Here is a 121,217-nt window from a genome sequence, read left to right as displayed (position 1 = left end):
CATGATTTGGAAAGGTACACACCTGTCTTTATAAGGTCCCACAGTTGATTCTCATTCTTATTTTTATTTTTTTATTTAACCTTTATTTTTAACTAGGCAAGTTAACAATGACGTCCTACCCCAGCCAAACCCGGATGACGCTGGCCCAATTGTGCGCCGCCCTATGGGACTCCCAATTATGGCTGGATGTGATACAGCCTGGATTTTAAATGGAAGAAGTTCCTAGAGCTGGCCGCCCGGCCAAACTGAGCAATCAGGGGAGAAAGGCCTTGGTCAGGGAGGTGACCAAGAACATGATGGTCACTCTGACAGAGCTCCAGAGTTTATCTGTGGAGATGGGAGAACTTTCCAGAAGGACAACCATCTCTGCAGCACTCTACCAATCAGGCCTTTATGGTAGAGTGGCCAGACGGAAGACACTTCTCAGTAAAAGGTACATGACAGCCCACTTGGAGTTTGCTAAAAGGCACCTAAAGATTCTCAGACCATGAGAAACAAGATTCTCTGGTCTGATGAAACCAAGATTGAACTCTTTGGCCTGAATGCCAAGCGTCATCTCTGGAGGAAACCTGGCACCATCAATACGGTGAAGCATGGTGATGACAGCATCATGCTGTGGGGATGTTTTTCAGCGGCAGAGACTGGGAGACTAGTCAGGATCAAGGGAAAGATGAACAGAGCAAAGTACAGAGAGATCCTTGATGAAAACCTTCTCCAGAGTGCTCAGGGCCTCAGACTGGGTCGACGGTTCACCTTCCAGCAGGACAACGACCCTAAGACAACGCAGGAGTGGCTTCGGGACAAGCCTCTGAATGTCCTTGAGTGGCCCAGTCAGAGCCCGGACTTAAACCCGATCGAACATCTCTTGAGAGACCTGAAAATAGCTGTGCAGTGACACTCCCCATTTAACCTGACAGAGCTTAAGAGGATCTGCAGAGAAGAATGGGAGAAACTCCCCAAATACAGGTGTGCCAAGCTTGTAGCGTCATACCCAAGAAGACTTAAGGCTGAAATCGCTGCCAAAGCTGCTTCAACAAAGTACTGAATAAAGGGTCTGAATACTTATGTAAATATAGTATTTCGTTTTTTTACTTGTAATACATTTGCGAAAATATCTAAACTGTTTTTGCTTTGTCGTTATGGGGTATTGTGTGTAGATTGATGAGGGGAAAAAACAATTTAATACATTTTAGAATAAGGGTGTAATGTAACAACAATTTGGAAAATGTCAAAGGGTCTGAATACTTTCCGAATGCACTGGAAGTTATAGAACAGACACAACTCCCTACACTACTTTTCTATATGAGAGAATGCCAAGCGTGTGCAAAGCTGTCATCAAGGCAAAGAGTGGCAACTTTAAAGAATCTCAAATATACAATTAACACTTTTTTTGGTTACTACATGATTCCATCTGTGTAATTTCATTGTTTTGATTTCTTCACTATTATTCTACAATGTAGAAAATAGTAAAATGAAGATAAACCCTTGAATGAGTAGGTGTGTCCAAGCTTTTGACTAGTACTGTACATTAACACCTGCACAGGAACACCCTTGATAGAGTTGTGTACACAATGTGAGATGATCTCTGCCTATGTACTGTAGTCTCCTCAGTGGTTTGTGAGTGCCCATAGAAGAAAAAAAGGCATTAGCAATAGAGTAGCGTGTTTGTTGGTGATAGTAATACTACAGTAGTAACAGTGTTGTGTTTGTCCATTCCTGTAGGCTCTGAGGCAGGCGGGGGGGCAGGTGTTGGAGCCTGTGATGACACTGGAGGTGACGGTGGGGGAGGGGCACCTGAGCCCCGTGTTGGGTGACCTGGCTCAGAGGCGAGGGGCAATCCGGGACATCCAGAGTCGCCATAAAGTTGCTGTTGGCCACCGTGCCCCTGGCCGAGATGATGGTAGGTAATTCAATATCGTCGTGGAAACATGTAGTAGTGACAGACTATATACTCACACCAGTACAATGAAAGTAAATATATATATTGCAGAAATGTCATTACTGGAGACACCGTCAGGGTTGTTTACAAATGTAAAATTGACTGTTTCTGTTATCCTAATTTCTTTCCTCCTCCTCGGTTTCAGGGCTACTCCAACCCACTGAGAACTCTGACCTCCAGCACCAGAAGGCCCTGCTCAACAAGATGGCTGGCCTCGCCTGATGGCATCACATCCTGTTCCTGAACTACAGGAAGTGGCTGCCTGGCTGCAGGACCTGCGATTGTTGTACAGGGTTTGACAAATCTCTGCATCCAGTTCAAGTGTGGGATGGCCATGTTTTTTTGTCACAAGAGACTAGGATTGGATTAATGGATTTCCGTACCTAACTGAGAAAGGCCAACCTTCAGTGGTTATGTTTCTGTGGTATGAATGGATTTTTGGAAAAGTAGGCCAGCAGGAATGTTCATGTAAATACTCCTGTGAGAGCATTTGCTGTGCAAACAACATTTTTTTTAAATCAGGTCAAGAACATGTGAGCAGTTAGACATATAATATTGTACAAGTGGAGGTATCAGTAATTAAAATATCAATTATATGAAAGATCATTTTACAATGAAATGTGTACCAATGTGTCATTTCTATGTAAACTGTATTTCACTTCGAGTGTCAGTTGCATTGTACACACAGACAATTCACTTTGCAAAGGTTTATTATTCATTTTAATAAAATGTTATTTGTCACATGCACCGATTACAACCTTACAGTGAAATGCTTACTTACAAGCCATTAACCAACAATGCTTTAAGAAGTTAAGATTTTTTTTTAAATATGTGTTAAGTAAAAAATAGAAAATAAAAGTAACAAATAATTAAACAGCAGCAGTAAAATAACAAGCAAGGCTATACACAGGGGGTACTGGTTAGTCAAGGTAATATGTACATGTAGGTAGAGTTAAAGTGACTATGCATAGATAATAAACAGAGTAGCAGCAGCATAAAAGAGGGGTCTGGGTAGCTCTTCAGGAGTCTTGTGGCTTGGGGGTAGAAGCTGTTAAGAAGCCTTTTGGACCTTGACTTGGCTCTGCGGTATCGCTTGCCGTGCGGTAGCAGAGATAACAGTCTATGACTAGGGTGGCTGGAGTCTTTGACAATTTTTAGGGCTTCCTCTGACACCGCCTGATATAGAGGTCCTGGATGGCAGGAAGCTTGGCCCTAGTGATGTACTGGGCCGTACACACTACCCTCTGTAGTGCCTTGCGGTCAGAGGCCGAGCAGTTGCCATACCAGGCAGTGATGCAACCAGTCAGGATGCTCTCGATGGTGCAGCTGTAAAACCTTTTGAGGATCTGATATAAACACAAGATCATTGTGTGAGATTGCATGGAATGAGGATTGTTCTGGAAAACCTTATTAAAAATACACATTTTGGCTCATACTGTATCAGTGCATCAATGAAGTAATGAACACAATCAAGTTTTATTTCTCTGTGTTACAAAAACGTAAGGCAGGGATTTTACTGTGAGTTTTCCCTTATCCCAAAGCTGTTGCTGGTGCTGCTGTTTCTCAAGTTGTAGTCCCACACACAGTGGTCTTCACCTTTCATACCCCTTTGTACTAATATGCACAGTAACCTGTAAACAGACACTCAGCTGGGATACCACACCTAGAAGCGCGTGAGAGAGAAGACATAAAGAGAGAGAGCGAAAATACAGGAAGAAAGTGAGGGTGACACATTATATACACACTGAACAAAAATATAAAACGCAACCTGCAAAGTGTTGGTCACGTTTCATGAGCTGAAATAAAAGATCCCAGAAATGTTCCGTACACACAAACAGCTTATTTCTCTCAAATTTTGAGCACAAATTTGTTTACATCCCTGTTAGTGAGCACTTCACCTTTGCCAAGATAATCCATCCACTTGACCGGTGTAGCACATCATGAAGCTGATAAAACAGCACAATCATTACACAGATGCTCCTTGTGCCGGGGACAATAAAATACCACTCTAAAATGTGCAGTTTTGTTACAACACAATGCCACAGATGTCTCAAGTTTTGAGGGAGCGTGTAGTTGTCATGCTGAATGCAGGAATGTCCACCAGAGCTGTTGCCAGAGAATTGAATGTTAATTTCTCTACATTAAGTCGCCTCCAACGTCATTTTAGAGAATTTGGCAGTACGTCCAACAGGCCTCACAACTGTAGACCACGTGTAACCACACCAGCCCAGGACCTCCACATCCGGCTTCTTCACCTGCGGGATCGTTGGAGACCAGCCACCCGGACAGCTGATTAAACTGTGGATTTGCACAATCAAAAAATGTCTGCACAATCTGTCAGAAACCGTCTCAGGGCAGCTCATCTGCGTGCTCGTCGTCCTCACCAGGGTCTTGACCTGACTGCAGTTCGGCGTCGTAACCGACATCAGTGGACAAATGCTCACATTCGATGGCTACTGGCACACTGGAGAAGTGTGGTCTTCACGGATGAATCCTGGTTTCAACTGTACCAGGCAGATGGCAGACAGCGTGTATGGCGTCGTGTGGGCAAGCGATTTGCTGATGTCAACATTGTGGACAGAGGTCCCCATGGTGGAGGTGGGATTATGGTATGGGCAGGCATAAGCTATGGACAACAAACAGAATTGCATTTTATCAATGGCAATTTGAATGCACAGAGATACCATGACGAGATCCTGAGGCCCATTTTCATGTCATTAATCCGCCGCCATCCCCGTCATTGTAAATAAGAATTCGTTTTTAACTGACTTGCCTAGTTAAATAAAGGTTAAATAAAAATAAAAATGTTTCAGCTTGGTAATGCATGGCCTCATGTTGCAAGGATTTGTACACAATTCCTGGCAGCTGAAAATGTCCCAGTTCTTCCATGGCCTGCATACTCACTGAACATTTCACCCATTGAGCATGTTTGGGATGCTCTGGATCGATGTGTACAACAGAATGTTCCAGTTCCCAATGATATCTAGCAACTTCGCAAAGCCATTGAAGAGGGGTGGGACACAATTCCACAGCCCACAATCAACAGCCTGATCAAATCTATGCGAAGGAGATGTGTCATGTTGCATGAGGCAAATGGTGGTCAGATACTGACTGGTTTTCAGATTTTTTCATTTAACCGATCCACTCCCATACATTCTGTGAGAACCAACAGATGCATATCTGAATTCCCAGTCATGTAAAATCCATAGATTAGGGCCTAATGAATTTATTTTTGATTGACTGATTTCCTTATATTAACTGTAACTCTGTCAAATCTTTGAAGTTGTTGTATGCTGCGTTTATATTTTTGTTCAGTGTAGCAATGGCATGTCTAGCAATGCCTCGTAAATTCACCAAAAGTATATATTAGGCTATCAATGAGTATGGTTAAGCTATTCTTCATAGTGCCAGTGAATTGAAGTTGAAAATCGCCAACAGCATCAGTTAATTAGGCCTAAATGTGCAATAAAAACTTTTGTGCCTATAGGTTATTTAATGAAACACTGGTTGGCTGTTGATGTCCTAGGTCAGGGCTCTCCAACCTTGTTCTCTGAGAGCTAAATTCCTGTAGGTCTTCGCTCCAACCACAGTTGTAACTAACCTGATCAGTTTATCAACCAGCTAATTATTGAATCAGACGCGCTAGATTAGAGTTGGCGTGAAAACCTAGAGGATGGTAGCTACATCGCAAAGCACTATACTATTTCCGCAAAACTTTTTGGAAAAGGCATGTTCACTTTCTCCTCCACAAACACAATCATGTGCAAATATGGTTCAGAAGCTCAAATCAGCAGGATGGAGGGCATCGTTATTAGGAAGGACGTCTATCATGGATCGTTAAAATAATGATTAGCCTATGATCGCACTTCATAAATTTAAATATTATGGGGAGACCTATACATTTGGCAGCCAAGCAAGAGTTATCAGTGTTGCCTATTATAGTCTAGACATTAAATAGCTTTACGCCACAACAAAAACCCTCAAACCCTCCATGCTTCCGTCATAAGAGTCAATTCAATTTGAAAAAATGTGGAATTACAGGGGAGTTTTGAAATGTGTGAATCGTGCAGAGGAATAGCGCACATGCTAGTATAACAATTACAAAACCAACGTCTCTAGTAAAACCAGTCCGAATAGGGCTATACCAGGGTAAATAATAGGTTTATCAGCATAGAGTGTGCCGCATCATCCCATGGGATCTGTCAAGTTGACACACTGCAGAAATATCACTGAAATATTTGAGTTCCTACACGTTACCTTCTATATTCAAACAAGATGCCATCCAGGACCTCTACGCCAGGCAGTGTCAGAGGAAGCCCTAAAAATAGTCAACAACCACAGCCACCCCAGTCATAGACTGTTCTCTCTGCTACCGCATGGCAAGCGGTACCGGAGCGCCAAGTCTAGGACCAAAAAGCTTCTCAACAGCTTTTACCCCCAAGCCATAAGACTCCTGAACAGGTAATCAAATGGCTACCCGGACTATTTGCACTGTCGTCGTCCCCCCCGCTACTGTTATTTTCACTGTCATTCAACTTTTTTTTTCTTTACCTAATACCTATTTTTTACTTACAAATTGCACTGCTGGTTAGGGCTTGTAAGTAAGCATTTCACTGTAAGGTGTACACCTGTTGTATTCGGCGCACGTGACAATACACTTTGATATAGGCCTTTTATAGGCAAAATGTATGATAAAATGGGCAGCATCATGCTCATGTCAGTCCTTTAGAACGCAAATGTAGTCTTCCTAGTAGCAGTGGTGTGTATTCATGGATGTCAAGGGAAGCCAGGCTTCCCAAAAAAAGACAAAAAATATATATAAAAACATAAAATAATCTCTTTCATCTCTCTGTTTCATAATTTCCCTTCAATTCACAAGAGGCTGAATGTGCGTTCTCACTGGAGAAAGCATCCGAGTGATTGAAACAGCGCCTCTCTGTCTCTCTAGGTGTAGGCCATCTATCTGATGCTGTCTGGTCCAAACGAGTATGACATTGTTGCCGCCCGTAGCATTGAAGGCAAGGGAAGCCAGCGAGCATCTTACTTCACTTGACAAAAAAAAAGTAGGAAAAATTAGCCAATCAGCATCGAGCTAAACTGAGCGAGTTTAACTGAATGGTCCTGGTGCTTCACAAAAAAAGTGTCAAGGGAAGCCAGCTTGGATTTGGCTTCACACATCATTGACAGAAAAACTTGAATTGTTGCATCTCGTTGTGTTGTTGTCTAAATTAGCCATGGATGGAAATAGAGATTTGGATTTGTGGTTTTACTTAATTCTCCGTACTAGCCAATGATTATAACAGCGATTCTGATCCAACCATTAATTCATACATTGTTGTGCCCCTGGCCTGAGAGGATGGAAGTCCAATATGTAGAAGGCTAATGTTAACTAGCTACCGTTGCCCATGAATGGAAGTTAGGCTAGCAAGCATTTTAGCCAGGTATCCTGGGACAAGAAAAAATATAAGTGTATGCTGTATGACAGAGTGATAGACCGTTTCATCAAATTGAAAGAGAGGAGGATGGCATTGGCATTTCTCTACAAGTAGGGTGAGTCAACAGGTTTTTCCTACTTGCATGAACGCGCACACACACACACACAGAAATTAGAACCATGGACAGCCACATCATATTTAGCTTACGTTGATTGGACTAAATCGTTTTTGGTATCATTTAGTTGTCATTGTATTAGACTAAGCAGAGGTGATTTGATGATGTTGAAATGTTGAAGTTGAAATGGTGCTGGAATAGTGGCGGCAGCTCCTGTTTTCTTTGCGACTTGCGGTATCTCTGTGGTTCTAAATCAATAGTTGTTTAGTGGTCCAAAAAGTCGTAAACATTAAACTACCTTAACCATGCTGTAGGTCATGTAACTGTTGGATACTGTACATGCAATATGGTTTGTGGACTTCAAATGGACAGAGGTTGCTATCCAGCTTTGTGATAAAACAACAGGTGTGGTTGAATTTATTCTGCCATTGTGTCTTCTTATGGTCTCTGCCTTTTGGCTTACATATCAGTCGCAAGGCATATGAATTAACAGGTTGTAGAGCAAACAGCGCTTATCTAGTGATTTTACCCATGCACGGCTACTCCCAAGTAGAACTCTGCAATGAGGTGCTGTGTGCACATCCGTTTCAGCGTGTTTTGGGAGTTGAGCAAGAGTCGATTATTATTATTTTCTGCAAGCTTTGTCAGGTTGGATGGGGAGCATCGCTGCACAGCTATTTTCAGGTCTCTCCAGAGATGTTCGACCAGGTTCAAGTCTGGGGATCTCTCTGTACTTTGCTCTGTTCATCTTTCTCTCGGTCCGGACTAGTCTCCCAGTCCCTGCCGCTGAAAAACATCCCCACAGCATGATGCTGCCACCACCATACTTCACCGTAGGGATGGTGCCAGTTTTCCTCCAGACGTGATGCTTGGCATTCAGGCCAAAGAGTTCAATCTTGGTTTCATCAGACCAGAGAATCTTGTTTGTCATGGTCTGAGAGTCCTTTAGGTTCCTTTTGGCAAATTCCAAGCGGGCTGTGATGTGCCTTTTACTGAGGTGTTGCTTCCGTCTGGCCACTCTACCATAAAGACCCGATTGGTGGAGTGCTGCAAAGATGGTTGACCTTCTGGAAGGTTCTCCCATCTCCACAGAGGAACTCTGTCAGAGTGACCATCGGGTTCTTGGTCACCTCCCTAACCAAGGCCCTTCTCCCCCGATTGCTCAGTTTGGCCGGGCGGCCAGCTCTAGGAAGAGTCTTGGTGGTTCCAAACTTCTTCCATTTAAGAATGATGGAGGCCACTGTGTTCTTGGGGACTTTCAATGCAGCAGATGTTTTTTGGCACCCTTCCCCAAATCTGTCTCTCAACACAATCCTGTTTCGGAGCTCTACAGACAGAATTCCTTCGACCTCATGGCTTAGTTTTTGCTCTGACATGCACTGTCAACTATGGGATCTTACATAGACAGGTGTGTGCCTTTCCAAATCATGTCCAATCAATTGAATTTACCACAGATGGACTCAAGGCAAAGGGTGGCTACTTTGAAGAATCTCAAATATATTTTAATTTAACACTTTTTTGGTTACATATGTGTTATTTCATAGTTTGAGGTCATCACTATTATTCTACAATGTAGAAAATAGTTAAAATAAAGAAAAACCCTTGAATGAGTAGGTGTTTTGACTGGTACTGTATATATACACATACTTTTTATCTAGCTGTGGATCCCCTGCAGTACCTCTGCAGACCTCCAGGGGCTGGTCCTGGTTATTTGTATATTGATCCGGATTATCCCTGCATTACAGAAACTCAAAAGTGCTGAATATGTTTTTATGCACATTCATAGACTTTCCTGAATGATTTCCCATATGACATAATATAATGACAATAGTGAAATGTATGGGTAACTTTTTGATGTAGTAGATTTGTATTGGGTCACTCCACCATATACAGAATAAACATTTGATACAAAAGTCCCTTGACGTTTTCAGGCAGTCAAGATCAGGGTTCACATCTGCATTGAGAGTAAGCCAGAGTCTGACTGATCAATGGTGTGTGTATGTACTGTATGTCCGTATCAGATACGGATGGTATACGAGTCTGAATGGGTTACATAGCGGACCCAGCGTTGCGACGGTCCAGGCTGTATCGGGGACAGGCGGAGGAATCTAATTTGCAGTCCTGTGCAGGTGTACTTCGGCAGCTCAAAGCTCAGACTGACCGGTCCCACTTCCTGTAACGAGGCAGAGCTAAGGCCAGAGACCTCCAGCTGAATGTACAGAGAGAGAGGAAGTGGTCAGCATGTTAGACAACTTTGTATATGATTGACCATCTACTATTAGGGGCATATAATGCACTGGCAAAGTTACCACTAACGTACAAGACCAGTCAAAAGTTTGGACACACCTACTCATTCAAGGGTTTTTCTTTATTTGACTATTTTCTACATTGTAGAATAAATGTGAAGACATTAAAACTATGAAATAACACATATGGAATCATGTAGAAAGCAAAAAAGTGTAAAACAAATCAAAATCTATTTTATATTTGAGATTCTTCAAAGTAGCCCCCCTTTGCCTTAATGACAGCTTTGCACACACATGGTATTCTCTCACATGGTATTCTCTCAACCAGCGCATGCATTTCAATTAACAGGTATGCCTTGTTAAAAGTTAATTTGTGGAATTCCTTCTTAATGCATTTGAGCCAATCAGTTGTGTTGTGACAAGGTAGGGTTGGTATACAGAAGATAGCTCTATTTAGTAAAAGACCAAGTCCATATTATGGCAAGAACAGCTCAAATAAGCAAAGTGAACCAACAGTCCATCATTACTTTAAGACATGAATGTCAGTCAATCCGGAAAATTTCAAGAACTTTCTTCAAGTACAGTCGCAAAAACCATCAAGCGCTATGATAAAACTGGCTCTCATGAGGACCGCCACAGGAAAGGAAGATTAGTTAATTAGTTACCAGCCTCAGAAATTGCCAATTAACTGCACCTCAGATTGCAGCCCAAATAAATGCTTCACAGAGTTCAAGTAACAGACATCTCAACATCAACTGTTCAGAGGAGACTGCGTGAATCAGGCCTTCATGGTTTTTCAACAGGACAATGACCCAAAACACACCTCCAGGCTGTGTAAGGGCTATTTGACCAAGAAGAAGAGCGATGGAGTGCTGCATCAGATGACCTGGCCTCCACAATCACCCAACCTCAACCCAATTGAGATGGTTTGGGATGAGTTGGACCGCAGAGTGAAGGCAAAGCAGCCAACAAGTGCTCAGGATGTGAAAACTCTTTCAAGACAGTTGGAAAAACATTCCTCATGAAGCAGGTTGAGAGAATGCAGAGAGTGTGCAAAGCTGTCAATAAAGCAAAGGGTGGCTACTTTGAAGAATCTCAAATGTAAAATAAAATATATTTAGATTTGTTTCACACTTTTTTGGTTACTACATGATTCCATATGTGTTATTTCATACCTTTGATCTCTTCACTATTATTATACAATGTAGAAAATAGTACAAATAAAGAAAAACCGTTGAATGAATAGTTTTGTCCAAACTTTTGAATGGATCTGCATGTTAACCATTCGAAGCTGTCTGCATATGCATCCTTGCTCTATGCGAAATGTCTCATGGATTTTGAGAACCTGATCTGCACCTAACAATCTGATCTACAGCAAACACGTGTGCAAAGAGGTGATTCTTCCTGATTGATAAGAAGTTCCTGATATCATAATCATTGAAACTGACCTATTATATCCTCTCACTACCAGTATCTACTATTTCCATGTTTCCCATTGTTGTTCTGATTATGTTTAGTCACCTTGAACAGGGCGGAGAGCTGGGCTCCCCCAGGGAAGCGAGGGATCTCCCAATGGACAGCCTTGTTTTTTGGCTGCAGCTCAGCACTCTGGTCCGGGCTGCTCAACTCCTGAGAGAGACTGGAGAACAAAGAGGGTGAGAAAAGAGAGAGGAGGGGGAGCTTGTTATGTAGTGGGGGGGGGAGGGGGGGGGGGGTTACACATAGTGAGAGACAAAGCAAAAGATGGAGGGAACATGAGATAGAAAAAGGAGTTTCTTCTCACCGAAGCGAGCCCTTGGGTACCGGTATTGTAATAGAAACATTAATAGCAGCGCTGTAAGAGAAAAGAGATTGCCTCAGTGACAGAGGGACCTAAGTTGCAGCCCAGTCAGAGAAGGCAAGGACAATCACACTGACAGACTACATGATCATATGTTATTAAACTATTATAATGTGCATCATAAAACATGATAAAGTGTTCAATGACTACCACATATGCTCCATGCAAACTCTACATTCTCAACATACAGAAAATGCATATCAGCAAATAAGCATTTCCTGTTAATGGAGAACTGACCTCTTTGGGGGCAGGTCGCACCGCAGCTTCAGGTACATCAACAACCTACAGGGAAAGAACAAGTGTGTGTTGAGGGTGGTGGTTGGGTTGTTTAAAGACTTGATTTCCCAACACTCAAGTTAGTAAAATGGGGAAGTTAAAATGACTGTCATCAAGAGTAAGGGAAATCTGTGTGTTCTACATATTTTGAGATGGTTCTGGTAAAGGGTTCTCTACCCAAAATGAATGAACAGTGTTCTGTACCTGCCACCACTGTCCCTCTCTATAGAAGGGAATAGACGGAATGGAGGGGCTGTGGGCAGGTCATCACACAACTGGTATTGCATCACTGTTTGCTAGAGAACGAAAAGGTTTGTGAGAAACTGTGAGAGAGAATACATTTGTTTATGTAACAGTGAGATACAAGTATTGTTGTAGTGTTTGTGTGTGTGCATGTGATTTAGTAAATTCCATGAGCACCTCTCCTTGGCTGGGACACACTTTCAGGATTCTGTAGGTGTCAAACTCATCCAGCCTGACAGCCTGGTGGAAGCTGCACTCATCCACACGAACAGCTGCCCCATAACCTGAGAGGAGAGAGGGTGGGGGAAGGGAAATTACATTTGGAATATAGGGCAGAATCCTAATTTGAATAAAAGCAGAATCCTAATTTGAATAAAAGCAGATAGCAGACATTTGTGTAGTGCCTTGATGTCAATGAGAGAGCTGATCGAGAATGTGTGCAAATCTGAATCTATGGGAATTCAGCCCATAGTGACTGTGCTCTTCCACAACAAGGATACGAGTACAACTAAAGGTCAATAACATCCATTATGACAATCAATGCTGTGGCAGGGAATCATACGTTTTAATACAATGGCCTCATATTCATCTAATGCAGGATTTTACAGGAAGTGTAGTAATCATTCAGGTCACCCATACAGTCAGCACAGTGACTGCCAATCTTATAAAATTGACTAATCTAGCCAGTGAAGGATGTAGTATTTGCAAAGGGATGGTACCAACCGCTCAGCTGGGACTTTCCTATGCTGAACTCTTCATTCAGTCCAATCCGCATCTCTATCGACAGGGTGAGGAACAGAGAAGAGGGGGAAAGGGAGAGAAAGTGATGAGAATTTGGCATGGAGGAATTTGGATTTGTACTTGTCCTCTATTTACCGTGCCTCCTCTGGCAGCTTATCATTCAAAATGAAGACTTGAAACACGAAAGCTCACCTGAGCAACTTGGCATGTAACATTTCACTCTGATCTCTCCCTCAATGTCTGCCTTCATCAGAACTCCCTGGAGAACAGTGAGGGAATTTATTCCGTTCATGATCATTCAGCAATAACATCCTTATATACACTTACAGAAATATAAAACGCAAAATTATATTTCTGGTCTGGTACAGTTTTAAACATAAGTATCAAATGAAATTGCTTTTAGAGAGAGAAATGGAAAGGACAGACAGTAAGTATAGGTTAAAGTGCAACTCTGCCACTTTTCAAGCTCATATTCATGATCTCCAGCACCAAGCCAGAGATGTGAAAACGGCGCATTTCTACACCTTGTAGAAAAAATATATAACTTTAAGGTTCTACCCAATGACCTCATCAGAAGTTACAACAGTGATTTTCAAACACTATGAGATGTGCGCTGACTTGGGGAGCAAGAAACTCGTTACAGGTTTTGAAAATCACAATATTTTAAAACGTTTAATCCTACCCTGTGATATCACTAACTACGTTTCCCTCCACAGTTTATGTGAGTAAAGTCATATTGCGTAAAAAAATGCAGACAGAAAATTGTTTGTTATTTTTCAGTTTTTTTGTGAGAAATGGAGGTTGAAACACATTTAAAATGCAAATATTGATATAATAACCATCATATCGAAGTAAATTTAGTCACGTGATGATATGTGGTGTGTGTGGTCCTACTACGACTCGGGAAACCATGCAGTTTAGTAGGCTAGCGATTACTTCATGCCTTCTCCCGCTCTCCCTCTCTGGCGCTCGAGGGTGCCAGGCTGCTCTTCATTACGTACACCTGTCACCATCATTACGCGCATCAGCGCTTACTGGCCTCACCTGGACTCCTTCACTTTGTTAATCGCCGCCCCATCTATATCTGTCTGTTCCTCCGTTGGTTCCCCGTGTCAGCATTAATGTCATTATGTTTTCATGTCCAGACGCTGTCCTGTCCTGTTTCATGTCCGTTGTTAATTAAATGTTCACTCCCTGTACCTGCTACTCGTCTCCAGCGTCTGTCCTTACAGATTAACTAATTTATGATGAGCTTCACAGGGTGGTGAAAGTGCACGGTGATCTTGATGCTCCTTTCCAATAAATATCGAGGGTCTTATTCTGGTGACATGATGATCAATGCTTAACAAATAAAAATATTCTCACACTTATCCATAATAATCTCACCATGTAGACTAGCCTACCCGCACTGTATCTGCAAGCTGTTGGCTAGAGCCCACGTGCCAAGACCAGAGTAGTAGGCACATTTGCTATTGACAACTTAAGCGAAAAAGTTAATTTTGTGTGCACTACGTCATCACGCACTGACTTTTATCCGCAACATGTCAGTTTGGTAGAAACACGGCCTCCCGAGTGGCCCAGTGGTCTAAGGAAAAGCTGTGCCACTAGAGATTCTGGGTTCGAGTTCAGGCTCTGTCGCAGCCGGCCGCGACCGGGAGACCCATGGGGCAGCACACAATAGGGGAGGGTTTGGCTGGCAGGGATGTCCTTGTCCCATCGCGTGGCGGGCCAGGCATAGTGCACGCTGACACTGTCACCAGGTGTACAGTGTTTCCTCCGACACATTGGTGCGGCTGGCTTACGGGTTAAGTGGGCATTGTGTCAAGAAGCAGTGCTGCTTGGTTGGGTTGTGTTTCAGGGGACGGACAGCTCTCGACCTTCACCTCTCCCGAGTCTGTACAGGTGTTGCAGCGATGAGACAAGACTAACTACCAATTGGATACCACGAAATTGGGAAGAAAAAGGGGTAAAAAAAAAGAAATACAAACATTTGGTAGAAACACACCACTGGTGGGAAAATGCACATATTTTCTTTATGCATATTTTAGAATATTCACATGAAAATCTGTCGCCAATTGGATGGACACCTAGCTACAGAGCAGCGTTTTTTAAGGACCATTCTTCTTATCCTCTTAACTACAGATCACAGAAATGCGCCATTTTCACATATGTAGAGAGTTGCCCTTTAAGGAAGAGATACTGATCATATGCATGGCTCCACCATGTAATCAGTGATACTTACATTGGCACCAATGACTACAGACATCCTTTCAATCACATCCACAAATATCTCGTTTTTGCCTCCCTGAAGACAGAAGGGAAAAAACAAAGTGTTGAATACATATATATATACAAAGAATTCATACATATCTGTACATCTTCATCAATCAACACACTAGCACCTAGGAATAGCCCATAACATCCAGCAGTAGACGCATTCTTTACCTGTTCTCCTTGACTTGACACAATGGGCCGTGTGGCAGCTGCACTGGGGGCCACTTTATTCTGCTGGGTGTCTGCTCCAAACTGACCAGGAGGGAAAAGAAAGTGGAATAAAAGAGCTGAGTAAGTAGGGCTCAACATGATAATGTTAAAAAGCAGATAACCAGGAAATGTTAGCAAATGGGACCCAGTGCACTTATTTTCAGGGCAGCCCCAAGAGTCAGTGTGATTGTGACCATGCATTGGTGTCTTACCAGCCCCACGTTACTGAGGTCAAACAAGCTGAAGGGTTTGGAGCTGACCGCCTCAGTCTGGATGAAGTTCTTCAAGATATCAGTAGAGGTCGTCTGGATGTAACCAAAGTCCTGATGGGGATAAAGTGAGAGAAAGGTGGGACGAGAGAGAGGGAGGAAAATAGATGACAGTGGGAATAAGGAGGAACGGAGATAGGCACGGATAACCAGGACCAAAGATAGGGCCTTCAAAATGGCCTAAAGATGGATGCCAGAGGAGAGAGAGAATACTCACCACTACCTCATCCAACAGCTCATAAATGAGAGCAAAGTTCATCTGGACAGACTTCTCTGACAGACAACCACAGTAGTCCTTAACCAGGGCTGTTAATCTGTGACAGACAGTAAGCAAAACATTAACGCATGCACGCACGCACACACACACACACACACACACACACACACACACACACACACACACACACACACACACACACACACACACACACACACACACACACACACACACACACACACACACACACACACACACACACACGAGGCCAACCTGTAAATCAGGTTGTTGTGGAGAGACTGATGCACACCAAATGAGATATTAAATACACACAGAAAGCTACTTGTAGAATACATTCCTTACAGACACAATTACCTATTTAGGAACTCGATGATGGTGAAGGGAGAGGCATCAGCTTTCGTCGTGGCAACCCAATAGAGCCCTCCCTGTCTGATGTGAACAAAATGCAGCTCCTTGTGTTTCTGTGGGCAACCATGGAGGGAAATCACATTACTGTTTGAAACTATGATTATACCGTAATAGACGGCTGATCAAAACCCACACCATGCCTATTTGCCAAACCCTTCAACTTACCATTACAACTGGAGGCTGGTCACCAGTCAATGCAGTGACCATCTCATAGAATTTGTTGACAGCATCTTTTCCAGCTTCACCACGGACTGACAACTCAGGGTTAAGGCCATTCATTATTCACAGCATTTCCACTGACAACTCACTGGGAGAAATGCCTGAAGTTTAAGGATATGTGTAAAAGGGAAAGGTAAGCTATTATGATGTAGGATACAGTCTTTGTAGATGAGGTGATCTCCTTTGGAGGACAATATGAACACCTGGGATATCATCTTCCTAGAGGGAAATAAAAAACCAATGCATGTTAGTCGGTAACATCAACCTAAGTTAGCTCCAACTAACATTATAACGACCATGACATCGACAAACCTACTGTGGGCTCTGACTATCAAACATCAGCATTTCAAATGTTATTCAGTGTTTATGAGATTTACGTACCAGCAGCCAAAAAGCAATCTACTTAACGTTACTTGTCCAGGAATCGTGACTCCAATCGTGACTGCTTTCATACAGGATGGTTGCTTAGCTGCTTGATAATGCAAAATACCAAAATCCCTACGTTGACCGAAATGTAAACTCTTAAGAAGATAGTTATCACATTATTTGTAACTAGCTGGCTAGCTAGCCATCGTTTATTTACGCGTCAATTCTTATTTGGTGTTTGTTGACTGGCAGCTAAATCAACCTCGAGTTTCACAGCGCCACCTAGGGAGATTATTTCAGTTACTGCACTTTCAATTTCACAACAGCTAGAGTTGTATTTTTGCATCATAGAATAGCTAGCTATGTATTTTATTGGATCAATGCATTTACAGTAAATGTTTTTTTTTTTTAAGTCCCCAAATAATATACAATAAAGCTAAGTGTCATGAACGCGGTGAACCAGATGGTGGCGGTACTATGCATATTGATTTTATTTTAGTACGGCTGTGTGGAAGTGAATGCGCGGGGCAAGGGTCAAACGTGAAAATGGCTTCTCCGAAAACTGTTCCTAAAGATGCACAGGTAGGATATAACCGTTTAAGGTACAATTTCCTAAATGTCATAGTTCCATTAGTGTAGCTACAGTGGTGATGAGTGTTTAGTTAGATATCTATTATGACAGCTGAATTAAAGGTTCTAGTTTTTGCAGGATTGTGTCAAAGTTCGCTAGCCAGTGAGCTCGCTAACGTTAGCTAACTACGGTAACTAGCTAAGTACTTTAGCTAGCTTGTTATTTATTTGTCAGCTAGCTGACGTTAGAACTAGAAGAACAGACGCTCTTCATTTTAAATGTGCATTTTTAGAGTAGCTGTCCAGTAATATAACTCCATATCATTCTAACGTTGTTTTTGTGTAATGGCATCTACTTGCCTATTGGGAATGGTAACTAATAGTTAGCTTGTTAGTTAGCAGGGCAAGCTAACGTCAGCTGCTGACTGTTATTGTTGTAACTAGCTAGTGCAGTTGATGACAACACATGGACATGTTACTCTATTTCATGTTTGTCCATGCAGCCACACAGCATACTGCATTTCTTGCTTATTATGTGCTCATATTTTTCCATTGCAAAGGTTATGATCCAAATCCTCAAAGACATGGGGATAACAGAGTATGAGCCCAGAGTTATTAATCAAATGCTGGAATTTACCTACAGTAAGTATACATTCAACTCTCTCAGGTTAGTTATGCTCAGTGTGCAATATTGCATGTTTAGTAGTTACAAGACACCAATGTATCAAGACAATGAACAGCTGTCATTAAATATCATTTGATTTTACAGGATATGTGACAACTATTATCGAGGATGCCAAAATCTATGCAACACATGCCAAGAAGAACATTGTGGATGCTGACGACATAAGACTGGCGATCCAGTGTCGAATGGACCAGTCCTTCACCTCCCCACCACCACGAGATGTAAGATTTAATAGCAGTGCTAAGACAGACATGACATTTTTTTTCAGATGTTCATAAATTATCTAGACTAACTCCTGACAATGTTGTCTTTGTGTAGTTCCTGCTGGATGTAGCTAGGCAGAAGAACCAGACCCCTCTGCCCTTGATTAAGCCATACACTGGTCCACGCCTGCCCCCTGACCGTTACTGTCTTACTGCTCCTAACTACAGGCTTAAGTCCATACAGAAAAAGGTAGCCTCGTGTTCTGCTTTGAAGATTTTACTGCACTTGCAATCAATGTTTATTGTATTCTATTCCAGTATGTTCTCTTTTGTGAATCCTTCTGACTGTTCCTCTTCTGTGGAGGTGTCCTCATCTGCGGGGAGAATAACAGTGCCTCGCCTCAGTATAGGAGCTGTGTCCAGCAGGCCCAGCACGCCTACCCTTGGTGAGGGACCCTTTTGTGCAATCTATGTTTTCACTCATACCTTGTCATTTTATTACATGTTTTTTTTAACACACTGCTCCAAGTCCTTATTTGACAGTGGGATGTGGGTTTGCTTCCTGGTGTGCAGCCCTGTTGCTACCATATCTGTTGTATTTTCTGTTTCATTACAAAAACATTTACTCCTTCCTTCCTGCATGTTTCCAGGCACTCCCTCAGTGCAGTCAGTCACAACCAAAGTGGGGACGCCAGTGTCACTGTCGGGGCAGCGCTTCAGCGTTCAGATCCCATCCTCACAGACTGCAGCCTCCAAGTCCTGTAAGACTAACCTTCATTTCACAATGCTAACTTGCTTCAGATTGCTGGTGAAGGAGTCTACTGTAATCTTATGAATTTTATACTATGTATTAGAGGTCGACCGATTGTGATTTTTCAACGCCGATACCGATTATTGGAGGACAAAAAAGCCGATACCGATTTAATCGGCCGATTTATTTAAAAATAAAAATAAATATATATATATATCATACACACACACACACATTTTTGTAATAATGACAATTGCAACAATACTGAATGAACAATGAACACTTTTATTTTAACTTAATATAATACATAAATACACACACACACACACACACAGCTCTGAAGTGACAATGATACTGAAGAGTCTGCTTAGGAGACAAATACTCTCAACTGTTTGAATAAAAAGAGAGTTTAAGTTACCTGTGATGAATGTTGAAAACAAAAACTGTAATTTCTATATGCAGGAAATCCTATTTTAATAATGGGCATGGTAAGAATTGCCAACCAATGTGAGTGCGAGTCATAATTCCCATGACACCTTCTAGCAAAATCTGAAAAGCGGTTCCTTCACTTATTCCATAGGATATTTTTAGATTCACTTAAAATAAGGTCTGTGTTTCGTGTAGGCTTACACCACCTTGACAATTTTATAACTGTGTAGATATCCATAGGACAAGGTAACTCTGATCAATATTGGCTAAATATAAGCGAAGATAAAAAAAATTGTAGAGTGGATTTATGAAAATATGTAGACAAACGTTACCTTATCCTAGTGAGATTTACACGGGTATCAAAACGTTGAGGCGGTTTAAGCCTGCATGAAACACAGACCTTATTTGAAGTAGACTTAAGACATTCTCTATGGAAGACATGAACGGTAAAATAACGAAGGAACCCCTTTCAAGTTCAGCCGCAAGTTATTACAGGAATTATAACGCGTTGACTATTTCTCTCTAAACCATATACCTTTGACTAATCCGGAAACTATCACCTCGAAAACAAAACGTTTATTCCGTTCCGTATTTTATCTAACGGGTGGCATCCATGAGTCTAAATATACCTGTTACATTGCACAACCTTCAATGTTGTCATAATTACGTAAAATTCTGGCAAATTAGTTCGCAAAGAGCCAGGCGGCCCAAACTGTTGCATATACCCTGACTCTGCGTGCAATGAATGCAAGAGAAATGACACAATTTCAGCTGGTTAATATTGCCTGCTAACCTGGATTTCTTTTAGCTAAATATGCAGGTTTAAAAATATATACTTGTGTATTGATTTTAAGAAAGGCATTGATGTTTATGGTTAAGTACACATTGGAGCAATGACAGTCATTGATTGATTGTTTTTTATAAGATAAGTTTAATGCTAGCTAGCAACTTACCTTAGCTTACTGCATTCGCTAACAGGCAGGCTCTTCGTGGAGTGCAATGTAATCAGGTGTTAGAGCATTGGACTTGTTAACTGTAAGGTTGCAAGATTGGATCCACCGAGCTGACAAGGTTAAAAATCTCTTCTGCCCCTGAACGAGGCAGAACATTCCTAGGCCGTCATTGAAAATAAGAATGTGTTATTAACTGATTTGCCTAGTTAAATAAAGATTAAATAAAGGTGTAAAAAAATATATAAAAAATAAAAAATCGGCGCCCAAAAATACCGGTTTCCGATTGTTATGAAAACTTGAAATCGGCCCCGATTAATCGGTCGACCTCTACTATGTATTTACATTATTAGAGAATGTCGCCGGAGGAAATGGTGGCCGGTTTACGGGATCCTGACCAAATGTGCTATTTTGCGCAATCTCTTAATATTAACTTCTAACGAGTCAGAAACCCGGATCCGGGAGCACCCCCCACCAGTAAAAAAGCTGAATAGCATAGCTAGCATAGCGTCACAAGTAAATAGTAGCATCTAAATATCATTCAATCACAAGTCCAAGATACCAGATGAAAGATCCACTTCTTGTGAATCCAGCAATCATTTCTGATTTTTAAAATGTTTTACAGGGAAGACACAATATGTAAATCTATTAGCTAACCATGTTAGCAATAGACACCATTTTCTTTGTCCACCATTTTTTCTCTCCACCAGTAGCTATCACCAATTCGGCCAAATAAAGATATTGATAGCCACTAACCAAGAAAAAACCTCATCAGATGACAGTCTGATAACATATTTATTGTATAGGATAGTTTTTGTTAGAAAAATGTGCATATTTCAGGTAGAAATCATAGTTTACAATTGCACCCACCATCACAACTCGACTAGAATAAATACAGAGAGCAACGTGTATTACCAATTTACTCATCATAAAACATTTCTTAAAAATAGACAAAGCATAGCATTGGAAAGACACAGATCTTGTGAATTCAGACAATATTTCAGATGTTCTAAGTGTTTTACAGCGAAAACACAATAAATCGTTATATTAGCATACCACATGTGCAAACGTTACCCGAGCATTGATACAAGCCAAAGAGAGAGATAACGTAATCATCGCCAAAATGTATTAATTTTTTCACTAACCTTCTCAGAATTCTTCCGATGACACCCCTGTAACATCATATTACAACATACATATAGAGAGTGTTCAAAAATGTGCATATTTAGCCACAAAAAAACGTGGTTATAACATGACAATACTAGCAAAACTAGACTGAAAATGTCGGGCTCCATTTTGGACAGTGATCTGGCGTAATGAATAACTAATCGTAAACTTGACTAAAAAATATAGGGTGGACAGCAATCGAAAGACAAATTAGTTCTTAATGCAATCGCTGAATTACATTTCTAAAAATATCCTTAATGTGCAATACAGGGTTCGCCAAGCGAAGCTATACCAAAAAAAATGGCGGAATATGCGTATAACATTTTTCGACAGAACAACGATTTATCATCATAAATAGTTCTTACTGTGAGCTGTTCTTCCATCAGTATCTTGGGCAATGTATCCTTTCTTGGGTCTAATCTTCTTTTGGTCGAAAGCTGTCCTCTTGTCCGTCGAAATGCCCACTAACGTTCGACCGGGACCCCGAAACGTGCCCGGTGCTTCAATGTGCATCACAAAGCAATGCCTCAAAATCGCACTAAACGGATATAAATTGCTATAAAACGGTTAAAATTAACTACCTTATGATGTTTTTAACACCTATAACGAGTAAAAACATGACCGGCGATATATAAGTGGCTAAACCAACGCTTGGAAAGAGAGAGAGTCCGACGTCCATCTTGCGTGAGGCGCAGCAGGAAAAGAACGGTACATCCGGTCTTTTCTGTTTTATACTGGCCCTGATTGCGCAATCGACTCCATTCAAATTGTCACCTCTTACTGACATCTAGAGGAAGGCATGGGCAGTGTTTGTATCCTCATAGGATTTACAGGGACTTTAAAACTGACCTGGGACCAGAGGCCAAAATGTCTGAAATCTCACTCCATATCAGGAAAAGTGCTGTAGAATGAGTTCTGTTTCACTCAGAGACATAATTCAAACGGCTATAGAAACTAGAGAGTGTTTTCTATCCAATAATAACTATAATATGCATATTGTACGAGCAAGAATTGAGTATGAGGCAGTTTAATTTGGAGACGATAAATGCTAATGTAGAAACAGCACCCCCTATATTGAGAAAAGGTTAAAGAAGTTTCAAGGTTCTGCTCACCTGAGTTAGTATGGACTACAGATTATTATGGACTACAGATTATTATGAGGTATTCTATCTGAATTTTTTGTGGCTGTTTATTTACTGTCACAAACTGGTGCTGGCACTAAGACCTTAATCAGCGAGCTGTATAGGGCCATAAAAAAAACGGAAATCTGTTTGACCTAATTTCTACCAGCGCCCCGGTGCAGGGTAAGATGGCGCCGGAACAGAAGGTAGACGTGCTCCCAACTGATTGTTTTTTTGTTCGTTTATCTGCATTTGTAACGTATTTTTTTACTCTTTTTGTACATAATGTTGCTGCTACCGTCTCTTATGACCGAAAATAACTTCTAGACATCAGGACTGCGATTACTCACCACGAACTAGCAGAATCCTTTTTCTTGTTTCATAACTCTGACGAGCCCGAGGCGGAGGATATACAGCTCCCTCGGGAGCAGGCCCAGACCCCCGTGATCTGCGTGAAGAGGTGGCGGAGAAAGAGAGGCCGGAGAGCGGGCTGCCTTCCGAGAAGGCGATCGAATAAACCCCCACTTCCCTCAATTCTGCTAGCAAACGTGCAATATTTGGACAATAAAATCGACAAGTTACGGGGAAGATTAAACTACCAACGGGACATTAAAAACTGTAACATCTTATGCTTCACGGAGTCGTGGCTGAATGACGTCAATATCAACATACAGCTGGCTGGTTATATAATGTACCGGCAGGATAGAACAGCGGCGTCTGGTAAAACAACGACGGACTTTGTATTTTTGTAAATAACAGCTGGTGCACTATATCGAAGGAAGTCTCGAGCTATTGCTTGCCTGAGGTTGAGTATATCATGATCAGCTGTAGACCACACTACCTACCAAGAGAGTTCTCATCTGTATTCTTCGTAGCTCTTTACATACCACTTCAGTCAGAGGTTGGCACTAAGATAGCATTGAATGAGCTTTATTCCGCCATAATCAAACAAGAAAACGCCCACCCAGAGGCGGCGCTCCTAGTAGCCGGGGTCTTTAATGCAGGGAAACTTAAATAAGTTTTACCAGATTTCTATCAGCATGATAAATGTGCAACCAGAGGGAAAAGAACTCTGGACCACCTACAGTTGAAGTTGGAAGTTTACATACACTTAGGTTGGAGTCATTAAAACTCGTTTTTCAACCACTCCACAAATTTCTTGTTAAAACAAACTATAGTTTTGGCAAGTCGGTTAGTTTTCACAAGTCTGGTTCATCCTTGGGAGCAATTTCCAAATGCCTGAAGGTACCACGTTCATCTGTAAAAACAATAGTACGCAAGTATAAACACCATGGGACCATGCAGCTGTCATACCGCTCAAGAAGGAGACGCGTTCTGTCTCCTAGAGATGCACGTACTTTAGTGCGAAAAGTACAAGTCAATCCCAGAGCAACAGCAAAGGACCTTGTGAAGATGCTGGAGGAAACCGGTACAAAAGTACCTATATCCACAGTAAAACAAGTCCTATATCGACATAACCTGAAAGGCCGCTCAGCAAGGAAGAAGCCACTGCTCCAAACCCACCATTTTATTTTTAAAAAACAGACTACGGTTTGCAACTGCACATGGGGACAAAGATTGTACTTTTTTGAGAAATGTCCTCTGGTCTGATGAAACAAAAATAGAGCTGTTTGGCCATAATGACCATCATTATGTTTGGAGGAAAAAGGGGGAGGCTTGCAAGCCGAAGAAGACCATCCCAACCGTGAAGCACGGGGGTGGCAGCATCATGTTGTGGGGGTGCTTTGCTGCAGGAGAGACTGGTGCACTTGACAAAATAGATTGCATCATGAGGTGGGGAAATTATGTGGATGTATTGAAGCAACATCTCAAGACATCATTCAGGAAGTTAAAGCTTGGTCGCAAATGGGTCTTCCAAATGGACAATGACCACAAGCATACTTCCAAAGTTGTCAAAATGGCTTAAGGACAACAAAGTCAAGGTATTGGAGTAGCCATCACAAAGCCCTGACCTCAATCGTATAGAAAATGTGTGGGCAGAACTGAAAAACCTGACTCGGTTACACCAGCTCTGTCAGGAGGAATAGGCCAAAATTCACCCAACTTATTGTGGGGAGCTTGTGGAAGGCTACCCGAAACGTTTGACCCAAGTTAAACAATTTGAAGGCAATGCTACCAAATACTAATTGAGTGTATGTAAACTTCTGACCCACTGGGAATGTGATGAAAGAAATAAAAGCTGAAATAAATCACTCTCAACTATTATTCTGACATTTCACATTCTTAAAATAAAGTTGTGATCCTAACTGACCTAAGACAGGGAATTTTTACTAGGATTAAATGTCAGGAATTCTGAAACTGAGTTTAAATGTATTTGGCTAAGGTGTATGTAAACTTCCGACTTCAACACTGTACTCCACACACAGAGATGCATACAAAGCTCTCCCTCGCCCTCCATTTGGCAAACCTGACCATAATTCCATCCTCCTGATTCCTGCTTACAAGCAAATATTAAAGCAGGAACCACCAGATCAATAAAAGTGGTCAGATGAAGCAGATGCTAAGCTACAGGACTGTTTTGCTAGCACAGGCTGTAATATGTTCTGGGATTCTTCCAATGGCATTGAGGAGTACACCGCATCTGTCATTGGCTTCATCAATAAGTGCATTGATGACTTCACCCCCACAGTGACTGTACGTACATACCCCAACTAGAAGCCATGGATTACAGGCAGCATCCGCAGTGAGCTAAAGGCTGGAGCTGCCACTTTCAAGGAGCGGGACTCTAACCCGGAAGCTTATAAGAAATCCCGCTATGCCTTCCGACGAACCATCAAACAGGCAAAGCGTCAATACAGGACTAAGATCGAGTCGTACTGCACCGGCTCTGACGCTCGTTGGATGTGACGGGGCTTGCAAACCATTACAGACTACAAAGGGAAGCACAGCCGAGAGCTGCCCAGCGACACAAGCCTACCAGACGAGCTAAACTACTTCTATGCTCGCTTCGAGGCAAATAACACTTAAACTTGCATGATAGCAGCAGCTGTACCGGAAGACTGTGTGATCACGCTCTCCGCTGCCGATGTGAGTAACACAGGTCAACATTCACAAGGCCACAGGGCCAGATGGATTACCAGGGCGTGTACTGCGAGCATGCACTGACCAACTTGCAAGTTTCACTGACATTTTCAACCTTTCCCTGTCTGAGTCTGCAATACCTATATGTTTTAAGCAGACCACCATAGTGACTGTGCCCAAGAAGGTCAGAGACCTGGCAGTGTGGTGCCAGGACACCAACCTCTCCCTCATCGTGGGCAAGACAAAGGAGCTTATTGTGGACTACAGGAAACGGAGGGCCGAACACACCTGCATTTACGTCGGGGCTGTAGTGGAGAAGGTCAAGGGCTTAAAGTTCCTGTGTTTACATCACTAAGGACCTATCATAGTCCAAGCACACCAACACAGTCATGAAGCGGGCACGACAATGCCTCTCACCCTTAGGAGGCTGAAAAGATTTGGCATGGGAGTATCTTCACTTGCTGCATCACCACTTGGTATGGCAACTGTTCAGCATCCGACCACAAGGCACTACAGAGGGTAGTGCATACGGCCCAGAACATCACTGGGGCCGAACTCCCTACCATTCAGGACCTCTATACCAGGCGGTGTCAGAAGGCACTAAAAATGATTTACATTGACCTCCCATTTATTTATCTTAATTGTTTTGCACTGACTCCCTTGACTGGCACACTCACTAGACTCTATCCACACACAATACACTGACACTCCAACACACACAGTACATACAACACACAGACACACATGCTTATTGACACCACACACAGACACACTTTCACATATGCTGCTGCTACTCTGTTTATTCTATATTCTGATTACCTAGTCACTTTTACCCCTACCCCCATGATACTGTATTACCTCAACTACCTCGTACCCCTGCACATTGATTCTGTACTGGTACTCCTTGTATATACCCATTTTATTTTTAATATTTCATTTTTATTTGGCAAATATTTGTATTTTTTTCAACTGCAAAAGTCTACACCTGTTGTATTTGGCGCATGTGACCAATACGATTTAATTGAATTAAAGTCTCTCAGACGCTTCAATTCAGTAGTTTATTCACTGAATAAAATGTGCATTTTAAATGTTCATAATAAATCCTGATATTTTTGTCTTTTGTTTTCCGACAGCCACACCATCCACCCCAATGGTTCAAAATGTCCTCATCAACCCCTCCCTGATCGGATCCAAAAAGATCCTCATCACCACCAACATGGTGTCACAGAACTCGGCCAGCGAATCGCTGAAGAGGAAGCATGAAGACGACGATGACTATGATGCATTATGACCTCATGGATAATCTGATAAAGGAGTCAGCTAGATGAAATCAAGAGTGTGCTGTAAATATATTAGAAGGTAGTTTTGAGGTTAGCCAGCCAGCCTACAATTCCCCCATCATTGTTGTGGACATTTAGTAAGTGTAGTGTCATGCCTGTTTGCCACTAAATTTTGTATATAAAAATAAAAAAGTGTGAATAAATGTAGTCTATGAAATATATTTTATGGAACACTAGTTGGACACATTACCACAGTGCAGGATTTAGCTAGAAACAAAGTTTTATTTTTATTTATAAAGCTTGAAACTTCTAATGGGACTTAATGCAGAAAGCAAGATATGAGTGAATACAATAGGATTTTTACACTTCAGTCTGGGAATAGTTTAGAGGACTTGTTCCACTCAGTTGCTAATAGAGGGGGACGTCATCATCATCTGATGACATGATCTGATTATTTTTATTGGGAATATACACTTGAATATCAAAGCAGTAGACTTGTGCACTTTTTGTCATTGTCTTGAGATGAACAGTAAGAAACTGATTGTCCTGTCAACTTCCCCAGCTACTACAACAATCAGATATTGCACAGTAATAACTTGGAGTAACATAAGTATAGATGGACATATGGTTTAAATTCTTCTTAACTGGATGTATGGTCCAAGAAACGGACCAAATCAAAGTTTATTGGTCGCGCACACAGTTCTCCTTTTCCCAGTCTCTAATCCCCACGTCTCAAGATGACCACCATCATTCCTGTTCCCAAGAAATCTAAGACTACCTGCCACAATGATTACCACCCTTTGAAAGGCTGGTTATGGCACACATAAACTCCAACATCCCAGACACCCTAGACCAGGGATCATCAACTAGATTCAGTCATGGGCCAATTTTTTTATTGAGTGGATGTTCAGGGGACTGGAACATAATTGCAAATAATATGTACTGCAAATTAACCGCAGGAAGCCCAAACAGGTCTATTTGACTAAAACAATTTCTTGCTTACTGTATAGGATCACATACACTGAGTGTACAAAACATTAGTAACACCTTCCTAATGTTGAGTTGCACCCCCTTCTGCCCTCAGAACAGCCAGAATTCATCAAGGCATGGACTCTACAAGGGTGTCGAAAGCGTCCAACAGGGATGTTGATCCATGTTGACTCCAATGCCTCTCACAGTTGTGTCAAGTTGGCTGGATGTCCTTTGGGTGGTGGACCATTCTTGATACACACGGGAAACTGTTGATCTTGAAAAACCCAGCAGCGCCGCAGTTCTTGTTACACTCAAACTGGTGCGCCTTCAAAGTGCCTTTTAACTCTAAGCGGGCTGTCATGTGCCTTTTAATGAGGAGTGGCTTCCGTCTGGCCACTCTACCATAAAAGTCTGATTGGTGGAGTGCTGCAGAGATGGTTGTCCTTCTGGCAAGTTCTCCCATCTCCACATCAGAACTCTGGAGCTCTGTCAGAGTGACCATCAGGTTCATGGTCACCTCCCTAACCAAGGCCCTTCTGCCCCTATTGCTCAGTTGGCTGGGCGGCCAGCTCTAAAAAGAGTCTTGGTGGTTCCAAACTTCTTCCATGTAAGAATGATGGCGGTTGTATTCTACAGGATCTTCAATGCTGCAGAATTGTTTTTGGTACCCTTCCCCAGATCTGTGCCTTGACACAATCCTGTCTCGGATTTATACAGACAATTCCTTCAACCTTATGGCTTGGTTTTTGCTCTGACATTCACTGTCAACTGTGGGACCTTATATAGACAGGTGTGTGCCAGGATGCACCTGAGCTCAATTTCGAGTCTCATAGCAAAGGGTCTGTTTTGTATTTTTAATACATTTGCAAACATTTCTAAAAACCTGTTTTCGCTTTGTCATTATGGGGTATTGTGTGTTGATTGTTTAGGAATTTATTTCATTTAATCCATTTTAGAATAAGGCTGTAATGTAACAAAATGTGGAAAAAGTCAAGGGGTCTGAATACTTTCCGAATGCACTGTATGTGAGAATGCTGTTCATTACCTAGAGCTCAGTGCTACACACCCCTCCAAGCTTGTCATCCAAGCTTGGGACCCTGGGACTGAACCTCCCTCTGCAACTGGATCCTGGACTTTCTGACGGGCCGCGCCCAGGTGGTGATGGTAGGCAACATTACCACCGCCATGCTGACCCTCAACACGGGGGCCCCACAGGGTTGTGTGCTTAGTTCCCACCTGTACTCCCTGTTCACACATGACTGCGTAGCCACGCCCGACTCCAACACCATCATCAAATTTGCTGACGACACAATGGTGGTAGGCTTGATCACCGGCAAAGATGAGACAGCCTACAGGGAGGAGGTCAGTGACCTGGCAGTATGGTGCCGGGACAACAACCTCTCCTGCAACGTCAGTAAGACCAAGGAGCTGATCGTGGACTACAGGAAACGGGGGAGCGAGCACACCCCCCATCCACATTGACAGGGCTGCAGTGGAGCTGGTTGAGAGCTACAAGTTCCTCGGTGTCCAAATCACTAAGGACTTAAAATGGTCCACATATACGCAAACAGTCGTGAAGAATGCACGACACCGCCTCTTCCCCTCAGGAGGTTGAAAAGATTTGGCATGGGCCCTCAAATCCTCAAAAACTTCTACAGCTGCACTTTAGAGAGCATCTTGACTGGCTGCATCACTGCTTGGTATGGCAAATGTACCACTCTCGATCGCATGGCACTACAGAGGGTGGTGCCGACAGCCCAGTACATCACTGAAGCCAAGCTCCCTGCCATCAGGCGGTGTGAAAGGAAGATTGTTCAAATTGTTAAAGACTCTAGCCAGCCAAGCCATAGCGTGTTCTACCTGCTTCCGCATGGCAAGTGGTACCGGAGCATCAAGTCTGACACTAACAGGCTCCCGAACAGCTTCTATCCCCAAGCCATAAGACTGCTAAATAGCTAACAAAATGGCTACACGGACTATCTGCATTGACCTTTCTATTTTATTTTTGCACTCTCTATGCACATTAACACACACTCTATGAATATTCTACACACTCACACACACACACTCACACTGACACGCCAACACACACATACTTAATTTGCTCATAAACACATAACACGCACACACATTTATACTGACTCGCACAGACACTCACATACAATCATCATATACGCTGCAGCTACTCTGTTTATCATATATCCTGATGCCTAGTCAACTTGCCCCTATACATATCTAAAACTACCACTCCAGTAACCATGCACATCATAAATATGGTTTTGGCACTGATCCTGCCCCTGTGTATAGCTTACTTTCTAGTGTTCTTCTTATTTCTATTTCTCGTGTGTTTTTGTTCTAGCGCGTGAAGTGAAATACTTATGTTACTAGTGTAACAGTTTAACTTTAGACCGTCCCCTCGCCCCGAACCGGGCGCGAACCAGGGACCCTCTGCACACATCAACAACAGTCACCCCCGAAGCATCGTTACCCATCGCTCCACAAAAGCCGCGGCCCTTGCAGAGCAAGGGGAACCACTACTTCAAGGTCTCAGACCAAGTGACGTCACCGATTGAAAGGCTATTAGCGCGCACCACCGCTAACTAGATAGCCATTTCACATCGGTTACACTCACCCGCCTTTCGACCTCCTCCTTTTCCGCAGCAACCAGTGATCCGGGTCACGGCACCAATGTAACAGTTTAACTTTAGTCCGTCCCCTCGCCCCGGACCGGGCACAAACCAGGGACCCTCTGCACACATCAACAACAGTCACCCACGAAGTATCGTTATCCATCGCTCCACAAAAGCCACGGCCCTTGCAGAGCAAGGGGAACCACTACTTCAAGGTCTCAGAGCAAGTGACGTCACCGATTGAAAGGCTATTAGCTCGCACCACCGCTAACTAGATAGCCATTTCACATCGGTTACACTAGCAATGCAGTAAAATGTCAAACAATTAAAATGTAAGTGAAAAAAAGACAAAAAGACAATAAATCAAGAACGGCGGGACAAATCTGATTAACAACACAAATAGCACTGTAGCAGTAATCAAATGCAATCTATGCTTATGTACACCGGGAGAATTTACAGATTAGCTAAGAATGATACGCTACATGACCAAAAGTATGTGGACATCTGCTCGTTGAACATCTCATTCCAAAATCAAAATAGACTAATCTTCATGAGTGTGCAAAGCTGTCATCAAGGCAAAGGGTGGCTACTTTGAAGAATCTAAAAACAAAAAAACATTTAGATTTGTTTACACTTTTTTGGTTACTACGTGATTCCATATGTGTTACTTCATAGTTTTGATGTCTTCATTATTATTCTACAATGTAGAAAATAGTACAAATAAAGAAAAACCCTTGAATGAGTAGGTGTGTCCAAACTTTGACTGGCACTGTATGTCAAGAATCCAGTGTATAAACACATATGCAGTTTGTATAAAAAGTGTAACTAAAATACAATGTACAGTAGTATAAATATTATGATGAGCTATGTCGGGGATACAGTATTTATAGAACATGTATTATTATAGGGGAGAGTGAGATATGTTGAGCCATTTTTTACATTCAGCATCACTATATCAAGGGAAATATAGTATTATTTATAACAAAGATATCTGCATATATTTCAGGATGTTGTGTATCTGGAAATAATCAGAATTCATGAAAACCAAAGTTTTGAAAACATATCTTCACCAAAAAAAGTGATCTCTTGGTAAGTTGAACATAGGGACAGGGTAAGTTGAGCCGCCTTGGAGTAAGTGGTTGATTGTGTTCTGTGACAGTGGGTGATGGTGCTTGTAGGTCAAAGTTTAATTCATGGAATGGGGGTTTGGTATGTTGTATACAGTGCCTTCAGAAAGTATTAACACCCCTTGAATTTTTCCACATTTTGTTTTGTTACAAAGTGGGATTCAAATTGTCAACGATCTACACAAAATACTCTGTAACGTCAACGTGGCCGAAAATGTGTAAAATTTACTAAAAGAAACGATGAAAAATAAAACCCTAATATATCTTAATTACATAAGTATTCAACCCCCTGAGTGAATACCGGTTAGAATCACCATTGGCAGCAATTGCAGCTGTGTGTCTTCGTGGGTAAGTCTAAGAGTTTAACACACCTTGATTGTACAATATGTGCACATAAATATTTTTTTAATTCTTCAAGCTCAACAAGTTTGTTGTTGATCATTGCTAGAGAGCCATTTTTAAGTCTTGTCATAGATTTTCATGCTGATTTAAGTCAAAACTGTAACTAGGCCACTCAGGAACATTTAATGTCCTCTTGGTAAGCAACTCAAGTGTAGATTTGGACTTGTGTTTTAGGTTATTGCCTTGCTGAAAGGTGAATTTGTCTCCCAGTGTGTCACGATCGTCATAGTGAGGAGACCAAGGCGCAGCGTGTGAAAGATACATATTTTATTGGAAGACGAAAACAAACGTGAAGCTATAAAAGACTAAGTGCTAACATGCAACATAGACATAGACAATTACCCACAAAAGCCTACTGCCTATGGCTGCCTTAAATATGGCTCCCAATCAGAGACAATGAATGACAGCTGTCTCTGATTGAGAACCATTCAGGCAACCATAGACATACCTAGACACCTACACTCAAACACAAACCCATCTACTCTACCTAAACCCCCTATACCATACAACCACCCAAGACGAGACAAAAACACACAAACATCCCCCCTGTCACACCCTGACCTAACCAAACTATTACAGAAAACAAAGATAACAAAGGCCAGGGCGTGACACAGTGTGTGTTGAAAGCAGACTGAACCAGGTTTTCCTCTAGGATTTTGCCTGTGCTTAGCTCTATTCCGTTTCTTTTTATCCTAAAAAAAACTCCCGTCCTTGCTGATGACAAGCATTCCTATAACATGATGCAGCCACCACTATGCTTGAAAGTATGAAGAGAGGTACTTAGCGATGTGTTGTGTTGGATTTGCAGCAAACATAGCGCTTTGTATTCAGGACATAAAGTTAATTTCTTTGCCCCATTTTTTGCAGTTTTACTTTATTGCAAACAGGATGCATGTTTTGGAATATTTTTATTCTGTACAGGCTTCCTTCTTTTCACATTGTCATTTAGGTTAGTATTGTGGAGTAACTACAATGTTGTGGATCCATCCTCGGTTTTCTCCTATCACAGGCATTAAACTCTGTAACTGTTTTAAAGTCACCATTGACCTCATGGTGAAATCCCTGAGCGGTTTCCTTTCTCTCCGGCAACTGAGTTAGGAAGGAGGCCTGTATCTTTGTAGTGACTGGGTGTATTGATTCACCATTGAAAGTGTATTAATAACTTCCCCATGCTCAAAGGGATATTCCATGTCTGCTTTTCTTATTTTTACTCATTTACCAATAGGTTCCCTTCTTTGCAAAGCATTGGAAAACATCCCTGGTCTTTGTGGTTGAATCTGTGTTTGAAATTCACTGCTCGACTGACCTTACTGATAATTGTATGTGTGGGGTACAGAGATGAGGTAGTCATTAAAAAATCATGTTAAACACTATTTCCTGCCTACATTCAAATGTATGCCTACATTCAGATATAACTATCTCTGTTAAATAGCACTTACCCTTCAATTTCTTGACCAGTTGTCTGAGAGAGGAATGCTGTTTCGATGTACCAATGCGTAAGCAAGTTCTCTGCATTTGAGGCTACTAAGCCCATGAAACCGGTCCTTAAGATTCTTAGCAAGCTCCGACTCCATGTCATCAGATAAGACCTTGTCTGTCTCTGATACTCTATCATAGCCTGTCCTTTGCGCAGGTATGTGTTTGTTATCTTTTTTGTCAATGTACGTCACTATATATTTGCCATTTATCAGACTCTTTTATCCAAAGCCACGTACAGTCATGCTTGCATACAGTTTACGTATGGGTGGCCCCAGGAATCGAACCCACAACCGTGGCGGTGCAAGTGCCATGTTTTACCAACTGAGCCATACAGTGTCATTCAGTCTATTTTTCATCCCTTGCTTCTGCAGTGGTGTATATTCATGGCTGCCAAGGGAAGCCAGGCTTCCAACAACAAAATGTTTTCAATTCAATTTAAAATTTAAAATTATAATATAATGTATCTTGCGTCTCTCTGTGTTTCATAATTTTCCTTCAATTCGCAAGAGGCTAAATGTATCTCACAGGAGAAAGCATCCGAGTGATTGAAGCAGCTTACCTCTGTCTCTCTACGTGTAGGCCATCTATCTGATGCTGTCTGGTCCAAACGAGTATGACATTGTTGCCACCCGTAGCATTGAAGGCAAGGGAAGCCAGCGAGCATCTGGCCACCCTCGACAAAAAATGTATAAAAAATGTGCCAATCAACGTTGAGCTAAACTGAGCAAGCTCAACTGTGAATGGTCCTGGCGCACCAAAAAAAGTGTCAAGGCAAGCCAGCTTGGATTTGGCATTACTCCTATCAAATCCCATTGAGAGCATAAGTCAGAAATTTGAATTGTTGCATCTGGTTGTGTTGTTGTCCTCCGGTGGCTAGCTAGCTAGCTAGCTAAAATTGTCCGTTTCCTAAATTAGCCATGGATGGAGATAGGGATTTGGACTTGTGGTTTTACTTAATTCTCCGTACTGGTCAATGATTATAACACCGATTCTGATCTAACCATTAATTCATACATTGTTGTGCCCCAGGCCTGAGAGGATGGAAGTTCAATACATAACTAGATGTATAGTTAAATAAAAGTTAAAACATTTAAAAATAAGCCTAATGTTAACTAGCTAACGTTGCCTATGAATGGAAGATAGGCTAGAGAGAAACCATTTTAGCCAGGTAGCCTAGGACAGCAAAACATTTAAGTGTATACTGTATGACAGAGTGATAGACCGTTTCATCAACATAAAAGAGGAGGATGGCATTGGCATTTCTCTACAAGTAGCGTGAGTCAACAGGTTTTTCTACTTGTACGAACGCATACAGAAATCAGAACCGTGGACAGTCACATCATATTTAGCTTATGTTGATTACAGTGGCAATTTTAGCATGTCAATCTTGGTGGGGCAAACAAGCAAAATAATGTTTGGTGCTTGCCAGCAAAGCCACTACACAACACTAAACAATACATGAATTGCTCTATAACGGTGACAAAGGGCGCCCACAAACTGTTAAGGCCTACATAAAGCTGTCCCAACAGCCTAGCTTTATTTTCAGCACCATGGAGTGAATCCTTACCAATGCTACACCTGGCTATCAGCGGAGCCTTGTCTGGCAGCGAAACAGTTCATTCAGCCTCATTTACTGCCTTTAAAAAAAACATAGCTGATATGGCTGACTTGCATAAACAAATGTGGTTTCTACTGACAATTGAGATGTACAAACTATGGCATAAGGGGACGACGAGCGGATAAGAGGCGAACCGCAATTTCAATTAAGACATTAATGAGCGAGCTAGGAAGTTACTATAACTATTTGTTCAGCACTTTTGAAATGTACAGCGACAGAATTCAGAACATGGGCCGTTCTTACAGTATTCTCCATGTACACCAAGTCAGAACCGTAGGATAAATAAAGGGGGCATGTAAGCAGATGAAAGCTCTTACAATATTCGATGAGGACATTTCTCTAAAACAGGCTATTTAGAGAAATGATTAGGATGAGGCACACGGGCTACTAACAGCTTACTACACAACATACACTTAGTATTACTTTCTTAGCTACAGTATACATATCTCCCTGGCATATTACATCATTAATGCAGCAGCATACAAGACATTTTTGGACTCACCGGTGTTATAATGTGCTCACTTGAACGGTAAGGTGGTGCGGCAAATTTTGTCATCAAACTTTGTGATCAAAGTCTGGCATTCTCTGGATTTATGGTGCTGTCAAGACAACTGGGAACTCTGAAAAAAACAAGGTCAAATCATGCCATCAGTGATCTTCAGGTCGGAGCTCTAGAAAGAGGCCCGAGTTCTCGAGTTGGAATTCCGAGTTGGATGACCGTTCAAAACATATTTTCCCAGTCGGAGCTGAGTTCCCAGTTGTTTTGAATTCACTGAAGTCTGAGATTTCCCAGTTCCGAGTTTCCAGTTGTTTTGAATGCGGCAGAAGTCATGCTGGATTGACAGCATGGCCAATGTTGAATGTTTATCGTTTTATGCTTGGAAAAGAGACCCTTAAACCCAGACTTGGACCACCCACCCACTCCACTGAATAGCAGGCTAGTGATTGCTTTGCAACGCTTGCAGTTAGCCACTGATTCCTTCCAAACCACTCATTGTTGAATTTGCATTTTCCAACTTGTTGTGTAATGTTTATGTCCAATGGCCGATGAGCACCGATACATTTTATCTATAATTTCTCATCATCATTTCTCTTCATATGACAAGGCTTGAAAAGGATTTGCCAGTAGATTGTCGACTTGATTCATGATGACTGCTAGCTTGCTAAGATTTTGAAAGTATGATGTTGACATGATAAGTCCAATCAAAGCTACTGTAGATATAACATGATATGACATCATTTTATCTGTGGTCAATGACCTTGAGTCTTCTTGGATGGGCACTTCTAATGTAACTCTATGGCAGCATCCAAGGGGTTTGAATTGTTGCGCTCTCCCTGTAGATTTTGTGTTGACGTAATGCCCCCATGAGTGACAGAACACTGAGCCAATCACGGCGCAACTAGAGAACATTACCAACCCCTACACTCCGTATTTTCCGCTAGCTGCCCCACCACCACAGAAAGCACTGAGCTAGGCTAAAACACCTGTATTTTGGAGCTGCCTTAGTCAGTGATTTTACCCACACACTGCTACTGTGCTGCTGCTCAAATGGACTTCTTCTCTTCTATCACTTTCTTGGCTCCTCTCTCAGGAACCTCAAGGGGGACTAAACCCTTGCATGTTTTACATTTTCATACACAGGGCATGATGATGTCTGCTCTGTAACCATAAAAATGCACTTGAGTTGAATCTTGAGTTCGTATGAATCACACATTGCAAACATACTATGCATAGGTAATCAAAATGTAATCATCATTTGTGTGGTATATGGTGGCCATTGGCTCAATTTACCCCAAGGCCAACATTTTGACTATATTAGCCCACACAGCTACAATGATGTACTTTCATGCTCGCTTTAGGATCTCATATTGTAGCTTATAGAGACCCCAACTGATTAGGAATACTATCTTAAAACAATCTACTTTGGTTTAGATACAACCATCATGACACAATACATTAATTTGACTTTGTGAAAATCTGTTTTCTTTCATAAAGTCAAACTTGCTTACCACTTTTTCCATCACAGACGCAATGAAATGAAGACCTCTTCTTAAATATTTGGTTGTATGATTCATTTTGTGTATGGTTTCCTAGAAACAAGGGGTGGCTCAACTAACCCTTTGGTTAACTAACCCTTTGGTTCAACTTACCCCACTCTCCCCTATTGTGAATTGTATGACTTTGGACAGGGATGGGGTTTAGGTGGTATTTTGGGTCGGTAGATGGGATGAGGGCGGTTTGTAGGGATTTATGCTATTTTATCAGTAAAGGGCTAGGTAGGAGAATATACTGTAGGATAGTAATATTAGGCCGGCCTCACTCTCCAGGGCAGTAGGTGGCGGTATATGCATCTGAAACGTTGGTTGGGATCGGCAAATAAATATTCAAAGAAGATGACTACATCAAAGATTTTACACTGAGGTAGATTCTATCTGTGTGTACTTAATTGACATATGGAGAGTTAAAAACCCTGTAGAGAAACAATACACATGGAGTAATAGAGTTCGTTCACTACAATCAAGAATTGACTTGTGGGTGATAACCTCTAGTCTCGAGCCCAACACTCTAGAGGTAAAAATACTGCCTGCAGTCCTGACGGATCATAAAGTCATATGGCTGACTGTAAGAATGTGCATTTATGATGATAAGAAATACTCTGGTGGTTATTGGAAATTAAATAACTCATTATTATTGAATGATGATTTAAAAAATGTGATTAAGAATCTAATTTCTGTTCACTGAAATTTAGCTACATCTAATGCAGAATATGGGAAATATTGGGAACTGCTGAAATGTTGTATCCGCTCAGCCTGTATTACTTATGGGAAACGGCTTGCTTTAAGAAGATGTGAGGTAGCTGAACTCTCTAAGACAATTGCGGATATCACAGAGATTGAGCATCTTGATCTTAATGAGAAATCTAAATTGAATGATTTACAGAATCAACTAGATACATTGTATGAGGAAAAGGCTAGAGGAGCTTTCATAAGATCCAGAAAACAATGTCTTGAAAAAGACGAAAAGAACAGTAGATACTTTTTTTCATTTGGAAAAGACTAGAGGGGAACTCAACACACTTCGGAAATGTAAGATTAATGGGGTTACCACTGAGGATAGAGAGTTGTTATCAGACTTTACCACTAAGTTTTATGAGAATCTTTACTCCTAAGATAACAATTTGAGTGACTCTAAGGATCTCCTTGATTCTATAGAAAATGTTAACTCGGTTAGTGAAGAATTCAATTGGTCTTGTTGTCAATCTCCAGGTTGTGATGGATCAACCTCTGAATTTTACAAAACCTTCTCTGAAGAAATAGCAACATTTTTACTTGAAACCTTTAAGGAGGCTTTCAAGAAGGGAGAACTACCTGCCTCTCTGAAGTAAGGGGTTAATACTCTTATACCTAAACCACACAAGGATCTCTTAAATATTGACAATTGGCGTCCAATCACACTCATAAATAACGACTACGAAATTATAACCTCAATCTTTGCGAAAAGGTTAAAGTCTTGCTTGAATTATCTGATTGATGAATGTCAATCAGGGTTTATGAAAGTGCGCCATATATCTAATAATCTGAGGCTGGTGTTAGACTTGGTTGAGTATTGTGATCTATTGGATGACTTCCCTGTTATCTTATTTTGGGATTTTCAGAAAGCGTAAGTCACAATTTGATCTTTGCTTGTCTTAAGCATTAGAAGTTTGGTCATTTTTGTTGTTGATGCTATTAGAACTGTGTATAATGGTGGCAATAGCTGTATCAAACTCTGTCATGGAACATCCTCAAGGTTTAACATTTACAAAGGAATACGACAAGGTTGTCCAATCTCACCTTTTTTTGTTGTTGTTAGTATCTCAAATCTTATGCTCATTAGTTTATCAAAGTAAATTTGAAAGCATTCCATTCCAGGCCAGAGAGATCAAGATATCCCAACTGGTGGATGACACCTCACTTTTTTTGAAAAATGTCACAAACTAGATTAGCATTGGATATTGTGAAGCAGTTCTCCAAAATCTCAGGTTTGGTATTAAATATTTTCAAATGTGAGATGTTTGTTCTGAAAGGAGCTGTCAATCCAGCAGATTGTAACATCTCTGAAAAAGATACTGTAACCTACCTCGGTGTAAAGATCACCAAAAGTCTTAAGACTATGAATGATTTTAATTTGAACCCTGTAAGTGAATCTGTCAATAAAAAAGTATCCTCATGGTTAGGGAGGGATTTAAGTCTTCAAGGAAGGGTGCTTTTATCCAAAGCTGAGGAGCTATCTCGTGCATCCTATCTTTTTTTATCTATTGCAATTCCCAAATCCACTTTCTGTACATTAGATAGGCTATTGTACAACTTCATATGGAAAAACAAGCCACATAAGATAAAAAGAGATGTTATCACCAAAAGAGTTTGTGATGGCGGTCTAAATGTCTGACTTCACTCTTTTTAATCAGATATCAAAAGTAAACTGGGTTAAAAGGTACTTTAAAAATCCTCATAGTTTCTGGAGTATTATACCTCATTATGTTTTTCAGAAGCTCGGAGGGCTTAGTTTTTAACTACAATGTCCCTATATTGTGGGTACACTTCCTGTGAAATTGGTGGCTTTTCACAAGCAGGCTTTAATGTGCTGGGCTTTGCTATATAAACACATCTTTTCACCTCATAGATGTTTTATATGGAATAATGGGTCAATATTACATAGAAACAAGATGTTATTTTACCGTAACTGGTTCTCGAAAAACATTGTCCTTGTCAGCCAATTAGTTAGTATTAGTGGGAATCTATTGACGCGGAGAGAATTCATGGAAAGATACAACTTTGAGGTTTCAAGCAAGGAATATGACACTGTTATAAAAGCTATCCCTAGTGGGATAAAATCTTTACTTCAGAATATTGCATATTTTGGAATATCTCCTATTGTAAGCAATATCCAGGTGAATGGCATAGGTTTACTAGATAAGAAATTCAACATTCGTTTATTAATGTCACGACTAGTCAGGCGCAGAGAGCAATACTTCCAATGGATGCGTTTATTTCGCTTGGTCTAGCCAACAATCAGGCAATGACCAGAAATCAGGTATGTCTCCAAAAACCAGGAAATAACATACAACAAATTACCAGGAGAAACACAACTTCACCACTGACAGTAGGAATAACCCTGGAAGTTTAAATAGACCATTAATGAACTAAAATAAACAACAGGTGAAAACAATCAAGACAAAACCAACAGAAAAGGAAAAGGGATCGGTGGCAGCTAGTAGACCGGTGACGCCGAGCGCCGCTCGAATAGGGAGAGGAGCCACCTTCAGTGGAAGTCGTGACAGTACCCCCCCCTGACACGCAGCTCCCGCTGAGCGCCGACACCGACCTCGAGGACGACCCGGAGGGCGAGGCGCAGGGCGATCCGGATGGAGGCGGTGGAAATCACTCAGCAGTGATGGATCCAAGATGTCCTCCACCGGTACCCAGCACCTCTCCTCCGGACCGTACCCCTCCTAATCCACGAGGTACTGCAGGCCCCTCACTGCAGGCCCCTCTTAGAGTCCAGGATGGAACGTACCGTGTATGCCGGGGGCCCCTCGATGTCCAGAGGGGGCGGACGGACCTCCGGCACCTCACCTTCCAGCAGGGGACCAGCTACCACCGGCCTGAGGAGATGTAACGGATGTGAAATGGCTAGCTAGTTAGCGGGTACGCGCTACTAGCGTTTCAATCAGTTACGTCACTTGCTCTGAAACCTTGAAGTAGTGTTGCCCCTTGTGCTGCAAGGGCCGCGGCTTTTGTGGAGCGATGGGTAACGACGCTTCGTGGGTGACTGTTGTTGATGTGTGCAGAGGGTCCCTGGTTCGCGCCCGGGTCGGGGCGAGGGGACGGTTTAAAGTTATACTGTTACATTGATGCTGTTGACCCGGATCACTGGTTGCTGCGGAAAAGGAGGAGGTTGAAAGGGGGGTGAGTGTAACGGATGTGAAATGGCTAGCTAGTTAGCGGGTACGCGCTACTAGCATTTCAATCAGTTACGTCACTTCCTCTGAAACCTAGAAGTAGTGTTGCCCCTTGCTCTGCAAGGGCCGCGGCTTTTGTGGAGCGATGGGTAACGACGCTTCGTGGGTGACTGTTGTTGATGTGTGCAGAGGGTCCCTGGTTCGCGCCCGGGTATGGGCGAGGGGACGGTATAAAGTTATACTGTTACAGAGAGACACATGAAACTAGGGGTTAAGGGGGGAGCTGTAACCTATAACACACCTCGTTTATCCTCCTCAGGACTTTAAATGGCCCCACACACCGCGGCCCCAGCTTCCGGCAGGGCAGGTTTCGGGTCGAGAGCCAGACCCGGTACCCCGGTGTGAACACGTGGGCCTCACTGCGGTGGCGGTCAACACTCACCTTTTGCTGCCCATCAGTCCGTTTTAGCGATTCCTGGACGGCTCTCCAGGTCTCCTTTGAGCGCTGCACCCATTTTTCCACCGCAGGAGCCTCGTCTGGCTCTGATGCCAAGGTGCCAGGAACGGCTGGTAGCCCAACACGCACTGGAAAGACGACAAGTTTGTGGAGGAGTGGCGGAGTGAGTTTTGGGCCACCTCCGCCCATGGGACGTACCTCACGTACCTCACGTACCTCGCCCTCCAGACCCGGGACGTGAACTGGGGACCCCGATCAGAAACTATGTCCTCATGCACCCCGTAGTGCCGGAAGACGTGGGTAAACATGGCCTCCACAGTCTGCAGGGCCGTAGGGAGACCGGGCAACGGGAGGAGACGGCAGGACCCTCGAAAACCGATCCACAACAACCAGGATCGTGGTGTTCCCCTGAGACGGGGGAAGGTCGGTGAGGAAGTCCACCGACAGATGTGACCAAGGAGCGCACACCAAACAGGAGGAGACGTAAAATCTCACGTCCTTAGCTAAAGTGGGCCACCAGTACCTCCCCCTAAGACCCCGCACCGTCCTCTCAATTCCCGGATGACCCGAGGAGGGTAGCGTGTGGGCCCACCGGATCAATTTGTCATGAACACCAAGCGGCACATACTTCCGGCCCGCTGGACAGTGTGGTGGCGTGGGTTCTAACCGTGACGCCCGCTCGATGTCCGCGTCCACCTCCCATACCACCGGTGCCACCAGACATGAGGCCGGAAGTATGGGAGTAGGATCGATGGACCGCTCCTCGGTATCATAGAGACGGGACAGTGCGTCGGCCTTAATGTTACGGGAACCTGGTCTATAAGAGATGATGAAACGAAATCTGGTGAAAAACATGGCCCACCTTGCCTGGCGAGGATTCAGTCTACTCGCTGCCCAGATGTACTCCAGATTACAGTGGTCAGTCCAGATGAGAAAAGGGTGTTTAGCCCCCTCAAACCAATGTCTCCACACCTTCAGAGCTTTTACCACAGCCAGCAACTCCCGGTACCCCACGTCATAGTTTCGCTCCGCCGGACTGAGCTTCCTCGAAAGAAAAGCGCAGGGGCGAAGCTTCGGTGGGTTGCCCGAGCGCTGTGATAGCACGGCTCCAACCCCAGCATCAGACGCGTCCACCTTCACCATGAATGCCAAAGAGGGGTCCGGATGAGCCAATACGGGAGCATCAGTAAACAGCGCCTTCAGACGACTAAAAGCTCTGCTCGACTCCGCTGACTACCGCAAGCAAACGCATCGGCCCCCCCCCTTCAGCAGTGAGGTAATGGGAGCAGCCACCTGGACAAAACCCCGGATAAACCTCCGGTAGTAATTGGCAAACCCTAAGAACCGCTGCACCTCCTTTACCGTGGTCGGAGTCGGCCAATTACGCATGGCTGCAACGCGGTCACACTCCATCACCACCCCAGATGTGGAAATGCGATACCCCAGGAAAGAGACGGCTTGTTTGGAGAACACACATTTCTCAGCCTTGACGTACAGGTCATGCTCCAACAGTCGCCCAAGTACCCTGCGCGCTTGAGACACATGCGCGGCGCGTGTGGCGGAATAAATCAGAATGTCATCGATATAAACCACCACACCCGGCCCGTGCAGGTCCCTGAGAATCTCGTCTACAAAGGATTGAAAGACGGCTGGAGCATTCTTCAACCCATACGGCATGACGAGGTACTCATAATGGCCAGATGGGTACTAAACGCGGTCTTCCACTCATCTCCCTCCCGGATACGCACCAAGTTATACACGCTCCTGAGATCCAGTTTTGTGAAAAAGCGTGCTCTGTGAAATGATTCCACCGCCGTAGCGATGAGAGGTAGCGGGTAACTAAACCCCACTGTGATGGAATTTAGACCTCTATAATCAATGCACGGACGCAGACCTCCCACCTTCTTCTTCACAAAAAAGAAACTCGAGGAGATGGGTGATGTGGAGGGCCGAATGTACCCCTGTCCCAGAGATTCAGTGACATATGTCTCCATAGCCACCGTCTCCTCCTGTGACAGCGGGTACACGTGACTCCTGGGAAGTGCTGCGTTTACCTTGAGGTTTATCGCACAATCCCCTCGTCGATGAGGTGGTAATTGGGTCGCCCTCTTTTTACAGAAAGCGATTGCCAAATCGGCATATTCTGAGGGAATGCGCACAGTGGAAACCTGTTCTGGACTCTCCACCGTCGTTGCACCGATGGAAACTCCTAAACACCTACCTGAACACTCCTCTGACCACCCCTTTAGAGCCCCCTGTTTCCATGAAATCTTGGGATTGTGAATAGCCAACCAGGGAAGCCCCAGCACCACTGGAAACGCAGGAGAATCAATGAGGAAGAGACTAATCCGTTCCCCATGACCCCCCTGCGTTACCATGTCCAGTGGAACCATGGCCTCCCTGACCAGCCCTGACCCTAACGGTCGACTATCTAGGGAGTGCACGGGGAAGGGTTGGCCTATCTGCACCAACGGAATCCCTAACCTATGAGCGAACCCGTGGTCCATAAAACTCCCAGCTGCACCTGAATCGACTAGCGCTTTATGCTGGTAAGAGGGGGAAAACTCAGGAAAAGAGATTAGTACAAACATATGACCAACAGGGAGCTCTGGGTGAGTCTGGTGCTGACTCACCTGGGGTGTCCGAGCAGTGCTCTACCTGCCCTCTCGACTCCCAGACGAGCTCCTCCAGCACCGGTCGGCAGTGTGCCCTCTCCAACCACAACTGGTGCAGGAGGAGGCTCCTCCTCCGGTCGCCCTAGATGCAGCACCCCCTAACTCCATGGGTGTTGGAGCGGGAGTGCTGGGGGTTGGAACAAACAGAACCCGCTCTGGACGCCCGCGAGCAGCTAGCAGGTTGACCAGCCGGATTGACACGTCGATTAGTTCGTCTAGTGTGAGGGTGGCGTCCTGACAAGCTAGCTCCCTGCTGACGTCCTCCCGGAGGCTACACCGGTAGTGGTCCATCAGGGCCCTGTCGTTCCACCCCGCTCCAGCGGCCAGGGTCTGAAACTCCAGCGCGAAGTCCTGTGCGCTCCTCGTCTCCTGCCTAAGGTGGAACAGCCGTTAACCCGCCGCTCGACCCTCCGGTGGGTGGTCGAACACAGCCCGGAAACGGCGGGTGAACTCAGGGTAATGGTCCCTCGCTGAATCTGGACCCTCCCAGACAGCATTGGCCCACTCCAGGGTTCTGCCCGTCAGGCAGGAGACGAGGACGCTCACACAATCCTCTCTCGAGGGAGTCGGGCGAACGGTAGCCAGGTAAAGCTCTAGCTGGAGCAAGAACCCCTTGCACCCGGCAGCCGTTCCATCGTACGCCCTCGGGAGCGCGAGCGGAAGAGCTCTGGGTCCGGACGCCGCCGGAGAAGAAGGTAGCGCAGGCTGAAGAGGAGCGGGAGACGAAGTAGGGAGGCCGTTCCTCTCCCATCTCTCCATTCTTTCCATCATTTGATTCATCGCCGTCCCAATCCGGTGTATGATGGCTGTGTGATGGAGGACACGCTCTTCCATGGATGGGAGGGGGGGGCGCAGCTGCTCCTGCTGACTCTGTGTTCTGGTGCGGGCTTCTGTCACAGAATTCTAGGAGTGGTGGGTGTAGAGTCAGGCGCAGAGAGCAATACTTCAAATGGATGTGTTTATTTCGCTTGGTCTAGACAACAATCAGGCAATGACCACAAATCAGGTATGTCTCCAAAAACCAGGAAATAACATACAACAAATTACGCAGGAGAAACACAACTTCACCACTGACAGTAGGAATAAACCCGCACAAAGGCAGGCGGGCACTGGAAGTTTAAATAGACCATTGATGAACCAAAATAAGCAACAGGTGAAAACAATCAAGACAAAACCAACAGAAAAGGAAAAGGAATCGGTGGCAGCTAGTAGACCGGTGACGCCGAACGCCGAGCGCCGCTCGAACAGGGAGAGGAGCCACCTTTGGTGGAAGTCGTGACAGCCATCGCTGATCCACCTTTCATTTTCCATTTGTTTTGTCTTGTCTTCCCACACACCTAATTAATTAATTCCATCAATTACATGTTGTGTATTTAACCCTCTGTTCCCCCATGTCCTTGTCCGGTATTGTTTATTGTAAGTGCTTGTGCACGTTATGTCTGGTGTACGTCGGGTTTTGTACCCATTTATTGATTGTTCTGGTTTCCGGTGGGTTTTTATTATTAAACTACGCCGTTGGAAACACAGTTTTTGCTCTCCTGCGTCTGACTTCTCTGCCGCCAGTACGCACCCCTTACAATTAAGGGATATTTTCTACAGGAAGTCTATTCCCTCTGTGATATTTTGTTGGGCTTCATCGTTTGATGTAAACTGGCGCCGTGCTTGGCTCACTCCACACAAATGTATGGTGACCAATAAAGTAAAGGAGATCTCCTTTAAGATTATCCATAGATTCTATCCGTGTAATAGCTTGATTTCTAAATATATACCTGATGTTACCAGTGAATGCAGTTTTTGTGAACTAGAAACTGAATCTATTGAACAATTATTCTGTCATTGTTTACATAGTGAAGTGTTCTGAAATCATGTAAAATTAAATATTGGCAACAAAATGCATACATCCATTGAAATATCTAATTTTGACATATTATTTTACTATACTGATTCTACAATTGAACGTGAGTATGTCATAAATCTCTTTATTTTATTAGGAAAAATTTTCATACACAAATCAAAATGTATGAAAAAAAGATTATTTTTTTTTTATCAGACTTGGAAAACTATTTAGAATCATTAAAACTTATACAAAACAAAATGTCTTAAAAATGTATTCGCTCCATGTCTGTATTTGAATTGATATAATGTGTATTTGTATTTGTTTTTCTCTTTCTTATTTCTTTGTGGAATCGCTCTGGCTGTTCTGTTTTTTGTGTTTAGCATGTTACTGTTTAATAAAAAAAATTAAAATGTTCTATCTGTGAATATTTTTTACAAAAATGTTATTTACATTTGTTATTACCTATATAGAAAAGTCTGTATACATACAATAAATAGACAATGATAACATATGCTAGGGGGTACAACAAATGACAGATTATACAAAGACCTTAAAAGAAACACACATATTGATGGTTTTAACAGCTTTCTTATCAGAAGAATGTAGAATGGTCTTAATGTACTGCTCGAATTCCTTATAGAAAACACGGAAGAGTGGTTTTTTATTAGTGAATTTACATTTATGAATTTGACATTTTGCCATTAGCACAATTAGATTTATGAGGTAAATTTTTTTTTCTTTATCTTTATTAAAGTTAAGGAAACCGAGCAGCACATTCTCCCATAAAAAAAACAAAAGTCATCAAGAATATTAACAGTTATAAAACTGTGAATATCTTTCCATAATTGTTTTACATGTAGACAATGCCAAAATAAATGCAAAACTGTTTCTGGATGCTCAACACAAAAAGTACAATCAATGTTAATGTCTTTTTTGAGTTTCTTCAGGTAATGATTCGCAGGGTAATACTTATGGATCATTCTGAAAGAGACCTCTTTGTCCTTGTTAACAAGCCAATATTTGTTTGGTAACAACCAGACTTTTTCCCAACAGATATTAGTGACCGATGTATTCCAGTAACTTGTGATATAAGGAATGGATACAATATCCCTTTGAACTAAAGCACGTATAGATCTGTTGTTCTGAGGGAGCAAGGAGAAACATATTTTCCCTATTGGAGAGTCAACTGGATTAAGCAAGGGTAGGTCAAGAAGGTGAGGTCTGGCTACACCTCTAAATAACATGAGAGTTCCAGATGGAATAGCATCAAAGACTATGGCGAACTCTCTAGGTGTTACAGGGATATTGTAACGAGATAAAAATTCCTCATAATTGAGTAACAATCCTTCTGCATTAAAAAGTTGACTCACCAGCAGGATATGATTATTGAACCAATTCTTTAAAAAATAAAGACTCGTTTCTATACAAAATGTCCTTATTGTTCCAAATGAAATGCCTATGCGTGGAAAAAGTATGTTTATATATTAACGACCACGCTATGAATACTTGTCTATGAAAAGCATATAATTTTGCAGGAATCTTATCAATGTTATAGTTACAAAGTAACATAAAATTGAGGCCACCAAAACGGGAGAAGATATAATGAGGGATGAAATTCCAAATTGAAGTTGGATTCTTAAATATTTTTTTAGCCCAACTTATCTTAAAAGTGTTTTTCAAAGTAGGAAAAAAAAAATTGAGGCCACCATATTCATATGAGTTCATAATGACAGATTTCCTAATATAATGTGTATGATTTTTCCAGATGAAGTTGAAAAGCACCTGGTCAACTGCTTTACCTATTTTGTTGTCAAGATAAAGGGACTGGGCTGCATAAGTAAGTCTGGAGATACCTTCAGCTTTAGAAAGCAATACTCGACCTTTCAAGGATAAATCCTTCTGCAAAAAATGGTTCAACTTCTTTTTGTTTTTTTCAATAATAGGTATAACATTTAATGAGCATCTTTCCTGTTGATCCTTAGATATGTTAATCCCAAGGTACGTTACTTTTTCCTTGACTGGAATATTGCATATAGAGGGTATCACACCGTCTTTAACAGCAAACAATTCACGCGTATTAAATTAAGGTTTAGGCTCTATCTGTGACTACATGTCAACATGTCCGTTGTGTTGTACTCTTGCGTGTACACAGTGCGCATTACGTAAGCACCCAGGCTCACTTTCTAATTGGTGCAGAAGCTGTCAGTCCAAACCATGCTCTCCAATGGGCTTTCTGCTTTCTGTCAAACACAGACACCATGTTCTGTCCCCGGGGGCTTGGAGATTTCTTGGAGCGTAGTCTGAATGCCACTCAGATGAGTGCGTAAACAGGAATCTGGGCTTCAAACTCCGCGCTGGGTTTATCCTAAAGAACTGAACTAATCGATATGAGCCGTCCGTCCTCTGCGGGCGGTGGGGGCGGAGGACTCGGTTCCGGGAAAACAGGAGGAGGAAAGCACGGCGGTTCGGGAGGAGCTGCTGCCTCAGCTGCAGCCGCCGGAGTAGGAGCTGTGGCCGGGTCTGGCTCGGCTCTACCTGTCGCTGCTGTTGCCTTGCCCTCAGCATCGCTACCTGGGCAATCTGCTGAACTTACAGCCTTGTTCGAGTGCCCGGTTTGTTTTGACTACGTCCTGCCACCGATTCTGCAATGCCAGGCCGGACATCTAGTTTGCAACCAATGTCGTCAAAAGCTGAGTTGTTGTCCGACTTGTCGCGGCCCTCTCACCCCGAGTATCAGGAACTTGGCTATGGAAAAAGTTGCTTCTACTCTACCGTTTCCTTGTAAGGTAAATAAAGACAGACATGCGTTGAAGCCGAAATATGCAGTTACATGACTAGCTAGCGTGTTGTACTTATTGCCATGTAGTAGCTAGCCTAGCTACTTAGCTCGCGCTCACTTTGACAAGAAGGTGTGCGATCACCTCGTGCGCTCTCGTCCTGAGATCAAAACATGTTGCTGTTGGGATGATGATGCAGGTTTGTAAATCTCCATGCTGTCGCGTCTGTCCCATCAGATCTCTTCTGGTACATTGTACTTGTGTACTTAGCTATACTTTAATCTGAAACAAACAAAGTGTATTGAACTAAGCAGAGAAGGTTTAGGAGTTGTTGCCACACAGGGGTCACTACAAGTGCATATTCTTCACTGCATAAGTGAAGCAGCTAGTTATGATCTATATTGTGTTGTCATCATGGTTAGTCACTTGTCATATAAATATCAGAGAAGATCAGAATTGAACGGACCCCAACATTCAATAATGCCTGGCAAAGTACAAGAAGTCTTTGTCTGAACTAACGTTATGGTCAGATAAAGTATGTTGTGTTGTCATAAGTGCCAAATGTGTTGTCATTGACTTTTGAGTGAATCATCAACAGCGCATTCTGTAAATCAGCTCAATCATTCACACGGTCTTGAATGATCAAAGGACCTTTAAAAGTTGTGAAATCAAGAAGTTCAATGGTGCAGATATCATCACACTTATTGCTCAATATCCCAGGGTCCTGAGGGTCAGAGGTCACTGAGGGGAGCGATTGAGGTAAACTTATCTGTGTGAAAAACAGCAACGTAAACACATACAAACAAACACACCCTGACGCTTGCACACTTTACATGGTGACTACAGCCTCATAATACACACACAGATCAGATGCCTACATATACATTGATGCACCCTTTGGATTCCCACATTCTAAACAGAGCAGGTTTCATGTGTACAATTACATTGGCTCTCACTACCCTCATTCATGCTTGCTTGAACCCATTCAGTCAAGCTCTCTTCTTTATAGTAGTGTGAAACACAGCAGCTCTTGTATCTCCTCTCTCTGTCAGTCAGGCAAGTAGCCGCTCCTGCTCTGTAATGGTGCTCTGATTGCATTACGGAGGCATTAAAGTTGTATCCACGCTCTGTGGTGCTACAATCCTGTCAAAGATGATCCGTGCTTCATCCTCTCTTTCTCTGGGAGAGGCTAAAGGCTGTGTCAGAGAGAGAAGAAGAGCGAGAAGGGGGTATAAAGAGACGAAGGGCTGGGTCAGTAATGTGGTGGCTGGATATACAGGCAGTTATTTGTCCTCAGGTGTTTTCGGTGGGGTGCTAAGGCTTCTGGCGCAGCACCCAGGCCTGCAGAGACTAACGTTTGAGGGCTGTGTGGATCCCTGCCTACCAGTAATCAGTGAAACAATCTTCAGCCCTCATTTCTCAGTAGTACCAACATAGAAACTAAGGCTGTGACTGTCATGAAGTTTTGGACGACGATAATTGGCCAGCCAATACTATTCGAATAGCAAACAAAAATGACTGCATGTGCTGCCATAGAAATAGAATGAATAAAACGAGTGTCCCCATCCATGTAAATATTGGCATAATGGGTGGACTGGCGGCCATTGTGAGTGTACCCATAGGAGCAAAGCAGGAAGTAAAATATGTGCTGTGATTGTAATGTCAGTTTAGTTTAATCAACCAAAGAATACATTCCATTGCTTGAGCCACATCAGTTAACATCTTTTGAATGAATATTGTACATTACCATGGAAATTATTAAAGCGGGAAGCACCAGTGACTCGGTCTATAAAAAAGTGGTCAAATGAAGCAGATGCGAAACTACAGGACTGTTTTGCAAGGACAGGCTGGAAAATGTTCCGGGATTCTTCCAATGGCATTGAGGAGTACACCACCAACCAGAAGCCATGGATTACAGGCAACATTCGCACTGAGCTAAAGGGTAGAGCTGCCACTTTCAAGGAGTGGGACTCTAACCCGGAAGCTTATTAGAAATCCCACTATGCCCTCCAACGAACCATCAAACAGGCAAAGCATCAATACAGGACTATGATTGAATCCTACTACACCGGCTCCGACGCTCGTTGGATGTGGCAGGGCTTGCAAACTATTACAGACTACAAAGGGAAGCACAGCCGAGAGCTGACCAGTGACACAAGCCTACCAGACGAGCTAAGGACCCTGAGACTAAACACCTCCCTCTGCAACTGGATCCTGGACTTCCTGACGGTCTGCCCCCAGGTGGTAAGGGTAGGTAACACATCCGCCATTTAATCCTCAACATGGGGGCCCCTCAGGGGTGCGTGCTCAGTCCCCTCTTGTACTCCCTGTTCACTCAATACTGCAGAGCCAGGTACGACACTCCAACATCATTAAGTTTGCCGATGACACAACAGTGCTAGGCCTGATCACCAACAACGATGAGACAGCCTATAGGGAGGAGGTCAGAGACCTGACCGTGTGGTGCAAGGAAAACAACCTCTCCCTCAACTTGATCAAGACAAGGAGATGATTGTGGACTACAGGAAAAGGAGGACCGAGCATGCCCCCATTCTCATCGACAGGGCTGTAGTGGAGCAGGTTGAGCGCTTCAAGTTCCTTGGCGTCCACATCACCAACAAACTAACATGGTTCAAGCACACCAAGACAGGCACGACAAACCTATTCCACCTCAGGAGACTGAACATTTTTTGGCATGGGTCCTCAGATCCTCAAAAGGTTCTACAGCTGCACCATTGAGAGCATTCTGACGGGTTGCATCACTGCCTGATACGGCAACTACTCGGCCTTTGACTGCAAGGCACTACAGAGGGTAGTGAGTACGGCCCAGTACATCCCCGGGGTCAAGCTTCCTGCCATCCAGGACTTCTACACCAGGCAGTGTCAAAAATTGGCCCTAAAAATTGTCAGACTCCAGCCACCCTAGTCATAGATTGTTCTCTCTGCTACCGCACGGCATGCGGTACCGGAGTGCCAAGTCTAGGTCCAAAAGGCTTCTAAACAGCTTCTACCCCCAAGCCATAAGACTCCTGAACAGCTAATCAAATGGCTACCCAGACTATTTGCACTGTCCCTCCCCCCTTCTACCCTGCTGCTACCCACTGTTATTATCTATGCATAGTCACTTTAATAACTCTACCTACATGTACATATTACTTCAATTACCTCGACACCGATGCGCCCGCACATTGACTCTGCACCGGTACCCCCTGTATATAGCCCCGCTATTGTCATTTATTGCTGCTCTTTAATTATTTGTTTTTCTTATCCCTTCCTTTTTTTAGGTATTTTCTTAAAACAGCATTGTTAAGGGCTTGTAAGTAAGCATTTCACTGTACATCTGTTACATCTGTTGTATTCGGCGCATGTGACAAGCCTGTTCTATTCATTCTATTTCTATTTGTTATTATGACGGTTATTTTATTTTCATAACAGTCTTCATCCATAACCGTCAGTTATACGCTAATTGTGCCAGCCCTAGTAGAAACCTTAACCCTCTCTAACCTCCACTGGGGACAGGTATCCCTATGACGGACAACAGCACAGGATCCAAACCTAGACATTACAGCTAGAGGTCGACCGATTATGATTTTTCAATCAATTATTGGAGGACCAAAAAAAGCCAATACCGAGTAATCGGCCGATTTTAGACATTTTTATTTTATAATATAATGACAATTACAACAATACTGAATTAACACTTATTTTAACTTAACATAATACATCAATACAATCAATTTAGCCTCAAATAAATAATGAAACATGTTCAATTTGGTTTAAATAATGCAAAAACAAAGTGTTGGAGAAGAAAGTAAAAGTGCAATATGTGCCATGTAAGAAAGCTAACGTTTAAGTTCCTTGCTCAGAACATGAGAACATATGAAAGCTGGTGGTTCCTTTTAACATGAGTCTTCAATATTCCCAGGTAAGAAGTTTTAGGTTGTAGTTATTATAGGACTATTTCTCTCTTTACGATTTCTATTTCATATACCTTTGACTATTGGATGTTCTTATAGGCACTTTAGTATTGCCAGTGTAACAGTATAGCTTCTGTCCCTCTCCTCGCCCCTACCTGGGCTCGAACCAGGAACACATTGACAACAGCCACCCTCAAAGCAGCGTTACCCATACAGAGCAAGGGGAACAACTACTCCAAGTCTCAGAGCGAGCACCCCGCTAACTAGCTAGCCATTTCACATCGGTTACACCAGCCTAATCTCGGGAGTTGATAGGCTTGAAGTCATAACCAGCTCAATGCTTGAAGCATTGCGAAGAGCTGCTGGCAAAACGCACAAAAGTGCTGTTTGAATGAATGCTTACGAGCCTGCTGGTGCCTTCCATCGCTCAGTCAGACTGCTCTATCAAATCATAGACTTAATTATAAAATAATAACACACAGAAATACGAGCCTTAGGTCATTAATATGGTCGAATCCGGAAACTATCATCTCGAAAACAAAACGTTTATTCTTTCAGTGAAATACGGAACCTTTCCGTATTTTATCTAACGGGTGGCATCCATAAGTCTAAATATTCCTGTTACATTGCACAACCTTCAATGTTATGTCATAATTACGTAAAATTCTGGAAAATTAGTTCGCAACGAGCCAGGCGGCCCAAACTGTTGCATATACCCTGACTCTGCGTGCAATGAACGCAAGAGAAGTGACACAATTTCACCTGGTTAATATTGCCTGCTAACCTGGATTTCTTTTAGCTAAATATGCAGGTTTAAAAATATATACTTCTGTGTATTGATTTTAAGAAAGGCATTGATGTTTATGGTTAGGTACAGTCGTGCAACGATTGTGCTTTTTTTCCCGCAAATGCGCTCTTGTTAAATCATCTCCCGTTTGGCGAAGTTGGCTGTCTTTGTTAGGAAGAAATAGTCTTCACACAGTTTGCAACGAGCCAGGCGGCCCAAACTGCTGCATATACCCTGACTCTGTTGCAAGAGAATTGACACCATTTCCCTAGTTAAAAGAAATTCATGTTAGCAGGCAATATTAACTAAATATGCAGGTTTAAAAATATATACTTGTGTATTGATTTTAAGAAAGGCATTGATGTTTATGGTTAGGTACACGTTGGAGCAACGACAGTCCTTTTTCGCGAATGCGCACCGCATCGATTATATGCAACGCAGGACACGCTAGATAAACTAGTAATATCATCAACCATGTATAGTTAACTAGTGATTATGATTGATTGATTGATTGTTTTTTATAAGATAAGTTTAATGCTAGCTAGCAACTTACCTTGGCTTCTTACTGCATTCGCGTAACAGGCAGGCTCCTCGTGGAGTGCAATGTAAAGCAGGTGGTTAGAGCGTTTGACTAGTTAACTGTAAGGTTGCAAGATTGAATCCCCGAGCTGACAAGGTAAAAATCTGTTAAAAAGGCAGTTAACCCACCGTTCCTAGGCCGTCATTGAAAATAAGAATCTGTTCTTAACTGACTTGCCTAGTTAAATAAAGGTGTAAAAAAATACAGATTTCCGATTGTTATGAAAACTTGAAATCGGCCCTAATTACTCGGCCATTCCGATTAATCGGTTGACCTCTAATTACAGCTCTTGTTCTACCGGTAATGGTTCCTCAGAATGGCTGTGTTTACCTTCTCTAAAGCTGCAGCCCACTGCTCCACTGCGCTTATATGTGTTATATGGTGTTTATATGCAGGTCCATTTCCTCAGGAGCAGCTCAATGTTTAGGCTACATCTCTGATTGGCTTTTTGGATATCCTCCTCTATCCAGTGAGCTCTGTTTTATGTAACTACTTTTAATGTCTTTTGGACATTTTGGACAGTCCTCTACTCTCTCCTGGTGTTAGTGTTGTAACAGTCTCTGCATTTGGCCTGCAGCGGCCACACTGTGTAATGGGATTAGACATGGATATGAGGACCCCCAGGCCTGCCTTCCTGCCTGCATGGACCGACAGTTTATTTTGGGTAGGAGTCAGTCTATTCTCGACCGGTTCCTCTGCGGTTTGTTGTTGTTTACACACACTGTGCATTGCCTGCACTCAACTGCCTGGCTTCCTGATGGGGTTTATCATTGGCTACAAATAAACAGACACACACCCAATTCTTTCTGCACCCCTTTAATCACACCCGTTATCCCGAGTGATTTCAGAGTGGCAGAGCCTGATTGCAGCAGCCAGGGGACCACACATACCACACATACAAACCTAATTAGATTATACATACTAGGAGTGGCATTTGCACCATAATGTTTCATTCTCGCTCGCTCTCTCACACACACACAACAGTTAGGCCTACACACAAACCCTCAAACACACATGTCCTCCCAGACACACTCACTGACCTTGTGCAAATCCCCAATCTCATAATTGATTATCTGAACCCCCCATTAGAAGACAGGGGAACTAATAGGCTACTTTGAAGCAAGGTAAGGACATGCCTCATAATATCTATTAAAACATTCAATTAAGTATATGTTTTCAAAATGCATACTGCCTCCAGCCTATTGCAAAGTGTTGTGATGCTGATGAAGCCTGCCTTCCGTTGCTGTTTTATGCCTCTTCAAAACAACTGGGAACTCGGAAATCTCAGACTTCCGACTGGGAACTAGGAAAGACAACTAGGAACTGGGGGAAAAAACTAACTTTGATTGGGAAAAATCGTTTTGGACTGTCATCTAACTTGGAATTCCAACTCGGTAACTCAACCCTCTTTCTAGAGCTCTAACTTTCTGACCTGAAGATTACGGACTAGTGATGCACCGATATGACGTTTTTGGCCGATTCCGATATATACAATATTTTCCTTGCTAAAAAAAAACGATACCAATAACCGATATTTTAAAATTTTAGCGTCGTTTTAAGCATTCTAGTACAGTTAACTATTTAACACGCACACACATGGACGCAGCGGTCTAAGGCACTGCATCTCAGTGCAAGAGTGGTCACTACAGTCCCTGGTTCGAATCCAGGCTGTATCATATCCGGCCGTGATTGGGAGTCCCATAGGTCGGCACACAGTTGGCCCAGCGTCGGCCGGGTAGGCCGTCATTGTAAAGAAAAATGTGTTCTTAACTGACTTGCCTAGTTAAATAAAGGTTAACACACCACACTGACCCAAAAATTATTTTGTTGGCATTTACATATGTCCCCATTACCAGTAAAACATAATCAAAACCTATTTCTTTCACTTACTTGCTGTGTTGTTTTGTTGTTCATTTCTTCAGTTTCGTTCTCAGCCAGGATTTCTATGGAATGTGTCAAAAAAGATACACGTCAAATAATACTTTGACGTGTCAAATAAGCTTATTGACCAATCAGGATCTGAATATGATTGCACATCACATAATTTAACGTGTTCATACATTTTTTTACATAGTTATTACACAGTGATAACACTATAACTCGTATTTCATATGTCACAACGATTCATCGATACATATGCTATGATACTGGTAAAGTTGTCTAGCGCACCTACAGTGCTGGTCATAAAAAAAAGCTAGCTAGCTCATGGATGAAAACAATGTTCTTCCCCAAAAACATAGCAAAACGACATCTGTTTCAGTGGCTATAGTTAGCTAGCTAACTATATAGCTAGGTGTCATCATCTAAAATAACCGTAATTTATAAGACAGTTATTTTTTTGATTTAATGGTGGTCGGACCCATCTATGTGAAGCTAGCCACATTAAGGATTAGTGGACTTTGCGGCTAGCCTTCAAAATAAAAGTATGGCATAATTCTATTATTTGTATTCATTTCCATCACTGTCAATGACACTTTTATTTTGAAGGCAAGCCACAAATTCCACTTTTGTGTCTAATCCTTATTGTGGCTAGCTTCACAACACACAACCCGGTCCGGTCGAGCATCACTAGCCAGATGAAGCTAGCTGGCTGCTTATCATGTTAGCTTTGGGCAACAGGGTTAAGTAGCTGGCTAGCTATTTATTTTCATGAACTGAAGTTCAATTTCAATAGGCGAACAACAAGTGGCTACCTAGCTAATACTTACTCACAAGAATTCATTGCTAAGAATAATGAAAATGACTGCAGTTTCTACTGGTCATTGTTTTCAGGCTGGTTGTATTGGTGCTCGCTAGCTACCACAGATGTTGCGGTCGAACAAATAATGCTTTATTACAACGCAGTATTGTTAACACATCGTTCGTGGCCGATGTTTGCTTGTTTACAGACTTTTTTTTGTACAGCTTTGGCAGTGCTACTGTATCTTTTTTTACACGCAAAGACCCAAACGGCGTTCCATAGCATGTTGTGAAGCTAATAGCAGTGACGCTATTACTGTGTAACTCCGGTAGGGCAACATCTGAAAAATAGCGCACTTGCTTGTGTTTACCCGTGCTCGACCACTCAGCGAAAGCCAACATCACCCACGACAGAAGAAACAGTTGATTGTCAAGGGCAACGAATTCCATTATCTTGGCTTTAATTGATTTCGCCTTTGAGTTGTCTCGCTGAAATTTTCTTACTCTTTCAAATGACTGCTCGACTTGTTGACTGCTCGATCCGCACAGCAGACATTGTGGGCTAGGTTAGGGATGCTGTGTTGCACGTGTAGTGCAACATTTTACCTGCCGTCATTATGTCATGTACCTACGTTATATAGGTATGCACGGCAGCTTTGACATCGTTTTTTAACATCGGCGTTAACTAGATATCGGGCCGATACCAATGTTGTCATTTTTAGCTAATATCGGTCGATTCCGATATGTTCACCGATATATCGTGCATCCCTATTACGGACGACATGTATTGACCATCTTTTTTGGGGAGTTCCCAGTTGTCTTGAAAGCACCACAAGATGCTTCAGCACCAACAGCAGCTCTTGTGTCATATTTTCCACTCAAAGGCTATGTATTTGTATACTGTAGGCTTACACGTGTGATAAATAAGATACGTAAAGAATATACTGTACAAACGCGCCAGTTTAATTCCACTAAATCATGGAAATGAACCTATAGACCGATATATATGACCAGTCAAATGTATTTCCATCGACTGGTATTTCCATCAATTAATAGGCTAAAAAGCATGATTTCGCAATGGGATTTTTTTCTTCTTCTCCCGGACAATTGTCCGGCACCAATATTATTTATCTGCTTTTCAATTTCTTTCCAGACAAGGTGAGTTAGAGCAGGGTGACACAGACCTAGACCCGGTTTATGAGATCTGTGATGAGACCGATACCAGCTGAAATGTTAGTTTTTTGTAGTCGGTAGTGGTCTGAGCCAGAGAAGAGCCCATCTCTCAAATCAATTTTTTTATTAGTCACATACACATGGTTAGCAGATGTTAATGCGAGTGTAGCGAAATGCTTGTGCTTCTAGTTCCGACAATGCAGTAATAACCAACAAGTAATCTAACCTAACAATTCCACAACTACTACCTTATACACACACACAAGTGTAAAGGGATAAAGAATATGTACATAAAGATATATGAATGAGTGGTGGTACAGAACGGCATGGCAAGATGCAGTAGATGGTATAGAGTACGGTATATACATATGAGATGAGTACTGTAGGGTATGTAAACATAAAGTGGCATAGTTTAAAGTGGCTAGTGGTACATGTATTACATAAAGATGGCAAGATGCAGTAGATGATATAGAGTACAGTATATACATATGAGATGGGTAATGTAGGGTATGTAAACATTATATTAAATGGCATTGTTTAAAGTGGCTAGTGGTACATTTTTACATAATTTCCATCAATTCCCATTTTTAAAGTGGCTGGAGTTGAGTCAGTATGTTGGCAGCGGCCGCTAAATGTTAGTGGTGGCTGTTTAACAGTCTGATGGCCTTGAGATAGAAGCTGTTTTTCAGTCTCTCGGTCCCTGCTTTGATGCACCTGTACTGACCTCGCCTTCTGGATGATAGCGGGGTGAACAGGCAGTGGCTTGGGTGGTTGTTGTCCTTGATGATCTTTATGGCCTTCCTGTGACATCGGGTGGTGTAGGTGTCCTGGAGGGCAGGTAGTTTGCCCCCGGTGGTGCGTTCTGCAGACCTCACTACCCTCTGGAGAGCCTTACGGTTGTGGGCGGAGCAGTTGCCGTACCAGGCGGTGATACAGCCCGACAGGATGCTCTCTCTTGCTCAGAGGTGACGGGCTTGGTCACACGTTTTATACCATGAACCCTGCCCTGGTCTGGACGACTCAGGATGAGATCATGGAAAGTGCAGAGCAGCATTTACCTATCACTTTTGTTTTAACTGACATGGGCTAATTGAGTGACTGTCAGTGAGTGGCATATAACAAGAGGAGAACTGCTGATGCACAACCAAGTATAGAAATTGTGCTTTGCGTATTCTACTATTCTGACTCAACAGTAAGTTGAGAACCCAACTGAGTTTGTAAAACAAATTAATTTCACAGATGAGCTGATTGCAGGGTGACCCACGTGCCCTTGCAGCTTTTATGGAAATCAGGCATGGGGCCATGTGAACACACACATGCATGCACGTACACACACAATGAGACAATTGACTTGGCAGAGAGGATGCATTATATCCTGTTTATCGAAGAAAACATTTCCTCCCAGGGAATTCTGGTTGATACATTTTTCAGGAAATTAGTTAACGACTGAATAAATACACTTGAGTGGAGAGGTTAATTCCACTCAGGAGATTTGGTATTTCCACTCAGGAAAATAGTTTCTAGTCTGATTTTACGGTGCAAGTGTTGTCGGAACATTCTCTTTTTGGGAGCAGCAACATTGTTAGCAGGTTGAGATTTGTCTTTCATATATTTCTTGATTGAGTATCCCAACACAGTACACATTTTAATTGGATGTGTCAGGTGTGTATTGATTGAGTGGTTATGAAGTGCTATCAAACTAAGTCTGGTCATTCCACCCTGCAGCATCCCCCTTGCGGTTGCGTGTCCTGTAGCGCTGTGCTGGCCTGACGAGTCACTCCTGAGCTCCATTGCATGCTAACACTAATGACGGGCTCACTGATCCTACACCACCCTTCTGCCTCTATGACCCCATGTTATTTTTAGAAGCAGGCAATGTGACATCTGCTTTGCATACTCCTCTGCTCCCTGAGACACAGGGAGCAGGCACTCACTGTGTGTGTGTGTTTCACTAACATCAGTGTATGGGTCAGTGGTCACAGGAGGCAGTGGTGTAATTAAAGGGATAGTTCTCCCAAAATACAATGACACATTGGTTTCCTTATTCTGTTAGCAGTCAAGGTATGAACAAGGTATAACAGCAATCCAGGCTTTGGTTTAATTTCCCTGGCAGTGGCTGGCACAGTTTTCAATTGCTAATGTTTAGCATTTGTGGCACATATCCCATCAAGTCATTGGACCAATATGATCATTTTTCACGCATCATGTTCAAATCATCTATGTGACTGAGTTTCTATTGTTATTTCTTTTTTATTGGATTGATGCGTGAAAAATGCTAATGTTGGTCCCATGACTTGAATGGTATTTGTGCCACAAATACCAAAACATTAGCATTTGAAAACAGTGCCAGAGAACTAAATGAAAGCATGGATTGCTGTCAAACCTTGTCCATAAATCAAAATGTAATTTGGGTGAACTATCCCTTTAAAATCGATAGAGTAGGACTCCTGCTGAGGTGTGTGTATGAGCAGGGCTGATGTATGACGGATGGTAGTAAAGCTCAGCTGTGGTGTAGATGGAACGGCTGTTCAGTTGGTGTGTTTTACAGTAGTGTGAGAGCTGCTTCCCTACTTTGGATGTTTTTGGATTATTTGAGTGGGCTATTTATTGAGTGAATCATTGCATACATTTTGCATTAATTTATGAATTTGTTTTTTTGTGTTTGCATTTTTAAGTATGTAGGATGTCGAAAGCCAAGTGAGGTGTTAGGAAGTAGGAAGGCAAAATGTTTGTTGTGGTTGATTTTCAGGGAATTAATCAGCTGCTCTCTACAGCAATATGTCTATAGCGCCACTGTCTCCTACTGGAGGGAACCAGAACTGCAATGCAGTGTTTTTTAGACCACCAATTTAAATGATAGTCATCATTTGGAAATGAAATGGAATTGCCAATAAAAAATGAGTTTATAATAACTCATGCAGGGAAGATGTAGTATGATGAGATGTCTCACCATGGGGGTTTCTAATGGGGATTTGATTAAGCCAGCATTAGCTGTCTGGATCTCACTACTGCTATCTTGTTAAGTGTGTGATTTAATGAAACTGGATCGTGAGCAGACACTTAAGTACTCTTTTCTTCTCTCAGTCTTTCCCTGCCTCTCCTCTGCTTTCCTTCTCAAAGCCATCATCTACATTTCACACTCAGTCAACCTGAAAATCTCATCCTATCCACAAACACATTCTCCTCATGTCTCCAGATGTGTGTGTGCGCGTGTGTTCTTGCAAAGAAACGCTGGCAGACTGACAATCCAGCATCCCCTCTCCCCTCTGAAGTGTTGCTCTCCTGTGTGTGTGTGTCAGCGCTGTGATTGACAGGTGTGTTTCTGTGTTGATGAGGACTTGGGGGTATAGTTGAGGTAGAGTCTCTAGCCCAGGTCTCTACAACCCTGTTCCTGGAGAGCTACCCTCCTGTAGGTTTTCGCTCCAACCCCAGTTGTAACTAACCTGATTCAGATTATCAACCAGTTAATTATTAGAATCGGGTGCGCTAGATTAGGGATGGAACAAAAACTTACTGGACGGTAGCTCTCCAGGAACAGGGTTGGAGAACCCTGCTCTAGCCTGAGTCATATAACATCTCAGCCTCCCTGCATCCCTGTCTGTTTGCATGTATTGATTGCCCCAGTAGTGTAATATGCTTTCCCTTGGATAAATGTATTGAACTGTCTTGTATGTCTAAAAATCCTATTCCATCCCAATAACATATTGTACTGATGTATATACGGTAGGGCAGGCAACCCTGGTCCTGGAGGGCCGCAGGCACTTCATGTTTTTGATTTAACTGATCTGGAAGACCAGGTGTGTTGAATTTAGGCAATCACTGAACTGAATAAGTAGCTCAGCTGATCAGGTGTGGTGCCTAGTTGGAACACAATCCTGTAGTACCTGCAGCACTCCAGGAACAGGGTTGCCTACCCCAGCGGTAGAGAGTGTACAGTCCTGGCCAAAAGTTTTGAGAATGACACAACTATTAATTTTCACACAGTTTGCTGCTTCAGTGTCTTTAGATATTTTTGTCAGATGTTACTATGGTATACTGAAGTATAATTACAACCATTTCATAAGTTCAAAGGCTTTTATTGACAATTACATGAAGTTGATACAGAGTCAATATTTGCAGTGTTGACTCTTCTTTTTCAATACCTCTGCAATCTGTCCTGGCATGCTGTCAATTAACTTCTGGGCCACATCCTGACTGATGGCAGCCCATTCTTGCATAATCAATGTTTGGAGTTTGTCAGAATTTGTGGGTTTTTGTTTGTCCACCCGCCTCTTGAGGATTGACCACAAGTTCTCAAGTTCTCAAAAATATCGATGTTTTGTTCCCCGAGCCACTTAGTTATCACTTTTGCCTTATGGCAAGGTGCTCCATCATGCTGGAGAAGGTATTGTTCGTCACCAAACTGTTCCTGGATGGTTGGGAGAAGTTGCTCTCGGAGGATGTGTTGGTACCATTCCTTATTCATGGCTGTGTTCTTAGGCAAAATTGTAAGTGAGCCCACTCCCTTGGCTGAGAAGCAACCCCACACATGAATGGTCTCAGGATGCTTTACTGTTGGCATGACACAGGTCTGATGGTAGCGCACACCTTGTCTTTTCCAGACAAGCTTTTTTCCGGATGCCCCAAACAATCGGAAAGGGGATTCATCAGAGAAAATGACTTTACCCCAGTCCTCAGCAGTCCAATCCCTGTACCTTTGCAGAATATCAGTCTGTCCCTGATGTTTTTCCTGGAGAGAAGTTGCTTCTTTGCTGCCCTTCTTGACACCAGGCCATCCTCCAAAAGTCTTCGCCTCACTGTGCGTGCAGATGCACTCACACCTGCCTGCTGCCATTCCCGAGCAAGCTCTGTACTGGTGGTGCCCCGATTCCGCAGCTGAATCAACTTTAGGAGACGGTCCTGGCGCTTGCTGGACTTTCTTGGGTGCTCTGAAGCCTTCTTCACAACAATTGAACCGCTCTCTTTGAAGGTCTTGATGATCCGATAAATGTTTGATTTAGGTGCAATCTTACTGGCAGCAATATCCTTGCCCGTGAGGCTCTAATTGTGTAAAGCAATGAGGAGGGCACATGTTTCCTTCCAGGTAACCATGGTTGACAGAGGAAGAACAATGATTCCATGCACCACCTTCCTTTTGAAGCTTCCAGTCTGTTATTCGAACTCAATCAGCATGACAGAGTGATCTCCAGCCTTGTCCTCGTCAACACTCACACCTGTGTTAACGAGAGAATCACTGACATGATGTCAGCTGGTCCTTTTGTGGCAGGGCTGAAATGCATTGGAAATGTTTTGGGGGGATTCAGTTCATTTGCATGGCAAAGAGGGACTTTTCATCTGATCACTCTTCATAACATTCTGGAGTATATGCAAATTATCATCACACAAACTGAAGCAGCAGACTTTGTGAAAATTAATATTTGTGTCATTCTCAAAACTTTGGACCACAACTGAAGGTGTGTTTTGTTTACGCAGTGTGTATTCGTCAGGCCCCTGAATGGGATTTATTTTACTGGAACCAATTGTCATCATGCTGTTGTTAGCAGCCTGGGCTTGGTGGAGGTGGGATGTACTTGAATGAATGTCCTGAAAACAAAAGAACATGATCTCTCTGCTCTATAAGCCCCTAGCCTGGCTACCTCCTCCTCCTCTGTCCCTTTCTATTATACTGCTGAATCACAATGACCATATTATCTCTTCCTCCTCGTAATTCTTCCTCGTTCTCTATCCTCACTCTCCCCACCACCTTCTCTTCTCCCTATTTTCTTATCCTCTTTTTTCCTCGTCCTCCTCCCTCTCTCAGCCCTCGACTTGTCTCCCTCTTCCACCCTCCTTCCTCTCTTCTCCTCGTCCTCCTCCCTCTCTCCTGTGTGTGAGGAGTCATTAATCTCAGCCAGAGCGATGGTCACTCTTGACTGCACCATAAACTCTCATCCGTCAGCACTTAATTGAATTGCCGGGTGTTTAAGAACACTGAGAACCCATCTCTCTCTGCGCTATCATTGGATCATGCCTTTTTTTCTTTTTCTCTATCATGCTTTTTCTCGTTATTTTCACTCTTTCCTTTCCGGTTGTACTCTTTATCCCCTCTCTCCTTCTCCCACCTTCCCTTTGGTCTCACGCTTTAATCAGTCATAATTTGGCAGTAATGGAGGCTTGTGGTCCCTTTTGGGTTAAGAGGCATCCAGTTCGTCCTTGTCTATGGCACTTGTCCATGTTGCAGTGTATGTGTGTGCGTCGTTCCATGTCATTTCAGCAAGCCATGACACCCATCATCTTAGATTTGTTCTGAAATTGGTTTTCTACCTAAAGTTGCAAAGAAAATGTTGAGAAACAAAACACAAGAGACCATCATAATCACTTACAAGATGGCACTGCAGTGGATAGCTGCAGTCTTATGGGCTCCTGAACAATTCTTAAATTGTTTTTTTTGTACGAAATGTTTCCGGCATCATTTCCTATGATCGAAAACAGCTTCTGGACATCAGAACAGCGATCACTAACTGGATGAATATTTCTACTTCAACGAGTCGGCAGCTCTGGATGTTATGTTTAACCTGGACTAGGCCCTTATCCCCGGGACTCGAAAGAGGAAGCGGCGAAAGAGGCGTGATGATTATACTACGTGGTCGAGCATCTAAACCACCAGTGCCCTCAGTTTTGTTGTTGAACGTACAAGCACTAGAGAACAAGCTGGATGGGCTCCGTTCGAGACTATCTTATCAATGGGACCTGAACAACTGTCATATCCTATGTTTTTTTGAGTCGTTGCTGAACAAGAACATGGATAATATACACCTACTGTAGCTGCTTTTCCATGCCTCGTCAACATCGGACGGCAGCCTCTGGTAAGCTGAGAGGGGGAGTGGTGTGTCCCTTTGTTAACATCAATTGGTGTGCGATCTCTAATGTTAAGGAAGTCTCAAGTTTTTGCTCACCTGGGTTAGAATACCTCATGATAAGCTGCAGACTGTATTTACCAAGAGTTTTAATCTGTATTTTTCGTAGCTGTCTATTTACCACCACAAACCGATGCTTGCACTAAGACCGCACTCTCAACGAGCTGTATAGGGCCATACGCAAACTAGAAAATACACATCCAGAGGCGGCAGTTTTCGTGGCCGGGGATTTTTAATTAAGGGAAACTGAAATTTGTTTTGCAACTAGAGGTAACAAGACTCTAGATCTCCTTTACTCCACACACAGAGACTCATACATCCCTCGCCGTCCCTCCTCCTGATTCCTGCTTACAAGCAAAACCTCAAACAGGAAGTAGCAGTGATGCGCTCAATATGGAAGTGGTCCGATGAAGTGTGTGCTAAGCTACAGGACTGGAATATGTTCTGGGATTCATCCGATAACATGGAGGAGTTTACCTCATCAGTCACCGGCCTCATTAATAAGTGCATCGACGACGTCGTCCCCATAGGGACCATAAGTACATAGCCCAACCAAAACCCATGGATTACAGGCAACATTTGCACTGAGCTAAAGGCAAGAGCTACCACTTTCAAGGAGCGGGACACTAACCTGGACAAGTGTTGTCACGATACCATATTTTTTTACTTCGATAGCGACACCAGGGTTTAGTATCACGATACTGGATATCGAAATGATACTCGATACCGAAACTAGACCACGGCAAAAATAAAAGAAGGCATATTAACTAAAGTCACAGAATAACTACTGTTTTTTTTATTTACATTTAACAATATCTTGATAACTTGTAAAACAAATAAAATAACAAATATATTAAATTTATTGCAAAAATTAAACACCATATTAAATACCAGAGCAGGCAATTATTTGACAATTACATCTAAACTGTTTTAAAATGTAATTCGATACATATCAGGATTCATTTGCTCATCTATGGCCATAATATTGGGTCAAATGACATTCATTATTCAGTACAGCTAAATAGTTTAATGTATTAAATTAATAGTTTAGTTCCAAAACGACAAACACTTTTGAAGCTCTGTGAAATGCACTCATAACTTGACAGCAATGTATTCAGACTACTTCGGGTTTGTCTGGGCTTGCTAGCAATAGCCACTAGCCAACCAGCAGCCCTGAACAGAGCCATGAGTGAAATGCACTCTGGGAATCGTAGTATGCAGTTTAAAATCCATTGTATTTCTATGATGTGTAGACCATTGCTTTACTTTTTGGGTTGTGTAATCCTATTAAAATGCTCACATGAATGCCATGCTGATGTTCATGTCATTGGCTCTACAAAATAAAAATAAATTAGTAGAATAACGTTACAATGCAAATGTCATGTGTAAATTCGTTTTTCATGTCATTTTTGGAAATGCACTGCTTTGTAACACATTTTGCTTAGTTGTTTTAGTGGGCTGGCCCTCATCTGCTCTAGTCAAAGTATTCCCATAGTTTCTGCAGCCAGTTTTGTCAACAAGCTGCGGGGATGGGGGTATAATTATTTTTTTCAGAAGAAGAAGCCATGCTGTTGGCATTTTCTCTCTCTTCTCGCTTGCTTCTCAAAAGTGGCTCGCACTGTACAGTCTATGGCAAGTGCAAGTAGCCTGGCTAGCTACTGCCTCCTTGAGAATATTCAGATGAATGACTAGACGGACTCGATCCTCCCAATCCATATGACATGAGAAGCATTTGACAGAAGTACCAAAATTAACAAAAATTCTAGTACCGAACCATGTTTAATGTTCTAGTATTTATACAGTGCAACACTAATCCGGGTGCTTACAACAAATCCCGCTACGACCTCCGATGAGCCATCAAACAGGCAAAGCGTTAATATAGGACTAAGATTGAATCCTACTTCGCCGGCTCTGACACTCGTGAGATGTGGCAGAGCTTGCAAACTATCACGGATTACAAAGGGAAACCCAGCCGCAAGCTGCCCAGTGATGCGAGCAGGGCATAACATTTTCTTTTTGATCCACCAGCCACTTGGAGATTTTTAAAAACTAGCAGCTGCTCAGATTTTTTACCAGTCCAAATATATTTATTTCACTTAAATTATACTTAACAAAACACAAAAAAACAGATGTGCATTCTTTGTAATGTTTTTAAAACTAGTACTAGTAAGAAGTAATATGGTATATTGTTTAATTATATTTTACATTTGTATTTTTAAGCAAAATATCACACTTTCACCTGCCCCTTTAATTCTTACGGCTGAAATCCCGTTAACGGGATCGATTTGACAACAGCCAGTGAAAGTGCAGGGCGCCAAATTCAAACAACAGAAATCTCATAATTAAAATTCCTCAAACATACAAGTATTATACACCATTTTAAAGATAAACTTGTTAATCCCACCACAGTGTCTGATTTCAAAAAGGCTTTACAACGAAAGCATACCATGCGATTATGTTAGGTCAGTGCCTAGTCACAAAAAACACAGCCATTTTTCCAGCCAAAGAGAGGAGTCACAAAAAGCAGAAATAGAGAGAAAATTAATCATTAACCTTTGATGATCTTCATCAGATGACACTCATAGGACTTCATGTTACACAATACATGTATGTTTTGTTCGATAAAGTTCATATTTATATACAAAAATCTCAGTTTACATTGACGCGTTATGTTCAGTAATGTTTTGCTTCCAAAACATCCGGTGATTTTGCAGAGCCACATCAATTTACAGAAATACTCAACATAAATGTTGATGAAAATACAAGTGTTATGCATGGAATTAAAGATATACTTCTCCTTAATGCAACCGCTGTCAGATTTCAAAAAAGCTTTACAGCGAAAGCATTCCATGGAATAATCTGAGTACAGCGCTCAGCCACCAAAACAAGCCATACAGATACCCGCCATGTTGTGGAGTCAACAGAAGTCAGAAATAGCATTATAAATATTCACTTACCTTTGATGATCTTCATCGGAATGCACTCCCAGGAATCCCAGTTCCACAATAAATGTTTGTTTTGTTCGATAAAGTCCATCATTTATGTCCAAATCCCTTTTTTTGTTGTTCATGCGTTTTAGTTCACAAATCCAAATTCACAAGGCGCAGGCACTTAGTCCAGACAAAGTCAAAACAGTTCCATTACAGTTCGTAGAAACATGTCAAACGATGTATAGAATCAATCTCTAGGATGTTTTTTATCATAAATCTTCAATAATATTCCAACCTGACAATTCCTTTGTCTTTAGAAATGAAAGGGAATGCAGCTCGCTCTCACGGCTGCGCGCGTGACTTAGCTCATGGCATTCTGCCAGACCCCTTAGTCAAACAGCTCTTATTCGCTCCCCCTTCACAGTAGAAGCCTGAAACAAGGTTCTAAAGACTGTTGACATCTAGTGGAAGCCTTAGGAAGTGCAATCAGACCAAATTTACACTATCTTGGATAGGCAATTACTTGAAAATCTACAAACCTCAGATTTCCCACTTCCTGGTTGGATTTTTTTCTCAGGTTTTGCCTGCCATATGAGTTATGTTATACTCACAGACATCATTCAAACAGTTTTAGAAACTTCAGAGTGTTTTCTATCCAAATCTACTAATAATATGCATATCTTAGGTTCTGGGCCTGAGTAGCAGGCAGTTTACTCTGGGCCCGCTTTTCATCCGAACGTGAAAATAGCCCCCCCAGCCATAAGAAGTTAAGGGTGGGAGGTGACTGTGCCTGTGAGATTGAGTCTGACTGACTAGTAAAAGCGTTGTCTTCTCTTATCTAGCAGTTGAAACTCAAACAGAAAAACAACCAAGCTTGTGAACAATGTAAATAGCCAAGAAACACAAGGACAAAGTCTCACTTCAATATACATTAGTTTCAAGTGTATTAAACCAACCTTTATGCCTGTGCGCCGTGCTTCTAAAAATGAATATTTCTCAGCTCTTTATGTGCGCACAGCCCCCAGCCAGACAATGTTGCAGCGCTAGGTGGCATAGGCTATATAGGATTCATAGTTATTTGACTTTGTGCAATTAATTTACATGCTATGAAACAAAACGGCGGAAATACTTTGAAAACATCTACTGAAGCATTTATTTTACTATAAATGTGATCACACTTGACTATTTCCATTCACAAATGTGAGTGAAATGCTTGCACTTTGGAACCCTGACCACCCGCCAACGTGGCTGGTGAAACAGACATCTTACCCGCCAATGCCACGCATTTGGCAGGTGGCGGATGTTCATTTTAGGCCCTGGATGCGAGCCTACCAAACAAGCTAAATGCCTTCTATGCTCTCTTTGAGGCAAGGAACACTAAACCACGCATGAGAGCACCAGCAGTTCCGGAAGACTGTGATCTCGCTCTCCGTAGCCGATAAACAGGATAACATTCACAAGGCCTCTGGGCCAGACAGGAGGCGTACATGGAGCATGCTCTGACTAGCTGGCGGGTGTCTTCACTGTTATTTTCAACCTCTCCCTGACCGAGTCTGTACTACCTACATGTTTCAAGCAGACCACCATAGTCCTTGTGCCCAAGAACGCCAAGGTAACCTGTCTAAATGAATTTCACCCCATAGCACTCGCATCTGTTGCCATGAAATGCTTTGAAAGGCTGTTCATGGTTCATTATTCAACACATTATCCCAGACACCCTGGACTAGGGTTGGGTGGTATCCAGATTTTCATATCGTCATACTGTTCTTCGCTCATCCCGAGATTTATGGTATTACCAGCTTAGTACACAAGGGGGTGCTAAAAAACACAAACACTAGAATGCTAACAAAATTAGCCCAAGTAATAGTGAATTTCCTTGGAGGCTGCTAGATAAATATGTTAACGAGCGCACCTGGCTGTATTTTCGCTTGGTATGGCAACTGCTTGGTATGGCAACTGCTTGGCATCCGACTGCAAGGCGCTGCAAAGTGTAGTGCGTATGGCCCAGTACGTCAGTGGAGCCGAGCTCCCTGCCATCCAGGACCTCTATACCAGGCGATGTCAGAGAAAGGCCCTAAAAATTGTCAGACTCGAGCCACCCAAGTCATAGACTGTTCTTTCTGCTACCACACAGCAAGTGGTACCGATGCATAAAGTCTGGAACCAACAGGACCCTGAACAGCTTCTAGCCCCAAGCCATAAAACACCTAAATAGTTAGTCTGGGTAGATATTTGGTTATCTGCATTGATCCTCTTTGCACTCTTTTGTCTTCCATACGCTGCTGCTCCTTTTTTTTATCGATCCTGTTGCCTAGTCACTTTACCCCTACCAATATGTACATATCTACCTCAATTACCTCTTACCCCTGCACATCGACTCGGTACTGGTACCCCGTGTTTATAGCCAAGTTATTGTTACTCCTGTATTTATTCCTCGTTATTTTTTTTCTCTCTGCATTGTTGGGAAGGGCCCGTAAGTAAGCATTTCACTTCGTTTTCACCTGTTGTTTACAAAGCATGTGACAATGCAATTTGATTTGGTTGATTTGAAAATGGATAAAAGGGTGTGGCATATACATTTGAGTAATTTAGCAGACACTCTTATCCAGAGCGACTTACTTATGAATGCATACATTTCCATACTTTTTTTTGTGCTGGTCCCACCTGGGACTCAAACCCACAATTCTGGGGTTGCAAGCGCCATGCTCTAGCAACTGAGCCACACGGGACCTGCAGGAACAATGGCGTCTAGTGGGCATAATCTTGTACTTTCACAGAAATGTATAGTAAATGATGTAAGCGACTTCAATTACTAATTTCTCTAAACGGGGGAAAAAACATCCCCAGATTCACAGGCAATACATTACATAGGATGAAGAAGCCATACTCCAAGCCACAGCTCCGTACTACTTTTCAGACATAGATAACTGATACTGGTTGTTGGGTGTGTTGACGGTTATATGAATCCTATAAATAAAAATGGCCAATTTGGGTGCATTCAATGAGCTTAATTTCTCAAAGATCAAATTATATTTAAACATAATTATGTTCTAGGACTGCTAGTCTTATCTGTTTCTAACTACAGAAACGATTTCAGCACAATCTGAGATGGTGGGTGTCAATCCTCTTTCTTGTGTATTTTTAGGTGGAATGACCCGTGTGTGCGGTGTGCTTGTGTCAGTCATCACATCTCTCTCATCACACATGGTTCAGGCTGTCTTTAATTGTAACCCACTAACCTTTCCTGATAGTAACTGTTTCTCACAGCTAAGGTCTCGGACATCAATAGCGTTTGCCTGCCGAGAGTACCTCTGAACAGAGTGCAGGCGGTAATTTTCTGGTGCGACGTGTGCTATAAATAGTCTGCCATGTACACTGCAGGGACACTGACAGCTAGCTATGCAGCTTATCCAGGGATGCCGTGTGGTTGTCTGTGTTTGCACATTTATCAATATGCATTTCGGTGTCTTCATGAGTGTGTGCTTACACACCCTATGCATTTGTTTGTGTGCCTACCCATACTCCTTGTTTGTACACTTGGGGGGAGGTGCATTCTGAAGGTATTGCAGTACCTCCCCTGTCTCTCTTTCTTCCCTTCTCTCTTTCTCCTCCCCGCTCTCTCTCTCTTTTCCCCTCTCTCCTCTGCCCTCTGGTGTATAGAGAGTCCTCCGGCAGTACCTGCTCCTGAATCTGTTGTCTTGTTTTTAGACTCTGTTATAGTCTTCAGACTCGCTGGCACACACGCATGCATGTATCTCAGGCTTCTCATCCCATTGAGGGAGGTAATAGAGGCTGGCCTTGGACAGGGGGAGCACGTGGATACGATGCGAGGAATGAGGAGAGGAAATTAAACCTGGAGAATAAAAGGGGAACATTCTAAGTCAATCTGCCAAGGCCAGCTGCTCTCCACTCAGCTACCTGCCAGAGCCAATGAAACCAGCTCCCAGCACCGCTGTTTACACTACCCATCTCATTACACACACTCTGTCTGGTTGAACGGGATGAAAAGGGGGAGGATCATTCCATGCCATTTCTGCAAGCCATGAAACCCGTCATCTCAGATTTGTTCTGAAATCATTTCTGTAGTTAAAGCAGATAAGATTAGCATGCCTGCAACATTATTTTGTTGAACTATAATTTGATATCTGAGAAATTAAGCTAATTAATTGCACCCAAATTTGCCATTTTAATTTATAGGATTCATATAATATTCAATAAATATAGTACCTAACATCTGATTTGTAACAATGAGAAGACACAAGGAATTGTCAAAAGCCACTCATGGACCCCCACAACCCCAACCCCTGTATACAGTATCAGTTCTTTGTCTGAGAAGTAGTATGAAGCTGTGGCTCGGAGTATTGTTTCTTCATCCTATGTCATGCATTCTCAGTGAATTTAGTGGTGATTATTCCCCCCCCCCCCCCCCAATGTTAAATGAATAGTTCACACAAATTACGAAATGACATTGGTTTCCTTATCCTATAAGTAGTTTACGGACAAGGTATGACAGCAATGGTACCTATGTTAGCATTTCTGTGGTTCATTTCCAAATCATCTATAAGTAACCTAATTGAGTTACTCAATCAATTATTAGATTCTTCAGGATGATTTGGACATAAAGCATGAAAGCGCTAATGTAAGTACAGTTGACTTGGATTTGTGCCACAAATGCATGGATTTCTATCATACCTTGTCCATAGACAGCTTACAGGGTAAGGAAACCAGTATGTCATTTTGTAATGTGGGTGAACTATTACCCCTTAACATTGATGTGGGGGGGTGAGCTTTAAAAAAGAAATCCCCTGGAACAGCACCATCTAGTGTTTAGAACCTGGTAATATCAAGATGTAGGATGGGACATAAACCTAACAACTTCAATGACTAATTTCTCTGAACTGGGGAAAAACAACATCAAATTCACTGGGAATACATTACATACGATAAAGAAACAGTACTCCGAGCCGCAGCTCCAAACTACTTGTCAGACATAGAGAACTGAAACTACACTGAACAAAAATAGAAAAGCAACATGCAACAATTTCTAAGATTTTACTGAGTTACAGTTCATATAAGGAAACCAGTCAATTGAAAAATAATTCATTAGACCCTAATCTATGGATTTCACATGACTGGGAATACAGATATACATCTGTTGGTCACAGATACCTTAAAAAAATAAGTAGTGACGTGGATCAGAAAAGCAGTCGGTATCTGGTGTGACCACCATTTGCCTAATGCAGTGCGACACATCTCCTTTGCATAGAGTTGATCAGGCTGTTGACTGTGGAATGTTGTCCCACTCCTCTTCAATGACTGTGCAAAGGTGCTGGACATTGACGGCAACAAGAACACGCTGTCGTAGACGTCGATCTAGAGCATCCCAAACATGCTCAATGAGTGAAATGTATGCAGTGAGTATGGAGGCCATGGAAGAACTGGGACATTTTCAGCATCCAGGAATTGTGTACAGATCCTTGTGACATGGGGCCATGCATTATCATGCTGAAACATGAGGTGATGGTGGTGGATGAATGGCACAACAGTGTGGATCTCTTCATGGTATCTCTATTCAAATTGCTAAGATGCAATTGTGTTCGTTGTCCGTAGCTTATGCCTGCCCATACCATAACCCCACCGCCAACATAACGTTGACATCAGCCAACCACTTGCCCACACGGCGCCATACACACTGTCTGCCATCTGTCAGGTACAGTTGAAACCGGGATTCATCCTTGAAGAGCACACTTCTCCAGCGTGCCAGTGGCCATCGAAGGTGATAATTTGTCCACTGAATTCGGTTATGTGGCCAAACTGCAGTCGGGTCAACGCGCTGGTGAGGATGACAAGCACACAGATGAGCTACACTGAGACGGTTTCTGACAGTTTGTGCAGAAATTCTTCGATTGTGCAAACCCACAGTTTCATCAGCTGTTCGGTGGCTGGTCTCAGACGATCCCGCAGGTGAAGAAGCCGGATCTGGAGGTCCTGGGCTGGCATGGTTACACGTGGTCTGTGGTTGTGGGCCGGTTGGAAGTACTGCCAAATTCTCTAAAACGACATTGGAGGAGGCTTATGATAGAGAAATTAACATCCAATTCTCTGGCAACAGCTCTGGTGGACATTCCTGCAGTCAGCATGCCAATTGCATGCTCCCTCAAAACACGAGACATCTGTGGCATTGTGTGACAGAACTGCACATTTTAGAGTGACCTTTTATTGTCCCCAGCACAAGGTGCTCCTGTGTAATTAGCATGCTGTTTAATCCGCTTCTTGATATGCACCTGTCCGGTGGATGGATTATCTTGGCAAAGGAGAAATGCGCACTAATGGGTATAAACACATTTGTGCACAAAGTTTGAGAGAAATACCTTTTTTGTGCGTATGGAACATTTCTGGGGTCTTATATTTCAGCTCATGAAACATGGGGCACTTTACATATTGTGGTTATATTTTTGTTCAGTGTATATACTCGTTGTTGGGGTGTGATTGGCATTTCTTTAGATTCCTCATGCCTAACTCATTGTTAGAAAAAAGTTTGGTCCAAATCGGATGTTTAGGTACTATATTTATTGAATATTATATTAATCCTATACATTTATATGGCCAATTTGGGTGTAATCAATTAGTTTAAATTTTCAGAGATCAAATTATATTTGAATAAAACAATGTTTCAGGAATGCTAATCTTATCTGTTGGTGGGTGTCGAAATCCTCTTTCTTGTGCTTTTTGAAGTGGAACGACCCATGAGAGAGACATGAAGAAAGGGGCAGATGATGGTGAGTTTTGCCTGGAGTCCCAACAGTCTGTCCTTTAGGGGAAAGACAGATGCGGGAAAAAGAAAAACATGAGAGGAGGGGCTCGGGAGATTGTTGCTCTTGGCTGTGAAACACCTCCCCACACAGACAGGCTCTGTCTCCCCGCCCACTCCATTCTTGTGTGTGTGCTGCAGATGTTCGGCGGAGGGATGTTTTTGCGTGGCAGCTGCTCTGGCTTTTCTGTCACCGCGCAGAGCTGAGAGGAGGAGAGAGCAGCGCAGCAGAGAGAGAGCGAGAGTGCGTCCGTGTGCTTGTGTGTGCTATGCAGGGATCGCTCTGTCTGGCTGCTGGTGATTCGGTAGGAGCTTTTGGTGTGTGTATGTAGACATCCACTATTCTGCTGTTGGTTGTGTGTTTAGGTCAGTAAGCCATCGAGGAGTAGCTGTCATAAGGTAGATTGCATGCTGTTTGCATTTGACTGCTGCAGGAGACCGCCAGGAAAGGAGGGAGCGGGAACAAGTGAAAGAGAGAGTTGTTACCCTCCATGTGCATTGGTCTGTTTATCTTCTCCTCTACTGCTTGCTAGTCTTTAGCTGTGTGGCTGATACGGCATGTGTCTATGAGTCAGGCTGAAGCCATACTGTAAGTGAGGTCACAGCGCTGTAGTGGAGGAGACAATGCTGGTAATTAATGTTCTCTCTGCGTAGGGGACGGACGGTGAGTTCAGCTGGGCTGCTGTGTTCTGAGCATCAGACTCTGAATTCCTCCACAGTGGAGAAGCTCGGGGCTCCTGGTGGGTTTGTTTCGGTTGCCTGGCGGGACAGAAACAACGGTCTGATTCAGTGTGGTCTGTGTCAGCCAGAGGCACAATGCATGTGTGAGCTGAGCTTGGCAGGTGGCAGCATTAGTGCTAGATGTAGTGTCACTGTGGACCGGACACAGACCATTCATTCACACATACTATCACATACAGGAGAGTTATGGACTTATCACTCCTTTGATTTCAGTCATTACATGCAGCATTAGAGCAGTGAGTCTGTTAGGCAGGCAGGCAGGCAGCTCTCCTTACACCTAGGGCTGCCATTCCATTACAGCAGTGTGCTTTTCGGGACTGAGACTCTGGTTTGCTTTTTGTAGCCAGCTGTGGAGCCCCTTGTTTCTCATACCTGGCTTATGGTTGAGAGGAAAGGTATTCTATCCTTGGAGTGCAGACGGATATAGCCTCTAAGCTATTTGAGAGTGAATTCAGCAGGACTTTGGAAGACAGGCATTGAGATTGAGATTGGATCCGCTTGTAAAGCAAGAGTACGGCCATTGATAGGTATTGTGAGGGGTATAGTAAAGACTCAGTGGTGTGTGAAATTGGTTGAGGGATAGAGTGTGTGTTGGACAGTGTGTCAAGACGGTGTGTGTGTGTCCATTCTCTCACACGTCATGTTGTGCCCAGCGTCCTGCCTGCCTCTCCTAAGGGAGCTGGCTCAGTGGCGCTGCCTGCTAGGGTGGCAACGCCAACACGGGGTCAGTGCAGGGGTCAGTGCAGGGGCTGGGCCGGGGTCAGAGGTTGGGGTGGGGGGAATGAATCGACCCGTCTGCCTCACCAAACCGCAACATGGGAGCACGGTGAGTACCTTCATTTACTCAGCAATCTTTCAGACAGTTTAAACCTAGTCTTTTTACACCACACATTAGATAAACTAGATACTGCAATAATAATAATAAATCATTGATGAACCTAGTCTTTCTGTACCCTCAGAGGGTTCTGCATTCTTTTGTGAAATTTTGTGTGAGTCTTGTCATAAGGGGCCTCGTATGGAGCGATTTGAGTGCCAACAGATATTGTATTTCAATTCCATAATTTTGAATTTGTATTCACTTTTTAGTATTTGTTTTGTTTGTAACGCACACATGTAATAATTGTATTAATAAATGTACCTTGTATTTCATGATTTGAAATCTGAATTGAGTGAATATTGCATTTAGTTTTAAAATCGAATATTTAAGTTAGATATTTGTATATTCTGTTTCAAAATTGTATATATTGCATTCATTGTCTATCAAGTTTGCAAACTATAATTTCAAGTTCATCAACGTTTCATATATTCAACTTCTCAGATGCATTCAGATTCAGTTTTTAAATCTGGTTCTCTAAATTCAGATTCAAAACCACAGACAACATCCTGGTACTTTCATAGCCAGGGAATGTAGAGGAGGACCAATATAATTAAATACTTACTGTGGTAAACAGAAGCTTCTTGTGAAATGTTGAATTTATTTTCTAGCATTTGAACCATTTTGGCTATAAACTATGATGATCCCATTCCTGAAAGCTAAGAGTCTCTGAAATATCTGTTCCCTCTAAGATGATCACATGCCGCATTGGAAGGGAGTAACACAAAATAAAAACAATTTGGCCCACATAAGAATACTGTTGAATATTCCTGACAGTTTAGCCCTTCTAAGGATAGCCTTTCCACTCCCAATGTAATCTTGCTATTGTGACCTACTGGGTTCGAACTGGGTCTCCTGCCTGTCACAAGACTGTGTTAGCCCACTTAACCCATAGCTTCCTGAACTAATCCCTAACACAACTCTTCAAGTCTACAGCAAGGTTACTCATCAAAAGAGCGTGGTTCATCAAACCACTTCAGTTACATTTCACCCCCTTTGACCTCATACTCAGATATCATGGCACCAATATATCTGACTGGGTTCCAAATCAGGCTTACTGTACAACAACAGCACTTTATTTTGCAAACAGAAGCAGAATGATCTGTGGACCCCATTTAATGAGAGGGCAACAGAGGTGGTTTGGTGATCCATGCATGTGATGAGCAACCTTGCCTGAGACCTAAAAACGTGTTAGCTTGACTGATTGGGTTCTAACCCAGGTCTCCTGTGCTTCAGACAATTCAACTTTTCAGGTCTCCGACAAGTTACTTATCACAAAAGCATGGTCACCAAACCAGCTGTTACATGGTCACGTGTGTTTGAGGCAGAAGTCCTGCGGTTGAGTGTCAATATGAGATGAATCAGGGGAAAGCAGTACTTGCTAAGCAGGCAGTGTGATGTCCTTTACAATGGTGCCCCTGGACTCAGATGTACAGTTGCGCTGGTTCAACCACTGGGTTTTCTGTGGAGCGAGTTTAGGTGGTGAATGTAGCATATGGGAATCTGTGAAACTCATTAATCAGCCTGAAGTGTTGTCCCTTGCACAATAGTAAAAGGCCTTTTTCAGTAGCACGGTGGGTTATAACTATGGTTGGGTGGTATCTAGATTTTCATATCATCATACCGTCCTTCTCTCATACTGGGATAAACGGTATTACCAGCTTAGTACACAAGGGGGCGCCCAAAAATACAAAGAAAAGTCCAGAATTCTATTGCCCAGAATGCTGACAAAATGAGCACAAGTAATATCGAATTTCAATGGAGGCTGCTAGCTAAATATGATAACGAGCGCAAACGAAAATAAAGAAATTGCTGAGACAGGCAATCCAGCTCATAAAATTATACATGTATAGTTAGGAGCTACCGAATGTCATTTTTGGTGAGTTTAGACATTTATAAGCAAACCTGAATGAGAGCCCTTGAGAGACCTGTGTGAAGTCTGTAGTTGCTAGGCTAGGGCCTGCCTGCTCTGCTTGGAGAAAAGGGGAAGAGGAGAGGTGAAAAAACACAAGGAAATCAAGATGGTGGCAGCTGTACAAATAACGAACCCTAAGTGCTTTGACTTCTCAAACACGGCCGAAAGCTAACACCAATATGATGCCCCATTTGAGTCTCGGTATGAGCTGAATCACATGCACACTGGACCCACTCCAATTTGCCTACCGCGCCAACAGATCTGCCATTTCCATCGCTATTCACACGGCCGTAGCACATCTGGACAAGAGGAACACCTATGTGAGAAGGCTGTTCATTGGCTACAGTTTAGCATTCAACACTATTGTTCCCTCCAAGCTCGACACCAAGCTCAGAGCCCTGGGTCTGGACACCACCCTCTGCAACTGGGTCCTGGACTTCCTGATGGGCAGACCACAGGCTGTGAGGATTGGCAACAACACCTCCTCCACACGGACTCGAGCGGGTGGTGAAGACTCCCCAGTACATTACTGGGACCGTGCTCCCACCCATCCAGGACATTACTCAAAAATGTGCCTGATGAAGGTCCGCAGCATCATGAAGGACAACACACCCCAGCCACGAGCTGTTCACTGTTCACTCTCTTACCATCGGATGTGGTCTGATACCAACAAGCTCAGAGACAGTTTCTGTCTACAAGCCGTCAGACTACTGAACACTTGAACTGGGCTGACAACCTGCACTGAGTCTCCACACCTTAGCACACATCCACTCACTCACACCCACACAGATATACACCCTGAGTATACAAAACATTAAGAACAACTGCTCTTTCCATGACATAGACTGATCAGATGAAAGCTATGAACCCTTGTTGATGTCACTTATTGAAGTGGATTTAACCAGATGAAGGGGAGGAGACAGGTTAAAGAAGGATTTTTAAGCCTTGAGACAATTGCGACATGGATTGTGTATGTGTGCCTACTGAAATGCTGCTGGGTTGTTCACGCTCAACAGTTTCCCGTGTGTATCAAGAATGTTCCACTACCCAAAGGACATCCAGCCAACTTGACACAACTGTGGGACGCATTGGAGTTAACATGGGCCAGCATCCCTGTGGAACACTTCGACACCTTGAGTCCATGCCCTGATGAATTGAGGTTGTTCTGAGCCATTTACTTTATGTTCATATTTGTTGTTGCATAGTCGAAAAGGAACCTACAAGTAAGCATTTTGTTGGACGGTGAATACCATGTGTATCCTGTACATACGACTAATACAACTTGAACATGAATCAGGGGAAGCGGTACTGATTAAGCAAGCAGCGTGTCGTCCTTTACATGAACTTCCTGAACTTATCCCTATAGGCTGTAGGTAAGTGGACTAACACAGCTTTGTGACAGTCTGGTTCGAACCCAGTCAGTCACGAGCAAGATGAAATGGGGAGTGAAAAGGCTATTCTCAGAAGAGGTATGAAAGGGCTATTTAACTATATTATTATGGAGGCCCAAGGGTTCTCCTCTCATGGCATCAAGAGAATGTTGCTATATCTTTCATTTTGAGAAATGCTATTGCAGCCAGGGAAAGAGTGTGCGAGAGGGAAGAACAAGAGGGAATGGATCGTTACTGGTGTTCTAGCCGAGACATTTGATGCCTCTAACTCAATTACTAGAATCTCACTGCTGGCCAATCTCATCCCAAACTTTTAGCCAGATTGCTATTGATCCTAGTGTGGGCAGAGGAATGGAGAGGTGTAGAGGCTGTGTGCTGGGGTTCGGGGGAGGGAGGGAATGATTGAGAGGATGCAGAGGGCCCTCTGTGACCCATTCCCTGGCCGAGAGGGTAACGTAATACCCGTGGCCTGGCAGCTGGATGGTTTTTCGGGACACATGAGCCTCTGGGTACTCTGTTCAGCCTGAGGTCACTGCCTGTTACTGGAACTAGAGGAAGAGAAGAGGAGAGGACCAACACCTGCTCTTTTTCTCACTCACTTTTTATTACTCACCCGCTTCTCGCTTTTCCTCTGCTGTTCATTACGGTTTTTATTTTTGCCCTTCCTGTTTTACTCCCGGTCTCCCACTGCATCCTCTTCCTGTCTCTCACCTCTCTGTTTTTCTCTCCACCCCTCTCTCTTTTGCCATCCTCCTCACACTTCTCTCTCTGCCACATCTCTCCTTTATTTGCTTACTCAATCCATCTTTTCTCATCTCCCTTTTGACCATTATTTTCCCTCTCTCTCCTGGTACATTCAAGAGAGACATGGAGAGAGAGAGAGAGAGAGAGCGAGACTAGCAGGGTTTGTGTCTTGAGTGTGGAGGCGGTTAAGTTCCCTCAGCACTAACTTTACCATCGCTCCTCCTCAGGGCTCTGTCTCAGGGGATCCACACAAACAACTCCCCTTCATTGCAGTATCCATATGACCGTCCCACACCCCTCTCATTTTCTCCATTCTGCTATGGCAACATCAATATGAAAGAAATAGCCTAGTTGTGTTTTTAATTTGTAAAGCACAACGACTAAAATGGCACTAAAGCACACTACTCCAAGGCTGTTATCCCAGACTGTCTCTGTCTAATTGACTGACCTGTAAAGTCTTTCATCAGGTTAGAGACCCATTAACCCAGGTAGCCTGTAGTCTCAGGACCAGGTGGTCTCTCAGCCAAATGTTATAACCAATGTTGGTTACAAAATGATTGCATCTGAGCTTCTAGAGTGTGCGGCTCTCCTTTTTTATTTTTTAAGAATAGCCATTTAGCAGGGCTGATGAGTCTGCAGTCTCATGGGCCTTTTCTGCTGCAACACAACAAAAGGCCTGATGGAACAAATCCTGGAGGGAGGGCAAGACAGTCTCTCTACCTCAGAAGGAGAGCTTCCAATGTGCCTCAGCCAGTCGATACCAACCCAGCCAGGGGGCCCTTTTTGGCTTAAAGTAGAATAGTCAGTTAGCCAGTGTGAGTGTAGCCTCTCTCTCTTCAGGCACAGCAGTGAGGAAATTGCCCAGGCAAACGGTGTCTGAGAAGCTGTTCAATAATTCACTGTAGCGAACTACTTTTAACTGTGAGAACAGGCCTGAATGTTCCACTCCTGCACTGCCAGTGAGGTAGTTTGTGTACTTTGCATTGGTCCTCTCTCTGGAGGAGGTAGTGGTGGGAGAGAAGCTGTGTCTCAGCTGAAAGGAGATGGTTGGTTGCTTGGCAGAGTTTGACTGCTTCTGCAGGAGGTTGTCAGAAAATAGATTATCTAGGCGGAGTTCATGCAAGGCCCTCAAAGTTAATGGTCACACATCTGGGTACTTTATTTGATCGTTTACCCAAATGTGAGATGGTTACATGTGTTACTTTCCTCTTACTTGTCTAGTTAAATTAAATAAATAAAAACCACTGTCCAGCTTGTTTTTGTCAGTAAAATATAATGTCAAAAGCTGTAAAAAAAAACACCATCAGTAACGAAGCTGACAGAATTTCAGAACATTTACATTTTCAGAGCAGAGTGATACGGTTAAGAGCATATGTTTTGGTTGGAGGTGAAACAACACAACTCCTCCCCAGAAGCTCCCCTCACTGGACAAGCTCATTGCAGATGATGTGCAACTTAAATGTGGAAGTTGTTCAATAATTCAGCAGCCAGCGGCTGGGCTGGTCTGTGTGCCTCTCCACAGGCCTGGCCCGTCTCCTTCTGGCAGGAACCCAGCCCCATCTCTCTAGACCTAGCCTCAGCCGTATCACCCCAGCCCCATCTCTCTAGACCTAGCCTCAGCCGTATCACCCCAGCCCCATCTCTCTAGACCTAGCCTCAGCCGTATCACCCCAGCCCCATCTCTCTAGATCTAGCCTCAGCCGTATCACCCCAGCCCCATCTCTCTAGACCTAGCCTCAGCCGTATCACCCCAGCCCCATCTCTCTAGACCTAGCCTCAGCCGTATCACCCCAGCCCCATCTCTCTAGACCTAGCCTCAGCCGTATCACCCCAGCCCCATCTCTCTAGACCTAGCCTCAGCCGTATCACCCCAGCCCCATCTCTCTAGACCTAGCCTCAGCCGTATCACCCCAGCCCCATCTCTCTAGACCTAGCCTCAGCCGTATCACCCCAGCCCCATCTCTCTAGATCTAGCCTCAGCCGTATCACCCCAGCCCCATCTCTCTAGACCTAGCCTCAGCCGTATCACCCCAGCCCCATCTCTCTAGACCTAGCCTCAGCCGTATCACCCCAGCCCCATCTCTCTAGACCTAGCCTCAGCCGTATCACCCCAGCCCCATCTCTCTAGACCTAGCCTCAGCCGTATCACCCCAGCCCCATCTCTCTAGATCTAGCCTCAGCCGTATCACCCCAGCCCCATCTCTCTAGACCTAGCCTCAGCCGTATCACCCCAGCCCCATCTCTCTAGACCTAGCCTCAGCCGTATCACCCCAGCCCCATCTCTCTAGACCTAGCCTCAGCCGTATCACCCCAGCCCCATCTCTCTAGACCTAGCCTCAGCCGTATCACCCCAGCCCCATCTCTCTAGACCTAGCCTCAGCCGTATCACCCCAGCCCCATCTCTCTAGACCTAGCCTCAGCCGTATCACCCCAGCCCCATCTCTCTAGATCTAGCCTCAGCCGTATCACCCCAGCCCCATCTCTCTAGATCTAGCCTCAGCCGTATCACCCCAGCCCCATCTCTCTAGATCTAGCCTCAGCCGTATCACCCCAGCCCCATCTCTCTAGACCTAGCCTCAGCCGTATCACCCCAGCCCCATCTCTCTAGATCTAGCCTCAGCCGTATCACCCCAGCCCCATCTCTCTAGACCTAGCCTCAGCCGTATCACCCCAGCCCCATCTCTCTAGACCTAGCCTCAGCCGTATCACCCCAGCCCCATCTCTCTAGATCTAGCCTCAGCCGTATCACCCCAGCCCCATCTCTCTAGACCTAGCCTCAGCCGTATCACCCCAGCCCCATCTCTCTAGATCTAGCCTCAGCCGTATCACCCCAGCCCCATCTCTCTAGACCTAGCCTCAGCCGTATCACCCCAGCCCCATCTCTCTAGACCTAGCCTCAGCCGTATCACCCCAGCCCCATCCCAAGCCAGCCAGTACCAGAAAGAGAATGCTTTACTTAAGATTTTAACAGGCCTCCAGAGCCCAGGCCCAGGCTAGATTAAAAGTTTTAATTAAAATAAGAGCGAAGAAGCGAGGGGAGGAAGAAAAGAGCATTTACCGCCACTGGGCAAGTTTGCAAGCTTTTATGAGTGTCAGAGGATTAGCCAACAACCCAGTTGGTTTTTCACTCCCTGGTTTAGAGAGCTAAATAGATTGTTTTGTAAATGTGTGTATACTATGCATGTCTGCGTCATTGACATAGTGTAGAGAAGTGTGGTTGACATGCGTTGTGCTGGCGTTATTACTCCCTTGAGGCTCCTTGCAGTGATTGAAACCCCTGAGGCTCTGTAGCACACCATAGAGAAAGGCTGGGCAATTAATTTGGACACAGACACACACACACAGGGAAGGAGGGTAGATAGAGGTGGGACACAGCGTATAATCACTGTTATTGTGTTGACGTGCGAAGATTTGAACAATGGGTTTGATCCAAATGGAACGGTGACATGCTGCATTCCGTGAGGTGTGATCTGAGTGGTTTAGTGTATGTTGTTCATTTTTGGCGGCGCTAAGGAGATTTGTGTAAATGTTGATGGACAAGGGATTTCAATTCAATTAGCCTAAATTACATTCATTGGTGACATGGGGCACACTACCAGAGGTCCCCCCCCCACACACACACACACGGAGTAGAGGAGGGGGGTAAACTTTATCACCAAAGACCTGCCGACTGGATTACGGCACAAAATCCTGTCAATCAGTCATTAATAAAGGTGGATAAGAGGATCAGCTTCCCTGAGGGACTCTGCCAAGGAAACTGACTGACCTCTACACATCTGACCTCACAGACAAATATTTGGGCTGATAGACGGAGAGACAAGGCATACAGAGGAATTTGCGTGACTGGATGCATTTGAAAACCCAAATGAAATGACATTAAACTTAAATTTTTTGTTGTTATGAATTGGGACACTGATTACACAGGGAAAATAGTATTTGATTCTAACCCACATTTTTTAGCAGTTGTGTGTCTCCCATGAGGGTTTTCTGACCCAGCTGGTCTTTTCATAGTGCATGGTTAAAGTCGGTCATGCCGTTATTCAGCCAATCGGTCCAGTGGGTCCTAACATAGCCATCGATTTGTGGGAAGCCTCCAATCTGCCACACAGATTAATATTTAATATTATAAATATTGAAACTTACCTACTGGGGCAGAAACACAAGCACCTCTCACCATGTCATCCCACCTCCTCCTCCCTCGCTTCCCATCTTTGCACCCTCCCATCCTTTCAACCCCAGGGCTTCAGATGAAAGTGAGCTAGAGGACACAGCACATAAGCCCTGTTGGAATGCTTAGAAAAATGTGTCCTTTGTTCTTACCTTGCTTTGAGTAATGACTGATCTAACGGAACTGAGTGGGTGATGGATCGATTGCCACATTTGCTTCAATTCCTTCCATGTTGCTTCAATGAGGTCAGATCAGTGATCAACATGAGGATCTAAGGAAAGTAGAACGTAAAGGAAGGAAGGTGTGTTCAAACTGAGATGTCTTATTTAAGGTAAGCTTCTAGATGAGGACAGTTACCCCATCCTTCTGTAAACAGCCTCCCAGTCTACCTCGGTCTATGGAGCCTGAAGGTTGGCCTGACTTCTACCCCAATTCAAATGGTCCATCATAGACAGTAATGTCCTATCTGTTTCTGGCTAGGTCCCATATTGACCGTAGAAGGTTGTGTTGTTATATCTTACTGACATCAGAATTGTCTCCTGTTCCGTAAGGGGCCTGGGTGTCCTTCAGGTTGTGACTCCAGCTCTAGTTCCTCAGAACCCCTCTCCCTGCAGCCTTATCCAGGCCAATCAGCCAAATCCTTGCTGATGACACCACGGTTGTAGGCCTTATAACCAATAACGACAAGTCAGCCTATAGGGAAGAGGTAAGTGAACTGGCATTGTGGTGCCAGGACAACAACCTCTCCCTCAACATCAGCAAAACAAAGGAGTTTATTGTTGACTTCAGGAAGCAGAGGAGGGAACACACTCCGATCCACATCAACGGGACTGCAGTAGAGCGAGTCAGCAGTTGTAAGTTCCTCGGCATCCACATCACAGATGACTTGAGATGGACCAACAACACCACCACTCTTGTCAAGGGGGCACAACAGCGCCTCTACTTCATAAGGCGCCTGAAGAAATTCGGCATGCCACACCGGGTCCTCTCCAAATACTACCACTGCACCATCGAGAGCATCCTGGCGAGTTGCAGTACATCACTGGAGCTGTGTTCCCACCCATCCAGGACATCTACTTGAAACGGTGCCTCATGAAGGACCCCACACACTCCAGCCACAAGCTGTTTTTTAAAAATGTATTTTTTTTTAATGTAACCTTTATTTAACTAGGCAAGTCAGTTAACAAATTCTTATTTGGCAATGACGACCTACCCCTAACCACACTGGGCCAATTGTGCGCCGCCCTATGGGACTCCCGATCACGGATCACGGCCGGTTGTGATACAGCCTGGGATCGAACCAGGGCCTGTAGTGACACCTCTAGAACTGAGATGCAGTGCCTTAGACTGCTGCGCCACACTTTCTCTCTCACACACACCACAACTGCTGCTACCAGACATTTTATTCCCCCATCCCTGAAATGTGTAAATATTGGTCTATAAATTCTGTCTTCCTGTATTCTACTGATGCTGAAATGTTTATTCTATTCTATTGAGCCATTTACTTTATGTTCGTATTCTTATCTTTTCTTATTTCTTATTGTTGTTGCATTGTCCAGTAGGAACCTACAGGTAAGCATTTCATTGGACAGAGTATGCTATACCACGTGTATCCTGTACATACGACAAATACAACTTGAAATCCACCCCCTTCATGCACTTTTCATTAGATAATCCACTTATTGCTCCAACCCTTCAATACCGGCCCAGCAATCCCAGCACGGACCAGCTACTTACATATCCTCCCATATTGTAGTCTGTCGTCTCTTGCTACACTCTATCTTTACTGGTATGTCTCCGTCATACAGGCAAGATTGTCTGTTGATGGTTCAATATATACATATTTTTTCAAAACGGCCTTGCTAACAATGTCGTGTATCTCAATCTCCCCTTCGACAAGCAGTTTAATGGCCTGGTATTGCTTTGTTTTCATACAAAATAACCATCCAATCTTATAAGATTCTTCCTCCCTAACATCTCCATGGATGTGTTGGGAAGCTGTTGTAGTGCCAGAGGGTTTATATCTAGTAAGGTGCTCATCTAGTACTCTTATCTACTTCTCCTTCATACCCTTCATGTGCCCTGCCACTCTCACCCCCTCCCTCCTCTATTTCTTTGTTCCCTCTCTCTTGCACGCTTTCCCTGCCTCACTCTCTATCTCTATCCTCCCACACATTGTTCAATCTCTCAATTGGTCCCTCTTTCTTTACTTCCTCCTTTGCCTTCTCTGTTTTTCCTACCACCTATGTCTCTGCAATATCTTTCTTTCCTTCATTCCCTCTCTCTTCCCCATCTCTCCTTTTATAACCATCTCCTCACCCATTCTGTCTCTCCACCCCATTCTGTCTCTCCATCCCATTCTGTCTCTCCACCCCATTCTGTCTCTTCCCCCGCATTGTCCCTCCTCTCCCATTCTGTCTCCCATCTCTTGGGTCATTCAACCCCACTCCACTTCGAGTAGGTTCTCAACATACATAGGAATTGTAAGCAATTCTCTCTCTCTTTCTCTCTCGCCCTCCCTCTATCTCCAGTACGCGTCAGCCGGATGCCTGCTGTCCCTCCACCACAGTGAGAAGCCTGATCACGAGGAGGTGTGTGAGTTCCGTCCCTACACCTGCCCGTGCCCCGGGGCCTCCTGCAAGTGGCAGGGCTCCCTGGAGGCTGTCATGCCCCACCTGATGCACGCCCACAAGTCCATCACCACCCTGCAGGGAGAGGACATCGTCTTCCTGGCCACAGACATCAACCTGCCGGGGGCCGTCGACTGGGTCATGATGCAGTCCTGCTTCGGCCACCACTTCATGCTGGTCCTGGAGAAGCAAGAGAAGTACGAGGGCCACCAGCAGTTCTTTGCCGTGGTGCTGCTCATCGGAACGAGGAAGCAGGCCGAGAACTTCGCCTACCGCCTGGAGCTCAACGGGAACCGGCGGCGCCTCACCTGGGAGGCCACGCCCCGCTCCATCCACGACGGTGTGGCGGCCGCAATCATGAACAGCGACTGTCTGGTCTTTGACACGTCCATCGCTCACCTGTTTGCCGACAACGGCAACCTGGGGATCAATGTTACCATCTCCATGTGCTGAGCGGCTCAGATGTGGAAACACAGACCCACAGGCCTCTCTCGTTCTCAGACTTACACGTGCGATGGGCAGAAACCGGTGCACAGTGACTGACTGCTGTGCTATACCTGCCTCCTGTGTGATGCAGTAGACTGTGTGTGAGAGGATAGGTGGGATATGGAGAGGATGTGTGTGTTTTGCTGCTTGAGGCTCGTTGGCTCCCCATAATGCTTGAATGGAGACTGGGCTGTAGAGTAGTTTCAGGGTTAGGGTGTTTGCCTGTCCTCTCATTGTGTGTGCTGGAGACAGTGTACAGTAAACTACATGCGGTGGGCTTTTGATGACTGATGCCCTACCCGCCCCCAGGACCCCTCAACCGCTCCCACCCCACTCACCCCTACCTCCTCTTATGCTCAGCCAACCAGTGCCAGGCAAGAAGGACACTGCCAGTGTAAGAAAGGGTGGTCAGTCAATTGGCTGCCACACAGCGGTATTCAGAGAACCTCCACTTCAACCGTGAATGGCCCCTGCAGATGCAGCTTCCTAATCCTCACAGCGAATTAAGTTTCAGTAAGTTGGTCAGTGGACCAATTAGGCCTCAGACGCATATGGGCAGAGTCGGGTCTGAGAGTGACCAATGTGCTGCCTCGGTCTGGGTTAGTGTGAGCTAAGCCGGGGTTGTTCATGCCCTCCTAAAGGATTGCACTGACTACTAACCAACTCCTTACTTTTCAGAACCGCAAAACTCAACCGTTTCAATAATTAGGCTATGTCAATTATACCCCAACCCTGGTGTGTATAATAAATATTGGTGATAGATCCTGATCTGATTGTAAGCAAAAGACTGCATGTATGTCCGCCATGTAGAATAAAGACACAGATCAGGTGTTTTGATTGTAGGCTCTCGTCATAATGCATCATAAAGGTTGCATAATGCCATCGTAAGCATGGTATCAAACCTGTCATAAGCACTGTTTGGTGAAACCCTGGGGCCTAGTTATTCACATGGATTCTGTATTAAAATACAAACAACAAAAAGTAAAACAATCTTAAGTTGAATCTTGAAATTTTCAAACAACAAAGGTACATTACTTCTCCAAAGTCACAAGCTCTGTTGCATAAAACTCTGATATATTGAAGGTTAGCTTGTTTGTTAACAATGAAGTCCCTTTCTTTGGTAAGGTCAATTGTCATACAATTTCATGAATGAAAAACAGGTGTCATGTCATATTTAAGATGGCATTATGTTTGTTTTGACACAGAAATCATATTTCTAGTGTGCGAGCGTACATGTTTGCAGAAGACGGTACCACTACTGTTATGATTATGTGTTTTTTTTCTCTGCAGCCACTCCTCCCCAACAGAGATGAACACTGGCGGAGGCACGGCTTTCTTATTTGTTCCTCTGTATGTCTCTTGAAACCGTTTGTTCTGCAGAACCTGGTTTATCTTCAGTTCTTCTACGCTCTGATTGATATACTATAATATGGGGGTAGTTTTGACTCTTCCCCTCTGGTCAGTCAACCCACCACAGCCTTACTTTTGTACGTAACCTAACTAGCACTCCCAAGTTGGGAAGGCATCTGTGAGGATGACTAAGTTAGACTCACTCAGACCCACCCTCAGTGTCTTGAACGGACTCTCGGTTTTTGTGGACTTTGGGGCAAAGTCCCATGGCATTGTGGGTAGAAATGGGCATTCCATAGTACTCCAGCCATGTACCTCGCCTTCACCCGGCGTCATAGTAACCAAGCAACCAAAGCAAACAAAAACCCACCTTTTCATAAAGTACCTCTGATGACGTTGATCACAGACATGTCTGTAACCCAACAGAGTCCCCTCCTGCTCCCAGACACTGCAGTATATCCCAAATCACCCTCTGCTGATCACCTCTGCCCCACTGCTCTGTCTTATAAGTATTTGTAATATGTAAATGTTGGATGACCATATATTTTCTAAAAGCTGATAGGAGGAGATTCTGTGTTCGGTTAATCTGAGATGTGTTTGTGTTCACGGTTACTCAAACTGTTGTACATAGGTTTTGAGGTTATTTTCTGAGCTGTTGTAACTACCTGCTATCCTATTTTATTCTAGTGGTCAGTGTCCCTGCCTTACCCACTGAGTGGACAGACATTTCTGCCAACACAATCCTTTGGGCAGGACAGCTCTGCAATTGCTATGGCTGATCTGTAATATCGGCAAAAAATGCAAACTGTGACGCTCACCTTTTTGTAACATGGGCTTGAAGCCTTTAATGCTGCATCAGTTATCATGATCAGTTATCATGAGCCATAGAGAACTGCAGAAATCGGTGTGGATTTCATTAATTAATTGTTTATGGGGCAATGGGAGATCAAATCAATGGAAACTAAGAGTCAGTGTCCACAAAATTAGATTTCATGGTGCATTTGTTTCCACTTAGCAAAATGAAAACATCTTTAGGTCTACATCACCATTACCTGACAAAAACATCTGTCCATCTACCCATGTAACTTAAACATACAATGGCAGTTGCACATATAAATCCTTTGCAGCTACTGTCATATGAACACCAAGTACTAGACATGCTAATGAATACCTAGGCCAGGGTTAACCAACTGGTGACCCACAGGTGGTTTTATTTGGCCCCCCAAGTTTTCTGTAGGTATGTTTTGGGGTGGCAGGTAGCCTAGTGGTTAGAGCGTTTGTCGCTCGAATCCCCGAGCTGACAAGGTAAAAAAGAAATCTGTCGTTCTGCCCATGATCAAGGCAGTTAACCCACTGTTCCCCGGTAGGCCGTCAGTGTAAATAAGAATTTGTTCTTAACTGACTTGCCTAGTTAAATAAAGGTTCAAATAAATAATGTTCTGGTCCCCTGTCCATCCACGAAAACAAAAATGGTCCCGTGGCTGAATGTAGTTGATGATCCCTGACCTAGGCTGTCATTATGTAGGCTATACAAAAAACATGTAGAACTATAACTCTTCATCTGCTTAAGTGCTGTCCTCTTGCACAATGTTTTGTTCCGTATGATGTGTCCACCCCACAGGGTGTCAGAACATTGAACAGAAACACATTCCTATCCAGCTGTAAATCACCTAGAATCATTCTACAACCTGGAAAAGTACACACATTCTTTATGTACCTCGGGAAATACAACCCATGTCTTGTACATTCATAGTACACATGACGTCATAGACATCTTATTTTCTCCCAAGTTTAGCCGAATCCTATCCTGGGATGTTTCTATAACAGCTGTATGGGTGCAATTTCTTTACTTAATTTCAATTGGGTCCCTAACAAGTATTTTCTTTGGGGGGGGGGCGTTTTCCTCTCCTGTCCATCCCAGGCTGGCCTCTGTTAATCTGGGGCCCGGGTGAAGGCAGCGGTTGACCTCTGACCAGTCTGACAAGTGAAGCTCAGACCCAGAAGTCATTAAAAAAAACATTGAATACATCACATCACCTAGGTAACTAACATAGTATAGCATTGACGATCTATCCATGCAGCCAGACAACAACGGGGCGACCATAATCCCAGTTATTCGAGTGTGGCTTGTCTGCCTGGCCCCCCACTGGAAGAGCTAAAAGAGGATAAGGAAGGGTTAACTCCTATCTACTAAGGACAAAATGGTGGCTCGTTCTCTAATATCTCTATACCCCAGTTGGGTAGTTTCATTGGAGCCCCGGTGTGATGAGATTAATAGAACTGATGACATTACGGTGTTTCACATGCCAACTATCCACAGGCTCCTTCACACACTTAAAACCTCTTGGCGGAATTAAAACATTTCCTTAATGGCAGAATGTGCTTTACCTCTTTTTCCCTTTTTATGTTTTGACAATGTTAATTTATTCTTGATATATACAGTATTTCTGTGTCTATGCTTTGTTCTGTCTTAGCTGATTAACTGTGTTTTAAACATCATTTAGCGATACAGATGAATTGCAGTTAAAATCCTGTTGAGCAGGTATGAGCTAGTGATCATGTAAATACGATCTTTGTTTGGTCTGAATTATTCCTTTTTTCCCCCCCAAGTATCTTGTTTGTCTTTGGTTCTTCACTGAATTACAAATTGTGTAATGTTTTGGACAGTCTCTTTTCACCCAAAATCACCTATTTTTGGAGCCAAGAGGAAGCTCCTATCTTGCGTTACCCATATTACTATGTGTCTCTGTATCACTTGAAATCAAATTTAAAAATAAAATGTTATTTATAAGGCATCTGTCAAAGACTTGTTGGAGACCAAATCTCTTTGTAAAAAAAAAACATTTTATTTACAACAGTAAATCATTGTCTGATTAAGCATTGTACAGCGGTTTGAGGGTAAAAATTCATTTGAAATCCAGTTCCGATTTAACTTTGCTGCTGAAAACGCTAAGCTGTTGTCGTGGAAACAGGCCATGTTCTCATGACTCAAGTTGTCATCCACTGTTTGGCTCAGTCTCCACAAGAGAATATTGAATCAACAGGCTTGATATGGCTTATGACAAATACTAACAAAATAAAACAACCAATCATATTAGCTCCATGGTCCCAGTTCCTGATGATTTTCTATAGTGAAGGAAAGAATAAGACTTCACTCAGTCCAGTTGTCTTGACTACAATCAAGGCACTTCTGTTACTTTCTCCTTTGGTCTCTCTCCCGACTGTGTTCTTTGTGCTTACTTGACCTGTCTCTTTCCCTCTCTCTGTTCCTGTCTTTCTCCCTGTCCCAGTCCCTTGCTCTGTTCCTCTCATTGTCCCTCTCTCCCTCCCTAGTTCTGTCTCTCTCTCTATCCCTGTCTTGGTTTTCTCTCTCCTCCCTGCCTGTCCTCTTGCTCTCCAACTGCAGTCCTCCATCTCTCCTCTTCTCATCCTCCCTGGGCCTCTCTCTCTCTCCTTCCCTCTCCCCATGGCGATTTCGGAACCCTCTGTCCACCTGCCTGTGTGTCTCTCGTGGGTTCTGTGGCTCTGCCCCAGGCCCTGGTCTCTCTTCCCTGGCACCCAGCCACTCCTCTGGCGCCCCCCGCTGGCTGTACTTGTCATAGCCCAGGTCCTCCTCCTGCTTCACCCTCACTGCCAGGGCAGGCCCAGGGGGAGACACAGAGTGAGTCTGGGCTAGCCTCTCCCTCTGCTTCCTATCCTCCTTCAGAGCCTTCTTCTCCTTTTTCTTCTTCTCTTTCTTGTCTGGGTTGGAGATGAAAGAAAAGACATGGAGGGTCAGGTAAGAGGAGATATGAACATGACACGCACACTGACAGCCAAGTTATCCTCCACTACTCGGGTGTAGTCGTGTCCTTGCCTTGCAATTATACTGAACAAAACTATAAATGCAACATGTAAGTGTTGGCCCCATGTTTCATGAGATGAAATAAAAGATACCAGACATTTTCCATATACACTAAAAGCATCTCTCTCCTGTTAGTGAGCATTTCTCCTTTGCCAAGACAATCCATCCACCTGACAGGTGTGGCATATCAAGAAGCTGATTAAACAGTATGATCATTAAAAAGGTGCATCTTGTGCTGGGGACAATAAAAGGCCACTCTAAAATGTGCAGTTTTGTCTCAACACATTGCTACAGATGTCTCAAGTTGAGGCAGCATGCAATTGACATGCTGACTGTAGGAATGTCCAGTCGAGCTGTTGCCAGAGAACTAAATGTTCACTTCTTGTGCCGGGCAGATGGCAGACCACCTGTATGATGTTGTGTGGGTAAGCAGTTTGCTGATGTCAACAGAGTGCCCCATGGTGGAGATGGGGTTATGGTATGGGCAGGCAGGCATAAGCTGAGGACAAAGAACACAATTGGATTTTATCGATGGCAATTTGAATGCAGAGATACCATGACGAGATCCTGAGGCCCAGTGTCGTGTCATTCATCCGCCACCATCACCAGATACTGACTGGTTTTCTGATCCCGCCCCTACCCTTTTTTAAAAAGGTATCTATGACCAATAGATGCATATCTGTATTCCCAGTCATGTGAAATCCATAGATTAGGGTCTAATGAATTTATTTCAATTGACTGATTTCCTTATATGAACTATAACTCAGTAAAATCTTTGAAATTGTTGCAGGTTGCGTTCATATTTTTGTTCAGTGTTCATTCTACTTTGATTAAAGTTCTTGCATTTCAAATCCCCAGTCTAATGAGGCTGACACAAGCAGTAGACCTGTACCATCTGGACCTCCATTAGTCTCTTCTCACCTTTCTTGGGCTTCTTCGCGGGTACGGCGTACTGCTCCTCTTCTTCAGACGATGAAGGGTCAGGTCGTTTGGGGGCACAGCCCTCCTCCCTCAGGCGCTTAGTGATATCATCCATGTCCTCATGGTCTTTGGGAGGGCGGTAGTTCAGTACATGGTCCACTCGGATGGTCCGCCCCTTTATCTAGATACCGAGAGAGCGAGAGAGACACACACCACAACACAATGAGATAGTCATTTAAGTCTTTTGCATCGTCTAACCTTCATTTATGCATGTCTACTGGTTTAGTCTCAATCTCTCTTGTTCTCTCCTTCTCAGCTGTGAGTGATTGCCATTCTTTACTTTGATCCCGTTTAAGTTATCCACAGCCAGGATGGTGCTCCTCTGGTCCTCGTAGCAGATGAAGCAGAAGCCTTTGGATTTACCCGTCTTCTTATCACGCACTAGGTTGATGTTGGCCATTTCTCCATACCTGCAGACAGACATGAAGCAAGAATACACCTAATCTAATGCAAAGAACACTTGATTTATTCAGAATGGGGAAGGTTAAGAGGGAATAGGGGAAGATAAGCATGGAAAGACAGGTAATTGTATTGACAAAAACAGACAGACAAAGAAGAACAGGGAGAGAAAGGACACAGTGAGTGGAGAGATTGGAGGAAGGGGTGTATGTATGGGACTCACTGAGAGAAGACACAGACGATGTCACCTTCCGTCAGCTCATATGGAAACCCACCTGCAGGTTAAAACAGAAACACTAAAGTTAGAAACAGGCTTATAACTGCTGGTGAGATGGACTAGAGAGCAAGCCACTGACTGAATAATAAATAAATAAAACACTACTTTGACGCCACCAACTGGTCAGCTGACAGTACACCTTAAACATGGCTGTAATACCAGGGTGTGGATCAATCCTATTCAATCGCAGGGGTGTCTTTGAGACAGCCTCTTACCGATGAAAATCCAGGCGCTGTCCTTATACTCAGAGTGCCATGACACATTTTCCTTCACCCCCAATGAGGCCTCTCTCTCATTCAGCTCATTGATCAGCTTCACCTTGGTCAGGGGACTGCAGGACACAGAGAGATGGAGAAGAACGAAAGGATAGAGTTTAACATGCAATAGAATGCAGAATATTCTCTCTGCTGATCCTGTCTTTGCTCTTTTCTTAACCACCATGGCCAAGCTTTTTTTTTTACCCCATGGGGTCGTCTCATGAGGAACTACAGACCATAATATATTTAAGTAATAAGGCTCGAGGGGGTGTGGTATATGGCCAATATACCACAGTTAAGAGCTGTTCTTGCGGAGTATACCACAAACCCCAGAGGAGCCTTATTGCGATTATAAACTGGTTATCAACGTAATTAGAGCAGTAAAAATAAATGTTTTGTAATACCCATGGTATACGGTCTGATATACCACGGCTGTCAGCCAATCAGCATTCAGGGCTCGAACCAACCAGTTATATATAGTAGTGTGTATTCATTTAACGTGAACATTATTGTCATTATAACCTAGCTAGCAGCAAATCATTAGCAAGCTAACGTTAGCCATGTTGACTGATGTTGCAGTACACGTTAGCTGGCTAGCTAGACCGCTTCACATGACTACCCCATTACACCTCAGTGGGTAACTAGATAATCATTACAGTCGATAAAAATGTAAAACACTTAATCGGTCACTTATACTCACTTCATTATGAAGTTATCATGAACGCAAACACGATGCTAACTTTAAAATGGAGCCCCCCCCTGACCAACATCAGTTTCCGGCGCGTCATACTACGTACAGGGGTTTGTGGGAGGTGTAGTTCAAAGGCATGCTCCCTTGTTCTCAGTATTGACAAACTTTTATTATAGAAATCGTACAAACAAGTCCTACAGAACTGCATTTCAATATTCAATTCAATTATTCAATTCCAATGGTATTTTGTGATTAAGCAAACGCTTTCTTCAATGCCACTGCATTGGCCTAAACACAGATTTTTATTATCTCTTTTCTATATGAAATCTACTTTTATAGCACCATCATTCCTCATATCACAACGTGTAATGTTATTGGCTAGTTGTAAAATATGGACGTATTTATCTTAAAAATAAGTGTTTATATGACAAGGAAGTGCCCATGAATGAATAATCAATCATCCAAGCTTTCTATAATTTATTTTGAATAGCAACTACTCAAACAATAATATTCTACCTACCTCATATCAAGGTTTTATCTATATATTTCCACTATGGTAATTTATGAGAAAATAATAAAGAAATTCTACATTGACATTATGAGTAAATCATTTGTAGAAAGTATTGGCAATAAAACACAACACACATTTCCCATGTACCTCCCTAGTGGAGGTAATAATACACACTACTTTCCCAAGAAATGAAATACTTTGTCCAATTCTTTTTTTATATAATCACTGACTGATCATAGAACAACCATTTGTACACAAAAAAGCTGTTCCCCTTCAAAACACCTACACACCTCTCAGACACACATAGACAGTGAGGTTGATGGGAATGCAGAGAGGGACAAAGTGCATACTTTGCAGAGATAATATCAATTAGGTTAGTGGAGGAAACAGAGCAAAAAAAGCAAATAAGCCCATCTGTTACATGGTTTAGGTTCCATGATGTCTCCACATCCATTATCTCACTCTGTTATTTTTTCCCCATTTGATTGCTTTTGTCAGTTAGTCGCTGTCGCTAGACATGTGACGTGAACTGTGTCTGCCAGAAATGGAAAAAGCTCTAAGCTGCCACAGTAAGCATTTTCCAAATTGGTTCAATCAACCCCAATGAGTTGTTCTCAAAATGTCTAAGTCATTCACAAGGGGGTTGAGGCAGAAAACGGTACAGTGTGGCCCTCTTCACTGGTGACCGTGGGAAAGGTGGGGTCCAGGCTCATGGCATCGTCCACAGATATAACAGTATGAGTGGGTATACGCAGCTCTGTCTGACATCTCTCACTAGCCTCTAACACGGCTGTGTTCCTGACCCTGTACTTAACGCAGCAGAAGAGGACCCCGATCTGCAGCCGCACCTCCCTCTGCCAGCAGGCGTACACCAAAGGGTTGATGAGGGAGTTAGACAGCCCCAGCAGCCACAGGTCATTCTCCAGCACCTTGTACAGCTCACAGGCCTCACACAGTATCTGCACTGCACACACCACAAAAAATGGGCACCAGCAGAGGGTGAAACAGCCCACCAGCAGAGCCACGGTCCTCAGGGCCTTGACGTGGCCCCAGTAGCGGCTGCGCTGGGGCAGCCTGGAGCCGGCCTGGCGGATCTGCCTCTGATGGCCGCAAGCTATCTTCAGAATGTCCAGGTAGAAGTAGGTGAAGACAGAGAGGACGGGGAAGAAGACGGCACAGAACACCACAATGATGCCCTTGGGACGGATGACAGAGAAGAAGGTGCAAAGGCTGCTGCTTTCAAAGTCTCCCTGCTGGAGCTGCCATGCCATGCCTGTGGAGCAGAGGGGAATAATAATCTTTCTATATTTATAGTATTTTGAATATTAAAATTAAAATAATGATGTTCATTATCAAATTGATCAACAATCAGTGTTGGGGTCAATTCAATTCCAATTTAGTCAATTCAGGAAGCACATTCAAATTCACAAATTGAGTCTCAGCTTATCCCCCTGAATTTAAATGTAACCCTGTTGTTAGGGACATGTGTCCCCTCTGAAATAAGATAACTGAGGTTAGTTGTTCCACCTGGTAGGAAGCCAAAGGTGAGGGATACCATCCAGAGCGCTACCAGGGCCCCAGTCACGGTCCACCTCCCAGTGAGCTGAGAGTAGCGCAGCGGCAGCTTGATGGCCACGTAGCGGTCCAGAGAGATTAGGAACATGGACAAGATGGACGCCGTTGAGGGGGAGATGATGAAGGCCATGCGGAGTAAACACTTGGTCTTCTGTGTGGAGTGCATCAGGAGTAGCGGTTGAGTAATTGGAATAGTTCCATTGTTCACGGTATTGTAATTTTGAAACACGTCTGTGACAATGCCAGTGATAGCCAGGCCCACCAGGATATCTGCCAGGGCCAGGTTGAGCACGAAGCACCAGCTCTGACTGCCCTTCCTGCGCATCAGCTGAAAGAGAGCAGCCACCACCAGTAGGTTGGTGGAGATGATGAGGAGAGAGGCCACACTCAGGACCCATCCCATCATTTCTGGTGTCATGAAAGTGTATACAACAGGGGTTAGTATGGGTCTCACACCTGGCATCATGGCAGTGAGGTTGGCACCCGACTCTCCCATCCAGCCTGTCTTATTGTAAGCTGCCATTGAGTCCTTTACAAGATCTAAGTCTTGTATATCGGAGAGATTCCCCCACAAAACAAATAAATTATATCCACCAACATCCACTCCTACTGTGGTATATTGGTATCCGAATACCAATTTTTTCCTCTTTGTACTGTACTTAATATCAATCTCTGTCAAACTCCTTGTATAACAGAAAGAAATTCACAACGATAAACTGAGCTATTAAGTAAAAAGCTCTTTAGGAAAAAATGAAGAACGTTCAATGGGTACTCATCCACTCCCGATGTGCCTTTGCTCCTCAGAGGGCAAAGTATCTCCCCTCCTCTCTCGTCTGTAGCTGTGGTTCCTCTGCATCCGACCCTTGTCCAGCCTGCTATCTGGTTATCATCCCAGTCCCCTCAGAGAGTCCCTGGTGCAGACATCCGGGATGACTGGGCCATTTTCCACAAGGGTTCACCACGACCACTGAATCTGGGTTAATGACAGTAATCTGCAGTACAAACATCAACACTACACTACACTAAGATAGATCTGCTTTTGATGCCATTTGTATCTTCACCATAAAGTCATTAGTGATTTTATTTTTGCCCATCCATTGATGTCAATAAGTAGGGAAGTAAGGAAAGAGAGGAAGAGTTTTCTGTGGCATGTCTCTTGGGAAGACCCATTTGCTTTGGGAAGACCCATCTGGCAGTTGTCTGTAGACTAATATGTGGGTCCTTTAGAAAACACACAGAATTTAAAAAAATCAAAATCGAGGCACAAAAGGAAAAATAACCATCTACTCCCACTTACAGTACTATAATCAATAAAGACTATCTGCTGTCTTGGCTACTCTAATGTCTAAGATGAGTTTCAGCAAAAAGAAGGTATAGAAGGAATTGAGAAGCCTCTTCATCTTGACACACAACCTTTAACATTCACAGTGCTGTACAAAATATGCTGTGACTAACCACTGTATCTGTGTCTCATCAGTGGCTCATCATGGCTAAGTGTTTTATGTATCTATTTATACAGCTCTAAACAAACTGAGAGGCAAAATACACGATAGGGAGAAAGAAAGAGAGAGAAAGTGTATATTTGCCAGACAGGATGACGTGAATCTCCCTACATGTACAGTATACTGTATGTTATCAGTCAACTACTTCTGTTTTACGTATGGGAAGCATTGCTTTGGGAGACATAAATCTACCCTGCATAAATTACTACCCAACTTCCTCATAAGTGTATGCATTTCCACTCTCTTCTCTCTCTCTGTAACTATTTCTGAACTCCCTGCTGCTCGTTTTAACCCTCAGCAACAACAACCCAACGAGGTCAGTCCAAACAATATCACCAGGGTCTCATCAAATACAGATTTTGACATTATCGATCATAGTCTGCTGCTGGAAAAACGTATGTGTTATGGCTTTACACCCCCTGCTATAATATGGATAAAGAGTTACTTGTTTAACAGAACACAGAGGATGTTCTTTAATGGAAGCCTCTCAAACATAATCCAGGTAGAATCAGAAATTCCCCAGGGTAGCTGTTTAGCTCCTTGCTTTACTAACGACATGCCACTGACTTTGAGTAAAGCCTATGTATGCGGATGACTCAACACTATACACGTCAGCTACTACAGCAACTGAAATGACTGCAACACTTAAAAAAGACCTGCAGTTAATTGCAGAGTGGGTGGCAAGGAATAAGTTAGCTCTAAATATTTCTAAAACTAAAAGCATTGTATTTGGGACAAATCATTCAGTAAACCCTAAACCTCAACTAAATATTGTAATAAATAATGTGGAAATTGAGCAAGTTGAGATGACTAAACTGCTTGGAGTAACCCTAGATTGTAAACTGTTTTGGTCAAAACATATTGATGCAGTAGTAGCTAAGATGGGGAGAAGTTTGTCCATAATAAAGTGATGCTCTGCCTTCTTAACAACACTATCAACAAGGCAGGTCCTACAGGTCCTAGTTTTGTCGCACCTTGACTACTGTTCAGTCGTGTGGTCAGGTGCCACAAAAAAAGACTAAAGAAAATTGCATTTGGCTCAGAACAGGGCAGCACGGCTGGCCCTTGGATGTACAAAGAGAGCTAATATTAATTAATATGCATGTCAATCTGTCCTGGATCAAAGTGGAGGAGAGATTGACTTCATCACTACTTGAAATTATGAGAGGTATTGACATGTTGAATGCACCGAGCTGTCTGTCTAAACTACTGGCACACAGCTGGGACATCCATACATACCCCACAAGACATGCCACAAGAGGTCTCTTCACAGTCCCCAAGTCCAGAACAGACTATGGGAGACACACAGTACTACATAGAGCCATGACTACATGGAACTCTATTCCACATCAAGTAACTGATGCAAGCAGTAAAATTTGATTTAAAAAACAGATTAAAAAATCCCTTATGGAACAGCGGGGACTGTGAAGCAACACAAACATAGGCACAGACACATGCATACACACACACAAATACGATAACATACGCACTATACACACACATACACATGGATTTAGTACTGTAGATGTGTGGTAGTGGTGGAGTATGGGCCTGAGGGCTCACAGTGTGTTGTGAAATCTATGAATGTATTGTAATGTTTTTGAATGTATTGTATAAACTGTATAAACTGCCTTAATTTTGCTGGACCGCAGGAAGAGTAGCTGCTGCCGGGGCAGCAGCTAAGGGGGATCCATAATAAATACAAAAATACAAATACACAGTGATCTTTTCATGTAGAGTAAAGATCCCCTTTTGATCACAAAGGGGGGAAAAACACAATAACCTCTGGCTCCCACAGACATACAATGTGGGAATGTTATTCATCCCTACTAGACCTTTCAGTGCCATTCAAAACTTCTGTTGGTCAGCAGTAATTGTGCCCAATGCCCCTGTACCAGTAGTCATTCTCACCCTATTTACACTTAGCACTGCCCACTCCTCGACTACGGGTTGCCTTAGCCAGAAACATCTTGAAGGTGTTATTATTCTTTGAATAGACTACCTCCTGTCTTGGGCTTGACCTCTGAAGCTGACCTGAGTTTCCTCTGTACTGAAGATGACTTTAAAGAGACGACTGCTGTCCATTTTGTTGTGTTGTGTCTACTGTGTCGCTTCGCTCTTCTGCTTGAACCCCAACCGCAACAACTGTGGCTCCATCAGCGCTCGGTGAGTCTGTGTCAGTATGTGTGTGTGTATTTCAGTGTATATGTGTGCTTGCCTGTATGTTTGTATTTGTGTGAGGGGCAGAAATGTCTTAGTCATGATGGTGTGTGTTATTGTGTTAATGTCTTATCTGTTTATCTGGGGGTAATTCGCAAAAATCTGAGGTAGTGACATGTCTTCTGTTCTGTATGTGTTGGCATACCTTTACTTGCTTGATAGAGAATGAAATACATTCAGTATAACAATATGGGATGTAAAAAGAAGATGGAATATGTGGCTACTGAGTTACTGTTTCCCATGTCTTAAAAGACTCACGGTTAGTGTCATATTGGCGGCAGGTAGCCTAGTGGTTAGAGCGTTAGGCCAGTAACTGAAAGGTTGCTGGGTTGAATACCTAAGTTTAAAAATTGGTTGATGTGCCTTTGAGCAAGGTACTACACCCAATTTGCTCCAGGGGTGCCGTTTTGGCTGACCCTGTAAAACAACACATTTCACTGCACTGATCTGGTGTATGTGACAATACAACATCTATTTTGTATTGTATTTTTTATTTGGGTTATTAGGGTAATTATTCATAAAATAATTAATAAAGTTATAATGAATCTTTGCTCAATATTTACTACAGCATGTTAAACAGAACCTTGGCTTGAACAATTTGCTGTGTTTGGTACCACTCACTGTCCATGTCTTTTGTGTTCTTTTGACAAACCATTTTAGGAATCTCATGACAGTTGTCCAGCAGCTGTACCAACGAGTCATGAGGCTAATGCGCACCACTCTCTGATCCTATGGAGCCGGAGTTGAGTCCCTCAACACTAATCATCACCAGGACTGAGACGCTCTCCTGCCTTACCCTGTCCATACAATGGAGATGACCTGCAGAGCACCTGCCATCGACAGAGCAAGAGGACGAAAAGCTCTCATTGCAGTTCACTGTAATAAAGCAGGAGATAGTTTTTAAAAAATGTCAATGTTTTATTGATGCAAATAGATTTTGTTGAGATCCTAGTGGGCCTTAACTGCATGAGCGTTGTGTTAGTGCCCCAATTTCCCTGCATTATAATGTAAGTGCTGGAAAAGCCGTTTGCAGGATAATTCAAAGATGTCATTCATTTCATGCCCTCTTGTGGAAAACTGATCAGTTATTTCTGCGTGATCAAGAAATTAATGCTTTCAATGAGCTTCAATGCTATCGCTGGACATGGAAAATATTCCCTGCTGGAATTGATGTGATTGAGTTTTGTTAAATCTACTACATGAATGCATATAGTGGTGGGTGCTGTCTTCATAAAATAATACGAAAAAATGTTACTTGTGCAAATTATGGGAAGATAGTTTAATACATTTGTACCACTTGATTAGCTAAATGTTATAACAGTTGAGTCTTTTGTAATTAATGCTGTATCAAAACTGATATAATAAACTTTACATTTGTTTTTCAATTGACAGTTTATTTTTTTATAAGCCTATATGTTGAAAATATGTATTTTCCAGACGTTGACATCACACACATTTCAGGTACTGAATGAAATGTTAGAAGACGTCTTTTCCTGATGTCGAAAATATGTCTTGTACTGATGTCGAAAATATGTCTTATACGGACGTAGGTATTTAGGTATAAAATTGGTATTTTTTTTATACCTTTCCGTATTTAAACTGCTATACATTCTCAATGAAGTAAGCATTATATCCCAATAATAATTTTTCATGCCTCTTAATAAGAAAGAGGAGCTAACTGACGATTGCAACATAATATTTAGTATTGTTGTCATCTGTCACATCTGTTAGCTTTTTCAAAAGCTTTTAAACTGATAGCAATAACATTCAAAGTAGTCCATTACACAGAATAAACCAACAGACCACTTCAACTACAATAACATTCTGAGTAACGGTTACAGATGTATTGTTTCTTGCTAAGACTGTGATACAGTACATTGTTGTTTATCTATCGTAGTTGAATGTACAGACTGTAATTCACTCTGGATAAGAGCGTTTGCTGAATGACCAAAATGTAAATGTAAAAACAAACACTTGCAACGCATGCTGGGTATTATTTTAATAAACTCCGCTCCAAAACAAGTACAAATTTGGCAGGTGTGGACCAGATCCAAATCTGAATGAATCACAGACGTCTAGGCTATGTTTCACAAGATTGAACATCCCATTACAGTACAGCACACTTTAGTACAGTAGAGCACAGTAGAACACGGAAGAGTACAGTAAAGTACAGTATGGTACGGTACAGGACAGTTTTATTCAGTAAAGTAGAGTACAGTACATTACAGTTTAATTTAGTACAGTAGAGTACATTAGAGTAAAGTAGGGTACAATACAGTACACTATATTTTACTTTTCTTTACTTGATTGTACTGTAGTGTGCTGTACTGTATTGTACTCTACTGTACTATACTCTACTTGTCTTTACTGTACTGTAATGTACTGTACTCTGCCGTGCTTTACTGTACTGTGCTGTCCAAACTTGTGAAACATTTATATCTATGATTGGTTCAGATTTATTGATCAATTATATAGTCTATGTTTGGGCTAAATCAAGGCCGGTCTGGACCAAATCTGAACGTCTATGTTTGGGCCAAATATAGACCGTTCTGGGGACATTGAAACCAAGGCCAGTCTGGAATAGACAAACAAACAAAAGACGGAGGACCAAAACAAAGAAGTGGCCTGACGTCACATGCTTAGTGGGTTTCCCTCACAACATAATCTGGTGTAATTGATAGTATGATTTATATTTACCTATTACTACATGATAGATGGGGAGGGGGATGGGCATTTGGAGTAGGCAGGTGGGTGTTTGGAAGGGCAAAGTGGGATCCGTTTCAGGAGCTGAGTGCGCAGGTGATGGCTCGGGTGGATAGGAGTGGGGATGTGGATATTATGAATAACTGGGTGAGAAACGCTTTAGTGGGGGCAGCTACTGATACTATACCTAAGAGTTCAGGGAGGAGTAGGAGTAGGAGGAGGAGGAGGAGGAGGAGGAGAAGGAAAGCAGTCCCATGGTGGACAGAGGAGTGTGGGGAAATGGTGAGGAGTAGGAACAGGGCATTTAGAGTACTGAAAAGGATGCATAACATCCAACATCTGATTCAGAATTATCAGGCCCAGGCCCTGGTGTGGAGAACTATCCGTCAGGCAAAGAGGTCATGTTGGCGTCGGTTCTGTGACACCATTGGAAGGACGACACCTGTGGGAGAAGTGTGGGGGATGATTAATAGGATGAGTAGGGTCAGAAGGGAGTGGGATTATCCAGTGTTGACGAGTGGGGAGAATATGGCTGTAACAGATGAAGAGAAGGCAGAGATGATGGCCAAAACGTTTTTCCAAGTGCCTAGCTCAGCAAATTTATCAGAGGAGGGGCAGAGGGGGATTATTTTTTTCTCCCCAATTTTGTGGTATCCAATTGGTAGTTACAGTCTTGTCTCATCGCTGCAACTCCCGTACGGACTCGGGAGAGGTGAAGGCCAAGAGCCGTGCATCCCCCGAAACACAACCACTTAACCCGGAAGCCAGCCACACCAATGTTTCAGAGGAAACACCGTACACCTGGCGAATGTGTCAGCGTGCACTGTGCTCGGCCCGCCACAGGAGTCGCTAGTGCGTGATGACCTAACCCGGATGACGCTGGGCCAATTGTGCGCCGCCCCATGGGTCTTCCGGTTGCGTCCGGCTGCGACAGAGCCTGGACTCGAACCCAGAATCTCTAGTGGCACATCTAGCACTGCGATGCAATGCCTTAGACCACTTCACCACTCGGGAGGCCCATGTGGCCCATCTAAGTGATGAGGCCCTGGATAAGGTATTGGTGTTGTACACAGAGTGTGGGAGGAGGGGAAACTACCAGGCAGCTGGAAGGAGGCAGTAGTGTTACCAAAGCTATCGGCCAATAGCTTTAACATCACATGTATGTAAGATTATGGAACGGATGATTACGGAGAGGCTAACTTACTTCCTGGAGAGCAGGGGGCTAGTATCGCCACATCAGATTGGGTTCAGGAAGGGGAGGGGGACTATGGACCCAGTGCTCTGCTTAGAAGCAGAGGTCAGGAAGGCTCAGGTGAACAAGGAGACTGTTGTAGCTGTCTTTCTTGATGTGGAGAAGGCGTATGATATGATGTGGAAGGAGGGATTGTTAATCAAGCTTGATATTATGGGGGTAGGAGGAAGAACGTACAACTGGATAAAGGATTTCCTGTTTGGAAGGTCTATCCAGGTGAGGGTAGAGAAGTCTCTGTCAGGCAGCTACCTGGTGTTCTCAGTCATGATCAATGATGTTAACTCTCAGGTACGGCCGGATATTGGGAGGTCATTATGTGCAGATGATGGGGCCTAATGGAAGAGTGAAAGAAATGTGCCATACATATTCAGGAAGGTACAGGAAGCAATTTAGCGGTGGGCGGTGGGCATTAATCTGGGGATTCAGGTTCTCTGTAGAGAATACTCAGATAGTGTTCTTTACCAAGAGAAAGGTGAGAGATGAGGTACACTTGAGGTTATATGGGAGAAACTTGGAAAGGGTGGGGGCCTTCAGGTTCCTTGGAGTGTGCTTTGACGCTAGGCTGACCTGGCAGAACACATCGAGAGAGTGGTGGGAAAGTGTAAGAAGGTGCAAAATGTGATGCACTGTCTGACGGGGAAGGAGTGGGGGGCTGGGCGTTCCTCATTGAGGACCATGTATGTTGTATTGATCCAATCTGTAATCAGTGGTGTAAAGTACTTAAGTAAAAATAATTTTAAGTACTACTTAAATAGTTTTGGGGGGTATCTGTACTTTACTTTACTATTTATATTGTTGACAACTTTTACTTGTACCTCACTACATTCTTAAAGAAAATAATGTACTTTTTACTCCATACATTTTCCTTTACACCCAAAAGTACTGGTTACATTTTGAATGGCTAGCAGGACAAGAAAATGGTCCAATTCACGCACTTATTAAGAGAACATCCCTGGTCATCCCTACTGCCTCTGATCTGGCGGACTCACTAAACACAAATGCTTCATTTGTAAATTATGCCTGTGTTGGAGTGTGCCCCTGGTTATCTATAAATAAAAAATCAAGAAAATGGTGCCATCTGGTTTGTTTAATAGAGGGAATTTGAAATAATTTATACTTTTACTTTCAATACATACAGTTGAAGTCGGAAGTTAACATACACCTTAGCCAAGTACATTTAAACTCAGTTTTTCAGAATTCCTGACATTTAATCCTAGTACAAATTCCCTGTCTTAGGTCAGTTAGGATCACCACTTTATTTTAAGAATGTGAAATGTCAGAATAATAGTAGAGAAAATGATTTATTTCAGCTTATATTTCTTTCATCACATTCCCAGTGGTTCAGAAGTTTACATGCACTCAATTAGTATTTAGTAGCATTGCCTTCAAATTGTTTAACTTGGGTCAAATGTTTCAGGTAGCCTTTCACAAGCTTCCCACAATAATTTGGGTGGATTTTGGCCCATTCCTCCTGACAGAGCTGGTGTAACTGAGTCAGGTTTGTAGGCCTCCTTGCTCACACACACTTTTTCAGTTCTGCCCACACATTTTCAATAGGATTGAGGTCAGGGCTTTGTGATGGTCACTCCAATACCTTGACTTTGTTGTCCTTAAGCCATTTTGCCACAACTTTGGAAGTATGCTTGGGGTCATTGTCCATTTGGAAGACCCATTTGCGACCAAGCTTTAACTTTCTGACTGATGTCTTAAGATGTAGCTTCAATATATCCACATCATTTTCCTCCCTTCATGATGCCATCTATTTTGTGAAGTGCACCAGTCCCTCCTACAGCAAAGCACCACCACAACATGATGCTTCCACCCCCGTGCTTCACAGTTGGGATGGTGTTTTTCGGCTTGCAAGCCTCCCCTTTTTTCCTCCAAACATAACGATGGTCATCAGACCACAGGAAAGTACGATCTTTGTCCCCAAGTGCAGTTGCAAACCGTAGTCTGGCTTTTTTATGGCGGTTTTGGAGCAGTGGATTTTTCCTTGCTGAGCGGCCTTTCAGGTTATGTCGATATAGGACTCGTTTTACTGTGGATATAGATATTTTTGTACCTGTTTCCTCCAGCATCTTCAGAAGGTCCTTTGCTGTTGTTCGGGGATTGATTTGCACTTTTCGCACCAAAGAACGTTCATCTCTAGGAGACAGAACGCATCTCTTTCCTGAGCGATATGACGGCTGCGTGGTCCCATAAATTGTTTACTGTTGTTTGTACAGACGAACGTGGTACCTTCAGGCGTTTGGATATTGCTCCCAAGCTATGAACCAGACTTGTGGAGGTCTACAATTCTGAGGTCTTGGCTGATTTCTTTTGATTTTCCCATGATGTCAAGCAAAGAGGCACTGAGTTTGAAGGTAGGCCATGAAATACATCCACAGGTACACCTCCAATTGACTCAGATAATTGAAGTAGATGTTCTAACCGACTTGCCAAAACTATAGTTTGTTAACAAGAAATTTGTGGAGTGGTTGAAAAACGAGTTTTAATGACTCCAACCTAAGTGTATGTAAACTTCTGACTTCAACTGTAAGTATATTTTAGCAATTACATTTACTTTTGATATTTCTACTCAAATAGTATTTTACTGGGTGACTTCCACATTTACTTGAGTATTTTTCTATTAAAACCTCTTTGGCTAGGGGGCAGTATTTTCACGTCCGGATGAAAAGCGTGCCCAAAGTAAACTGGCTGCTACTCAGGCCCAGAAGCTAGGATATGCATATTATTAGTAGATATGCATAGAAAACACTCTGAAGTTTCTAAAACTGTTTGAATAATGTCTGTGAGTATAACAGAACTGATTTGGCAGGCGAAACCCCGAGCACAATCCATCCAGGGACATTTTTTTTGAGCTCAATGTGTTTTCCATTAGATTTCTATGGGAAGCTCTTTTTAATAGAAATATGCTTGCAGTTCTTATGGCTTCCACTAGATGTCAACAGTCTTTAGAAATTGGTTGATGTTTATCCTTTGAGAAATGAAGAAGTAGCCCTGTTCTTTCCATGTGTCACACAAAGGGACTCAAGTCTTTTGGAGCGAGTGACCTGGAACGTGCTTCACTTTGTTTTCGTCCGGTATTGAGCACAGTATTTCCCGTCTTAAATTTGATCAATTATTTACGTTTTAGGATACATAAGTTTGGATTAGGAACGTTGTTTGAAATGTTTGGACCAAGTTTACAGGTAACTTATTAGATACTTTGTAGGCGAGTTGGAACCGGTGTATTTCTGAATAAAACGCGCCAAATAAATTGACATTTTGGGGATATAATGAAGGAATTTATCGAAGAAAATGACCATTTGTGATGTTTATGGGACATTTTGGAGTGCCAACAGAAGAAGATCTTCAAAGGTAAGGCATGAACTATATCATTATTTCTGTGTAGCACCTGCCTGGTTCAAATCTGATTTTCATGTGTTTGTATGCGGGGTGCTGTCCTCAGATAATCGCATGGTCTGCTTTCGCCGTAAAGCCTTTTTGAAATCTGACACTGTGGCTGGATTAACAAGAAGTTAAACTGTATTTTGATGTATAACACTTGTATGTTTAATGAATTCTTATTATGAGTATTTCTGTTTTTGAATTTGGCACAATGCAATTTCACTGGATGTTGTCAAATCAGCAGGAATGGGGGTGAAGGGATCCCTACGAGGTTCTATTAAGGTATCTTTACTTTTACTCAAGTATTATAAATGGGTACTTTTTCCATCACTGTCTGTAATAGACTATGGCAGTATAGTGTATGGTTTGGCAGCCCGGACCTCATTGAAAAGGCTAGATGTCATACAGAGGCAAGGACTCAGAATATGTAGTGGGGTGTTTTGGATCTCCCCAGTGTCTGCACTACAGGTTGAGATGGGGGATTTGCCTTTGCAGATTATGATACAGTAACTGGCAATTAATTATTGGGTCAACCTACAGTGACATGGGGTATCTCATCCTGTGAAAGGGATTTTACAGGCATGCTGGGAACATGAGCGAGGACAAACACAGGCTTTGGGTGGGTAGGTAGTACCCAGGCGAGGGAGATGAGACTGTAAGGAAGGGAGTTTAGTCCAATGGTAGCTATTCTGGTAAATCCACCATGGCTACTCCCGCCTCCAGTAGTTGATCTAGAAGTGTTGGAGAGCCTACCGAAAGATAGGGAGGGTGTTGATCCGTCTGGTTTGTTTAATAGACGTCTGAATACTGTGTATCAGGATTTTGTGGCCATTTACACAGATAATTTACACAGATCAAAAGATCCAAGGGCAGAACGTACTGGGTCAGCATTTGTAATGCAGGAATGTGGTGTGGCAAGTTGATGTACTGACTAAACAAGCACGTAGTAGTGGGGATGTTGTTGTTGTAGTTTCAATGAGCAAGGCAGAGGCAACCAGCTTGATATGGACAGTGATGGTGCAGAGATGGCAGGAGCAGTGGAATAGAGATACTAAGGGCAGGCATTTATTTCAAGTATAGAGGAAAGTCAGGAAGGGACAGAAGAGAGGAGGCTATTGTTACAAGATTAAGGGTGGGTTGAATAAGACTTTGAATGTGATAGGAAAGCATCCAACAGGAAAGTTTTCCCAGGAAACAGAGACAGTGGAGCATGTATACAGTGTGGGCAATATGAGAGGGAAAGATATTGGCTGAGATCTAGTATGACGGAGAAGGGGATACAGTAAATTAGTTTAAAGAGTATATTGAGTAGATTCAGTGGAGGCTGCTGAGGGGAGGACAACTCATAATAATGGCTGGAACTGAGCAAATGGAATTCGACTAATTCTGCTCCAGTCATTACCACGAGCCTGTTCTCCCCCATTAAGGTGCCACCAACCTCCTGTAGTTGTGATCTTTTTTTAAGAGAAACGGGGCTGGCAGGTAGGATTTAGTTTCTCCCTGTCTCTGGCCCACACTCCAATACAGTAAGTGGCGGTAATGCACCATAACGTTAGATGCCAACTGCCGATAAACCCCACCGAAAAGAAGAAACTTCCGGTGCCTCAGTTCCTGTTTCGGCGCAAGTGCACTAGAAATGGAAAGCTACGTAGCCGGATAACTTTTGTGATGTTTTTTTTTTATTGAGTTAACCCACTTGACGTCGAAGATATGAGATCCAAAATAAAATAACAGAGCACGACTTTTATTCACATTACAGGTAGTTGTCATTATATGGTTCTGCGCTTTGTTGAGGGTTTTCTAAATTATTGATAGAACTGTTAGCTAGCTAGCCAGCTTGTTGTTTTTTGAGTAATGCTAACATGCGGCGCTGCCGGCAGGCTCAGGCCAACTGGTTCACAAAATTCCGTTGAGTTGACTGATATTTCAGATGACGGGGACTCCCCTCTATATTTTTTAAGTGTTAACTGGTGCTAGCGTAATAATCAGATAATAACATATTGTGTCATCTTGGGGTGAAAATACTAAACGACATTGCTGTCACTCACGTTAACATTACACACAGTGGTGCGGGCGGGGAATGTAGCAACTAAAGCCAATTGAAATGCTTTAAAATTCGATTGACTTAAATTGCAGCCAATAGAAATTCCCAACATTTGCGATGGCTCTTTAATGAATCTTTGACAAGAGGGTATCCTTTCCGGCGCAATATTCTGTGACGCTGATTTTATGAGATCTCGGGGAGTAATTAGATCAGGTAGCACAATGTTATATGATGTACGATTACAACAATTTATTTATTTGTATCTCGGCGGCCTGTTGTTTTTAGCGGGGCTCGATCAGGTAGAAGCGGCCGCCACCGAAATGGCCAACCTGAACTGGAAACCGTTCATCTACGGTGGGATGGCTTCGATTGTCGCAGAATTCGGTACGTGATGCACCAAAACCTGTTCAGACTAATTTATTTTAATCATGCATTTTTTTCATTATTCTGTTCCCACACACATTTAAGACTCATGTTTAGCTGCATTGAGAAGCACTCAGAGATTTGCAGCAGTCTTCTTGAGTGATGTCGATGGCCCTATATTATGGATGCTACATACAATTATTAATGATGGTACTCCATTGGAGTAGATCTACAGAGACGCAATTGTGTGCAATTCTATATTTACTTGTTTAACCTCTTAGATAAACTAACAGATTATATTTCACCTCCTTAGAAAAAAGCTAAACAATGCAACACCTACTTTGTGAAAGCATCACATTGATTTGCATTGCATTCACTGCATTGTTAGTCCACCTCATTGCATTGAGATACTATTACCTGATCTTAGTTACTGAGGGGTCACTTTGTCATTTCATTTAAATACTACCAGTGATCTCTGAACTTAACAATGTTGTCATGATGTTGTTGGTTGTTCTCCCCTCAGGTACGTTCCCCATAGACCTGACTAAGACGCGGCTGCAGGTGCAGGGCCAGTCCCAGTACATGGAGGTGCGCTACCGGGGCATGTTCCACGCCCTGTTTAAGATCGGCAAGGAGGAGGGCATCAAGGCACTGTATTCTGGGTGACCAAAAATAATATGGTTTACACATGTTAGCCTATACACTATGGGGGGGAAAAAACAACATATTACAGTATTTGATATGGTGTGCTATGGTAGAACATATTCCCGTTTGGGCAGGGATTGATATTAAGGGTTTCCCTTTTGCCCGGGGCAAATTTTATATATATATATATATTTTTACTGATAACCAATACGCAAAGATTTCCAGCAGTCTGGTTTTTCTGGTTCCTCCCCTGTGTGTAGGTGAAAATAAGCTACTTTACATTTTTGAGTGAGTAAGTCTTTTGTCAATACATTTTCATATTTGTAGCTACTTTTTAAGTAAATACCTGCAGTCAACTTGTGCAGTACTTTAGGACATAAAGCAAATCGCGATCTTCATTTTACCTGTCACGTTATTTTACATTATGAAGCTTACTGTGGTTCCCCAGAACAGTTGAGCCAGTCACGTGTTGGTATGTAAATAGCATAACGTGAGAAAGCGGGAGCTGTGTATTGATGGGTCGTGTCTTAATGTTTTTTTTGTTTTTTTTTTCAGTAGCATGATCAGGGACGTGCAAATGTAGTTTTTCTTCACAGAAAATATATTAGTGTAACACATTCGGCAGAAAATAGCTTTGTTTTCATCAGATGACAACAGAAGGGCAGCACTAATTGGCTGGCAGCCTCGTACGTAGGCCTAAATGAGCTTACAGTGAAAAAGCAATGTATTTTTTGCAGTAAACAATGCATGGCAATCATATTTCTAATGTTTATAATAGAAAGAATGTAGCCAGCTACATTTCCTAATGCCCCCTTTTGTACTAAGCCGGTAATACCGTATATCCCAGTATGAGAGAAGGATGGTAGGACGATATGAAAATCTAGATACCACCCAACCCTACCAGTGAAACAGATGAGGAAGAAGAAATGCCAGAAGTGTAATCTTCTGCAGTTTATCAGAATTGATAATGTCAGTGTAGGTGACTAGGAGAATTGTTGCAAATTGTTCCCTTCCGTGACATGGCAAAAGTTTTTACAGACAAAACAAAATATGTGATCCATTGATGGTATGCACAGGATGACATTACAGGACTACTGCAAGAGAGCCAAGAAACTCAGGTCAGCTCAACATCTTGGTCTGAGTGTGTCAACATCCAGGACACAATGTCCAGGTCTGGGTTCTCAGACAGGCTTACAAGAGGCTTAGGTCAGGGAATAACAATTCTCTACACCCCGTCGCAAAATGTGTAGAATTGCAGGAAATTTCAAACAAACATTTTCTTAGGCTATGGCCCGAAAGTCTAGGGCCAGCTCTGACTGCATGGGAGGGTATGGTAAGCAGACCTGCATCCCATGATGAGTTCTGATTTTTTTGTGACCCCCACCACCATTAAAGTTGCCCATCCCTGTCTTCAATCAAAGGTGCATAGGAGAAGCAACAACTGAAAAATGGTACAAGAGACTCCTACGCTCTGTATTATACTTGCAAATTGAACATTTGTTTTTGAAAAGTCATGCTTTGACGAAGGTCTGTGGCTAAAGGGGTGCACTTTTCAACAAATGTTTAATTAGCAAGCATACACTGTGTCCAAGAGACGCATTTCTACCATTGTAGAACACGCAATTGAACAGAATATTTTTCTTCTTAGTTAAATCATTATCATATAAACCTGCTCCACTATCAATTAACCTCAAGCCTCTCTAATAGAACCTTCTCTCATTCTCAACTATTGATCTCTAAGCTACTGAAATGAAGTCTGGTCTTGTATATGAGAGTGTGACTTTTTACAAGGGAAGTTGGCAGGTGCTTTCCCTATTGGGAAACGCTCTTCTTGGCTGTAGTTTTCATTAGGGGACAGCCTTAGAAATACCTGTTTGTTTCTAGAGTATCTGAGAGCGGAGTGACCAATGTGATAACAGCAATAGTCGATAGTTCAATTTGCAAGAGAGTTGCAGGGAACCAAGCTTCCCAGGCAAAATACAAATGTCTGCCAACATCTTGACAGTCCTGATGGCAAGGTAATGGGGTGTGAACGTTAGGCAAAAAGCTCTTCACTTGTTCATAAAATTGACACTCCCCGAAATGACTCCTGTCTTTCTCTGTGCCTGTGCAGCATCTCCCCAGCTCTCCTGAGGCAAGCCTCCTACGGGACCATCAAGATCGGGACCTACAACACACTCAAGAGGTTATTTGTGACCCATCCGGAAGGTGGGTTTCAATGACTCCCCAGTGCTTTCTATCTCACATAATTTTCTCTGTATGCCCTTTCATGTTTAAATTTGTATTTTTTTGCCGTAAACATCCATCTATGGTATGTCCCTGACAGCTGTTTTAAGCAACAATGCATTGCATACATAGTGCTGTCATAGGCAATGGCAAGGTTCTGTAATAAGGTACTCTCTTCTGTTTGCCTAGTGCCTTCTACAACTGTATAGACTTTTAGCATGTTGTATAAAAACTGGGCATAAATCTGGAAGCATCATTAGTGGCAAGAAGTCAGTAGTAATGAGAGAATGACTGTGTGGGGTGGTGGTTGTGGGTCACACATGAGGTTTGGTCGTATCTTGTGGCATCTACTTTTGCCCTCAGAATTATTTAACAGTTGTTTATAATGTCAAGGATCTCAGACATGCACATGAAATCTGGCGACCCTTTTGTATGAGTACTGAACTGCATGTCCCAGCCAAATTCATGTGACGGACTGACCTTACCAACAGTCATACCAGGGCAGGACAATAAAGTCACCCTTTTACAGCCATGTGTGGAGTGGGAGTTTGGAGGGAAGAGAGGGAAGAAGTTAGCTGGCCAACCTGAAAGGGTAGAGGGGACATCAGTCAGTACTTGTGACTTCACCATACTGTTAATTTGCACACACAAACAATCAACACGGGTTTAAATAAAGCCTGTAATTTTGAAATGGACCATTGCGTTGCTTCTTCTGAAGATCAGTGTTTTTTGTTTTGTCTCTAGGCTTTCCAGTAGAGCTTACAGGGCGTTTTCTCATACTGTCATCAGCAAAAATAACAGTTTGGGCAAACCAGTTAAATACCTGTCTGGACAACCTGCATTGACGCAGATGTCTGAAAACACAGACCGAGAGTGCCTAACTGCCGTCACTAATGGCCAATATAAACAGGAGACTGGGAGCCTTTAATGCAACAGGGAACAAATCTCATCAGTTGTCTATTAATAGGTTTGCATTACATTAACCGGCGCCAACATGTATTCCCATATCACAGGAAGCAATCTCTACTGAAAGACTGAGTATTTACTGCACAAACAATTACAGGATTATTTGAACCTTTGCAGTAGACAGAGAAACGGAACCAAACGGAGTTTGAAGAGATTACCTAGTTAGTAGAGGGGTTGACACACTGATTTATCTGAGACTTAAGGCAGTGGTTCATTTGTAAATCGGGAGGTGCCGGAACAAAAAGTGAGCACGAGAGGGAGCTGCCCTGGGGAGGACTGCGTATAATTGCATTTGCGTATTGGCATAGAGCACTAGAGTAAAGGCACTTCCATAAATTTCACACATGGGTGTTATTTGTTGTTGCATAGGGTCTGGGAAAAATGTGGCCTTTTTATAAACACGTCATGCAGTTCTACGTCATGTTACATGACTGGACAATGTTTTTTTAACACCGCACAAATGATGGAAATGACAGGCTACTTAGACACTGACAAACTGAGAATCTGAGATCAATAAAAACGACCTTGTCTTGAATCCATCAATAGCCCAGGCATATGGAGATACACATATTGTAGGCTACAATATGAGGAGGAAATTATAGTCCTAAAAATGCTTTCCATGCTCACCCAGTGATGTGCAGCTTACTTGCCGGTGATGGCCAATGTGTTCGTGCCTAAATCTTATCCCTGTCATACTACTTTGTAAAACACTATTTGGAAGTTGATCAGATATTTTGGTAGTCTACAGCAGACAGATTAGTCTTCTCTGTTCAGCAGGAGCCATTTGCTTTCCAACCTGTGTTATTCCGCAATTGTATTTGAAATATTTTTGGAAAGCCCTTATTTGTATGCATGCTATTCACTGACAGATTTGCCGTGCGTTCCTGATTAGGCTATGCCTTATTAGGCTACACACAATCAACAGACAGCTAGGCAATATTTTTTAAAGAAGCTATTGGTCCTATGTGGCAAAATTATAGGGCTTCTCATTGTGTAGTAGGCTATTCTGAATTATTTCATTTCTTTCTGAACAGACAGCAGTAATTCTTTGAACACTTTTTATTTGAATTTTTATATTGCAAAAAGTGACAATTATTTTTCATGCCACGAGAGGTACTGGATCCGGCCAAATAAGTTCTGGAATGGGGACTGCGTTATCTGTGATTGTGTTATGAAGAGAAGACCTCTGCTGCTGTTGTGCTTCTTCACTCTGTATGCCTCACTCTGCCAGGTTGTGCGAATGTGTTTTGAATGCTTATTTTTGGTACAGGCTGTGGTTTGCCTGGTGTGGTGGTTGGGCGGGGGGATCCAGCGCCCGTTCTCCTGCCATAACGAACGGCCCCAGGACCATACTAACTCTTGGTCACATTGATCAAGGTTTCACTGTAACTATTGATCTAAACTTAATCCATCATTTCTTTCCTACTCCTCTGTCTCACTTACTTCCACTGTAGATTTGTTTTGTTTACCTGGTGACTTATAATGGTCATTGTTTCTTGTCTTAACCCCAACTGTCATAATCACTAATAAATAAATCATGGTCCCCATTCCATTTCAAACTGTGTGCTGTAAGAGGGGCGGGGTGCAATTTCAATACAATAACAATATTACAGTAGTATGTTTTGAATGGTGACAAATCCAAATTGCAGAGGGTTCTAGTTAGTAGTCATTCTTTTACTTATTATGCTGTAATGAATAGGTTAATGGCTTTCTAATTCTCATGACTTTCTGTCTGGAGTTGATTACTGCATGTTTGTCGACCTTTTAGATTTCATGTTCACCTCTAAATGATCATTTGAAAGTCTCTTGTTCAGAATTATAGCCACTTGTTTTACGTTGCACCTACCTCTGTCTTTCTAGAATTTCTCTCTGTCTTTGTGTGTTTGATGTGGAGGAGTAACCGGCTGTACTTTCTTTTCCCTGACAGATGAGACTATGGTGATCAATGTGTTCTGTGGAGTGGTGTCTGGAGTCCTGTCCTCCTCTCTGGCCAACCCCACTGATGTTGTCAAGGTGAAAAACGTGTAGATAGCTGAAAGATCTAGATACTGGACATTGCAGATAGTAATGTCATGAATAGAACTGACGGGACTCCTTTTTGTGTCAGAGAGGCATGTTTGAGGCATCTCATAATCTGAACGTCTCACAACGTTTTGCCCTGCTGAACGCAGGCCCTGATTTTCTATGTTGTGTTCAGATCCGCATGCAGGCCCAGGGCAGTCTGTTACAAGGCAGCATGATGTCGAACTTCATAAACATCTACCAGACAGAGGGAACCCGTGGCCTGTGGAGGGTGAGTGGTGCCCTCTTGGTCACAAACTATCAAACAGTGGCTCTGATCTGTCATCAAGATTTTTATTTTTATTTTTCATGGAAGAGCTTTGTTGTTTTGTAAGATTGTGACCAGTGAGTTTATTTATTTTTGGCCATCTGAAGACCGTTAAGTGACTGGTACTCTCGGGTTGTTGTATTTATACTGTTGTCATCCTCAGGGCGTCATCCCTACAGCTCAGCGGGCAGCCATCGTAGTGGGAGTGGAGCTTCCTGTCTATGACATCACTAAGAAGCACCTCATCAAGTCTGGCACCATGGGAGACACCATACTCACACACTTTATGTGAGTTTAGACATCAATATTGTAAAATGCATATAAATATATAATTTTTGTTATTCATAATGTACCGGCATATTCTCTGAGAAAGATAATAGAAAACCTAACAGTGAGTGTGCATATTATACACCTGATCCTCTGGCTTCTCCCACATCGGTCTCTCTGCATGCAGTTCCAGTTTTACGTGTGGCCTGGCGGGGGCGCTAGCCTCCAACCCAGTGGACGTGGTGCGGACGCGTATGATGAACCAGCGAGTGCTGTCAGGGAACCCCATGTATAAAGGCACGCTGGACGGATTGATGCAGACCTGGAAGAACGAAGGATTCTTTGCCCTCTACAAGGGCTTCTGGCCCAACTGGCTGCGTCTGGGGCCATGGAACATCATTGTATCCTTTCCATCACTGGAATCAAAGTTCAAACCCACTGTGTTGCCAGCACTATTATCCAAATAACTGAGTCATCTGAACTCTGTCTCTCTGCATTCTATTAGGTCAGTTCAGTTTTGCATCAGGTCATATTGAGTATTTTAGACATCCGAGAACCATTCCTGGTAAAAGTAGGTGGACTTCAGCATTGCAGGACAAGTTGTCAGTTTGTTGTTGAGGTGATCTCCCTTTGGGAACTAGAGCATGTTCTAATTCTATCACCCTATTGTTGCTCAGAGGTTCCGAGAGAACAGCAGAGTGGAACGGAGAGCTGTTGTCAGGTATACAGCTTGTGTAATGGCAGTCCTGTCTCCTTTCTCCTTGGCTACCAGTAGAGGGTGCCAAATACTTACACTGAAGCAAAATATGCAAGGAGGAACCTTGTTATGTTTACAGTGATATTGTATAATACCATACAAAACGTAAATTGTATTTAGTGAAGTCTTATAAGTATTGTGATTTTTGTATGGGCACAGACAATGTCATGATTATGCTTCAGGGCTGCCACCAAGTGTTGTCCTTAACTAGAGCTCTTTAGTTCTTCATCACGTTTGAGCAGCTGAAGAAACTCCCCTTATAGTTGAACAGGGAGTGGACACTCCGTCGGACCAGAGTGTATCAGAGCGCGGGAAACACCCCAGCCCTTTGTCTTCGTTTCATTCACAATCCCTCCCTCGTCACACAATCTGTATGTGCATGCTCATCTAAGTTTTATTTGAACTTTTAATAATATATATTTTGTTTTTTATAAAAAAAATTATGTTCGTTTTTTTTTAAGCACTTCCTCATACTCATTAACCATCCTTGATGCCACTCCTGGCAGCTAAAGCTTAGGATTGTAGCTGAGGACGGAAGCCCATTTGGACCATAAGGTATTAGCTAGGTACGCTGACTGCCAGCTTGCTACCATTTTAAAGTGAGCTTGTGGGAAAAGGAAGAGGACTATCCTAGGCGGAACGGTAACTGGAGATCTACTTGAGCTTTTTTAGGGATGTGGAATAGGCCTCTGATTGTGTCTGACTAGTTTTTTAAACGCATCTCTATACTGCATGGGATGTGCAAGAAAAAGACAATGGCTGTTAAATGTATAGGATTGGGGTTTTGCCTGTCTGATCTGACGTTTAAATAATGTCTTCAATGTTTTGGGCAGGGCTAGCTAGAAGAGGATGCGATGCATGGCAGGTTAACCGAGTTGTTATTGTCAGACAATTTATTCTCAATGACTTACCTGGGTAAGTAAAGGTTACAGTAGGTGCTGCTTAGTCTGTTAGAGGAACTCAGGACAACGGTGACCCACATGAAAAAATAATATACTATGGTTAAAATACATTGTAGTGTTTTTGCTGCCTTTACTGTAGTTTTGCTGACATTACTGTAATATTTAGTGCCGTGTTTTTGTGGTCTATAGTATACTGTAGTATTTACTATAGTATTTTACATTATACTAAAATATTCTATAGTAAGTATTACAAATGATTAAAGTATACTGCAGTGTAGTATCGTATACTATAGTTTACTACAGAATTCTATAGTAAGTACTGCAGTATTCTATAGTAAACTAGTATTTTTTTAATGTGGGGAGACTATATGTATGGTTAGTAAGATGAGATGGGAATTTAGTCCAATGTTGAACCAAAGCCTCTATTGGGTACCCGGAGAGTGACTTTGCGTTCTGTACATTTCACCACAACCCCTTTGTGTGAAGTAGAGGTGTCTGCTGTTGTCTGGAACACTAAACATGCACAGGAATGGAAACACTTTCTGGGACCTGCCTGGTTGTCATGGTGATTCCCATGAAAGTATACTGAACAAAAATATTAACAACATGCAACAATTTCAAAGATTTTGCTGAGGTACAGTTGAAGTTGGAAGTTTACATACACTTAGGTTTACATACACCTAGTTTTGGCAAGTCTGGTTAGGAAATCTACTTTGTGCATGACACAAGTCATCTTTCCAACAATTGTTTACAGACAGATTATTTCACTTATAACTCACTATCACAATTCCAATGGGTCAGAGGTTTATATACACTAAGTTCACTGTGCCTTTTAAACAGCTTGGAAAATTCCAGAAAATTATGTCATGGCTTTAGAAGATTCTGCTTAGGCTAATTGACATAATTTGAGTCAATTGGAGGTGTACCTGTGGATGTCTTTCAAGGCCTACCTTCAAACAGTGCCTCTTTGCTTGACATCATGGGAAAATCCAAATAAATCAGCCAAGACCTCAAAAAAAATTGTAGACCTCCACAAGTCTGGGTCATCCTTGCAAGCAATTTCTAAAGTTAATGCTTGGTCGTAAATGGGTCTTCCAAACGGACAATGACCCCAAGCATACTTCCAAAGTTGTGGCAAAATTACTTAAGGACAACAAAGTCAAGGTATTGGAGTGGCCATGACAAAGCCCTGACCTCAATCCTATAGAACAGTTGTGGGCAGAACTGAAAAAGCGTGTGTGAGTTAGGAGGCCTACAAACCTGACTCCGTTACACCAGCTCTGTCAGGAGGAATGGGCCAACATTCACCCAACTTATTGTGGGGAGCTTGTGGAAGGCTACCCAAAACGTTTGACCTAAGTTAGACAATTTAAAGGCGATGCTACCAAATACTAATTGAGTGCATGTAAACTTCTGAACCACTGGGAATGTGATGAAAGAAATAAAAGCTGAAATAAATAATTCTCTACTATTATTCTGACATTTCACATTCTTCTAAATAAAGTGGTGATCCTAACTGACCTAAGACAGGGAATTTGTACTAGGATTAAATGTCAGGAATTGTGAAAACGGAGTTTAAATGTATTTGGCTAAGGTGTATGTAAACTTCCGACTTCAACTGTATGGAAATCAGTCAATTGAAATAAATTAATTTTTGCCCTAATATATGGATTTCACATGACTGGGCAGGGGCGTAGCCATGGGTGGGCCTGGGAGGGCATAGGCCCACCCACTTGGGAGCCAGGCCCAGCCAATCAGAATGAGTCTCTAAAGTGACGGAGGCGGCTTATGGTAGAGAAATTAATATTAAATTATCTGGCAACAGCTCTCATGGATATTCCTGATGTCAGCATGCCAATTGCATGCTCCCTCAACTTGAGACATCTGTAGCATTGTGGTGTGTGACACAACTGCACATTTTATTGTCCCCAGCACAAGGTGCACCGGTGTAATGATAATGCTGTTTAATCAGCTTCTTGATATGCCACACCTGTCAGGTGGATGGATTATCTTGACAAAGGATAACATGCTCACTAACAGGGATGTAAACAAATTTGTTCAGTGTACATTATGTAAATGTATGTACAGAGATACTTTAGAGAATCTGCTTT

The 121,217-nt window shown here is 43.1% G+C and overlaps 6 protein-coding genes and 1 long non-coding RNA gene across 9 annotated transcripts; 4 read left to right on the top strand and 3 right to left on the bottom strand.

Moving 5' to 3' along the window:
- Positions 1–8,960: 8,960 nt before the first annotated feature.
- On the bottom strand, positions 8,961–17,057 carry ap4m1 (adaptor related protein complex 4 subunit mu 1). The gene is made up of 16 exons (XM_071338616.1): positions 16,835–17,057; positions 16,611–16,672; positions 16,400–16,485; positions 16,181–16,287; positions 15,806–15,902; positions 15,532–15,642; positions 15,281–15,361; positions 15,078–15,140; positions 13,028–13,094; positions 12,818–12,871; positions 12,272–12,378; positions 12,056–12,147; positions 11,813–11,857; positions 11,519–11,569; positions 11,257–11,374; positions 8,961–9,698 (listed from the first exon to the last, which is right to left on the bottom strand). The coding sequence occupies exons 1-16, from the start codon at positions 16,903–16,905 to the stop codon at positions 9,507–9,509; spliced, it is 1,404 nt and encodes a 467-aa protein (XP_071194717.1). The 5' UTR covers positions 16,906–17,057; the 3' UTR covers positions 8,961–9,506.
- Positions 17,058–17,271: 214 nt separating this feature from the next.
- On the top strand, positions 17,272–27,220 carry LOC139537380 (transcription initiation factor TFIID subunit 9-like). Its single transcript, XM_071338615.1, has 7 exons — positions 17,272–17,401; positions 17,950–18,031; positions 18,159–18,295; positions 18,393–18,527; positions 18,642–18,723; positions 18,928–19,038; positions 26,871–27,220. The coding sequence occupies exons 1-7, from the start codon at positions 17,297–17,299 to the stop codon at positions 27,026–27,028; spliced, it is 810 nt and encodes a 269-aa protein (XP_071194716.1). The 5' UTR covers positions 17,272–17,296; the 3' UTR covers positions 27,029–27,220.
- Positions 27,221–48,392: 21,172 nt separating this feature from the next.
- On the top strand, positions 48,393–91,800 carry LOC139537379 (E3 ubiquitin-protein ligase Siah2-like). The gene is made up of 2 exons (XM_071338614.1): positions 48,393–48,942; positions 87,071–91,800. Exons 1-2 carry the CDS (start codon positions 48,544–48,546, stop codon positions 87,620–87,622), a joined length of 951 nt encoding a protein of 316 aa, XP_071194715.1. The 5' UTR covers positions 48,393–48,543; the 3' UTR covers positions 87,623–91,800.
- Positions 91,801–91,837: 37 nt separating this feature from the next.
- Positions 91,838–95,586, bottom strand: LOC139537378 (RNA-binding motif protein, X-linked 2-like). 2 transcript variants are annotated; one of them, XR_011667519.1, is made up of 7 exons: positions 95,464–95,586; positions 94,722–94,837; positions 94,453–94,504; positions 94,111–94,240; positions 93,771–93,951; positions 93,257–93,348; positions 92,549–92,746 (listed from the first exon to the last, which is right to left on the bottom strand). XR_011667519.1 is itself a non-coding variant. In XM_071338613.1 (6 exons), exons 1-6 carry the CDS (start codon positions 95,466–95,468, stop codon positions 92,199–92,201), a joined length of 1,032 nt encoding a protein of 343 aa, XP_071194714.1. In that variant the 5' UTR covers positions 95,469–95,586; the 3' UTR covers positions 91,838–92,198. The 2 variants fall into 2 exon arrangements, 1 of the variants encoding a protein (XP_071194714.1); XM_071338613.1 differs by lacking the exon at positions 93,257–93,348 and having other exon boundaries at positions 91,838–92,746.
- A 1,011-nt stretch (positions 95,587–96,597) lies between these two features.
- On the bottom strand, positions 96,598–98,383 carry LOC139536714 (glucose-dependent insulinotropic receptor-like). The gene is made up of 2 exons (XM_071337319.1): positions 97,493–98,383; positions 96,598–97,238 (listed from the first exon to the last, which is right to left on the bottom strand). Exons 1-2 carry the CDS (start codon positions 98,061–98,063, stop codon positions 96,598–96,600), a joined length of 1,212 nt encoding a protein of 403 aa, XP_071193420.1. The 5' UTR covers positions 98,064–98,383.
- Positions 98,384–100,908: 2,525 nt separating this feature from the next.
- On the top strand, positions 100,909–102,647 carry LOC139537377 (uncharacterized). The gene is made up of 2 exons (XR_011667518.1): positions 100,909–101,208; positions 101,923–102,647. It is a non-coding gene; the product is annotated as an uncharacterized lncRNA (long non-coding RNA).
- Positions 102,648–110,205: 7,558 nt separating this feature from the next.
- On the top strand, positions 110,206–118,644 carry LOC139537357 (brain mitochondrial carrier protein 1-like). Of its 2 annotated transcripts, XM_071338578.1 has the most exons (9): positions 110,206–110,366; positions 110,937–111,035; positions 111,538–111,676; positions 113,773–113,867; positions 116,779–116,864; positions 117,049–117,144; positions 117,344–117,468; positions 117,635–117,848; positions 118,426–118,644. In XM_071338578.1, exons 2-9 carry the CDS (start codon positions 110,972–110,974, stop codon positions 118,465–118,467), a joined length of 861 nt encoding a protein of 286 aa, XP_071194679.1. In that variant the 5' UTR covers positions 110,206–110,366; positions 110,937–110,971; the 3' UTR covers positions 118,468–118,644. The 2 variants fall into 2 exon arrangements, with proteins under 2 accessions (XP_071194679.1, XP_071194678.1); XM_071338577.1 differs by lacking the exon at positions 110,206–110,366 and having other exon boundaries at positions 110,789–111,035.
- Positions 118,645–121,217: the final 2,573 nt, after the last annotated feature.

This window comes from Salvelinus alpinus, chromosome 13 (genome assembly GCF_045679555.1).
Source record: "Salvelinus alpinus chromosome 13, SLU_Salpinus.1, whole genome shotgun sequence".
Classification (NCBI taxonomy): Eukaryota; Metazoa; Chordata; class Actinopteri; order Salmoniformes; family Salmonidae; genus Salvelinus; species Salvelinus alpinus.
This window is presented reverse-complemented; position numbering and strand designations above follow the sequence as displayed.

Excerpts from the sequence above, each read along its gene's own strand:
- LOC139537378 (XM_071338613.1), bottom strand. Across the intron at positions 94,505-94,721 it reads CAGCGCCTGGATTTTCATCG|GTGGGTTTCCATATGAGCTG; the intron begins GTAAGAGGCTGT and ends TTTAACCTGCAG. Across the intron at positions 93,952-94,110 it reads ATAACTTAAACGGGATCAAA|ATAAAGGGGCGGACCATCCG; the intron begins GTAAAGAATGGC and ends CTCGGTATCTAG.
- ap4m1 (XM_071338616.1), bottom strand. The coding sequence starts at position 16,905 with ATGAAAGCAGTCACGATTGGAGTCACGATTCCTGGACAAGTAACGTTA. Across the intron at positions 16,486-16,610 it reads TCACCTCATCTACAAAGACT|TCCGTGGTGAAGCTGGAAAA; the intron begins GTATCCTACATC and ends CTGAGTTGTCAG. Across the intron at positions 11,375-11,518 it reads GTACCCAAGGGCTCGCTTCG|TCTCTCTCAGGAGTTGAGCA; the intron begins GTGAGAAGAAAC and ends TTTGTTCTCCAG.
- LOC139536714 (XM_071337319.1), bottom strand. The coding sequence starts at position 98,063 with ATGGCAGCTTACAATAAGACAGGCTGGATGGGAGAGTCGGGTGCCAAC. Across the intron at positions 97,239-97,492 it reads CACCTTTGGCTTCCTACCAG|GCATGGCATGGCAGCTCCAG; the intron begins GTGGAACAACTA and ends TCTGCTCCACAG.
- LOC139537379 (XM_071338614.1), top strand. The coding sequence starts at position 48,544 with ATGAGCCGTCCGTCCTCTGCGGGCGGTGGGGGCGGAGGACTCGGTTCC. Across the intron at positions 48,943-87,070 it reads CTCTACCGTTTCCTTGTAAG|TACGCGTCAGCCGGATGCCT; the intron begins GTAAATAAAGAC and ends CTCTATCTCCAG.
- LOC139537357 (XM_071338577.1), top strand. The coding sequence starts at position 110,837 with ATGAGATCTCGGGGAGTAATTAGATCAGGTAGCACAATGTTATATGAT. Across the intron at positions 111,036-111,537 it reads TTCGATTGTCGCAGAATTCG|GTACGTTCCCCATAGACCTG; the intron begins GTACGTGATGCA and ends TTCTCCCCTCAG. Across the intron at positions 113,868-116,778 it reads ATTTGTGACCCATCCGGAAG|ATGAGACTATGGTGATCAAT; the intron begins GTGGGTTTCAAT and ends TTTCCCTGACAG.
- LOC139537380 (XM_071338615.1), top strand. The coding sequence starts at position 17,297 with ATGCATATTGATTTTATTTTAGTACGGCTGTGTGGAAGTGAATGCGCG. Across the intron at positions 18,528-18,641 it reads TTAAGTCCATACAGAAAAAG|GTGTCCTCATCTGCGGGGAG; the intron begins GTAGCCTCGTGT and ends TCTTCTGTGGAG. Across the intron at positions 19,039-26,870 it reads GACTGCAGCCTCCAAGTCCT|CCACACCATCCACCCCAATG; the intron begins GTAAGACTAACC and ends GTTTTCCGACAG.